General features: G+C 42.2%; 4 protein-coding genes and 1 pseudogene across 9 annotated transcripts; 4 read left to right on the plus strand and 1 right to left on the minus strand.

The window, feature by feature from the left end:
- The first annotated feature begins 1,446 nt into the window (after window positions 1-1,446).
- Window positions 1,447-4,681, plus strand: LOC110533688 (non-histone chromosomal protein HMG-14). Its single transcript, XM_021618137.2, has 6 exons — window positions 1,447-1,652; window positions 2,958-2,984; window positions 3,172-3,201; window positions 3,291-3,326; window positions 3,425-3,529; window positions 3,702-4,681. The coding sequence occupies exons 1-6, from the start codon at window positions 1,635-1,637 to the stop codon at window positions 3,747-3,749; spliced, it is 264 nt and encodes an 87-aa protein (XP_021473812.1). The 5' UTR covers window positions 1,447-1,634; the 3' UTR covers window positions 3,750-4,681.
- A 42,030-nt stretch (window positions 4,682-46,711) lies between these two features.
- LOC110533689 (nuclear pore complex protein Nup98-Nup96) lies at window positions 46,712-77,810 on the plus strand. Of its 6 annotated transcripts, none has more exons than XM_036990097.1 (33): window positions 46,712-46,861; window positions 48,366-48,472; window positions 48,650-48,748; window positions 51,499-51,546; window positions 53,720-53,905; window positions 54,505-54,647; window positions 56,944-57,051; window positions 57,212-57,398; window positions 57,503-57,672; window positions 57,750-57,893; window positions 57,989-58,124; window positions 63,556-63,648; window positions 63,895-64,032; window positions 64,325-64,646; window positions 64,923-65,042; window positions 65,190-65,346; window positions 65,513-65,702; window positions 65,792-65,930; window positions 66,179-66,356; window positions 66,440-66,595; window positions 67,984-68,205; window positions 68,307-68,436; window positions 68,641-68,891; window positions 69,299-69,480; window positions 70,126-70,358; window positions 70,558-70,818; window positions 71,023-71,180; window positions 71,337-71,620; window positions 71,843-72,064; window positions 75,276-75,517; window positions 75,609-75,763; window positions 76,323-76,434; window positions 76,512-77,810. In XM_036990097.1, the coding sequence occupies exons 2-33, from the start codon at window positions 48,394-48,396 to the stop codon at window positions 76,697-76,699; spliced, it is 5,433 nt and encodes a 1,810-aa protein (XP_036845992.1). In that variant the 5' UTR covers window positions 46,712-46,861; window positions 48,366-48,393; the 3' UTR covers window positions 76,700-77,810. The 6 variants fall into 6 exon arrangements, with proteins under 6 accessions (XP_036845992.1, XP_021473813.2, XP_021473814.2 ...); XM_021618138.2 differs by lacking the exon at window positions 46,712-46,861 and adding an exon at window positions 46,903-47,309; XM_021618139.2 differs by lacking the exon at window positions 46,712-46,861 and adding an exon at window positions 46,903-47,309 and having other exon boundaries at window positions 63,898-64,032.
- Window positions 77,811-79,695: 1,885 nt separating this feature from the next.
- Window positions 79,696-98,631, plus strand: LOC110533691 (neuronal acetylcholine receptor subunit alpha-10-like). The gene is made up of 6 exons (XM_021618146.2): window positions 79,696-79,911; window positions 91,066-91,211; window positions 91,328-91,482; window positions 92,941-93,187; window positions 95,802-96,087; window positions 96,989-98,631. The coding sequence occupies exons 1-6, from the start codon at window positions 79,851-79,853 to the stop codon at window positions 97,849-97,851; spliced, it is 1,758 nt and encodes a 585-aa protein (XP_021473821.2). The 5' UTR covers window positions 79,696-79,850; the 3' UTR covers window positions 97,852-98,631.
- Window positions 98,632-138,986: 40,355 nt separating this feature from the next.
- Window positions 138,987-141,452, plus strand: LOC110533692 (olfactory receptor 1052-like). The gene is made up of 3 exons (XM_021618147.2): window positions 138,987-139,130; window positions 139,442-140,104; window positions 140,786-141,452. The coding sequence occupies exons 1-3, from the start codon at window positions 138,987-138,989 to the stop codon at window positions 140,981-140,983; spliced, it is 1,005 nt and encodes a 334-aa protein (XP_021473822.1). The 3' UTR covers window positions 140,984-141,452.
- A 456-nt stretch (window positions 141,453-141,908) lies between these two features.
- Window positions 141,909-142,414, minus strand: LOC110534889 (annotated as a pseudogene).
- Between the last annotated feature and the right edge of the window lie 1,765 nt (window positions 142,415-144,179).

A 144,179-nucleotide genomic window follows, 5' to 3' on the forward strand; every position in this document is an offset into this window, starting at 1 on the left:
TAAATGGATGGTTGCGTATCCATCGGCCCTTCAAAAGTTCAACACATCTGAACTTTCTGTCCGTGGAAATTGTATGGATATGAACGCGTCATCTCTGCCGACTGTCAACGTATGACTCCCATTGAGAAAGCATTGGAAATCAGGGAAAATTGAATGTTAATTTCTCTACCATAAGCCACCTCAAACATCGTTTTAGAGAATTTGGCATTTTGTCCAACCGGCCTCACAACCGCAGACCATAAGTACGGCGCTGTGTGGGCGAGCAGTTTGCTGATGTCAACGTTTTGAACAGAGTGCCCCATGGTGGGGTTATGGTATGGGCAGGCATAAATTACAGACAATGAACACAATTGCATTTTATCAATGGCAATTTGAATGCACAAAAATACCCCTAACAAGCTCCTGAGGCCCATTGTTTTTTTTGGGGGGGCAGGGTATATCTGTGACATATCTGTATTCCCACTCGTGAAATCCATAGATTTGGGCCTAATGAATTTAATTAAATTGACAGATTTTCTCATATGAGCTGTAACTCGGTAAAATCAATGACATTTTTGTTTTTATATATTCCCAAATGTGGCATTTACCCTTATATCACGGAGATGTCTTACTCTTCAGCCTGCAACGCTTATGGTGCTAAAATGAGCAAGGAAGGATAGTCATAAGGTTGAAGAGCAGATGACAAGTTTTGGAGAGGGAGATAAACTCTGAGTCACCATCACCAGCCATTAAATGTTTGCGGGTCTTTGTCAATCTCTCCCAGTAGGAGAACGAACATCATGTCCCTGTGCTAGACTATTACAGAGAAACATGTCAACACAACTTCAGAGTTTGAACACAGCTTTACCGGTAAAATAGGGCTACAATTTGTAAACGTTACCGCTTGAATTATATACTCACATAGGAGGACATTGACGGTAACAACCTTTTGACAGTGTTGCAATAGCAACCAGACCTACCCGGTCGCCATTTTCCTTTGATTATTTACAATAGCCGTCGCTAGGGAAGCACACGCCTCTCTCTTTCTACCCAGGGTGCAGGGTATTTTTACCGAATACTTTGTATTTTTGCCTAGTGAAGTTGGACTGTTGTCTTTATTTTTCTCAAATATATGTATTAAGATAATGCATTGTTGGTAGCCTAATATTCTGATAATAAGGGGTATTGTGTGTAAGTTTAGGGAATATCCGTATGTGGAGCTTTAACCTTTTGCAAAAAAAAAAAAAGAAGGTATATGGGCAAAACGATATGGAGATAAAAACACAAATGTGTCATAGTTACCCACTGATGAGTGCTCATCTAAAGACAAATACATATAGATCTGATTGCCATGTAAAATTATCCACACAGGTATCTCGCTATGATTTGAAAATGTGTTGACGGCTCCCAAAGCCAATCAATGGCTACCAGGGGCGGAGAGTAGCTTGTCCGTCAGATTGATGCTATAATGAATTCAATAGGGAGGGAGGGGGAGAATCCAATCCGGTTTGAGCTAGTTTTTGTTCCAATGGAACATTAAGGTTTGCTACGCTGTAATAGAACGTAGTGTTTGAATCTTATACCAACATACAGTATTTTTCTTGCTCCGTTTTGGAACAGTTTCCTCTTTATTTGAACTTATACGCAAAACAGCCATGCCTAAAAGGAGCAAAGTAAGTGGACCATGTTTTATTGGTTGTATATATCCTTTGATAGATAAAACAAATGCATTTATTTTTGCATGTAAAATGTAGCCGCATATCCATGTTTTGTTCCGCTCCAACATTGTTGCACTGCTGTGTTCAATCAGGAGTTTAAAATGTATCGGTCTGTTTTGATTTGGGAAGTGGCGGGTTTTCTACCTTTTCACGCTGTGATTTTAGTCTTCGAAAATTAGGACTGGTTTCATGTTTGGTGTTTAATATTTACTCTATCAGATCAATTTCAAATTGGTTTTGTCACGTCTTCGTGGTGGTTGTTTACAAATACATTAACCTATAAAAGGACAAAGAGGTGTAGGTCGCTAGCTACGTCGTAAGATGGCGATTCTGCAGAAATAAAGTTGGTGACCGATTTTTTTTACTAGGCAAAGTATTGTAAATAACATTTAGATTACATTGCATTTACACTTATTGAAACACTGCATCATTAAAATATAACTTAATTGTTGGTAGCATAATGCTCAACGCACAGTGGGCGGTATGCACATGCAGAAGACTGCTTCTAGGGCGCTTTGAAAAGGGCACGAAGACTTGTGTCATGGCTGCCCTTGTGGGCAAGGGGAACACTGACGACGTTTTTCTTATTTTGCAATATAAAAGTTCATAGTTAAACTACGTAAAATGCGTTTAAGTGCGCTAATGTAACATGATGCATCGTTAAAATATTTGGTTTAATTACATTTCCGTGTGCCCTTTTGTTGGCTCGAGCCAATTCTGGGTTATGCAATGGCGATTCGTCGACATCACAGAGGCGCTCTTGTTGCTGGGGATTCTAGTAGATTCTGAACCATTTGGAGAATCGCTGAGGATCTCGGAGTTTGAAATTCGAATGAATGGCGGGAACGCATAGTAGACTGTCTGGTCGGAGTAGCGAGCACAGTCATGTTGTCTGGCAAATCCCATTCATCACGATTGAATGAATGCGTCGGGAGTAGGCGGAGTCGGTATTCCCCCCTCTCCGTAGAGATTACAGGCAACATGGTATAGTCATAGGAAATGGGAACATGATCTGAGCAAGTTGACATTATTATCCGTTTATTATGTGGTTCGTGGGTGATGTAAGAAAAGGAAAAATAAGCAGTTATATCGAGACTGTGACCATAACACGCTGCAATGCTTTTCCTTACCTCCCTACGCCTTTTTGGGATTACATAATTGCCCTAATACTCTTGGCATTTAAACTGTCCCTCACCCAGTAAAACCCACTTAACACGGTTGCCCTGCTGAGCTGTCACTAACATTTTATTATTATTATAGGCAAACGCTGATGTTGAGGCAGCAGAGGTGAGTCATACACATCTTACTGAAATATAATGTGAGTTGTATTTAATCAAGGTGATCGCTGGTTGTAAGAATTTAAATGTTCAAAATACAATTCCATTGTTCTGCCACCAGGGGTCAGCAGCAACCCATGTCAAACGTTGTTCCCATTATGAGTAAATAATTGGTATTTTCTTTTGAAATATTTCAGCCTAAGAGGAGATCTGAGAGATTGGTAAATGTGAGTATTACACACCATTATCAACACTTTAATTAAAGATGCACCCAAAAACAGAATTTCAGCAAAGAATCACAAATCTTTCATTGCAGAAACCTGCAATTGCAAAGGCAGAGCCCAAGCCAAAGGTGAGGAAGTGCAGACATTACAAATGTAAATTTAATAGTAAATTAATTGCAATTAAAGACTTACGGTGTCTTATCCCATTAAACATATTTATTTACAGAAGGAGAAGGCAGCACCTAAGCCCAAGAAGGCTAAAGAGGTGAAAAAGACCGAGCCTGAGAAGGAGGTGCCCGCAGAGAATGGAGAAGCCAAAGCTGAGGAGGAGGTAAGGGGCTGCTGGGATATGTAGGCATTTTGTCCTATAAGGACAAGAAAAACAAATCCAAATTGATAGTTTATGATCTTATACTGTTTTAAACATAAGATATTGAATGTAAGTTATAAATAAGTTCTCTCAACTATTGCAACAGTTTTATTCCGTTATGTTTTAAATTTAGGCACCAGAAGAACCTGAACAGAAAGAGGAGGAAGAGGCGGCAGAATAACATCTCTCAAACCACATCTTTTATCAGTGCTCCCTGTACCTCTTTTTCTTGTACAATTCAGGGGTATATTTTTATCGACTATTTTCTAAATGCAGGTTTTTTAGTAGTTTGATTGTAGAAACACATTTTTTTATGAAATAAAAAATACAATTTGAGATGGGGATTTCATTGCATCCCATGTTTTTACATCTCTGGAACAATTACGGTCATTGTAAATGTCAACGGTTTTTATTTTCGATATGGGGGAGGGGTGGGAATGGGACAGGTTACTACACCAAGAACATGCAAGCACGTCGTTTACAGGATCCGGTCAAAACAACAGAGAGCTTGTCTGAGAGACTAACATTCCATAGGCTATATGAGGGAAGGTATACGTAACCTGCATTGTGTGGTGGGGATGAATTAACTCAAGGGGGAACACATTGTTTTATTGTTTATAATGAGGAAAACATTTTAAGATGTTTAAACTGTGTTCCATATGTTAACTCTTGTACTCATTATGTTTTTCTTTACCATTCTGCTTAATAAACCTATTCCCTAGTACTGGAGTTCCTCCCTATCAGGCCTGTGCATTGGGTGTAATTGGTTGTCTCTGTTCTGTGATAGCATTGCAATAAATTTGTATAGCTGCTATTAAAAGGGGTTTTCAACTTTCTATATGCAGTGTGTAATGGTACATTGTGAGTATGGTAAAAATGGAATTGTGTTCTTAGCCAAGCTAAAGAAGTACATAAGTTAAATATACTGACTATTATGGTTCCTTGGATGCTGAGAAACTACATCCATTTGAGCTGTCAAATACACAAACCAGCAGTAGCAATATTCATGTGGGGTTTAGGTATCAAGTACAAGTGTACAGTTCTTTTATTCTTTGTTTATAGATGTATCTGTGTAATGATTGGTATAAACAAACCAATAAAAATTTGGTTGTACTTGTTTTGTTCTTTGTGATGGAAATGGACAATGTCTGTATCCAAATAATCATGTAAAAACTAAATTATTTTGGATGCCAGTTCTGACCACATATGTAATGCAGTAGCTAAATAATACCAGTTCTGAGACTGACATGGAAACAGCTAGTATCTCCTTGACATGAAAAACGTTACTTGGTTAGACTCCTGTCAGACTCATTCTGTGGGCACATTGTTTTCACTCCACCCGTTTACTTGATTGATCAATTGAGGTGGCTGATTAATAACTCGCCTCATTGTTTAGGTCTTAATTGGACACAATTTGAACTAAAATAAAGATCAGAAGACACTGTGAGGGAGCTAAGACACAAATACATTAAAGGAGCTGTATGTAATATTTTGCATTGTAATGTCAAATGTCATATCTACAGAAATAGTGGAACATTTGTGTTTCACAACATTTTATCCCCAAAAATGTTATTGGGCCCAACTAAAAGTGCATTCTAATGATGCAGCCTTCTTTTTGGTAAAAAAAGAAGATTGTAAAATTAACGGGGACTAGCAAGTTTCTTGTCAAATGGACTGGGGCTGAGAGATGTTAGAAGTTTGCCCATTGCTGGCCCCAGTCAATCTGACAACAAGAGATGGTCCATCTTTTATTGGCCAATAAGAAGGCTGCACCATTAGAATGCAATTTTGTGTGGCTCCAATATGTTTTTTGGGGGAAAAATAGTGTGAAACTATCTTTCCACTATTACTGTAGATACTGTATATTAAGGACATTTTCTGAAATTACAATGTAAACATATAGCTCATTTAAGTACCGTAGGGCTGCAAGAAAGAAACTCACCATAGATTCAGTACATTAGAAGTGTGTATCACACCTAGAACAAAGGCTGGCACATATACTAAACAAAAATATGAACGCACCATGTAAAATGTTGGTCCCATGTCTCATGAGCTGAAATAAAAGATCCCAGAAATGTTCCATATGCAGAAAAATCTTATTTCTCTCAAATTTTGTGCACAAATTAGTTTACATCCCTGTTAGTGAGCATTTCTCATTTGCCAAGATAATTCATCCACCTGACGGGTGTGGCATATCAATAAGCTGACTAAACAGCATGATCATTACACAGGTGCACCTTGTGCTGGGAACAATTAAAGGCCACTCTAAAATGTGCAGTTTTGTCACACAACATAATGCCACATATGTCTCAAATTTTGAGGGAGTGTGAAATTGGTATGCTGACTGCAGGGGCTGTTGCCAGAGAATTAAATGTTAATTTCTCTACCATAAGCCACCTCCAACATAGTTTTAGAGAATTTGGCAGTACGTCCAACCAGCCTCACAACCACAGACCACGTGTAACCACGCTAGCCCAGGACCTCCAAATCTGGCTTCTTCACCTGTGGCCATTGTCTGAGACCAGCCACCTGGACAGCTGATGAAACTGAGGAGTATTTATGTCTGTAATAAAGCCCTTTTGTGGTGAAAAACTAATTCTGATTGGCTGGGCCTGTCTCCCCAGTGGATAAATTGACTGATTTCCTTATATGAACTGTAACTCAGTAAAATTGTTGAAATTATTGCATGTTGCATTTATATTTTTGTATAAAATCATGTTGATCTAGTTCAGGGTTTCCCAAACTCGGTCCTGGGGCCTTCCCTAGGTGCATGTTTTCGTTTTTGCCCCAGCACATCACAGCTGATTCAAATAATCAAAGTTTGATGATGAGTGGGTCATTTGAATCAGGTTTGTAGTGCTAGGGCAAAAACCAAAACGTGCACCCAGGGGGGCCACAGGACCAAGTTTGTGAAACCCTGATCTAGCTAGATACTCCCAGCGGTTGCAAATAGGAGTTGATATGGATTTGACTTTTCACCGTTCCTGACCTAAACAGCAAGATAAAAAAACAAAACTTATCTTTGATTAACATTTAGGGAAGATTTCCCTCTGTACCATGCCGTTATGTGTATAGGACCCCAGTAAACATAGGGGTATAGTTTTACAGAGGGACCCACTGCATTTAGCATGCTGAAGCATGAGTCTCCGACTCAGAGAAGAGGAGCCCATCCTGCTCTGATCACTGTGCATGGCTTAATAAATCAGACGGTGATTCCAATTCTTGATAATCAGTCTGAAACAAAGCACTGCAAAAAATGCGACTGTTTCCTCTTAAGCCAGAATGTTGAATAAAATGACATTTGAACTCATTCTACTGGTTATCTGTGCGGTTGGTCCTTTTGACAAAATATCCACAGGAATGTATTATTAAACCGATTTCAAAACACGAGTCTCTGTGTGTGGCTCATAATTTTTTTTGTTAATAACCAATGGCACGTGCACAAGACGTACGCACATGCACGCGATTCACACTTTCAAACCTTAAATCTTGTAGGAGTTTACATGGTTTTGCGCATGTGCCAGGTGATAGAAATCTCAATCTGGCAGTACCAGAGTTCTGAAAAGTCAGTTTAATGATACTTTACTGTTGATATTGTATTACTATTGTATTACTTTATATGATTTATATTATATTGTATTATATTGTATTACTGTATTCACATCCTACCATACCTTTGTCTGTACATTATACCTTGAAGCTATTTTATCGCCCCCAGAAACCTCATTTTAATTCTCATAGCTTTTAGCCGTACCCTTATCCTACTCCTCCTCTGTTCCTCTGGTGATGTAGAGGTGAATCCAGGCCCTGCAGTGCCTAGCTCCACTCCTATAGCCCAGGTGCTCTCTTTTGATGACTTCTGTAACCGTAATAGCCTTGGTTTCATGCATGTTAACATTAGAAGCCTCCTCCTTAAGATTGCTTTATTCACTGCTTTAGCACACTCTGCCAACCCGGATGTTCTAGCTGTGTCTGAATCCTGGCTTAGGAAGACCACCAAAAACTCTGAAATCTCCATCACCAACTACAACATTTTCAGACAAGATAGAACGTGGGCGGTGTTGCAATCTACTGCAGAGATAGCCTGCAGAGTTCTGTCTTACTATCCAGGTCTGTACCCAAACAATTTGAACTTCTACTTTTAAAAATCCACCTTTCTAAGAACAAATCTCTCACCGTTGCCTCCTGCTATAGACCACCCTCTACCTCCAGCTGTGCTCTGGACACCATATGTGAACTGATTGCCCCCCATCTATCTTCAGAGCTCGTGCTGCTAGGTGACCTAAACTAGAACATGCTTAACACCCCAGCCATCCTACAATCTAAGCTTGATGCCCTCAATCTCACACAAATGATCAATGAACCCACCAGGTACAACCCCAAAGCCGTAAACACGGGCACCCTCATAGATATCATCCTAACCAACTTGCCCTCTAAATACACCTCTGCTGTTTTCAACCAAGATGTCAGTGATCACTGCCTCATTGCCTTCATCCGTAATGGGTCAGCGGTCAAGCGACCTCCACTCATCACTGTCAAACGCTCCCTGAAACACTTCATCGAGCAGGCCTTTCTAATCGACCTGACCCGGGTATCCTGGAAGGATATTGACCTCATCCCGTCAGTAGAGGATGCCTGGTTATTTTTTTTAAATGCCTCACTCACCATCTTAAATAAGCATGCCCTATTCAAGAAATTTAGAACCAGGAACAGATATAGCCCTTGGTTCTCTCCAGACCTGACTGCTCTTAACCAACACAAAAACATCCTATGGCGTTCTGCATTAGCATCGAACAGCAACTTTTCAGGGACGTTAGAAACCAATATACACAGGCAGTTAGAAAAGCCAAGGCTAGCTTTTTCAAGCAGAAATTTGCTTCCTGCAACACAAACTCAAAAAAGTTCTGGGACACTGTAAAGTCCATGGAGAATAAGAACACCTCCTCCCAGCTGCCCACTGCACTGAGGATAGGAAACTCTGTCACCACCGATGAATCCACTATAATTGAGAATTTCAATAAGCATTTTTCTACGGCTGGCCATGCTTTCCACCTGGCTACCCCTACCCGGTCAACTGCACTGTACCCCCCACAGCAACTTGCCCAAGCCTTCCCCATTTCTCCTTTTCCCAAATCCAGTCAGCTGATGTTCTGAAAGAACTACAAAATCTGGACCCCTACAAATTAGCCGGGCTAGACAATCTGGACCCTCTCTTTTTTAAATGATCTGCCGAAATTGTTGCAACCCCTATTACTAGCCTGTTCAACCGCTCTTTCGTGTCGTCTGAGATTCCCAAAGATTGGAAAGCAGCTGCGGTCACCCCCCTCTTCAAAGGGGAGGACACTCTTGACCCAAACTGATACAGACCTATATCTATCTTACACTGCCTTTCTAAGGTCTTCGAAAGCCAGGTCAACAAACAGATTACCGACCATTTTGAATCCCACCGCACTGTCTCCGCTATGCAATCTGGTTTCAGAGCTGGTCATGGGTGCACCTCAGCCACGCTCAAGGTCCTAAACGATATCTTAACCGCCATCGATAAGAAACAGTACTGTGCAGCCGTATTCATTGACCTGACCAAGGCTTTCGACTCTGTCAATCACCACATCCTCATCGACAGACTCGATAGCCTTGGTTTCTCAAATGATTGTCTCGCCTGATTCACCAACTACTTCTCTGATAGATTTCAGTGTGTCAAAGCCTGTTATCCGGGCCTCCGGGCCTCTGGGAGTCTCTGGCAGTCTCTATGGGTGTGCCACAGGGTTCAATTCTCTCATCTCGGTATACATCAATGATATCGCTCTTGCTGCTGGTGAGTCTCTGATCCACCTCTACGCAGACGACACCATTCTGTGTACTTCTGGCCCTTCTTTGGACACTGTGTTAACAACCCTCCAGACGAGCTTCAATGCCATATAACTCTCCTTCCGTGGCCTCCAACTGCTCTACAATACAAGTAAAACTAAATGCATGCTCTTCAACCGATCGCTGCCTGCACCTGCCCACCCGTCCAGCATCACTACTCTGGACGGTTCTGACTTAGAATATGTGGACAACTACAAATACCTAGGTGTCTGGTTAGACTGTAAATTCTCCTTCTAGATTCACGATAAACACCTCCTATCCAAAATTAAATCTAGAATTGGCTTCCTATTTCGCAACAAAGCATCCTTCACTCATGCTGCCAAACATACCCTCTTAAAACTGACCATCCTACCGATCCTCGACTTCGGTGATGTCATTTACAAAATAGCCTCTAATTCCCTACTCAATAAATTGGATGCAGTCTTTCACAGTGACATCCGTTTTGTCACCAAAGCCCCATATTCAACCACCATTGCGACCTGTACGCTCTCGTTGGCTGGCCCTCGCTTCATACTCGTCGCCAAACCCACTGGCTCCAGGTCATCTACAAGACCCTGCTAGGTAAAGTCCCCCGCTCCAGCAAGTATATCTCTCTGGTCACCCCCAAAACCAATTCTTCCTTTGGCCACCTCGCCTTCAAGTTCTCTGCTGCCAATGACTGGAACGAACTATGAAAATCTCTGAAACTGGAAACACTTATCTCCCTCACTAGCTTTAAGCACCAGCTGTCAGAGCAGCTCAAAGATTACTGCACCTGTACATAGCCCATCTATAATTTAGCCCAAACAACTACCTCTTCCCCTACGGTATTTATTTATTTATTTAGCTCCTTTGCACTCCATTTTTTTTATTTCTACTTTGCAAATTCTTCCACTGCAAATCTACCACTCCAGTGTTTTACTTGCTATATTCTATTTACTTCGCCACCATGGCCTTTTTTTTGCCTTTACCTCCCTTATCTCAACTCATTTGCTCACATCGTATATAGACTTATTTTGCTACTGTATTATTGACTGTATGTTAGTTTTACTCCATGTGTAACTCTGTGTTGTTGTATGTGTCGAACTGCTTCACTTTATCTTGGCCAGGTCGCAATTGTAAATGAGAACTTGTTCTCAACTTGCCTACCTGGTTAAATAAAGGCGAAATAAAATATATACAGTATATATATTTTAAGGACCAACAGACCAACGACATACCAAACTAACAACTCCAGCTTTCTCCTCATATGTATATCATTCCCGCAAGACAAAAAATGAGGGCATGGCACATTGCACATGCCCTCTGCATTTCAAATGGTTTTGATCCTATGGGAATTTGAAAATGTTTAGAGCGCCACCACTGCAAAATCTGGTTTGGGTTGTACTACAATGTGCGAAAATGACTGAATGGATTTTCAAGCCTTACATCTTAAAATTACCCTAATTTCTTCTTAAAATGACCCTTGCTGTGGCGGGGGCATTCTTATGACATCGCCAGCGGTATGATTTGACCTCGATTTCCAAAAAGACAAGTGCTGTAGCTTTTGAATGATATGTCACTTCTATTTCCTGACGAAAATTGAAGCGTGTCACATGCTTCCCAGTCAAAACAGTTTGCGCATATATTACGACAAAATGTTGGTATGTTTTTTGTTTTGGTCTTCAGTTGTTCAAAATCGAATTTCGGTAGCTAAAGTCACCCTTTTGTCGGTGATTGGTCAACAGTACTACTAGTAGGAGTGGGAACTATGGATGGGATTCTTCAATTAAGTGTTTGTTTTCATTCAATGAGAGATTTCATGCTAAATATTTTACTTGAGAAAAACTGCACCAAACATCTTAGTTAGATGTAAAATTGTACAACTAAGACCACATCAGCAAAAACGTCAAAATTAATTACAGACTTCTTGATTTATCTTAGATTAATTCTGACTATTTTGAGGAAGTGTGTACTGGCTATGTTGCTACGTCGTCTCAAGAGGGACAAACGGTAATATTGAAGCTTTTTTCCATATTTCCAAGTAAAGGTATTTTAAGGGAGTATGCCAGCACAGACGTTCGCCTAGCCAAGATCTGCTAGGAGCAAACCGAACCTAAGTATGCAGATGCCTTTAAACAACCACTCAAAGTTTAACGTGTTAAGTTTAGAGTTAGTTGTAAAATCTGATTTTAAGAAGAAAACATTTTAAGGTGGGGTGCAGCCATCATTATGACTTTGTGGCTGTGTTAACTCACTGAATTATTTAGCATCTCTATCGTTCGCTACATACCTTAGTCAGAGACTGCCACGAGGGCCATTGTACAAAACAAAGTAATCAGCGATTGGATCGTCTCTCACCAGTCAGAGTATAAAAGCCAATGATGAATTTTCAAATCGCTGTGTTACCCACTTGTCTTCTGGCTCTGGCCCAACCCATCGGTTTCTGAACCTATCAGATGGCCCCGAATGTGTTTGATCCAGACTCATTGCAGAGAAGAAACTAATGTCCTTGGGCATGGTGTAGCTTTTGGCCGGAGCAAGGAGTCTGGGTAGCCAGGCAAGTGGTAACTAGTGACGACCCCCAAAAATATTTCACAGAGTTCAAGTAACAGACACATCTCAACATCAACTGTGGAGACCGCGTGAATCAGGCCATCATGATCGAATTGCTGCAAAGAAACCACTACTAAAGTACACCAATAAGAAGAAGAGACTTGTTTGGGCCAAGAAACACCATCAAAGGACATTAGACCGGTGGGAATCTGTCCTTTGGTCTGATGAGTCCAAATGTGCAATTTTTAGTATCAACCCGCGTGTCTTTGTGAGACGCAGAGTAGGTGAACGGATGATCTATGCTTGTGTGGTTCCCACCGTGACACATGGAGGAGGAGGTGTGATGGTGTGGGGGTGCTTTGCTGGTGACACTATCTGTGATTCACTTAGAATTCAAGGCACACTTAACCAGCATGGCTACGTACCACAGTATTCTGCAGCAATACACCATCCCATCTGGTTTGCGGTTAGTGGGACTATAATTAGTTTTTCAACAGGACAATGACCCAACACACCTCCAGACAGTGTATAGGCTATTTGACCAAGAAGGAGAGTGATTGAGAGCTGCATCAGATGACCTGGCCTCCACAATCATCCTACCTCAACCCAATTGAGATGGATTGGGATGAGTTAGACCGCAGAGTGAAGGAAAAGCAGCCAACAAGTGCTCAGGTGGGAACACCTTCAAGACTTTTGGAAAAGCATTCCAGGTGAAGCTGGTTGAGAGAATGCCAAGAGCTATCATCAAGGCAAAGGGTGGCTACTTTAAAGAATAACATATTAAATATATTTATATATTATTTATATAGTATAATTGTTTCTTTAACACTCTTTTGGTTACTACATGAATCCATATGTGTTGTTTCATAAAATGTAGAAAATTGGAAAAATAAGGAAAAATCCTTGAATGAGTAGGTGTCCAAACTTTTCACTGGTACTGTCCAAGAATTAACATTACATATCATCTAAGGATATATATTGAAATTACGACTTTTTTTAGAAATACGAATACATAAATGATCAGGGAATAATTACAGATGTGATACATTTCGGAAAATAAACTACATGCCTAAAAGTATGTGGACACCTGCTTGTCGAACATCTCATTCCAAAATCATGGTCCCCCTTTGCTGCTATAACAATCTCCAGTCTTCTTGTTAGGCTTTCCATTAGGCTTTCCTAGTGGAAAGCCTAGTGAAAGCTTTTTTGTTGGAACATATCTGTGGGAACGTGCTTCCATTCAGCCGCAAAAGCATTAGTGAGGTAGGGCGCTGATGTTGGGCGATTATGCCTGGCTCTCAGTCTGCATTCCAATTCATAACAAAGGTGTTCGATGGGGTAGAGGTCAGTCAAGTTCTTCCACACCGATTTTGACAAACCATTTCTGCATGGAACTCGCTTTGTGCACGGGGGCATTGTCATGGTGAAACAGGAAAGGACCTTCCCAAAACTGTTGCCACAAAGTTGGAAGCACAGAAGTGTCTAAAATGTAATTTTATACTGTAGCGTTAAGATTTCCCTTCACTGGAACTAAGGGGCTTAGCCCGAACCATAAAAAACAGCCCCAGACCATTATTCCTCCTCCACCAAACTTTACAGTTGGTATTATGCATTCGGGCAAATAGCGTTTTCCTGGCATCTGCAAATCCCAGATTTGTCCGTCAGACTGCCAGATGGTGTAGAGTGATTCATCACTCCAGAGAATTTGTTTCCACTGCTCCAGAGTCCATTGGGGTCGAGTCCATTGGGGTGTTGCATCTGAGGACAGTAGTGCTACGCAATACGCGATTCAGCACTCGGCAGTCCTGTTCTGTGAGTTTGCGTGGCCTACCACTTTGGAATAAATAATAGGTTTAGATATGTCAGTATGCTGACACATACCCTTTCTGGACTTAAAATATTCTAAAAATATGTAGACGGGGTACACACATCAGGTGCGTGCCTTGACTCACGGTAGCAGAGAGATTTCTGAGGCCCGGATTGGATGCATGTAGAAACTGTCCCATTATGGAGAATATCGGAGCTCTGTATATGAAATTAAGGGTATGTGTATCTTATATCTAATGAATTGTCAGATATCCGTAAATACAGTGCCTTGCGAAAGTATTCGGCCCCCTTGAACTTTGCGACCTTTTGCCACATTTCAGGCTTCAAACATAAAGATATAAAACTGTATTTTTTTGTGAAGAATCAACAACAAGTGGGACACAATCATGAAGTGGAACGACATTTATTGGATATTTCAAACTTTTTTAACAAAAAAGTTGGGCGTGCAAAATTATTCAGCCCCTTTACTTTCAGTGCAGCAAACTCTCTCCAGAAGTTCAGTGAGGATCTCTGAATGATCCAATGTTGACCTAAATGACTAATGATGATAAATACAATCCACCTGTGTGTAATCAAGTCTCCGTATAAATGCACCTGCACTGTGATAGTCTCAGAGGTCCGTTAAAAGCGCAGAGAGCATCATGAAGAACAAGGAACACACCAGGCAGGTCCGAGATACTGTTGTGAAGAAGTTTAAAGCCGGATTTGGATACAAAAAGATTTCCCAAGCTTTAAACATCCCAAGGAGCACTGTGCAAGCGATAATATTGAAATGGAAGGAGTATCAGACCACTGCAAATCTACCAAGACCTGGCCGTCCCTCTAAACTTTCATGTCATACAAGGAGAAGACTGATCAGAGATGCAGCCAAGAGGCCCATGATCACTCTGGATGAACTGCAGAGATCTACAGCTGAGGTGGGAGACTGTCCATAGGACAACAATCAGTCGTATATTGCACAAATCTGGCCTTTATGGAAGAGTGGCAAGAAGAAAGCCATTTCTTAAAGATATCCATAAAAAGTGTCGTTTAAAGTTTGCCACAAGCCACCTGGGAGACACACCAAACATGTGGAAGAAGGTGCTCTGGTCAGATTAAACCAAAATTGAACTTTTTGGCAACAATGCAAAACGTTATGTTTGGCGTAAAAGCAACACAGCTGAACACACCATCCCCACTGTCAAACATGGTGGTGGCAGCATCATGGTTTGGGCCTGCTTTTCTTCAGCAGGGACAGGGAAGATGGTTAAAATTGATGGGAAGATGGATGGAGCCAAATACAGGACCATTCTGGAAGAAAACCTGATGGAGTCTGCAAAAGACCTGAGACTGGGACGGAGATTTGTCTTCCAACAAGACAATGATCCAAAACATAAAGCAAAATCTACAATGGAATGGTTCAAAAATAAACATATCCAGGTGTTAGAATGGCCAAGTCAAAGTGTTATATAAATATTCATACACATAGCTCATATAAACAAAGACATTCCGTCGTAAGAACACATACACCCAGCCATAAGACTGACCCCCTCTTCCTTATATAAACACACATCTCATCTCCCTCTAACTGGCCGGTCCCAAGAGCAAAGCACTTTTGCTGTGCACCAATGGGGCCCGCTCTGGCTAGAGCAAGGCCCGCCTCCAACCCTCCGACCAGTCAAGAAGACCGAAACGACAAGACTCCACCTACTTTATTCTATGTATAAAAATGTATGTAACCATTGTATAGGCCTCTTTTTCACCTGGCTCCTTGCCGAGTTATGTGAACTAGGTCCGTGCACGTAAAACTGCGGGACAAGATATCTCTGACTCATTAAAACTGTCTTTCGTTACAACTGAAATCCACTCTGTCCAGCGTCCGTGATTTGGTCTCAACTCTCCAGTATTTGAACACTAACAAAAGTCCAGACCTGAATCCAATCGAGAATCTGTGGAAAGAACTGAAAACTGCTGTTCACAAATGCTCTCCATCCAACCTCACTGAGCTCGAGCTGTTTTGCAAGGAGGAATGGGAAAAAATGTCAGTCTCTCGATGTGCAAAACTGATAGAGACATACCCCAAGCGACTTACAGCTGTAATCGCAGCAAAAGGTGGCGCTACAAAGTATTAACTTAAGGGGGCTGAATAATTTTGCACGCTCAATTTTTCAGTTTTTGATTTGTTAAAAAAGTTTGAAATATCCAATAAATGTCGTTCCACTTCATGATTGTGTCCCACTTGTTGTTGATTCTTCACAAAAAAATACAGTTTTATATCTTTATGTTTGAAGCCTGAAATGTGGCAAAAGGTCGCAAAGTTCAAGGGGACCGAATACTTTCGCAAGGCACTGTATATACAGTGCATTCGGAAAGTATTCAGACCCCTTGACTTTTTTCACATTGTTATGTTACAGCCTTTTGATTGATTAAGTTGTTTTTTTTGTTCATCATCAATCTACACACAATACCCCATAATGACAAAGCAAAAACAGGTTTTTAGAACATTTTGCAAATGCATTCAAAATCTAAAACTGAAATATTATATACTTATATATATATAATATATAAGTATTCAGATCCTTTATTCAGTACTTTGTTGAAGCACCTATGGCAGCGATAACAGCCTCAAGTCGATTGGGTATGACACTACAAGCTTGGCACACATGTATTTGAGGAGTTTCTCCCATTCTTCTTTGCAGATCCTCTCAAGCTCTGTCAGGTATGATGGGGAGTGTCGCTGCACAGCTACCATCCAAAGATGTTAGATCAGGTTCAAGCCCGGGCTCTGGCTGGGCCACTCAAGGACATTCAGAGACTTGTCCCGAAGCCACTCCTGCGTTGTCTTGGCTGCGTGTTTAGTGTCGTTGTCCTGTTGGAAGGTGAAACTTCACCCCAGTCCGCTCTGTAGCAGGTTTTCATCAAGGATCACTCTCTGTACTTTGCTTCATCTTTCCCTCGATCCTGTCTAGTCTCCCAGTCCTTGCAGCTGAAAACATCCCCACAGCACGATGCTTCCACCACCACGCTTCACCGTAGGGATGGTGCCAGGTTTCCTCCATGACGCTTGTCATTCAGGCCAAAGAGTTCCATCTTGGTTTCATCAGACCAGATAATCTTGACCACATGGTCTGAGAGTCCTTTAGGTGACTTTTGGCAAACTCCAAGCGGGCTGTCGTGTGCCTTTTACTGAGGAGTGGCTTCAGTCTGGTCAATCTACCATGAAGGCCTGATTGGTGGAGTGCTGCAGAGATGGTTGTCCTTCTAGAATGTTCTTCCATCTTCACAGAGGAACTGTGGAGGTGGATCAAAGAATCACCAGCAGCAAGAGCGACATCATTGATGTACACAGAGAAGAGAGTCGGCCCGAGAACTGAACCCTGTGGCACCCCCATAGAGATCCAGACAACAGGCCCTGCCAGAGGTCCAGACAACAGGCCATCCGATTTGACTTACTGAACTCTATCAGAGAAGTAGTTGGTGAACCAGACGAGGCAATCATTTTAGAAACCAAGGCTGTTGAGTCTGCCGATAAGAATGTTGTGATTTACAGAGTCGAAAGCCTTAGCCAGGTCGATGAATACGGCTGCACAGTAATGTTTCTTATCAATGGTGGTTATGATATCATTTAGGACCTTGAGTGTGGCTGAGGTGCACCCATGACCAGCTCTGAAACCAGATTGCATAGCTGAGAAAGTACAGTGGGATTCGAAATGGTCGGTAATCTGTTTGTTGACTTGACTTTCAAAGACCTTAGAAAGGCAGGGTAGAATAGATATGGGTCTGTAGCAGTTTGGGTCTAGAGTGTCTCCCCCTTTGAAGAGGGGGATGACCGCGGCAGATTTCCAATCTATGGGAATCTCATACGATACAAAAGAGAGGTTGAACAGGCTAGTGATAGGGGTTGCAACAATTTCGGCAGATCATTTTAGAAAGAGAGGGTCCAGAATGTCTAGCCCAGCTGATTTGTAGGGGTCCAGATTTTGCAGCTCTTTCAGAACATCAGCTATCTGTATTTGGGTGAAGGAGTAATTGGGAAGGCTTGGGTGAGTTGCTGTGGGGGGTGGAAGGCTGTTGATCGGGGTAGGGGTAGCCTGGTGGAAAGCATGGCCAGCCGTAGAAAAATGCTTATTGAAATTCTCAATTATAGTGCGTTTGTCGGTGGTGACAGTGTTTCCTAGCCTCAGTGCAGTTGGCAGCTGGGAGGAGGTGCTCTTATTCTCCATGGACTTTACAGTGTCCCAGAACTTTTTTGAGTTTGTGCTGCAGGATGCAAATTTCTGATTGAAAAAGCTTAGCTTTCCTAACTGACTGTGTATATTTGTTCCTGACTTCCCTGAAAAGTTGCATATCACGGGGGCTATTTGATGCTAATGCAGAACGCCACAGGATGTTTGTGTGCTGGTCAAGGGCAGTCAGGTCTGGAGAGAACCAAGGGCTATATCTGTTCCTGGTTCTACATTTTTTGAACGGGTGTGGCTTATTTAAGATGGTGAGGAAGGCACTTTTAAAGAATAACCAGGCATCCTCTACTGACGGGATGAGGTCAATATCCTTCCAGGATACCCGGGCCAGGTCGATTAGAAAGGCCTGCTCGCTGAATTGTTTTAGGGAGCGTTTGACAGTGATGAGGGGTGGTCGTTTGACCGAAGACCCATTACGGATGCAGGCAATGAGGCAGTGATCGCTGAGATCTTGGTTGAAGACAGCAGAGCTGTATTTGGAGGGCAAGTTGGTTAGGATGATATCTATGAGGGTGCCTGTGTTTATGGATTTGGGGTTGTACCTGGTGGGTCCATTGATAATTTGTGTGAGATTGAAGGCATCAGGCTTAGATTGTAGGATGGCCGGATTGTTAAGCATGTCACAGTTTAGGTCACCTAGCAGCACGAGCTCTGAAGATAGATAGGTGGCAATCAATTCACATATGGTGTCCAGGGCATAACTGGGGGCAGAGGGTGGTCTATAGCAAGTGGCAACGGTGAGAGACTTGTTTCTGGAAAGGTGGATTTTTAAAAGTAGAAGCTTGAATTGTTTTGATACAGACCTGGATAGGAAGACAGAACTCTGCAGGCTATCTCTGCAGTAGATTGCAACCCCGCCCCCAACAAAAATTGTATCTGTTCAACGGGGGTGGAGTTCGTCAAACTTTGTTTATTGCGACAGATTATGAAACGGTGTTTTTCAAATAAATGATCGGCAAATAATTTTGAAGGTATGCAGGGCAGGTGATGTCATTCCGTACCTATACAACTCCACTCTACATTTCATTGCCTACTGCTTGCAAAAGAAAAACATTGAACTGTTTAATTTTGGACATTATTTGTATAATGTTTCTTTGCAGGACAAGGATTGTCCTTACTTTCAAGAGTGCTTGAAATGCTTTTTCTGGTTGGCTGGATGCAAGTCTTACCATCCAATTATATCAGAGCTACAGGTGAAGTGGAGGACCTGTTGGACTGTATATTCTTAGGGTTTTATTAGCACTTAATGTGTTCTTTCCCAGGTGCTTGTAACGGCACAGATGACTGACAGGTACGATTCTAGTTGAAGTGGTTTAATGATGCTGATTCACATAGAGCAGGAACAACACAGCACAGTGTATGGGCTAATGCATTTTAAGTGCATGCGTGTGGTTCAGAAAGTAAAATGAGAAAATAAATACAACAGTAAATGGCAGGTATAATCTTAATACAACCTTAATACATAGGCTATTAAGAGTGCTTAAAACCCTTTTCTGGAATGCTATTCATATTTTTCATAAATAAAACAACTTTATTTTTTTATTTTTTAAACAGCCAAAAAGCCAGTGTTTCTTTGTCAAACGATTTTGTTATATTTCAGTCATCTGTGATTTATCAAAGTGTAATATTGGGATGAAAACTCAAAATTGAATACGTTTCAACTCTATATCTGACAAGGTACAGGTGTTCTATTTGTTTAAAGACCATAACCATGTGTGTGAGGTGTATACTTTTGTTACTAAGAAACACTGTGTGACCCTGATTTAGCTGATTCAGCCTACTGCTGAAAAAAGGTTAATTTGTAAATTGTAAGAGGCCAGAACAAAAAGTGAGGTGGGGTGTGTGACCTTGGGAGCTCTGAGGTACCAGAACGCATATATATAGTGACCTTGGGAGCTCTGAGGTACCAGAACGCATATATATATATATATATATATATATATATATATATATATATATATAGGAATATACAGTTGAAGTCGGAAACCACTCTAAAAATATATTGTTAACAAACTATAGCAAGTCGGTTAGGACATCAACTTTGTGCATGACACAAGTCATTTTTCCAACAATTGTTTACAGACAGATTATTTCACTTATAATTCACTGTATCACAATTCCAGTCGGTCAGAAGTTTACATACACTAAGTTGACTGTGCCTTTAAACAGCTTGGAAATTCCAGAAAATGATGTCATGGCTTTAGAAGCTTCTAATCGGCTAATTGACATAATTTGAGTCAATTGGAGGTGTACCTGTGGATGTAGTTCAAGGCCTACTTTCAAACTCAGTGCCTATTTGCTTGACATCATGGGAAAATCAAAAAATAGCAGCCAAGACCTCAGAAAAATAATTGTAGACCTCCACAAGTCTGGTTCATCCTTGGGAGCAATTTCCGAACGCCTGACGGTACCATGTTCATCTGTACAAACAATAGTACGCAAGTATGAACACCATGGGACCACACAGCCGTCATACTGCTCAGAAAGGAGATGCGTTCTGTCTCCTAGACATTAACATACTTTGGTGTGAAAAGTGAAAATCAATCCCAGAACAACAGCAAAGGACCTTTTGAAGATGCTGGAGGAAACAGGTACAAAAGTATCTATATCCATAGTAAATCGAGTGCTATATCGACATAATCTGAAGGCCGCTTAGCAAGGAAGAAGCCACTGCTCCAAAAACGCCATAAAGAAATCCAGACTACGGTTTGCAACTGCACATGGGGACCAAGATCATACTTTTTGGAGAAATATCCTCTGGTCTGAGGAAACAAAAATAGAACGGTTTGGCCATAATGACCATCGTTATGTTTGGAGGGAAAAGGGGCAGGCTTGCAAGCTGAAGAACACCATCCCAACCATGAAACACGGGGGTGGCAGCATCATGTTGTGGGGGTGCTTTCCTGCAGGAGGGACTGGTGCACTTCACAAAATAGATGGCTTCATGAGGCAGGAAAATTATGTGGGTATTTTGAAGCAACATCTCAAGACATCAGTCAGGAAGTTAAAGCTTGGTTGCAAATGGGTCTTCCAAATGGACAATGACCCCAAGCATACTTCCAAAGTTGTGGCAAAATGACTTAAGGACAACAAAGTCAAGGTATTGGAGTGGCAATCACAAAGCCCTGACCTCAATCCCATAGAAAATTTGTTGGCAGAACCGAAAAAGTGTGTGCGAGCAAGGAGGTCTACAAACCTGACTCAGTTACACCAGTTACAGCTCTGTCAGGAGGAATGGGACAAAATTCACCCAACTTATAGTGGGAAACTTGTGGAAGGCTACCTGAAACATTTGACCCAAGTTAAACAATTTAAAGACTATGCTACCAAATACTAATTGAGTGATGTAAACTTCTGACCCACTGGGAATGTAATGAAAGAAAAGCTGAAATAAATCATTCTCTCTACTATTATTCTAACATTTCACATTCTTGAAATAAGTGGTGATCCTAAATGACCTAAGACAGGGAATTGTTACTAGGATTAAATGTCAGGAATTGTGAAAAACTGAGTTTAAATGTATTTAGCTAAGGTGTATGTAAACCTCCGACTTCAACTGTATATATTTTTTCTAATAATACAATCTAAAAAATAATTATCGTAAATCATTGCATGCATATCATCCCATTTGCGTTGTGGCATAGATCAGTAGAGTAGAGGCACTTAGTGAAGTTGCACACCTAGGGAACATTTTTAGTAGCCTGGGGCCTGGGATAAAATTGACAATTTTATAAATGCATTTCATGCAATTCTACTTCATTTTAAATAACTGGAGACTTTGGCAGAATATTATTTTATACCACACAAATGATCAAAATGACAGGCTACTTTGACACTGACAAACTGAGAAGCTCAGATCAATAAAACGACCTTGTCTTGAACCCATCAATAGCCTAGGCCTAGGTGGGTGCAGACACATATTGTAGGGTACAATATGAGGAGGGAACTATAGTCCTAAAAATGCTTTCCAGTTTCACTGACTCAACCAATGATGTGCAGCTCACTCACTGGTAATGGCATATGTGCTCGTGCCAAAAGCCTCTCTCTCTCGTTTTACTTTGTAAAACTTTGTAAAACAATATTTGAAAGTTGATTTTGATAGTCTACAACAGACAGATTAGTCTTCTCTTAGTCTTCTCTTTTCAGCAGGAGCCATTTGCTTTCCAACCTGTGTTTTACCATGATTGCATTTGAAATATTGCCAAAGGCCTGTTTCGTCTACATGCTGTTTGTTCACTGACAGATTTGACAGAGTTCTTGACTTTAGGCTATGTCTTGTTATTGGGCTACAACCATAGCTATGCATTTAAAAAAATAAGAAGCTATTGATCCTTTGTGGCTAAATTATAGGCATTCTCATGGTGTAGTCGACTATTCTGAATTATTTAACTTCTTTCTGAAGAGACAGCAGTAATTCTATAACTTTGGTAAATGTAATTTTTAATTTAACAGCTATTCCAGAACCCTTTGCACGGCTATGATTATATAGGGAAATAAAGGATGAAGCGCAACACCAGAAGAATGAGAGTTGCAGGCTCATGTATATCAGAGCAGAGAGAGAAAGTGAATCTCACTCTAGTTCTTTTTGAGATACAGGAGCGCTTCTCACACAGCCACGTGTTAGTCTCAAACATTGTAACCTATGTTGCGCAAACCATTAACCCGGGCCAGCACAACCCAAATCAACATTTTTTTTTTAGCATTGCAAAAAGTGAAAATAATTTTGTCATGAGAGGTACCAGATCCAGCCAAATAGGTTCTGCATCGAAACAGTCTAAAATGGAGAGGTGCCAGGTCCTGTTCCAGGAGAATCCAGGTCAAATGACACACTGGCTATAAACATTAATATGGCTACCATAGGTTATGTGCTGCACAGGACAATACCACCTAACATGGCTGTGACGTCAATAATGAAAGATCAGAGGGATGCAGCCACACAGCACTACAATGCAGCACCATTATCCTCACACAACTGCATGAACTTGAATGCATCTCCACAATCAAATACCCACATAAACTATACTGCACACATATCTATAGTTTCAGGGCATATAACAAAGGCACTGGGGGACATTATACTAAAGATTTTTTAAACTAACCCAAGATAGACCAGAGCCTGTCATTTTCAATGGGAGCAAGTTAGTCATAGTGGGCAGAACAACTAAGGAGGTGGGCAGAGCCAAGCACGAGCTAGTGAGATCCTATTGGCCATTCTAGCATTTATTTGAATATTTCCGTTAGGGAAGGCTTACCAGCTTTCAGGAGATGCAGCTCATCTGTGAAACTCTCTCCCTGGGCTCTTTTGAAGATGACTGTCTCAGCTTCTTGGTAGTCTTCTGTGGAAGGGTCAACACCCTGACCTGCCACCCCATGTAGCACTTCCATAGTAACTTCTAGAAACTTCTTCCAGGTAGTACACTGGCTCACATCTGGGTATTGGGAACCAGCAACTGCATTGACATCATTGTAGGTGGGCTTCCCGAGGTCTGATGCGTCCTCCGCAGGATGAACGTTTGGCTTAACTGACCACTCATCTGGACTTTGAAGGAGGAAGGGTGGTCCTTGGCTCCATCTGTTGAGCAAGACTCTGCAAGGTATTTCAGAGTCTTGCCTCTCATGATGTCGTATACGGGATTCCTCGCCGAATCCACATAACACCATGCACAGAGATCTGTTAGCTCTTGAATGTTGGCCACTCTGGTGCCAACAAAAACTTTAAAGTGGCAGAACTCCGACTGCAGCCACATCAGTATGTTTGTGGAATCTGTCCACAAGATGATGGCCCTACCAGGACACTGCTTCTCCATAGACGGCAGCTCCATCCAGATAGGCCTCAATGCAGACTCTCCTGATGAACTGGTGTGTTTTTGTGTTTGCAGGTGCAACCCACAGGTTTATCTCTGTACATAATTAGTGGTCTTCCATCTACCATCCCAAAGTAGGAAATGGTATTGGGCATGATGGTTTGCTGTGCAGTATCCTATAGTTATTATATACTTGTCCTTTTCTCTGAGGTGCTGGAGGCTGCTTATAAAATCTTCCTCTTCCCGAATTCAAGTCTGCTGCTTTGTGTGGATGAACTGCTGGCTTGTAGGAATAACCTAGCCAACTTAGTGGGCTATGAATCTTTTGCACACAGGGCTTTAAAGGGAACCATGGCCAAGACCCCAGGTAAAGCACTCTGGCCATTAGCCTAATTTCTTAGTGTGGCGCTGCTTGTATAAACTATTTCATTGACTTTGATTCTACAAACAGAAATGTGTGTACTGTGTTGACCAGTGTGTTGTGTATGTTTTGTTTGGCAGAAACTGTCATGAAATTCCTTGAATTGCGGACAGACAAACTCTCCGGAGTCAGAGACCCAGACACTGGCATGACCACTCTGTACAACAAATAAATGTGTTGCACATGTGGCACATGCTCACACAATAATGTCCCTAGTATCCTGAGTCATCTTATTTAATCAGCTCTGTTCTGACGTTCATGTTTAGGAGATTAAGACAATTCTTTCAATCGTTTTTTATCTCAGGAACTCATGCCATGGGACTACCCCTACTTCAGCGGTGCTGTGCTGGCAGATAGGTAAGATACCTATACAAAGGTCTATATAGTACTGTAATAAACCTATGTGTATATTCTCAGTGGACAGAATATAAGGACAAGGAATTGTAGGGAATATCCTAAATAAACAATTGAAGGATTGACAGGAGTACCTGAGCTTTATTTTCTACTGTAGTTTTTTTTGAGAATCTGCCTCGCACATAGGTAACGATATAATTGACAGGAGCCCAGTATTTTGTATAGATATGCAAATGCTATGCGAAAAAACATTTAAGCCAACATTTGCACACAGTGCCATGGAACGAGAGAAGTGGTTTATGATATCATGCTTCTGATCTGATCCTATTTAGAAAGATTGTTGTTGGTTTAAAAAACAGATTGATTGGTTTTCGTTATCAGAAATAATCCCTGTCCATGAGTTTATGATGAGAACGTACATGGCTCGTATGCAATGTCTGCTAATTCTGAAGCAGGGCAAATATGATCTATAAGATGGTTCCATGATGTTTATAAAACATTACATTTGCGAGCACTATAACGGTGAGTGGACATTCCCGCTTTCTCTTTATATTGGCTCTTTATCCAGCTCCTGCGAAAAGTTTGAATGGATGTAAAACCCTCCATAGTCTGTGAATGCTGTCTGTGTTAATTGCCTTGTCTGTGTTATATGCCCACGGGGAGCAATTATGGTGCCTGTAACTGTATTCAGACAGAGCCTATTTAAAACAAGTTGTTTTCTTTTTATTCGATATTTGATTAGAATTATACACAGTCTTTTTAGGCCTTATCTTTTGCCTAGTGAATACAATTGAGCTTTTTGACTAAGTTTGGCATGTCGATGTCCAGACTGCAATTTACAGTAGGCCTAGCCCCTATGTTAATACGAATGCTATAGCCTATGTTTAACAATGTATTTCCATATCAAAGCAATTAGAACAATATGGACTGCAAACGTTCAACATATTTGCGCCCGTAATTTCAATTGTGAAAATATCAAAAATATTTGTGAAACCGTCCCGAACCTATAACACTACCACCAGAGCAAAAATGTACCGTTGAGTTATATTTGCTAAAATAGAGCTCTTTGTGTATATTTGCTTAATAGACACATTTATCCAGTGAACTACCGTAAATGACTAATAGGCTTAGTCGTCATGTATTTGCATGACCTCCAGCGATGCTAAAATCTTGAAGGCACGCAGAGGTTCACCAAACAGAAGAAGTCGATAGATGGGTGTTTTTTGTTTGTCTCAGCATGATTTCTTTCTATTTCAGCCCCTGCCCAAGAGCATGGTCTCCTTTGTGAATCCAAGAGAATCTGACGGGCTGCAGACACTCAGCTTCAAGTAGCCACAGTGGGAGTGTCTGTGTCTAGCAGTTTTGTTGGTTGTACCACAACCAATGGGAAAACTATCACTTTACTCACTAAATAATTGTCATGTTTATTTTTTCACAGGTTTTTTATGCTGTTTTGGATCAAGTGTATCATGGCAAGCCAAAAAAATCGCTCAACGACAGACATTCTAAAAGAGTTGCAAGACAAATTCAATGGACTACCTTACATTCCAAATACTGTACGTGCATAGATATCTGAGAGTGAGTCTCATTACGGAAACTGTGGATGATATAGTGAACTGTGAATGTCAGATCAACTATTCTCTCCCTGATATAAACCATCCGCTCTGTACCCCTGCACTCCTAGTGTGTGTGAGAGAGTTATTATCCAGAGAGGAACATAAAACATAGAATAGAATAACCCAGAGACCTCCAGAGGCTATTTCTTCACAACCGTAATCACAGTTGTGGGGGGGAAATGCCGATAAGAATGATTGTGCTCCCTGAAATGGCTGAAAAACACAGCTAACCAATTTTTACTCCAAGAGAACATTTTCAATATTCATTCCATCTGTTTTGTTATTAAATAGCAGAGCTCAAGTCTTCCTTGGGGTATATTTAAGATAAAAGTAGTTTCCCAAATGCGAAAAGACATATAATAGCGAAACTCAAAAATGTAGGTTGGACCACAAAGTGATGCTGCTCTACTGACAATGTACAGTAACAGTAAAAAGTTTGGACACATCTACTCATTCAAGGGTTTTTATTTACAGTTGAAGTCAGAAGTTTGCATACACCTTAGCCAAATACAGTCAAACTCAGTTTTTCACAATTCCTGACATTTAATCCTAGTAAAAATTCCCTGTTTTAGGTCAGTTAGGATCACCACTTTATTTTAAGAATGTGAAATGTCAGAATAATAGTAGAGAGAATGATTTATTTCAGCTTTTATTTCTTTCATCACATTCCCAGTGGGTCAAAAGTTTACATCACTCAATTAGTATTTTGGTAGCATTGCCTTTAAATTGTTTAACTTGGGTCAAACGTTTCGGATAGCCTTCCACACGCTTCCCACAATAAGTTAGGTGAATTTTGGCCCATTTCTCCTGACAGAGCTGGTGTAACTGAGTCAGGTTTGTAGGCCTCCTTGCTCACACATGCTTTTTCAGTTCTGCCAACACATTTTCTATAGGATTGAGGTCAGGGCTTTGTGATGGCCTCTGCAATACCTTGACTTTCTTGTCATTAAGCCATTTTGCCACAACTTTGGAAGTATGCTTGGGGTCATTGTCCATTTGGAAGACCCATTTGCGACCAAGCTTCAACTTCCTGAATGATGTCTTGAGATGTTGCTTCAATATACCCACATAATTTTCCTGCCTCGTGATGCCATCTATTTTGTGAAGTGCACCAGTCCCTCCTGCAGCAAAGCACCCCCACAACATGATGCTGCCACCCCTGTGCTTCACGGTTGGGATGGTGTTCTTCGACTTGCAAGCCTCCCCCTTTTCCCTCTAAACATAACGATGGTCATTATGGCCAAACCGTTCTATTTTTGTTTCATCAGACCAGACGATATTTCTCCAAAAAGTACGATCTTTGTCCCCATGTGCAGTTGCAAACCATAGTCTGGCTTTTTTTATAGCAGTTTTGGAGCAGTGGCTTCTTCCTTGCTGAGCGGCCTCTCAGGTTATGTCGATATAGGACTTGTTTTACTGTGGATATAGATATAGATATAGACCTGTGGATATAGATATAGACCTTAGCCAAATACAGTCAAACTCAGTTTTTCACAATTCCTGACATTTAATCCTAGTAAAAATTCCCTGTTTTAGGTCAGTTAGGATCACCACTTTATTTTAAGAATGTGAAATGTCAGAATAATAGTAGAGAGAATGATTTATTTCAGCTTTTATTTCTTTCATCACATTCCCAGTGGGTCAAAAGTTTACATCACTCAATTAGTATTTTGGTAGCATTGCCTTTAAATTGTTTAACTTGGGTCAAACGTTTCGGATAGCCTTCCACACGCTTCCCACAATAAGTTGGGTGAATTTTGGCCCATTTCTCCTGACAGAGCTGGTGTAACTGAGTCAGGTTTGTAGGCCTCCTTGCTCACACATGCTTTTTCAGTTCTGCCAACACATTTTCTATAGGATTGAGGTCAGGGCTTTGTGATGGCCTCTGCAATACCTTGACTTTCTTGTCATTAAGCCATTTTGCCACAACTTTGGAAGTATGCTTGGGGTCATTGTCCATTTGGAAGACCCATTTGCGACCAAGCTTCAACTTCCTGAATGATGTCTTGAGATGTTGCTTCAATATACCCACATAATTTTCCTGCCTCGTGATGCCATCTATTTTGTGAAGTGCACCAGTCCCTCCTGCAGCAAAGCACCCCCACAACATGATGCTGCCACCCCTGTGCTTCACGGTTGGGATGGTGTTCTTCGACTTGCAAGCCTCCCCCTTTTCCCTCTAAACATAACGATGGTCATTATGGCCAAACCGTTCTATTTTTGTTTCATCAGACCAGACGATATTTCTCCAAAAAGTACGATCTTTGTCCCCATGTGCAGTTGCAAACCATAGTCTGGCTTTTTTTATAGCAGTTTTGGAGCAGTGGCTTCTTCCTTGCTGAGCGGCCTCTCAGGTTATGTCGATATAGGACTTGTTTTACTGTGGATATAGATACTTTTGTACCTGTTTCCTCCAGCATCTTTACAAAGTCCTTTGCTGTTGTTCTGGGATTGATTTGCACTTTTCACACCAAAGTATGTTCATGTCTAGGAGACAGAACGCGTCTCCTTCCTGAGCGGTATGACGGCTGTGTGGTCCCATGGTGTTTATACTTGCGTACTATTGTTTGTACCTTGAGGCATTTAGAAATTGCTTCCAAGTATGAACCAGACTTGTGGAGGTCTACAATTCTTTTTTTCTGAGGTCTTGGCTGATTTCTTTTGATTTTCCCATGATGTCAAGCAAAGAGGCACAGAGTTTGAAGGTAAGCCTTGAAATACATCCACAGGTACACCTTCAATTTATTCAAATTATGTCAATTAGCCTAAACTTCTGACCCACTGGATTTGTGATACACTGAAGTATAAATGAAATAATCTGTCTGTAAACAATTGTTGGAAAAATTACTTGTCATGCACACCGACTTGCTTCCGACTTCAACTGTATTTTTACTATTTTCTGCATTGTAGAATAATAGGGAACACATCAAAACTGTGAAATAACACTATGATGAAACTGTCTCTCATAAGGACATCCACATTAAAGGAAGACCCAGAGTTCCCTCTGCTGCAGAGGATAAGTTCATCAGAGTTACCAGCCTCAGAAATTGTAGCCCAAATAAATGCTTCACAGAGTTCAAGTAACAGACACATCTAAACATAAACTGTTCAGAGGAGTCTGCGTGAATCAGGCCTACATAGTCGAATTGCTACAAAGAAACCACTACTAAAGGACACCAATAAGAAGAGACTTGCTTGGGCCAAGAAACACGAGCAATGGACATTAGACCGGGGAAAATGTGTCCTTTGGTCTGATTTTTGATTCCAACTGCCGTGTCTTTGTGAGATGCACAGTAGGTGAACAGATGATCTCTGCATGTATGGTTCCCACCGTGACGCAGGAGGAGGAGGTGTGATGGTGTTGGGGTGCTTTGCTTGCGACACTGTCGGTGATTCATTTAGAATTCAAGGCACACTTAACCAACATGGCTACCACAGCTTTCTGCAGCGATACGCCATCCCATCTGGTTTGAGCTTAGTGGGACTGTCATTTGTTTTTCAACAGGACAATGACCCAACACACCTCCAGGCTGTGTAAGGGCTATTTGAACAAGAAGGAGAGTGATGGAGTGTTGCATCTGTCGTGTCTTTGACTATGCCGGATTAAGTAATATGACATGCTATTCTATAAAATCCTTTCTGCGTAATTAATATTACCTGATTGAGCTAATCATGTAAATGTAATTAACTAGAGAATCGGGGCACCACGAAATAACATTTATAGAGCTGTTATCTTCCGAATAAACTCTTAAAGACCTAGTAATATTTTACATCAATAGCAGTCAATATTAATCGTCACCTTAATTCAGTCTCATCTGAAAGTTGTAAATTATTGGTTATCTTCACGAACCCTGGCTAACAAGTTGAATCAGCAATACAAAATTGGGTTTAATTATTTATCTACTAAATACCTAACTAATCACACAGAATTACATATACACAGAATTAATTATACCTTTATAACAAATTACGTCATAAAGGAAAAAGTCCCTAGTGGGCGGAACAGATATGACAGCTGGTATACAGTATCCTATGCATTCTAAATTACCGCCCATTTGGAAAATGCAATAAATATTTACTCTGAGCTGCGCTTCGGTAGGTTGGTGGTAGATGGAAGGTCGTGTTGCCAAACCGAGTCCTTTGTCCTTTGAAGAATGTCTCTGGTGGTCAATTGCATACGTTGTAGTAAAGTCGTTGTGTGATAGACGGAATACTCTGTCTTTTCTTTCCTAGTCCGCGTTTGCAGCTGCTGTTGCTAACTCAACGGCTAGGAGGTATCACTTCTGTAGTGAATAAGAGTTCAAAGTTCATACCATTCACAACCAAAGCTCACGCTGAGGTTGGCTTAGTTCTGTAGTTGACATGTTAGTCCTTTTAATGCAGAGGCTGCAGACCTCACGTACTTGGAACAGGAGGTTATATTGTCGTCAAGGCTTATAGGAAGGGAGAGGAGGGTGTGTTTGAAAAGTTTTATAACCCATGTCTCTTCACAGGGGCGAGCCACTGATTGAGCAGAGCCCTAACCTCATGAAAACCCAAATCTCTCATTTGGAAGCTAAAATTACATTTCATCTCTTCACCAATAATTTTATATTCAAACATTTAAATTGAATAACAACTCCATGTGAATCCGATAACTACAATGTGCAGACTTTCCACTGTAGAGTCTATGTCATCTTATCGTTGATGAGAATGTCTCAAATGACAACCGAACTGACATCATATTCATTAAGTACCACCGCATATGTTCAATTGGTCGGATTACCAGAATATAGTTCATTTCCCCCCACCTACTGATGTTCCCAGAATCTCTATGTTAACCAAGGGGTTTTCAAATTTCACATCAGTAGGGTAAAGAGAGGAAAAAGGGGGGAAGAGGTATTTATGACGGTCATAAACCTATCCCCAGGCCAACGTCATGACACATCAGATGACCTGGCCTCCGCAATCACCCGACCTCAACCCAGATGGAGATGGTTTGGGATGAGTTGGACCACAGAGTGAAGGAAAAGCAGCCAACAAGTGCTCAGCATATTTGGTAACTCCTTCGAGACTGTTGGAATAGCATTTGCACACACTCTTGAGAGAATGTGTGCAAAGCTGTCATCAAGGCAAAGGGTGGGTACTTTGAAGAATCTCAAATATAAAATATATTTTGATTTGTTTAAGACTTTTTTTGGTTACTACATGATTATGTGTTATAATAGTTTTGATGTCTTCACTATTATTCTACAATGTAGAAAATGGGAAAAATAAAGAAAAGCCATTTTGACTGGTACTGTTAAAACTTTTTATTTACAGTTCGAAAATGTAGTGTTTAATTTCAGATTTATTTAAGTTTATAGAGTTTTCAAATCTGTGCCTGGTCCACACAGGCAAAACTACAGATCGTTGCAGTGACCATATGGAATCACTTTCACTCCGGTCTTTGTTTGGAACTGTAACATTCAGCCAGCCTTTTGGTAGGTCCTTACCTGTCATTGACTGTGAGAAGCAAAAGGGAGGGTTCCCACTGGGTTTGGCTTATAGCAAGCCCCCACACAGACAGCCACACAGACAGCCTATCATCATCAAAACGAGATTGTGTAGGAGTTAGAAATAACTGGCCAGAGAAAGAATACACAAAATCATTCTCCAAGAGATGATAAGCACTGCATGTCTCATTTACAGTGCATCCGGGAAGTATTCAGGCCCCTTCACCTTTTCCACATTTCGTTACGTTATAGCCTTATCCTAAAATTGATTAAATTGTTTTTTTCCCCTCAATTTACATACACAATACCCCATAATGACAAAGAAAAACCAGGTTTTTAGATTTTCTTGCACATTTATAAACAAACAACAACTGAAATATCACATTTACATAAGTATTGTTCGGTTCTGAGAATATGAAAATATACTTATTCATGTCACTGATGGAGTGCCAAGGTTGAGGGTCTACAACAGAAGTTGAGGGTTACAGGAGGAAGGTACAGTGCCTTGCGAAAGTATTCGGCCCCCTTGAACTTTGCGACCTTTTGCCACATTTCAGGCTTCAAACATAAAGATATAAAACTGTATTTTTTTGTGAAGAATCAACAACAAGTGGGACACAATCATGAAGTGGAACGACATTTATTGGATATTTCAAACTTTTTTAACAAATCAAAAACTGAAAAATTGGGCGTGCAAAATTATTCAGCCCCCTTAAGTTAATACTTTGTAGCGCCACCTTTTGCTGCGATTACAGCTGTAAGTCGCTTGGGGTATGTCTCTATCAGTTTTGCACATCGAGAGACTGAAATTTTTTCCCATTCCTCCTTGCAAAACAGCTCGAGCTCAGTGAGGTTGGATGGAGAGCATTTGTGAACAGCAGTTTTCAGTTCTTTCCACAGATTCTCGATTGGATTCAGGTCTGGACTTTGACTTGGCCATTCTAACACCTGGATATGTTTATTTTTGAACCATTCCATTGTAGATTTTGCTTTATGTTTTGGATCATTGTCTTGTTGGAAGACAAATCTCCGTCCCAGTCTCAGGTCTTTTGCAGACTCCATCAGGTTTTCTTCCAGAATGGTCCTGTATTTGGCTCCATCCATCTTCCCATCAATTTTAACCATCTTCCCTGTCCCTGCTGAAGAAAAGCAGGCCCAAACCATGATGCTGCCACCACCATGTTTGACAGTGGGGATGGTGTGTTCAGCTGTGTTGCTTTTACGCCAAACATAACGTTTTGCATTGTTGCCAAAAAGTTAAATTTTGGTTTCATCTGACCAGAGCACCTTCTTCCACATGTTTGGTGTGTCTCCCAGGTGGCTTGTGGCAAACTTTAACCGACAATTTTTATGGATATCTTTAAGAAATGGCTTTCTTCTTGCCACTCTTCCATAAAGGCCAGATTTGTGCAATATACGACTGATTGTTGTCCTATGGACAGAGTCTCCCACCTCAGCTGTAGATCTCTGCAGTTCATCCAGAGTGATCATGGGCCTCTTGGCTGCATCTCTGATCAGTCTTCTCCTTGTATGAGCTGAAAGTTTAGAGGGACGGCCAGGTCTTGGTAGATTTGCAGTGGTCTGATACTCCTTCCATTTCAATATTATCGCTTGCACAGTGCTCCTTGGGATGTTTAAAGCTTGGGAAATCTTTTTGTATCCAAATCCGGCTTTAAACTTCTTCACAACAGTATCTCGGACCTGCCTGGTGTGTTCCTTGTTCTTCATGATGCTCTCTGCGCTTTTAACGGACCTCTGAGACTATCACAGTGCAGGTGCATTTATACGGAGACTTGATTACACACAGGTGGATTGTATTTATCATCATTAGTCATTTAGGTCAACATTGGATCATTCAGAGATCCTCACTGAACTTCTGGAGAGAGTTTGCTGCACTGAAAGTAAAGGGGCTGAATAATTTTGCACGCCCAATTTTTCAGTTTTTGATTTGTTAAAAAAGTTTGAAATATCCAATAAATGTCGTTCCACTTCATGATTGTGTCCCACTTGTTGCTGATTCTTCACAAAAAAATACAGTTTTATATCTTTATGCTTGAAGCCTGAAATGTGGCAAAACGTCGCAAAGTTCAAGGGGGCCGAATACTTTCGCAATGCACTGTATATAGTGGGTGCAACTAAGCTTGGAATGTGTTGAGTGCAGGGAAGCGAGTACATGTGGCAGGCATTGATAAGGGGAGACGGGTGGAGATCTTAGAACCTAACATTGTCACTGAAGGAGAGAGGGTAATGTATAACGTTTACATTATGTCAGGATATGTTATTGTTAGCCATCAGGGATACTCTGGGAGGAGAAGAGACACAGTCTGCTATCAATAACTATGACAGCCTTGAGTTGGGGAGGAGTGAGCACTTTGGGGTAGAGGTCAGGTTAGATGAAGTGAGGAAGAACAGATATCACTAAGGTTCTGTCTAGCAACAGAGCAACATGCATTGGCTGCTCAGTTGTGGAGGAGGAGACTCAGCCTAGGAGAAAGGGTTAAATATTAGTGCTTGTGTGAAATTTTTTTTTGTCTGAATTACAGCTGTATCGACCCTTGGGAATAATTATACTTGGTTATGCTTCTCTAGTGTCCGTGAGTTACAGTATTTACTCAAAATTAGAACCGAACAGTTTTGGCCTACCCCGGCCAAACCCTCCCCTGGCCACTCTACCATAAAGCACTGATTGGTGGAGTGCTGCAGAGATGGTTGTCCTTCTGGAAGGTTATCCCATCTCCACAGAGCAACTCTAGAGCTCTGTCAGAGTGACCATTAGGTTCTTGGTCACCTCCTTGACTAAGGCCCTTCTCCCCCGATTGCTCAGTTTGGCCAGATGGCCAGCTCTAGGAAGAGTCTTGGTGGTTCTAAACTTCTTCCATTTAAGAATGATGGAGTCCACTGTGTTCATGGGGACCTTCAATGCTGCAGACATTTTTGGTACCCTCCCCCAGATCTGTGCCTCGACACAATCCTGTCTCTGAGCTCTACGGACATTTCGTTCGACCTCATGGCTTTGTTCTTGCTCTGGCATGCACTGTCAACTGTGGGACCTTACATAAACTGGTGTGTGCCTGTCCAATCAATTGAATTCACCACAGGTGGAATCCAATCATGTTGTAAAAACATCTCAAGGATGATCAATGGAAACAGGATGCACCTGAGCTTCATTTCGAGTCTCATAGCAAAAGGTCTGAATACTTATGTAAATAAGGTATGTCTGTTTTTTAACATTTTTAATACATTTGCAAACATTCTAAAACCTGCTTTCGATTTGTCATTATAGAGTATTGTGTGTAGATTGTTTAGGAAAAATATGTATTTAATACATTTTAAAATAAGGCTGTAACGTAACAAAATGTGGAAAAGGGGAAGGGGTCTGAATACTTTCCGAATGCACTGTATGTTCTGTAGCCAATTTTGGGTGAAATACTTTCCTTTGTGTAAGCCATATTTGATTAGGTGCCTAGGAGAGTTAAAAAAATCTACATTTTCCAGTATAGTGAAAATAAGTGTCTTTAGCTGTAACTGGTACTCTGTCTCAAGGCCTGGCAGCTGAGATTCATTCACCTCATTGGCTACAGTGTGACGTACTACTCCTACCTCATATCGCGTGCTGTAGCATCCATGGTGTGGAGGGAGTGCTTCCAAAAAGACCCTTTCAACAGGTGAGAGAAATTCACCTGTCCATGTTGTAAAAGCAGATGTTCTATTTTCTCAAAGGTCTTATATGTCTGGTCTGCCATGTGAAGTCTCTGCTATTTGACTTTAAAGAAATCTCTACTACCTGATAAATGGATTCACTCACACTAGTCTGAACATGACAGTGACAAAAAAGTGATGACACACCCACATACTGTATACTGTATTTGCTACAGAATATCTCACCACCTTGCGTTTCTGTCTCCTCCCCTCTCTCCTTCATTCCTTTCTCAAGTGCGCAGAGAGATGGTCGGTCAATAATTGAATATGTTTAGTTGTGAAAACATGTTACTATCGATGTTCTCATTTGGTATCCCAAGTTAAGCTCTGGGTAGCTGCAGGAACACGGAAGGAGAGCCAATGGCGGAATATGATCTGTGGTGCAGCAAGAGGCTGCATGCTCCTCAAATAATGGTTGATGTGTGGAGTGAAATAACAGGAGTAGCCTACCTGGCATGAGTGAGAAAAAAGGAACTGGCGGGAAAGTGGCCTCCATCAGCTATTCGAGTGCATACAGATGACATGTCTTTTTTCCCCTGCCCCTGTTCCTGCCCATTTGATAAATGGACCATTCTAAATCTAAACCAATTTCACATATTAGTAAAGACAAGATTAATTTGAGAATAGTCAAATTCAAAATATGATCAGCCAGCCTGAGGCAAGCTTTTTTTTTGTTGACTTTCTCAAATCATCACTTTTTTTTGACTTTCTCAAATCGTCAATAACCTGTGGCATCATGCAGCCCATATATGTTTTGATTTCTAAGAAATTCTAAGATTTGTATCTTAGAATTCACAACTAAAGTTGCCAAATAACTAAATCTAGCGTATAGGCCCTGTTTCAAATGATCCCCTTTATGCTCAACATAGCTACTTCATATGAGCGCGCACTGCAATGGGAAAAATATCCTTTCTATTTTATTCACCTGAGAAAAATGATATTCTTCTTACTATAAAATAATATGAAACAATGGCACAGATCTTGTCTGCTAAATTAACAAACCTACAGCATGGCGCATAGCCAAATAACATACAGTAGGCCACCTCATATTCTGTTCTTCTTAAGTACATTTTCTTAATTTCATAATGTTTATTTTGACCTGCCTAAAATAAAAAGTGGATTATTGTGATGGTGTATATTAAATAGCTTTTTTAGACTTTTTTAAAAACGTAAAGGTTCCAAAGGCGCTCATCACTTGCTTGTATGCGGTTTGTATGTGTGGACGCCTGGAGATGTGTTTATGTTCATTAACGGTAAATTGAGTGAGACTGGCAGGCTTTTGCATGACAATACACCTGTGGACAAAATGTCATGACGGCCACAGCCGTAGGCACACATCATTAATTCATAACTTTAAATACATTTTGGAATGTGGTTTGCACAGCCGTTCGCTCAGCATACATACATTTTAATGAGGCACTTGAAGACCATGTACATGCATTAATTAACATTGTTTGGATTTAGCCATAATCCTAGACAAATGTCCAGGCTATAGGTAAAGTTACAATGTTTTACCATTAAAATCCCCATGGGTGGTGTTCCAGGTAGACCTAGTCTTTTTTTTTGCAGTGGTGCAAGGATGAACAACCAGTAGCAGTGCATGAGTAAAATCACTGGGGAAGCCATGCCAGGGAAAAAAATAGCCATATTACAACCTGTCTTGTAATAATTGCGTTTGCTCTTTAACCTGTTAGTTCATATGCCTTGCCACCATGATATAAAGGCCTAGACAATAAGAAGACTTTGGCAGAATAAATTCAACCACACCTGTTTCATCACAAACCCGGAGAACAACATCTGTCAAGTCCACAAAGCATAGTGCCTGTAACAAATAGTTACATGACCTACAGCATGGTAAATCAAGTTAATGTTTTTTTATTTTCAGAGTACTAAACAATGACTGATGTTAGGCTACCATTTTTTTTTTATTGAAACTTTATTTAACTAGGCAAGGTATTGGGTGCCCAATCACAGCCAGTTGTGATACAACCTGGATTAGAACCAGGGTGTCTGCAGTGACACCTCTAGCACTGAGATGCAGTGCCTTAGACCGCTGAGCCACTCGAGGGCCCATACACACCGTCGCATTATTGCAGTCCTACTAGGAAGACTACATTTGCATTCTTGAGGACTGACATGAGCATAATGCTGCACATTTGCCAAAAAAATGCTTGTTTTGTTTGAATATAGAAAGAGGGTAATATGTGGGAACTAGAATATTTTAGTGATAGTTCTACTGTGTGCAGCCTTACCGGATCCCATGGGACGATGCGGCGCACTCTATGCTGATAAACCTATTCTTGGGCATTTTATAGCCCTATTCGGAACGGGTATTACAAGAGACGTTGGTATCACACAGGATTCGTTTTTCCAAACAGCCCCCTGTAATTCTTAATTTTTTCAAATAGAATTGATTTATGACGGAACCCAGGAAGTTTTTGTATGCTTGAAGATATTTCAACGTCATGTCTAGACGACAATAGGCATTGAAATCGTGCTTGGCGGCCAAATGTATAGGTCTCCACATAATATTTAAATCGAATAAGTGTGATCATAATAATTATTTTTGCGATCCGTCCATGTTGGACGTCCTCCTAATAACAACGCCCCACATCCTGCTGATTCGAGCTATTGAACCTATTTGCACTTGTGTTTATGGATCGGTAAGTGACCGAGGTAAAGACAGTTTCCAGTTGGATATTCAAAGGATATTCGCGCTTTCAAACCTAAACAGCTTTCAAACCACTTGAGCCACAGACTCCAAATAAGTGTCATGATGTTGGAAAAATTGCACACAACATTGCACAGGTCTTATTTTCATGATTTGGACATTAATTCGCTTTCCAAAGTGAATAAGCATGTGTAAATGTGAGCAGCATTTTGTATTCCTAGTTGAATTAGTTAGGAAGTGTAAACAAAGTACAAACTCTTTCTACATTCAAATTTCAATAGCTCCTTGGTCATGTGACCTACTTGACTCAAACAAGGTTCAGAATGTCCACTGACTACCCCTCTATGTTGCACACCCTTTGGTTTGTTCATTTTCATCTCACACGTTTTTACATGAATTTTTCAACTTTCAAAATTCAATAGCTCCTTGGTCATGTGACCTACTGACCTCAAACAAGGTTCAGAATGTCCTCTCAGTGCGCCTACACATTGCACACCCTTAGTTTGTCCATTTTCATCTCATTTGATTTTACATACATTTTTCAAACGTTCAAATTTCAATAGCTCCTTGGTCATGTGACCTACTGGACTCAATTTTTTTTTAGAATGTCCACGGAGTAGCCTTTTATATAGCACACTCTTGTTTGTGTACTGTAAAATCATGTGGTGTAACATACGTTTTTCATAGTTTTACATTTGAATAGCTCCTTGGTCATGTCAATTACACACCTAAGAAGCGTGCAGTTGATATACAGCCATATTGCATAACCTCTCGTCATGTATCATACATACTGTATGTGGGAATGTCTTATGTCTGTCCTACATGTAGTGTTGATACATGGAATATTCCTCATAAATTGCTATTGCAAGTAGAAGTATTATGGTCAACAACTGACATTTTCAGATATTATTTGGACAAACTCACTTTGTGTGTTAGTGATTTTTCAGCTATGATTTTACCACTCAGAATCCATAATGGATATGACAATGGGGCCAGCACAGGACGTAATACACTCTTACAACAATCTACTTTTTGATCTTCTTGTCACGCCCTGAACATAGAGAGCTTTTGATGTCTCTATTTTTGGTTTGGTCAGGGTGTGATTTGGGTGGGCATTCTATGTTCATGTTTCTATGTTTTCTATTTCTTTGTGTTTGGCCAGGTATGGTTCTCAATCAGGGACAGCTGTCTATCGTTGTCTCTGATTGGGAATCATACTTAGGTAGCTTTTTTTCCCTCCTTCTGAGTGGGATCTTGTTCTTCGTTTGTGTGCAGTTAGTTTGCACAAGGAAGTGGTTCGGGCGTTGTTTTCGTTTTCGTTATTGTTTTGTTTTGTCTAAAGTTTCACTTCAGTAATAAATATTATGTGGAACTCAAGGAACGTTGCGCCTTGGTCTCATCCTTCCGACGACAGCCGTTACAGAAGATCCCACCACAAAGAGACCAAGCAGCGTTTCCTGGACTCCTGGACATGGGAGGAGATTTTAGACGGACAGGGACCCTGGAGACAGGCTGAGGAATATCGCCGCCCCAAGGAAGAGCTGGAGGCAGCTAAAGCGGAGAGGTGGCGATATGAAGCAAGGCAGCGCAGCAGGCACGAGGGCCCCCCCCCCCCCCAAACAAAAATGTTTTGGGGGCACAAGGGGAGATTGGCGGAGTCAGGCGAGAGACCTGAGCCAACTCCCTGTACTTATCGGAAGCAGCAGGGTACTGGTCAGGCACCGTGTTATGCGGTGAAGCGCACAGTGTCTCCAGTGCGCACTCATAGCCCGGAGTGATATAGGCCAGCCCCCCGCAAGTGCCATGCGAGAGTGGGCATCCAGCCAGGGCAGATTGTGCCAGCTCAGTGCGTTTGGTCTCCAGGTGCGCCTTTTCAGTCCAGGGTATCCTGCGCCTGCTCAGCTTACTGTGTCTCCGGGGCGTTGGCAGGGTTCAGTTCGCCCTATGCCTGCGCTCCGCCCGTGACAGGCGAATGTGGGCATTGAGCCTAAGGGAGAGGTGCGATTGTTAAGCACCAGATCTCCAGTGCTCCCCCACAGCCCGGTTCGACCTGTGCCTGCACTCTGGTGGGGCCGGGCTAAAGTGGTCATCCAGCCTGGAGGAGTGGTGCCAAGGCTGCGCACCAGAGCTCCAGTGCTCCCCCACAGCCCGGTTCATCCGGTGCCTCCTCCACGCACCAGGCCTCCTGTAGGTCTCCTGTAGGTCTCCCTGTGGCAGCCCCACGCACCAGGCTGTCTCTCAGTCTCCTCCCTCCAGAGTCGCCCTCCTGTCCGGAGCTGCCAGAGTCGCCCTCCTGTCCGGAGCTGGCAGAGTCGCCCTCCTGTTCGCCAGAGTCCCCCTCCTGTCCGGAGCTGCCAGAGTCGCGCTCCTGTCCGGAGCTGCCAGAGTCGCGCTCCTGTCCGGAGCTGCCAGAGTCGCGCTCCTGTAGAGTCGCGCTCTTGTCCGGAGCTGCCAGAGTCGCGCTCCTGTCCGGAGCTGCCAGAGTCACGCTCCTGTCCGGAGCTGCCAGAGTGGAGCTCCTGTCCGGAGCTGCCAGAGTCGCCCTCCTGTCAGGAGCTGCCAGAGTCGCCCTCCTGTCCGCCAGAGTCGCCCTCCTGTCCGCCAGAGTCGCCCTCCTGTCCGGAGCTGCCAGAGTCGCCCTCCTGTCCGGAGCTGCCAGAGTCGCGCTCCTGTCCGGAGCTGCCAGAGTCGCCCTCCTGTCCGGAGCTGCCAGTGCAGCGGCTCCCCTCAGTCCAGTGGCGCCCTCCAATCCGGGGCTCTCTATGAGGGCCTTCAGTCCGGGGTCGGCGGTGAGGGTCCCCGCTCTAAAGGCGTCACCTAAGTGGGCCAAGCCAGAGGTGGAGCGGGGTCCACGTCCCTCACCAGAGCCGCCACCGCGGAGTAAAGCCCACCAGACCCTCCCCTATGGGTTCAGGTTTTGTGGCCGGAGTCTGCACCTTTGGGGGGTACTGTCACGCCCTGACCGTAGAGAGCTTTTTATGTCTCTATTTTTGGTTTGGTCAGGGTGTGATTTGGGTTGGGATTCTATGTTCATGTTTCTATGTTTTCTATTTCTTTGTGTTTGGCCAGGTATGGTTCTCAATCAGGGACAGCTGTCTATCGTTGTCTCTGATTGGGAATCATACTTAGGTAGATTTGTTCCCTCCTTCTGTGTGGGATCTTGTTCTTCGTTTGTGTGCAGTTAGTTTGCACAAGGAAGTGGTTCGGATGCTGTTTTCTTTATTGTTTTGTCTAAAGTTTCACTTCAGTAATAAATATTATGTGGAACTCAAGGGAACGCTGCGCCTTGGTCTCATCCTTCCAACGACAGCCGTTACACTTCTTGACTTCTTATCTGGTAAACTGCTACTGTGTGTCAAGAAAAGAGCCCTGATTAGGGGTTAGTGTACTCCAGTAAAAAAAAGGCTGGTTTAGGTGAAATACTATTGTCCTGTGTCCCCGTTCATAGGGGCATGAGAGACTAGTCAGTGGTAGAATTGAGTTGGCACTTTATTGGCCCAAATACCCACAGACCCACAAGGTTGAGGTTACTCATGGACAGTAATGAGTAATTATTATTTTTGCATTTACATATTTGTGTCTTCTAACTGTCCAAGAATAGGATCCAAAGTGTTTGGAAATATTTGTTCCCGTAAATACAAAGGATGATGTCTCTCCTCATACCTCTGGCACTTTAATCAGACTGCCAGACTGTGTAAAAACTTTATGATCAGGCCGGCAATGGAGTTCCCATTGACTAAGCACTACGGAGACCAATCAGGAGAGAATGCATACAGGTCAAGGGTGTGTCTGTGCCTTTTTGGATTACTCTCTCTTTACAGAGAACCCCTGAGGTTCAAGTCAAGAGCTACCCTTCCCCTTTCAGTCTGCTCTGCGCATGTCTGACAGAGCCAGCAGCCAAGAGTTTTTCACAGTATGTCATAAAAAAATATTACACTTATGAATGTATGTAAAATGCTAATATGTATTAGATCCAGTACAATAACTAAGACCTGAATTTGAATGCAGCGTGTTCCGATTCCTCCTCTTTCTGTCCAGCAGGGTCAACCAAAAACACTTGGCCTGATGGTTCATGGAGATACTGGGGAAGCAAATATAGAAATGTATTGATCCGTGAAATGATTTTACTATTAAATCACCCATATCACTTGTTCACCTGAAATAAATAATTTCACATGCTTGCCACTAAGCCCCAAAAAATGTATCAATAGTTAATCCTTTAAAATTACACTAACAGATTGTATTAGTACCTTGGGCAGACTTTGCTTGCGCACTAAACTTCTTTCTCCATTTAGAATGACTTGGGCTGGGTAATGATTTAAGATGTAAATCAGTGTCCCGTGACCACAGCTTTTTGTGGTTGCTTGAATGTACCATTCGATTGTCTGTAGAAGAGAAAGTAAAACCACAAATGCTTTGAATGTGAAGAACATCATACAAATAATTAAGCATAAACTGAAATACATAGACATTTCAGAGAATATTGGTTAGTTAGAAGGATTGTTTATCGAGATTTAAAACAAACGTAATAACATTTATATTCTGTCTACGTGCAATTTAATGGGTCATTGTCACATACAGTACATATGCCTTGTTAGGGAGATTAAGTGTCATACAGAAGGTGTTATGTAGTCAAAGTGTTTTATTGCTGACAATACTGTGTTTACGTGATGACACATCTTCACTATTTACTTTAAAGTGACAGAATAAGGGCCATAAATATTCAAGTGTAAGTCATCAGAAACATTCAACTCCAATTCCAGTTAACTACATAATGATATTACATGTCCTTAGACTTGGTTAGGTGCACATCTAATGTACTTCTATGTTCATCCTTCATACTGCATGATTTCCCCCCCTCAAGATATGTTTAGAATTGTGATTGAAAAAATGCTTATTGTCATGTTAAGACTAGTATATTTCATATACGGGGGGGGGGGGGGGGGGGGGGGGGGGGGGGGTGTTGTCCTTTATCCTTGCCCTTTCCGGGCAGGACCAGAGCATAGTACAGAACTGCCCTTTCTCAGATGTTCAACTAGGATCTTCAAACCCTCTTCTGTGTACAAGTTAATGCCAAACGGCTCGACTTGGAGGTGCAGCATTTATCCAGATGTAGTAGCTGAAGTTGTGGCACACTCCTTCAAAACCTTTTGTGCAAGCATGAGCTCTAGCATCATGTCATCCATCATACATCCTTCTGCTCTTTCTAATTTCAGCCACAATCACTTTGAGAATATTTTTTGAAAGGCTTCTTATGTTGCCTGACAAAATCTCTTCTGTACGTGTGTTTTTTAACTGGCTGTAGTGGTAGTTGCTTTTTGTGCTGCCTTTGCTACTTCACCTCTGCAATTATATCTTATGGGCCAACATCTTCGCTCACTTCGTTGGTGTGTCACCTCACCAAATCTGAATACCATGATGTTGACATATTTGCTATATTTGCTAGGCCTTTTTTGTCGTCTAAACATGTATTTCGCTTTACACGACTGAAAGGTGCAGGTGGCCGAGGTACAGAAGTAAGGTGAGGCTTTTATCCGGCTGTGACTAGCTTTGATAATTTGATATTTGAATGCCAAGGTGCAGCATGGATTGACCTTATTAAATTCAGAATAAAGCACATCTGTCCATGGCTGTTGTAGATTTGAGGTACCTGTTAAGGGCTTTATTTTATTCCACCTGCCCATCTTAATAGAAATGGAAAACGACTTTGCCCCCTGGTCTGGTCATTCTTTTAGCATCACTTGTTCTGTCCCTCTGTCTCCGGAGTACTCTTCGTCACTTTGTGCTTGTATGTCATCTTTCCTCTAGAGCCTCTGCCTCACTTTCTATCCCTCTGTCTCTGGAATAATGATCCATTTGGTGTTGACTGAATTTCTGGTCATCATCAATATTTCCCTTTCCAATGGTCATCTTTATTTGCCAGTTTCATGACATGCTCTGTTTCTAATGTGTTGTTAACTCAATCATTTTGTTGTATGTTTTCTGTAATGACATTAAAAGTGAATTAATCACTATGTGAATACCTTTACGTCACTCAGAAATACAAAAAGCTATCAGAATGTAAGTTGATCACTGCACAGGAAAAAAGAACTGTAGTTTCAACATGTAGTGATGTGAATGTTACACATGTCAGGTTCGTTGAAATGAGTGGACCAAGGCGCAGTGTGCGTAGAGTTCCACATTATATTTAATAGTGAACCTTACAACAAAAAATATAACAAACGTGCAGTATTGCAGTGCTCAAGGCAACTATACAAAAACAAGATCCCACAAACAACAGGTGGGAAAAGGCTGCCTAAATATGATCCCCAATCAGAGACAACGATAGACAGCTGCCTCTGATTGGGAACCATACCAGGCCAACATAGAAAACGAAAAACTAGAATGCCCACCCTAATCACACCCTGACCTAACCAAATAGAGAAATAAAAAGGCTCTCTAAGGTCAGGGCGTGACAATACATTTTGGTGTTACACAAAAGACGTAGGAATTTATTTTTCCAGTTAGAAATAGTAGGCCATGCATCATAACTATTTTCATCAGAAACAGGAACCCTCAAATGCACTATTGCATTTTGTAAGTTGTCTGCAGGTGGCTTGTTGTGAATGCACTCAAATATCAAGTCATGTAAACTGCGTGCTAATACTCACAGTAGAAAGATTTGTCTTAATGTACAGTACATGAAAGTGATGCTATGAAAAGGATTCTTTCACATTATCAAGCTCACTCTGACTTACAAATCATTGCCTATTACTGTGATTAAAAAGAGCACATGAAACATTGTTTTTCATGAGGCCTACCTGTACACCTTCCTTCAAGCACCTCTGTTAGAACACCTTTCCTGTCCTTGATCCATACCATAATAACACGACTCTCGTACTTCGCCCTTTTCCTTTATGGTTGATATTAACGATGAAAGGAGATATTATATGTCTCTCTCCTATTTTGTACCTCTGTGGAAAAATAAAAAACAGGGAAAATAAATACTTAGAACTACCAATTATTATAGATGAATATTAAAGAAAGGGGTACACATAACACTGGACTGAACCCCTAATTGTCAAACTAATATTAATGTACAACAATATAGAAGATACATGACTAGAGGCTATGCAATTTGGGTGTATATCCCCTGCACACTTCTTAGGTGTGTAATTGACATGACCAAGGAGCTATTGAAATGTAAAGCTATGAAAAATGTATGTTACACCGCGTGATTTTACAGTACATAAACAAGAGTGTGCTATATATAAGGCTAGTCCGTGGACATTCTAAAGTTTGTTTGAGTCCAGTAGGTCACATGACCAAGGAGCTATTTTAATGTTTGAAAAATAAAATCGAGTGAGATGAAAATGGACAAACTAAAGGGTGTGCAATATAGATGGGTAGTCAGTGGACATTCTGAACCTTGTTTGAAGTCAGTAGGTCACATGACCAAGGAGCTATTGAATTCTGAAAGTTTGAAAAATGAATGTAAAAACGTGTGAGATGAAAATGGACAAACTAAAGATTGTGCAATGTGTAGGCCCACTGACTGTACATTCGGAACCGTGTTTGAAGTCAGTAGGTCATATGACCAAAGAGCTATTGAAATTCAAAATGTAAATAAATAATTAAAAATAGTGCCAGATGTATATTGATTTTTTTTTTAAAGGTATGCGCAATATATGTCTACGCCATCGGGTTAGCTACAACCAGTTTTTAACGTGTTATGAGTAATGGTTAAAGAACTATTGAAATTTTAAAAATTAGATTTGTCACAATGTTGATGGTCCCTAACTGCTGTTGGTGGACGTAAGGAAAACTACAGGCGAACGTCCGATAATTTTACCTCGGTGAGAAACCGAACTTGCCATTTCCAAAAAGTTTAGCGGGGATGCAGCTTTGCGATCTATTGCCTAGGACAGGCTCTCCAACCCTGTCTTGGAGAACTACCATCCTGTAGGTTTTCACTCCGACCCTAATCTAGCGCATCTGCTTCGATAATTAGCTGGTTGATTAACTGAATCAGGTTAGTTACAACTGTGGTTGGAGCGAAAACCTACAGGAAGGTTGGTGCCTCTCCAGGAACAGGGTTGGAGAGCCCTGACCTAGGACATCAACAGCCACCCTGTGTTTCACTGAATAGCCTAAACTATAGGCAGTACTTTTTATTGCACATTTGGGCTTAATTAAACTGATGCATTTGGCGATGTTCAACTCCAATTCACTGACACTATGAAGAATAGCTTTGCCATACTAATTGATAGCTTAATATATACTTTAATATACTTTTGGTGAATTTACGAGGCATTGCTAAAAAAGGTATAGCCTACAGTATATGCGCACGGTTCTAACGGTCTCTCTGCCTGCCTGCCTGCCCCGATCCTCCCTCTCCCTCCCTCTTCGCCATGAAAAACGCTAGTGTGTAGTAAATGTTTACTGCCAGTCAAAAGATACCGTGTGTTAAAAAAGTTGGATTTTGTGGCGTTCATTGCCACAGTTATAAACTGTACAGCACAAGTCTCGAAGAAGTCTAAGAAACGGGACATTATTGTGGCTACGGCAGAAACGTTTTTGGGATTTAAGGATTTTAAATCTGAAGATTTGCAAGGGGTACTGGCGCCGGAAGACCCGCCCTCCCAGGTTCCACTTGAGTCTGTGTAGGGATTAGATCTGTTATATATTTTTTAACTTAAAACTTGTTTGATTTAGTTTAGTTTCTTTATTTACTTTTTGGTAGTTATTTTTTTATTTTGAGGGGTGTTTTTTTTTTCTCCATTTTTGGGAATCATGTTTCTTTCCCCCACTGTAGGTGGCGGAACTTTACAGCCGAAAGGTTACAGGTACTACTGAATGAAGAAATTCCCTCCTACCAGGTTCCCGAGCCTGTGTAGAGATCTGAATAGTACAGTTTTTGTTGGAAATTCAGGGTAGTAGGTTGAATTTGGTTAGTGTTTTTTGTTTTTGGTAATTCGTATGATTTGTTCATCCAAAACATGTTTTGTTTTGGTGATATTGTTTACAACCCCGTACCGTAGGTGGCGGTAATACACCGTAGTCTGCCAATAAAGAGAAAAAAATATAATAATAAGAAGAAGAAGGAAAAAAAACTTTGGCGCACATCGACATTTTCAAACGCCTGACGCATTTTGGCCTCCTTACCGCAGATTGCCTCCTAGTGCGACGAGATTAGTTACGGAAACTAGCATTGCTAGGTAGCTCTCCCCGTTTAGAGACTTCGACCTTATTTTCACCCATATTGTGACTGGATAGACCATAGTCTTATTTACGGTGAGTTTTAACATTGTCCTGCCGTCCCTTTTTCAACCATGTAAGCTAACGCGTTAGCACAACATCACAATTAGCATCACAACTAGCCGTGTTAGCAGTGTTGTGGTTCTGACTCACCGGGGACATTTGCGGATGTTTACAAATAACGTTAGCAGGCTAAACTGGTCATATCTGTTTTTATCTTGTGCGACGGGTACGCTGTTAGTGTGATCTATAATTTCATTTCGTGCAATGTTTGAACATTGGAGTGTTGTTAATTTAGCTACTGTAGTTAGCTAACTGACTAACGTCGACTGTTACTAATAATATCAGTATGTGTTGCTAGCTAGGTAGCTTAGATAGCTAACGTTACCTAACGACGTCTGCCAGGCAGGCCACCACATGATAGCATATTCTTCTGTCCCCTAACTGGCTTTCAGTCAGTCGTTAGTTAGCAAACCAACCGATTGGTAGACGCTATGTTAGCGATATCTGACGTTAGTTAACTAAATTGTTATAAAGCTTTCGAAATTGACTTTTGATCTTGCCTCTGGAAAATATAGAAGGGAGACTGGCAGGTGGTATGAATTGAACATGTATGGACGGTGGTTAGTTAACCTCACACCAGAACGAATTAACTAAGTTAAACTGCTTCTCTAAGTTCCAAATAGCAACTAGCTAAAGTTGATATTTTGTTGTTGTTGGCAAACGTGTCATAAATGCAATAGAAGACAGGTTAAACACCTGTTGCTGAGCCCAATCAGCTGTCTCATAGCCTGAAGCCTCTTTTGGAATGTGAACGTCATTAACACCCTGAAGTAAACAAGTTACTGCGTTCCCGCCAGAGTTATCAACTGCTTGCATGGCTTCGAGAATACCTAAAATATATGGACTGTGACCCATCATTTTTTTCCCCCATGCCCAAAAATCATACATAGAAAGCTAGCTATATCGATCTAGGTATTGGTAACTTAAAACATGTGTGATTACTGTAAATGCTCTCTAACTATCAACGTTTGTCAATTCTGTGTGTCTGGGGATGTAAACTTAAGTTGTTCTATCTGTCATGCTGAGCAGACATATGCAGTCCTACTAGCAGGGGAAGATGTTCAACAAGTCGTTTGGTGCTCCCTTTGGGGGAGGGACTGGAGGATTTGGGACGTCATCCACATTTGGGCAACAAAGTAAGTAACAACAGTGGGTGCAGGGTGTACAGTTAGCTTTAATGTATGTCATGGCAACTTGAGTACCCTTATGGTTTCACGCTTGTCTCATCAATGTCTTCGCCTTGGGATTCACTCTCAAGTCTAGTTAACTTGTTGTGGATTATAAGAGGGGTGGTGTTGACCCTGTGTTTGCAGACACTAGCTTTGGGGCGGCAACAGGTGGCTTCGGAGCCTCAGCGTTTGGGGCAACCAACAACACTGGAGGACTCTTTGGGGCAACGCAGAATAAACCAGGTTTGCCACATCTCCCTGAGCCTGACTTTAACACGTTAATCCCTCAGTACCCACCTAGGCCTGGCAAATATAATTTCTGCTTAACATCCTGTAGTACAGGAGCCATATCTGCTTTCCTTTTAGACTTTGTTTCATTACAATCTCAGCTTAGGCCCAATAACAGTGTGGTTTCTGTCACAACATTCTGGGTTTAGGAGCAGGCCGTTGTTCTCCATTGCAGTGGTTTAGGGTTTAACATGGCTGACATCTGAGTGTTTAGGGTGACCATGTTCTTCATTTGAATGAAAAGCCACAGAAGAAAGGTGTCTGTGGTATAAGGTATTTTATAAACTGGGTGGTTGGAGCCCTGAATGCTGATTGGCTGAAAGCTGTGGTATACCACGGGTATGACAAAACATTTCTAATTACGTTTATAATAGCAATAAGGCACCTTAGGGGGTTTGTGGAATATGGCCAATAAACCACTGCTAAGGGCGTTCCTAAGAACAGCCCTGAGCCGTCATATATTTACCGTATACCGCACCCCCTCATGCATTATTGCTTAATTGTATAACTTGCATAACCACAGCAAAGTTACAGATTCTGTTACATTTCCCACTGGTGTATTAATAAAATATTCAGGAGGTTTTATATGTTTTGATGTGATGGCACTGATAAAGTACGATGTTGGGCATGTTTTAAACTAGCTTTTGTACTGTGACGTCTACCTGAACCGTGAACCTGCATGATCACACTGCCACTCACAGTAGACCGAGAGCTGACTATGTGCTCTATACATTTTTCCATTATTCAATATACGATGGTGAATGTTATCTGTGCCTGCCGTGATGCTGCTACTGACGTGGTGGTTGAATATATATATATATATATATTATATTATTTATATATATTATATTATTTATATATATTATATTATTTATATATATTATATTATTTATATATATTATATTATATATATTATATATATATATTATATATTATATTATATATATATTATATATATATATTATATATTATATTATATATATATATATATATCTATCTCTCTCTCTCAGTGCCTTGCGAAAGTATTCGGCCCCCTTGAACTTCGCAACCTTTTGCCACATTTCAGGCTTCAAACATAAAGATATAAAACTGTATTTTTTTGTGAAGAATCAACAACAAGTGGGACACAATCATGAAGTGGAATGACATTTATTGGATATTTCAAACTTTTTTAACAAATCAAAAACTGAAAAATTGGGCGTGCAAAATTATTCAGCCCCTTTACTTTCAGTGCAGCAAACTCTCTCCAGAAGTTCAGTGAGGATCTCTGAATGATCCAATGTTGACCTAAATGACTAATGATGATAAATACAATCCACCTGTGTGTAATCAAGTCTCTGTATAAATGCACCTGCACTGTGATAGTCTCAGAGGTCCGTTAAAAGCGCAGAGAGCATCATGAAGAACAAGGAACACACCAGGCAGGTCCGATATACTGTTGTGAAGAAGTTTAAAGCCGGATTTGGATACAAAAAGATTTCCCAAGCTTTAAACATCCCAAGGAGCACGGTGCAAGCGATAATATTGAAATGGAAGGAGTATCAGACCACTGCAAATCTACCAAGACCTGGCCGTCCCTCTAAACTTTCAGCTCATACAAGGAGAAGACTGATCAGAGATGCAGCCAAGAGGCCCATGATCACTCTGGATGAACTGCAGAGATCTACAGCTGAGGTGGGAGTCTGTCCATAGGACAACCATCAGTCGTATATTGCACAAATCTGGCCTTTATGGAAGAGTGGCAAGAAGAAAGCCATTTCTTAAAGATATCCATAAAAAGTGTCGTTTAAAGTTTGCCACAAGCCACCTGGGAGACACACCAAACATGTGGAAGAAGGTGCTCTGGTCAGATGTTGCCAAAAAGTTCAATTTTGGTTTCAATGCAAAATGTTATGTTTGGCGTAAAAGCAACACAGCTGAACACACCATCCCCACTGTCAAACATGGTGGTGGCAGCATCATGGTTTGGGCCTGCTTTTCTTCAGCAGGGACAGGGAAGATGGTTAAAATTGATGGGAAGATGGATGGAGCCAAATACAGGACCATTCTGGAAGAAAACCTGATGGAGTCTGCAAAAGACCTAAGACTGGGACGGAGATTTGTATTCCAATAAGACAATGATCCAAAACATAAAGCAAAATCTACAATGGAATGGTTCAAAAATAAACATATCCAGGTGTTAGAATGGCCAAGTCAAAGTCCAGACCTGAATCCAATCGAGAATCTGTGGAAAGAACTGAAAACTGCTGTTCACAAATGCTCTCCATCCAACCTCACTGAGCTCGAGCTGTTTTGCAAGGAGGAATGGGAAAAAATTTCAGTCTCTCGATGTGAGAAACTGATAGACATACCCCAAGCGACTTACAGCTGTAATCGCAGCAAAAGGTGGCGCTACAAAGTATTAAATTAAGGGGGCTGAATAATTTTGCACGCCCAATTTTTCAGTTTTTGATTTGTTAAAAAAGTTTGAAATATCCAATAAATGTCGTTCCACTTCATGATTGTGTCCCACTTGTTGTTGATTCTTCACAAAAAAATAGTTTTATCTTTATGTTTGCAGCCTGAAATGTGGCAAAAAGTCGCAAAGTTCAAGGGGGCCGAATACTTTCGCAAGGCACTGTGTATATATATATATATATATATATATATATATATATATATGTGTGTGTCTAACCCCACCCTGTAATGCTCTACTCTCTCAAAAGTGGTGACAGCCAATCCTCAGCAAATCCACACTGGTGCAGGTAGAGGAGGTAAGCATTGGCTGCCGCGCACACACACACAACCTGCTCTTAAACAGGCGGCTGTGCACACGAAAAGGCTGGACACTCAGTCTGTGTTATACTCTTGAAAAGGGGCTTCCGTGCATACAAAAGTATATGCGATATGTAGTATTTGGCGCAAAGCCACAGTCTGTATTCTTCTCTTAAAGGGAGTGATCATGTAGACAGGTGGCACTGTGTATGGCCCTATTGTCATACAGTTGAAGTCGTAAGTTTCCATACACCGTAGCCAAATACATTTAAACTCAGTTTTTCACAATTCTTGACATTTAATCCTAGTAAAAAGTCCCTCTCTTAGGTCAGTTAGGATCACCACTTTATTTTAAGAATGTGAAATGTCAATAATAGTTGAGAGAATGATTTATTTCAGCTTTTATTTCTTTCATCACATTCCAATGGGTCAGAAGTTTACATACACTCAATTAGTATTTGGTAACATTGCCTTTAAATTGTTTAACTTGGGTCAAACGTTTCGGATAGCCTTCCACAAGCTTCCCACAATAAGTTGGGTGAATTTTGGCCCATTTCTCCTGACAGAGCTGGTGTAACTGAGTCAGGTTTGTAGGCCTCCTTGCTCACACACACTTTTTCAGTTCTGCCCACACATTTTCTATAGGATTGTGGTCAGGGCTTTGTGATGGCCTCTTCAATACCTTGACTTTGATGTCCTTAAGCCATTTTGCTACAACTTTGGAAGTATGCTTGCGGTCATTGTCCATTTGGAAGACCCATTTGCGACCAAGCTTTAACTTCCTGACTGATGTCTTGAGATGTTGCTTCAAAAATATCCACATAATTTTCCTGTCTCATGATGCCATCTATTTTGTGAAGTGCACCAGTCCCTCCTGCAGGAAAGCACCCCCACAACATTATGCTGCCACCCCCGTGCCTCACAGTTGGGATGGTCTTCTTCAGCTTGCAAGCCTCCCTCTTTATCCTCCAAACAAAACGATTGTCAATATTGCCAAACAGTTCTATTTTTGTTTCATCAGACCAGAGGACATTTCTCCAAAAAGTAAGGTCTTTGTCCCCATGTGCAGTTGTAAACCGTAGTCTGGCTTTTTTTATGGCGGTTTTGGAGGAGTGGCTTCTTCCTTGCTGAGCGGCCTTTCAGGTTATGCCGATATAGGACTCGTTTTACTGTGGATATAGGTACTTTTGTACCTGTTTCCTCTAGCATCTTCACATGGTCCTTTGCTGCTGTTCTGGGATTGTTTTGCACTTTTCGCACCAAAAAACATTAATCTCTAGGAGACAAAACACGTCTCCTTCCTAAGCGGTATGATGGCTGCGTGGTCCCATGGTGTTTATACTTGCGTACTATTGTTAGTACAGATGAACGTTGTACCTTCAGGCATTTGGAATTTACTCCCAAGGATGAATCAGATTTGTGGAGGTCTACATTTTTTTTCCTGAGGTCTTGGTTGATTTCTTTTGATTTCCCTATGGTGTCAAGCAAAGAGGCTCTGAGTTTGAAGGTAGGCCTTGAAATGAATCCACAGGTACACCTCCAATTGACTGAAAGGATGTCAATTAGCTTATGCGAAGTTTCTAAAGCCATGACATCCTTTTCTGGAATTTTCTGATCTGTTTAAAGGCACAGTCAACTTAGTGTATGTAAACTTCTGACCCACTGGAATTTTGATACGGTGAAAAGTTAAATAATCTGTCTGTAAACAGTTGTTGGAAAAATGACTTGTTATGCACAAAGTAGATGTCCTAACCGACTTGCCAAAACTATAGTTTGTGAACAAGAAGTTTGTGGAGTGGTTGAAAAACAAGTTTTAATGACTCCAACCTATGTGTATGTAAACTTCAACTGTATGTGAGTGAGTGGCCTGTTTGTGCTGAGTGAGAGGAAGAAAATGGAGCTGTGGAGAGCGGGATGAAGGGATGCATGTTTTGTGACGACGTCTCCTTGTGATGAATGAAATGATCGGGTCTCCTATAAAGTAGTTGAGCTGAACCCAAAGGTCTGTACTGGTTTTGATCACCAATGCACAACTACAATTCTAGAGGATCCTTGGTGAGCATGATACCAAACCATTGGCCCGGGGTCCTACAAGAATTTGAGTTGTGCACTCCCACAATAAGCCAAAGGGACCTATGTGTGAGCTAGTTTGGTGTGTGTGTCCCTCCCCAGGTGGCCTATTTGGTTCCAGTACCTTCAGCCAGCCTGTGACATCATCTACCAGTAGCGGCTTTGGCTTTGGTGCGCCCAGCGGCACCTCCACCAGCCTGTTCGGCAGCACCAGCACGGGCGGCGGCGGAGGACTCTTCTCCCAGCAGAGCAATGCCTTCGGCGCCGCCAAGCCAGCCTCTTTTGGCAGTCAGTCTTTTTTTTTATTGTCTAGCATTGGTCTTTAAAACCGGTTTACAATATAATTAGAATCAGTAGTACCAATAGGCGTTCCCATTCAAGTAAATGATCTGTGGCCGGTGAGACAATGGTCATATTAGGTGTTCTATATGGAGTGTGGGTTTAGAGTTCTGTGCCTTTCTCATAGTTCCATGCGTGCAACAATGGAAAATAGAACTTGTTTTGGATTTTGATTATTTTGTGCTAGCACTCCGATGGCCACTCCAGAGCCTTCTATTTAGCCTACCAAATAGTAGTAAATAGAGGGCTCTGGTCTATTCTAGTAATTGTGATTCTCTGCTGGTGTATAATGAGATCATGATGTGTAATACCTTTATTTTCCTTTAATATATTAATGTATTTTTATAGCTAGGCTACTCATGATGTATTGCTTGTTTGTGTAATGCTTTTTAAGTGCTTTGAGATTATGAAAAGCGCTATAGAAATAAATTATAACATTTCAGAAGGATTTTAGATCACTCATGAGGGGCATGTGTTTTCTTAGTCGGGTCACGTCGACATCATCGATGTCTAACTAGATCGTGATGATGTGTATTTAATTTTTTTAGCGTTCGGTACGAGCACGGCCAGCAGTGGGGGGCTGTTTGGGGCAACCAACTCCAACCCTTTCGGAGGGGCGTCTACCTCCCTGTTCGGAGCATCAGGGTTTACCCAGCAGGCTGCCCAGCCAGGCACCACTGTCAAGTTCAACGTGAGTTTGGCCTGAGTTTGGTTGGTGGAGGGGGCTGACAAGGTGCGCAGATGCAGAATGTGTCCCCCATTCAGTGATGCTTGCTTTATGCAAATTCACGTGTGACAGCTGTGGGCAGCCAGCCGCATCCCCTAACCAGCCATTAATTAGCCTCTGCTGCTTCTCTCTGTCTGTTCTGTCTGCATCTCCATCAGTTTTAAAATGTTATCACCCCGTGATGCTGGGGTGTGCAGACAGTGATGGGGTTTGTGTTAATAGAGGAAAAACAGAACACAGTCAACCTTGTGCCTTTACGTAACTGAAATCCTCAAGTTTGTAGCCCAAACCCCATTCTACCGCGACTGGGCGCGCGTGTTATATCATTTTATAAACCATGTCACGGGCCACAAGTTTTTGGTTTGATAACAAACAGCCTTGTTTAGTCATGGCTAGCTAGCTAACACCCTTGACTATGCACACATTTGGATGGCACAGGAAAAAAAGGGATGTATAGCCTTCTCAAAGAGATGCTTTAAAGGTAGGATGCATATACCTAATCAATGTAATTGTAAGTTAAATCTGAATCAAATATTTTTTTCTGGTGTTCATAAAATTCTGGTTTCTGCTTAACTTACTCCCGTGTGAGAGGGAGGGAGTAAGCTTGTGTGGGAGGGAGCTTGTGTTGGCTGTAAAGTTGTCTGAAGAGTTGGCTAAAGATGGTTCCCCTTAACTGCCACAATGACAATGCAGATAATTTATGCATTTACACTGACTACAGGAAACATTAAGATCACCTGCTCTTTCCATGACAGACTGACCAGGTGAAAGCTATGATCCCTTATTGATGTCACTTGTTAAGTCCACTTCAATCAGTGTAGATGAAGGGAGGCGATGGGTTGAGGAAGGATTTTTAAGCTTGAGTCATGGATTGTGTATGTATGCCATTCAGAGGGTGAATGGGCAAGACAAAAGATTTAACTGCCTTTGAATGTAGCACCTACTTACTACTATGGTAGTAGGTGCCAGGCACACCGGTTTCTGCTAAAAACTGCTACTCTGCTGGGTTTTTCCACACTCAACCTTTTTCCCGTGTGCATCAAGAATGGTCCACCACCCAAAGGACATCCAGCCAACTTGATAGAACTGTGGGGAGCATTGGAGTTAACGTGGGCCGGAAACCTTGTGGAATGCTTTTCACACCTTGTAGAGTCTGTCCCAATGAATTGAGGCTGTTCTGAGGGCAAAAGAGGGTGCAACTCAATATTTGGAAGATGTTTCTAATATTTTGTACTCTGTGTGTATATTCATTACGGGGTGGTAGGGTAGCCTAGTGGTTAGAGCGTTGGACTAGTCACCAAAAGTTTGCAAATCCCTGAGCTGAACAGGTACAATTGTCGTTCTGCTCCTGAGCAGGCAGTTAACCCACTGTTCCTAGGCCGTCATTGAAAATACACATTTGTTCTTAACTGGCGTGCCTAGTTAAATAAAGGCACTCTTTTTAAAAATATTTTTTTTTATAACATTCATCCTGCACATGGTAGGCCTTTGGATATATGCAAATCAGGTATTTTCTGCAGTAGCCTTTTCTATTATGCAGTGAAAGGTGCAGTGTTTCTGCCTCTCAAAAATATGACGGTGTAAAGTTTTCAGTGTTTTTATACATAGTTCTTAAAATAAAGATAATCTTTGAGAACTTACAATCACCAAAATGAAAATGGACAGTCTGGGAGAATCAAAAATTCAAAAAATGTCCTTTTTGTTTTGAGTCACTCACCTAGCATAAGAACACTGCAAAGCCATGGCAAAATGTGTAGCATTGTAGGAAGTTAGTTTTAAAACGGCAACAGTCTGCGGCCAAGAGGAGGGCCTCTATAATTTGTGGTCGGAGACCGCTCCATTGGCCACAGCCACTACCACTCGGTATCGTGATACGTGGCCTGGTATCAATCACATCGTTGGTATTATGACAACCTCATTCTGAAAATAGGCTAAATGTTTTGCAGTTTACAGATTTTTCCAGTGTTTCTGTGCGAAAATAATTATTCTCACCTTTTTCTGCCCTCACTTGTTTGCATCCCTGCGACCTAGGCTAGCCAACTACACCTGGGCCGAACTACTGTACTAGGACTCTTTGCCATGTGTCGTGTACCAAATGTTATTTCATATGGAATGTACTGTACTTAATGCTGTATGTCTATGTTTACTGTGATCCTAATTCCGAGGTCAGTTTTCTCTGCTATGTGTACAAGTAATCAGTTCAACCTGCTCTAATACAGTAGAGTTTGTATCCCAATGAATCTCCTCTGTTGTCGTCCAGCCTCCAACAGGAAGTGACACCATGGTGAAAGGGGGTGTGACGACAAGCATCAACACCAAGCACCAGTGCATCACGGCCATGAAGGAGTATGAGAACAAATCACTGGAGGTGGGTCATTGTTAGGCATTTACTTTCACCTGTCCTCTATCTTTCAGATCAGTGAAAATGGAAGGGAAAGAGATGAGGAGAGGGATCCACTTCAGAGTATTGAGATAGAGCCAGGCCTCTCACCCCCCTCTCTCCTTTGTGGTGTGTTGCCTCTGTGTAGGAGCTGAGGTTTGAGGACTACCAGGCAGGGAGGAAGGGACCCACTAACCCTATGGCTGCACCAACAGGGGGTCTCTTTGGGGCTGCAGCCGCAGCCACCCCCAGTACGGGGGCTACAGGGCTGTTTGGCTCCTCAGCCACTAACACAGGCTTCTCCTTCGGCCAGGCCAAAACCTCATTCGGAACTAGTAAGTCACACAGGCCCAGAGACCGAGCCCTATAGAAAATATAAATACCATAACTTCTATCGGAATGTTGTAACTCCCTCTCACCTCCTTCCCTCTGTCCTCAGGTGCGGGTGGGTTTGGTGCAGCCACAGGCAGTCTGTTTGGGCAGCAGCAGCCCCAGCAGGTCCAGCAGGCAGTCAGCCTGTTCAAGCCCTTCGGCCAGGCTACAACCACCCCCAACACAGGCTTCTCCTTCGGCAGCACCATGGGCCAGCCCCAACAAACCAGCACCATGGTGAGAGCCTACACACACATGTTAATACATGCCTAACATAGTACCATTCCAGTAGAGTAACTCTTTCTCCATCCCAGGGGGGTCTGTTTGGGGCCACGGCAGTGTCCCAGGCAGGGGGGTTGTTTGGAAACACAGCTCAGACCGCACCAGCTACGGGCTTTGGGACAGGCACCGGACTCTTTGGACAAACCAACACCGCTTTCGGCAACGTCGGCACACAGGTATTAATTGACTCAACTGCTCATGCCTTCACAAAGTTCGGTACAGTATGATGGATGTATATTAATATGGTGTCTGTTTGTGCTCCTCTCCCTAGCAGGGCTTGTTTGGTAATAAAACGGCAGGGTTTGGTGTTACCACCACCAGCACCCCGTCGTTTGGCACGGGCACCGGCCTCTTCGGCAACAAAGCTGCCCTCTCTCTCGGAACAGCTACCAACACATCCAACTTTGGTGAGTTGATAATCTGCCCTTATTTGTATGCACCTGTGTGACGAAGGCTAGTACATGCTTATAAACCGTCTGTAGGGCTTAGTGGTATACCGTGTTTTACGATGTACAGGTATGATGCATTGATCGGTTTGGGTTTTTAAATTCTTTTAACGGTATTTAAATGTTTGGTTTGTCAAATGTGATCGGCAACACCGGCACGTGTAATGTCCATTTCTATAGTTTACTCTGTTTGCTACATGTCGTCTTTCTCCTTCCTGCTACTGCATGCCGTTTCCCACACCACGTTCTATGGACAGATGAGTCAAAAGTATCACTTTTTGGACGACGTGAGTCCCATTATGCCTGGGGGAACCAAACACTGCATTCCACAGTAAAAAAAAAAAAACTTATTGTTTAATGTTATTTGTTCACTCAAGTTTATTTTTTTACATTTTTTTTAATCTGATATTAGGTTTTGGTTGAAGATCAGATAACATTCAGTATTCAAAATATGCATAAGTAGAGAATTAGAAAGGGGGTAAAATACCTTTTCACAGCACTGGAGATGCAGAAAGATGTTGGTGACAAAGACTCTGCTTTCTACAAGTGTTCTATAATTTCACTTCCGTTATCGGGATGGGGATTTGAAATGTTTTAAAACTTGTCAGGGCTTGGATCCTTTTTTCTCAATTTCCACCTGACTGGCGTGCCCAAAGTAAACTGCTTGTTGCTCAGGCCCAGAAGCCAGGATATTCATATAATTGGTACCATTGGAAAGAACACACTGTTTGTATAAATGTTAAAATGATGTAGGAGACTATAACACAATAGATATGGTAGGAGAAAATACAAAGAACACCAACCTGGAATTTTGAGATCCCATGCTCTTACAATGGAAAGTATAGGGGCATAATGAATTCTAGCTCACAGGATGCAATTCCTATGGCTTCCACGGGGTGTCAGCAGTCTATGTTCAAGGTTTCAGGCTTGTAACTTCCAAAACAAGTAAGAAATATGAGTTTTAGTAGAAGGACACACTTGTAAATTCGTGTTTGGGCGCGCGATGAAGACAAGACGCACCTGCTAATATCGGTTTCCTATTGAATGTACTTCTTTCCGGAATAAATATTTATAGTTTGATTACCTTTTTTAGGGTATCTGAGGAGTCAATAGAAACATATTTTGACTTGTTTTAATAAAGTTTAGCGGTGGACTTTCGGATTCCTTTATCTGCATGTTGATCAAGTGGATTTCTCAAATCGATGGCGCCAACTAAATAGATTTTTTGGGATATAAAGAAGGATTTTATCTAACCAAACAACATGTTATAGCTGGGACCCTTTTGGATGACAAATCAGAGGAAGATTTTCAAAAAAGTAAGTGAATATTTAATCGCTATTTATGAAACCTGTGCCGGTGGAAAAATATTGATGTGGGCTGCTGTCCTCAAACAATCGCATGGCATGCTTTCGCTGTAATGGCTACTGTAAATCGGACAGTGCAGTTGGATTAACAATAATTTAACCTTTCAACCGATATAAGACACTTGTATGTACCTAAATGTTTAATATCCAAAATGTGTACGATTATTTATTTGATTTGCGCCCCCTCCAGTTTCATTGGAAGTTGACTCGCTAGCAGGACGTCTAGCCCTAAGAAGTTAAGAATGAAAGTGAATTGCTTTGCCACATTTTTTGTAATATTACTTTAATTCCTTGTTACAAACAATGCATATTTTGGAATATTTTTTTATCTGTACAGGCTTCCTTTTCCCTCTGTCAATTAGGGTAGTATTGTAGAGTAACTACAATGTTCACCCATCATCAGTTTTCTCCTATCACAGCCATTAGACTAGACTCTGTAACCATTTTAAAGTCACCATTGGCCATTGTGAAATCCCTGCTGGTTTCCTTCTCCGGCAACCGAGTTAGGAAGGACACAGATCTTTGTTGTGACTGGGTGTAATTAATGAAGTGTAATTAATAACTTCACCATGGTCAAAGGGATAATCAATGTCTGCCTTTTTTATTTGTATCCATCTACCAATAGGTGCCCTTTGCGAGGCATTGGAAAACCTCCCTGATCTTTGGTTGAATCTGTGTTTGACATTCACTAATAAACTGAGGGACCTTACAATTATCTGTATGTGTGGGGTACATAGATGAGGTAGTCCTAAAGAAAATTACATTAAACACTATTATTGCAGAAAATGAGTCCATGCAACTTATGTGACTTGTAAGCAAATTAGTTTTCTCAACTTATTTAGGCTTGCCATAACAAAGGGGTTGAGTACTTCAGCTATTCATTAAAAATACAAATAATAATTTGTATGAAAAAAATGAAACACAATTCCACTTTGACTTTATGGGCTTTTGTGTGTAGGTCAGTGCCAAACAAAATCTAAATGTAATCTATTTTAAATTCTGGCAGTAACAGAACAAAATGTGGAAAAGGCTAATGGGAGTGCCTTCAGAAAGTATACACAATCTATATGCCAACAATGACTAATTTATCATAACCATTACAGATAACAAATCCTAATGGCTAAATTTCCCCATTTCTTTTAATATAGTGTCAAAAAAAACAAGTGCATTTTAAAATGTATTGAACCATAATATCAACTGGTTATATCGTGGAACACAATCTTCAAAAAGGCAGTAACTGCTTGTGGAAGCCTATGGCATTAGGGTTGGGTGTGGTCAACATTTTTACCTGTTGTGATCTTCCCATAACTTTTATACCCCCCCCCCCCCCCCCCTCCAAATTATTTAAAAGTAATAATATATATTTAATAACCCCACTACGACAGTTTAGCTATAGCGCAAAATCAAATTCAACTGGAGCAATCATGACAACCATGAGGTAATGGCAAATCTTTTTTATTTTCCTTTTGGGTGGAGGAGCAGGACAGGTTTGTGTACATGTCTGTTTCTATCTGTGTGGCAGGCACATGATGGAGCAGTGACTATCTGATGAACGGGCTGTCTTTTTAAAATTATTTTTTATTTAACTTGGCAAGTCAGTTACGAACAAATTCTTATTTACAAACCCGGACGACACTTGGCCAATTGTGCACTGCACTATGGGATTCCCAATCACAGCCGAATGTGATGCAGCCTGGATTCGAACCAGGTACTGCAGTGATATGTAGTGTCTTAGACCACTGCACCACTCGGGAGTCTTAACGTAGTGAGCTCGATTATAGGCCTACATCAATACAAATGTATTGTTTATGCCATATCTCATAAGCTGTGATTATAGCTTATACTTTCATTGTTATTTTTGAAGTTCAACCTCGCATGGAGTCTTTTACAGCTCTTTGGTCTTGGCCATAGTGGAGTTTGGAGTGTGACTGTTTGAGGTTGTGGACAGGTGTCTTTTATACTGATAACAAGTTCAAACAGGTGCCATTAATACAGGTAATGAGTGGAGGACAGAGGAGCCTCTTAAATAAGAAGTTACAGGTCTGTGAGAGCCAGAAATCTTGCTTGTTTGTAGGTGACCAAATACTTATTTTCCACCATAATTTGCAAATAAATTCATTAAAAATCCTACAATGTGATTTTCTGGATTTTTCATAATTCATAATAATAAGTGTACCTATGATGAAAATTACAGGCCTCATCTTTTTAAGTGGGAGAACTTGCACAATTGGTGGCTGACAATACTTTTTGCCCCACTAGGTGTTTAATTTTTTTTTTTAACAGCTACAAGATACAGTAGTTAAGGAGTGTACGTTTTATAAAAACAATAGGTGTATGCTATAAGCCTAATGGCCATCCAGCCAGCAGAGTGAATGCTATACAATATTTTCTGACTGGATATTTTACACTGCTTTGGTGGAATTATTATCTAGTCTCTCTGGCCTGCATTCCGCTCTTGTGAATTTCACTTTATTTTACATATTTTCAGTGTGGAACCTATGTTTAGGGGTGATAGAATTGGTTAGCTTAGGCTAAATGGCACTAGAAGTTCGCAAAGTAGCCTAAGCGGAGAAAAGATGGGATGCAATTATTCTAAAACTGTAGCTCGTTGTTGGAACACACTTACAGTATTTCCCTACTTCAATCAACTATTTCATTTTGAATTTGTAATAAAACTAGCATCATTTGGCAAAGAATATCTTGTCAGTTATGTTTTTATAGGCATTTATTTCTGTAGCCCTAACGGAAGCTTGTGGTGAGCGATTGGAATGCAATTGAGTAAGCCTTAGAGGGGAAAGGGAATTTGAGGAGAAGGACTGTTACTTATCTTTTCATTTTTTTACCCTGTAAATGCACATGTACAAATTAATGTCATCAAGACATTTTTTTAAATATTTTTTGGGACACAATTTCACTGGCCTATTTGGGCAGCCACAAAGCACATTCCACCAAGTAATTTTACAATATATATTTTTTTTATCTATGGTTAAAGATGGTACTCGAACAGACATCAACTCAATTACTCATTCCCATCCCTATTAGTTTTTGTATCTTGTCTGCAAACTACTGCTTGTTTGTCTTTTCTTAGCAAGTTCTGGCCAAAAATAAATTGTTAGCCACTAATTGCCAATAAGCTGGCTAGCTAGCTTGTGAAATGTCAGAGCAAATGTAGCTAACTAATACAGCCTGGTACCGGTACTGGTGTAGGCATAAATGAGCATGTTTTTGCAATGGTATCTTTAAAATCTGATATAACATGTAATTAGGATCCCCTGGAAACACTGACCAACGCTTTTATTTATTTATTTGTATTTTTTTTATTTCACCTTTATTTAACCAGGTAGGCTAGTTGAGAACAAGTTCTCATTTGCAACTGCGACCTGGCCAAGATAAAGCATAGCAGTATGAGCAGACAACACAGAGTTACACATGGAGTAAACAATTAACAAGTCAATAACACAGTAGAAAACAAAGGGGGAGTCTATATACAATGTGTGCAAAAGGCATGAGGTAGGCGAATAATTACAATTTTGCAGATTAACACTGGACAATGCTTTGGTTCCTCCCCTGTCAATAATTCCTCCCTGGCTTATTCATTCATTGTCATGTCAAACAACAATGTATTCAAGGTGCTCCCCACTATATTCCAACAAGAATTCGATTAAACATTTTATTTCCAACAGTTCACCAATTTTACTAGGCCTAGATGTTTTGCACATCACGCTGCTCTAGGTGGCACAGTGTGGAAATAACAAAAATGCAGAAATTCATGAACATGTTTGAAGTTGGATTGAACTTTATAAAACAACCAGACTGGAGAGAGCCATTGAAATCCCCTTCTAATTACTACTCATAAAGCATTTTTAGAACTTTCATTGTTAAAAAATATAAGAGACCGTTCGTTATACAGTAACAACATGAAAAATATTGTGATATGATATTTTGGCCATTACGCCCAGCCCTACTTATAGATGATAGTATTGGCTATGTCAGTGACCATGTTGTTATTCTCTCTGTGTTGTGTGAAGGTTTTGGACCCACTGCTGCTGGCGGAAGCCTTTTTGGGAACAAGACTGCAGCAGGAGGACTAGGGACTGGGCTGGGAGCCAGCTTTGGAGCAGGTATGAACAGAACGGATGACACTTCCAGAGCACAATAGGCCTGGCATACATTTGGTAGTGAAATATAATGTTAACTTCTCATGTATCATATGGAAGATAATAAATAAACCACCAATGCATCAAATATCCATCACATAAAAAATAGCATAATCAAAGACCTGCCTTTTTGGATGTGTTTTACCTTCATTATGTCAGTCATTAGTCTGTGTGTTTCTCTGAGTGTGTATGTTCTGTGTTTGTCAACAGTAGGTTCTGGCCAGATGTCTCTGTTTGGGAATAACAAGACGTTGGGTTCCACTCTGGGAACAATGGGAGGTTTTGGAGTGCAGGGATTCAGCACAGGAAACAGCACTCTGGGCTTCGGAGCGCCACAACAGCCCGTTGGTAAATACCACTTCTGTCTATCACCACCTCTCTATCCAGTCTGAAGCTGAATGTGAAAGCACATCCCTCGCCCTTTCCTCTAGTACAGTGGTATTCAAACTATTTCACCCCACCACACCCCAAATCTAATAACACAACCTTAAAATCTGTTAATTTAGATTTTGAAAACCACTGCTCTAGTACCTAGTTGTATTACTATTTTAGTGTACTGAAGAAACTGTCTGGATAACATTACACAATGTGGTGTGAACTTCCCAATTCTTATGCCTGTTTCACTTGTCTCTCTACTCAGCGGTGACGGACCCTAACGCGGTGGCGGCCCAGCAGGCAGTGCTGCAGCAGCAGATCAATGCTCTGGCCTACTCCCCCTTCGGAGACTCCCCCCTCTTCAGAAACCCCCTCTCTGATCCCAAGAAGAAGGAGGAGCGTCTGAAGCCCACCAATCCAGTGGCCCAGAAGGCATTGACCACACCAACTCACTACAAACTGACACCGCGACCTGCGACACGTGTGCGGCCCAAAGCTCTGACATCATCGGGCTCCTCCAAGTCCCAGCTGTTTGATGGGTTGGATGACGAAGAGCCTTCTCTCACCAACGGTGCCTTCATGCCCAGGTAGGTGTCTGTCTGTGGAAATTTGCTTCTAACTAGTTCACATGTTTCTACTGATTTACTGAATTCAGGCTGTTTTCTGTTATGTTTTTCTAAGCGGATACTAGAACTTGGTTTTCAATCGCTTTTCACCTCTTGCATGTAACGTCTTGTATGAGCTGCATCTATATGCTTCTGTCTGTCTGCTGACTGTGATGTTGGTGTATGGTACCTGATGTGTGTGTTAGTTGATCTGTGTATGTTGTCTGATCTGTGTTTCTCTGTGATGTTATAAACTAGGAAGAGCATCAAGAAGCTGGTGCTGAAGAACCTGAATGGCAGCAGCCTGTACAGCAGCCCAATCAACAGAGACTCCGACGACCTGTCTTCTCCACCAGAGTACCCCCTCAACGGACTCGGGTCAGAGACACACACACACACACACACACACACACACACACACACACACACACACACACACACACACACACACACACACACACAGAGTTAACATTTCAAATATTTATCTGTGGAGTGTTGGTTGCTGACCATGTCTCTCTCCTACAGTGCCAGTGTGGACGAGGATGATGATGTGAGGGAGGTGGTGGAGGGAGGAGCCGAGAACAACCTGGAGATCAAGTTCTACGCCAAGCCCAACCTACAGGACACCATCTCAGAGCTCAATGCCCATAGGATGGGGGCTGGGGGCAGGAACGGGCTTGAGGTGAGCTGATAGTAAAAAGGAGTAGACAGACAGTGAATATGGTTGTCTCAAATGACACCTGATTCCCCATAAAGGGCACTTCTTTTTTGGGCCACGCTCCTCAGATAGTGCACTACTTTAGACATTTTTAACATGACTATTCTGAACCTGCCTCCTCTGATTTCAGGTGAGCAGCGAGGACATATCGCTGGGAGATGACTCCATACAGGAGGAGCGAGTGGAGGGCCCCCCCCATCCTGCAGGTATCGTTCTGGGCCGTGTGGGCTACTACACCATCCCTGCCATGGACGAGCTGGCCAAAATGGTGGACGAAAACGGGGTGTGTGTGGTGGAAAACTTCACCGTGGGCAGAAAAGGTAAGCCTCTCTGGAGTGGTCGGGTGGACACTGCTCTTTAAAAAATATTGGGTGGTAGCTCACTGCTCTGCTCTCTGATTGGCTCTCAGGTTACGGCTCCGTGTTCTTCCATGGTGAGGTGAACGTGACTGGGCTGAACCTGGATGAGATTGTCCACTTCAGACGTAAAGAGGTTATCGTCTACCTCGACGACAAGAACAAGCCTGCTGAGGGGGAGGGGCTCAACAGGTCAGTGATAGGATGGGACAGGGACTCTTTCTCCCCTTCACAGATGGACTCTTTCTCCCCTGCCATCATCACAGATGTCATAAACTGATTTGACATATATTCTGATAGTGATCACAGCTGAGGCATAACTTAATATTCTCCTTATTTCCTCTCCCTTTCTCTCATCCTTGACTGCATCTCTTTACTAACCCCATATTCTTTTCTTTCTCCCTCTCCCCTCTTTCTCCCTTACTCGTCCCCTCTCCCAGGCGAGCAGAGGTGACTCTGGATGGGGTGTGGCCTAATGATAAGACCACCTGTACTCAAATAAAGAGCCCTGAGCGTCTGTCTGAGATGAACTACGAGGGCCGCCTGGAGAATGCCTCACGCAAACAGGGCGCCCGCTTCCTCGAGTACCGCTCCGAGACGGGGTCCTGGGTGTTTGAGGTAAGCATGCCTCGACACACACAGCGTCTGTGTGAATCAATTTCTCCCTTCCATGTCTAACTCTTTTCTCCCTGTGTCTGTAGGTGGCCCATTTCTCTAAGTACGGCCTGCAGGACTCTGACGAGGATGAGGAAGTCCCTCTCAAATTGGACCCCAAGAAGCTGAAGACGGCAACAAGACTTCCACCAGGGCTGCTGCAGCTGCCTCCCTCCCAGCAGCAGGTGGCGCCACAGGCTCAGGTAGACTGAGCAGCACAGTGCGCCCATCCACACTGACAGTCATACTCACTGCTCTCTACATCACCTGGATGGCCTTAGTCAATATACAACCTAAATATCCCCGATGATCTGAAAAGAAGCAGTGTTTCCTTTCCACTACCGTTACTACCACATGCAGTGTGTTGGGTCTTCTGTCTATATCTCTGTTTCACCACTCCTATTATTGGTTGTATTCAATAGGTTTCTATGAAAAAAGGTTTTTTTGTTTGGTAGCCCTGGATGATGGTTGTCTCTGCACCCCAATAAGGCTCTTAAACATCAATCTGACATCACATGATGAGATGGGAAACATCCACATGTTCAATATATCAGTGGTGTGGGGAGGTCTGAGTTTTCCTCTCCGCCCAGGTTCACCGGTACCTGAGGTGCCGCAACTCACCAATCACAGACAGGAGGTGGGCAGGGTGGATTGCACAAGTCTGTCAGTCCTGGTTAGTGGTTAAGTTCTGCCCCTCACAACCGATTCAGAATGCACACCTTCATTTGTGCTCTAAATCTTAAATATCCTGAGCTTAACATCAGCCTGGAACACTAGCAAAGGCATTAAGTAATTAGTGGATTGAAAATAAGATGTTTTAAGGGCTAAGTGTTGAATGAGGTTTCTGGATAAAAATAAATCATACTGACTTAAGGAAATGTTTCTTACATTAAATCTGTATTGTAAAATTTTTTTTTTTACCAACTGTTAGTCTTATCTGCTAGGTGTTTAAAGTCAATGTACATACTGATTCATACTGATTATGGTAACTTCAGAAAACATCACATTACCAAGGTTGTACCTCATTAAAATCCAGTATTAATGCAGAGATGTTAAACCTGAAAAAAAATCTCTTCACAAATTTACCAAAGATGAGTGATGTGCGATAACCTGTGGTTCTTGGGCAACTCTGCCAGTCCTGCAGAATATATTCAGGATTCGGTCTTCTGTCAAGGTTGAAGGTTTAAGAAACTACTAGTCTTGAGGTATTATTGACTCAAGCTGCGACTTATCTTATTATGTAAAACCTGCTCCTATAAACATCTGTGGTATCTGATATTGCTATGAAATAAACTCATTAAAGATGACACATTCTGCTGGTCTGTCAGACTTGTGTATGTAGAGAAGAAAAGAATGCTTATTGCGAGTGATGTCCACCATATGTGGTCTTCTAGTCCACACACCTGTACCATCTGCTCTGACCAGTGGAGCTCACTGACCTGGAACCAACTGCTCTGAATACAAATACTGACATTTTACATTTACTTACGTAATCTGATAACACTAAACTGATTTTGTCTGTGTGTCTCTCTTCTTGGTGTTTGGCGGCACTGTCCCTGCTGTGTTGTTTGTCGACCCGCTGTGTGTACAGTCGACAGCAGTGCTGGAGCTGCTGAATCGCATGTCGGAGGTGGACAGTGATATGGCCGACATTACCCAGGATGCCCCAGGGGAGAGCATATTGGAGGAATGGGAGAGTGGCATGTGGGAGAAGGGAAGTCGGCTGGGGAATGTGACCCCTTCGGAACACGACTCTGTCTCAGCGTCCAGTCAGATCGCCTCCTCGCTGGGGATCAACCCTCACACACTACAGGTAACATACACCCTCATGTGCCACTTGTTTAATGATGTGGATGGGTGGTGTGTTTTCCCTGACTCGCTTCATGACGGTAGCGTGTGCTTCCCTTTTCTCAGATTATGAAGGCATCCCTGTTTGCTGAGGCCGATGATGGTGACATGTTCCAGGAGCAGGGAGGGATGACAAGTTCTCTAGATGTGGCCTCTCCTCGCATCAACCTGCCTGGCACGCAGGGTAGGCCCTCCAGTAAGTGTTACACACACAGCCCAAACACTGATTTATACCCTCACAAACAGTCACCATCCTTTACTTACAGATCCTAATAGGCCTAAAATGCTAATATAGCAGTCCTACTGAATGAAGCTTTACAGTTGGATGAATTAAAGGTGGTTTTCTTGGATTGTGTTCATCGAGTTCTCCCCCTCCCGCCCTTGCTTTCTCTCTCTCCAGTAGGTGGTCTCCTGCAGACTCGTTTCGGCGGTGCTGGTCTCTTTCAGCTCCCTGACGTGCCCTTCGGTGGGGGCCTTCCCGGCAGGCTGTCCATGTCTCGGGTGTCGCTGGCGGTGCCTGAGCCATCGCGGGTCTCCCCCTGGCCCTCTTTTCTTTTGCTAGCCCCACCGGCCGAGGCCACTGTACGGACAGTAGGGGCTCGGCGCCTGGGGGGACCTGTGGACCCAGAGAACTCAGTCACACTGGGGAAGGTATTGATAGCTATACTTCTAATGCGTTACATTTCCTGGAACTTTCCCCAAATTCCCAGGTTTTTCTAAAACTCCTGGTTGGAAGATTAACAGAATTAAGAGGGACTAAGTAGGAAATCTGGAATCCTCCAACCAGGATTTCTGGAAAACCTGGGAATTTGGGGAAAGTTACTGGAATTTTTGCTAGACACTTCATGATACAATTGTAATAGTTAAGAGTTGAAATATCAGGTACATTGACTGATTTACACAAGGATACATTCAGATGTACATGGGGCAAAGCAATGCAACTTTACATCAAGAACATTGAGTTTTGCTGGATAATTTTAATGATTCCACTGTTTATTATGTGTGAATAGGGCTGTAAAGTATGGGTTGTTGTAATCAATCCATTCCGATCCATCCAGGGCCGTCTTCTGATGGATGCGGCTTTGTTCACGGGCCGGTCATTTCGGGTGGGCTGGGGTCCTGGCTGGACTCTGGTCCATTGTGGAGATGGGCTAAGTGTGGCCGGGGACAAGGAGCAGGACCACGGAGACACAGGAGCTGCAGGCTTTGGATTCCTGCCCAAACCTGCCAAGAGTAGACTGTAAGCAACACACACATCAGACCACTTGACCAGCAGCATACCTCCCTGCACCCCACTGCTGGCTTGCCTCTGAAGCTAAGCAGGGTTGGTCCTGGTCGGTTCCTGACTGTGACCAGATGCTGGAAGAGGTGTTGGAGGACCAATAGGAGGCACTATTTCCTCTGGTCTTAAAAAAAAATATCCTAATGCCCCAGGGCAGTGATAGGGGACATTGCCCTGTGTATGGTGACGTCTTTCAGATGGGACGTTAAAACGGGTGTCCTGACTCTGTGGTCACTAAAGATCCCATGGCACTTATTGTAAGAGTATTGTTAACCTGGGTTTCCTAGCTAAATTCCCAATCTGGCCCTCATACCATCATGGTCACCTAATCATCCCCAGCTTACAATTTGGCTCTTCTCTCCCCTGTAACCATTACCCAGGTTGTTGCTGTAAATGAGAATTTGGTCTGTCAACTTTCTAGTAAAATAAGGGTTAAATAAAATAAATAGAAAATCTACACAGGAGTGTGGGAATGGGATCCAGACTTGTATGAAAGGACTGTTTGAGGTTTGTTTAGAGAGATCAAAACTAAAGCCTAAACATTCCTCGTTCCTCTCCTCTATATCCATCTTTCTCCCCATCCTTCTGTGTTTCACTGTACAGACTGTCAGACAGTCCATTCAAGGTGGTGATTGAGCAGGTGGTTGGTCTGGAGCTGCGGAACAGTGAGGAGAGCCAAGCGGTGTACCAGCGGCCCCTGGAGATCAGCCTGAAGCACAGCAGCATCAGTACAGAGGGGGCCTGCCCCTTCATCCAGCCCCAGAGCGGTGTGGCCGCCCTGCATGAGTACGCAGAGTGGATTACTGACCTCAACCAGGAGGCTGGTGCTGGAGATGGTAAGAGATGCAACACACACACAATGGTAGATGGTGCACATTCATTATTGGTCCAATTCCAAAACTTCCCTATTATTCTGACATCACCCCTGTATATTTCTGTTTTAATCCTCTCTCCCATGGTGATCTCGATGTGTTCAGATATATTAAAAAAAAAATGCTTGCTAGTGCTATCCTCTTTATGTCCATCTCCCTGTAGCAGTCCTGGGTCACTGGGCTCAGGTGTGGACTCTGTGTGAGGCCCTGTGGGGCCGACGGTGTTTGACAGGGCCTGGTACCAGTGGCTACCTGCAGCAGATGGAGAGGAGAAGGAACTTCTCAGCCTGGCTGTCCCACAGTGCCACCCAGAGGATCGAGCAGGAAGTGGGCCTGAACCAGGGGGGAGGAAACGTGGAGGCCATCTTTAGCTACCTGACTGGACACCGGATCAGTGACGCCTGCAGGCTGGCTCAGAAGAGTGGTGAGGAGAGGGGGGATTGGAGGGGTGACAGAGGTGGGGGGATTTGAAATTGAGGGGATGTTGAGGAAGGGAGATCAGGAAGACGAGGGAATGGATAGAGGAGGGGAGGGGTAGGAAGCTAAACCCTGCTGCATACAAGTGGTGTCTTACGAAACCGTTGGGACAGGTTGTAGGATCTCATTAAGTTGTCTTAAACCTGTGTAGGGGACCACCGTCTCTCCCTGCTGCTGTCCCAGGCGGTGGGCTCTCAGTACGGCCGGGAGCTGCTGGCACTGCAGCTTGGAGACTGGAACAGGATGCAGACAGACTCTTTCCTGCCGGAGGAGAGGCTACGGATCTTTGCCCTTCTCGCTGGGAAACCTGTAAGTAACTGTGTGCGTGTCCAGCTCTTTCCGTTCGTTGTGTTCAGACCGCCATTAACTGGATTGTCGTGTGTGTAGGTTTTGCAATCCACATAATTTGTTGGAAAATACATGAATGATAAATGTTTTCTGAGCTGTATGTACTGGTCTCTCTAGGTGTGGCAGTCTACAGACTGTGTGGTGAATGTGTGTTCAGAACTGGACTGGAAGCGTTGTATGGCGGTCCACCTGTGGTACATGCTGCCTCCCACCGCCTCCATTGCTGAAGCCCTGGTGAAGTACGAGGCTGCCTTCCAGGGCTCTGCTGAGGGTCAGAAGTATGCCTGCGCCCCCCTTCCCCCCTACCTCGACCAATCAGACCAGCCGGACATGGAGGAGGAAGAGTCTAAACGGCCGCTTTACGATATCTGCTTCCACCTGCTCAAACTCTACAGCGACAGGTACTACACTACCCACAACACACTGCGCCTACATACACTTCTCACAATGCACTGTATATGTTTCTCAAAATAAATGATTTTGCTTTACTAAGGGGTGGTGTGGGGCTGTAGGTTTCTCTGACTATAACTAATCCTACATTATCATTATCAAGCAGATTTAACAGAATAACAGTAAACTACCTCTAGAGTCGGTTTTAAGTGATGGTTCTCTCTCCCTCCCAGGCACTACAGCCTGCAGCAGTTGTTGGACCCCCTGGCGGTGACGTGGGATCGTCTTGACTACCGTCTGAGCTGGCACCTGTGGTCGGTCCTGCAGGCGCTGCACTACACACACCTCAGCCCGGCCCGACAGGGCCTCATACACACCAGCTATGCTGCCCAACTGGAGAGTGCTGGCCTCTGGGACATGGCCATCTACGTACTGCTGCACATACCTGACAACGCGTACGTACACTACATGACCAAAAGTATGTGGACACCTGCTCGTCGAACATTTCATTCTAAAATCATGGGAATTAATATGGAGTTGGTCCCCCCTTTGCTGCTATAACAGCCTCCACTCTTCTGGGAAGACTTTCCACTAGATGTTGGGGACTTGCTTCCATTCAGCCACGAGCATTAGTGAGGTCGGGCACTGATGTTAGGCGATTAGGCCTTGCTCACAGTCTGCATTCCAATTCATCCCAAAGGTGTTCAATGAGGTTGAGTTCAGAGCTCTGTGCAGGCCAGTCAAGTTCTTCCACACCGATCTCATTTCTTTATGGACCTCGCTTTGTGCATTTGGGCATTGTCATGCTGAAACAGGAAAGGGCCTTCCCCAAACAAACGAAGCTATAGAATCTTCTTGAATCTATTTTATGCTGTAGCATTAAGCTTTCCCTTCACTGGAACTAAGAGGCCTAGCTAAAACCTTGAAAAACAGCCCCATACAATTATTCCTCCTCCGCTAAACTTTACAGTTGGCGCTATGCATTGGGGCAGGTAGCGTTCTCCTGGCATCTGCCAGACCCAGATTTGTCCGTCGGACTTCCAAATGGTGAAGCGTGATTTATCACTCCAGAGAGCACATTTTCCACTGCTCCAGTCCAATGGTGGCGAGCTTTACACCACTCCAGCCGACCCGTGGCATTACTCATGGTCATCTTAGGCTTGTGTCAGGCTGATCGTCCATTTTATTTTTATTTTACCTTTATTTAACCAGGTAAGCTAGTTGAGAACAAGTTCCCATGGAAACCCATTTCAAAAAGCTCCCGACTAACAGTTCTTGTGCTGACTTTGCTTCCAGAGTCAGTTTGGGAACTCTGTAGTGAGTGTTGCAACCAGGGACGGATGATTTTTATGCGCTTCAGCGGTCCCGTTTGGAGGTTGTTTGGCCTACCACTTCGCAGCTGTGCTGTTGTTGCTCCTAGATGTTTCCACTTCACAATAACAGCTTAGTTGACCAGTGCAGAAATTTGACAAACTGACTTGTTGGAAAGGTGGCAATCCTATGACGGTGCCATGTTGAACATCAGAGTTTTTCAGTAAGGCCATTCTACTACCAATGTTTCTCTATGGAGATTGCATGGCTGTGTGCTCAATTTTATACACCTGTGTGTGTGTATGTGTATATATATGTATGTATGTATGTATGTATGTATATGTGTGTGTGTGTGTGTGTATATACAGTGCCTTGCGAAAGTATTCGGCCCCCTTGAACTTTGCGACCTTTTGCCACATTTCAGGCTTCCAACATAAAGATATAAAACTGTATTTTTTTGTGAAGAATCAACAACAAGTGGGACACAATCATGAAGTGGAACGACATTTATTGGATATTTCAAACTTTTTTAACAAATCAAAAACTGAAAAATTGGGCGTGCAAAATTATTCAGCCCCTTTACTTTCAGTGCAGCAAACTCTCTCCAGAAGTTCAGTGAGGATCTCTGAATGATCCAATGTTGACCTAAATGACTAATGATGATAAATACAATCCACCTGTGTGTAATCAAGTCTCCGTATAAATGCACCTGCATTGTGATAGTCTCAGAGGTCCGTTAAAAGCGCAGAGAGCATCATGAAGAACAAGGAACACACCAGGCAGGTTCGAGATACTGTTGTGAAGAAGTTTAAAGTCGGATTTGGATACAAAAAGATTTCCCAAGCTTTAAACATCCCAAGGAGCACTGTGCAAGCGATAATATTGAAATGGAAGGAGTATCAGACTACTGCAAATCTACCAAGACCTGGTCGTCCCTCTAAACTTTCAGCTCATACAAGGAGAAGACTGATCAGAGATGCAGCCAAGAGGCCCATGATCACTCTGGATGAACTGCAGAGATCTACAGCTGAGGTGGGAGACTATGTCCATAGGACAACAATCAGTCGTATATTGCACAAATCTGGCCTTTATGGAAGAGTGGCAAGAAGAAAGCCATCCATAAAAAGTGTTGTTTAAAGTTTGCCACAAGCCACCTGGGAGACACACCAAACATGTGGAAGAAGGTGCTCTGGTCAGATGAAACCAAAATTGAACTTTTTGGCAACAATGCAAAACATTATGTTTGGCGTAAAAGCAACACAGCTGAACACACCATCCCCACTGTCAAACATGGTGGTGGCAGCATCATGGTTTGGGCCTGCTTTTCTTCAGCAGGGACAGGGAAGATGGTTAAAATTGATGGGAAGATGGATGGAGCCAAATACAGGACCATTCTGGAAGAAACCCTGATGGAGTCTGCAAAAGACCTGAGACTGGGATGAAGATTTTTTCTTCCAACAAGACAATGATCCAAAACATAAAGCAAAATCTACAATGGAATGGTTCAAAAATAAACATATCCAGGTGTTAGAATGGCCAAGTCAAAGTCCAGACCTGAATCCAATCGAGAATCTGTGGAAAGAACTGAAAACTGCTGTTCACAAATGCTCTCCATCCAACCTCACTGAGCTCGAGCTGTTTTGCAAGGAGGAATGGGAAAAAATGTCAGTCTCTCGATGTGCAAAACTGATAGACATACCCCAAGCGACTTACAGCTGTAATCGCAGCAAAAGGTGGCACTACAAAGTATTAACTTAAGGGGGCTGAATAATTTTGCACGCCCAATTTTTCAGTTTTTGATTTGTTAAAAAAAGTTTGAAATATCCAATAAATGTCGTTCCACTTCATGATTGTGTCCCACTTGTTGTTGATTCTTCACAAAAAAATTACAGTTTTATATCTTTATGTTTGAAGCCTGAAATGTGTCAAAAGGTCGCAAAGTTCAAGGGGGCCGAATACTTTCGCAAGGCACTGTATATGTGTATATGTATGTGTATATATATGTATATGTGTGTGTGGTATGTATGTATGTATGTATGTATGTATGTATGTGTATATATATATATATCTATATAAGTGAGAGGAGAGTTTGAGGGTCAGTGCTCTCAGCAGATAACCTGGATGGGCTGACAAGGATTCATCATAATCTCACAAGTGCTACTGTGACCAGCTGGGTTCAAAGTTCAAACACAACTAGTCTGCGCAATGTGTTAGCCCTCTGTGCTCGGTGAGCTAAAGGAAGTAATCATGTCTCAGGAAAGCTTACACATTCCTTGAGCATGCACTGTTGGAAAACTTAAAACATGTTAGCTTGTTAACTTCATACGACTTTACATGTCTTTGTCCTCTGTCCAGGCTGCGTGAGCGGGCGGTGAGGGAGATGCTGCAGCTGCACTGCCCCCTGCTGGAGACGGAGGAGTCTGCCAAGAAAGAGCACTTTCTCACAGAGAGACTACTGGTCCCAGAACAGTGGCTCCACCAGGCCAAAGCTACCAGAGCCAGAAGAGACACAGACAGCCACGGAGAGGCCCTTCACCTGTACAGAGCAGGACACTGGAACCTCTGCCACAGTCTGGTCATACAGCACCTTGCCTCAGGTGTGCATGTAAACATGCACGCACGCGCACGCACACACACCCAGACAACCTCTAACCCTGTTTCCCTGTCTCTGTGCGATTGCTCCTGTAGATTGCATCATTAATGATAATCATGAGTACCTCTTGAAGTTCCTGGAGGGGCTTGCAGTTCCTGAGCGCAGTGCTGTGATCCAGGACTGGGACACGGCAGGCAGAGTCTACCTGGACTACATCAGAGTCGTACAGACCCTACACGCCATACAACAGGTATGTGTGTCTGTCTGGACTACACTACAACAGATATGTATACCATACTGTGAGTTTTGGGGATTTTGTCTGCGCGCTAAAGATTTCTAACCCCAAAATCGGAATTTGTCAGTTATGCTCTCCTAAATCAGTTGAGCTAGCTGTAGCCATGTGCCGTCATGATTCCCAAAAGACGCAGGAAAAAGTCGTCACCACAATATCCCAGCTCAATTAACCTAAAATTCACCTTGAAATTTGCAAAATAATCAGCACGTCCAGACATTTGAAAGCTAGTCCCACAGCGCATCAGCTAGCTCCACTTGTCTGTCGTCTTCATTATGTTCACTCAATTACTGTTAATTATGTTAGCCAATTATTTATACTGCTAATCTCCTGATTATTTGTCTCTGTCATATACAGATGGACAATAGTGGCTATGAGCTGGAGCACTCGCACATTTAGGTGTCTTTGGGCATGTTAATGGGAGGGTGTTTCTACTGTGTACTCAGATTAACATGGCTGTTTATCAGCTGGAATGGTATATTAATGAGTCACTTTCTCTCTCTGTTTGTGTGTTCAGATGGACATTACTGGTTATGAGCTGGAGTGTCTACACACTGAGGTGAGGTCACTCTGCAGCAGGATAGAGCTCCTCCCTTGCTCCACCGCCAAGGACCGCCTCTCCCAATCAGGTGAGGAGATCGAGCTGGCTGCTTTAGTGTTGTGTGTTCCTATATCTATCTAACCCTGTTCTCTCTCCTGTCTCCAGAGATGGCCAAGCGTGTGGCTAACATCCTGCGTGTGGTGTTGAGTCTGCAGCAGGGTGGTGAGGGTGGCGAGATCCCCTTGTCCCAGCTTGCGTCCAACATCGGCCGTCTGCCCATGCCCGAGGACTATGCTCTCGAGGAGCTCCGCAGTCTCACCCAATCATATCTGAGACAGCTCATTGTCAGCTAATGATCTGCCCCCTGCCCAATAGCAACTGAGGTAGTTTGTTGGAAGCCAATGAGAACAGTGGGGGTAGGGGGGGACTATCTGGGACACTGGGGAACTACTGGGGTTTGGTATGGATGCAGCGATGGACTTGATGTGTGCTCCTTTGGAACTTTGGTTTCTCCTGAAGAAAATGGCACAAGATTATTGGATGAAGCATTCCTCAGTGTGTGGAAATGAATGACTTGCAAGTTTTTGTATAGCTCTGGTGTACTTAGTTTGTGTAAGATGTGTTTATAAATTGAACTGCTGAACCCTCCTAATACTCACCTTTCCCAGCGTTTGACCCTGTTTAAAGGGGCAATCTCATTGGCTGGTGTGTGTACCGCCAGTATAAATGCTTTCTGCAAACTGTTTGACTTGTTTTACATCAACGTGGAAACTTAAAGGTCATTATAGTAATATTGGTTCGGGAGCTGTCAGGGATGAACTGTCAACATGTGTATACATAGGGAAGATCTATAGCTGAAAATGGACAATACTCATGTAAATTGTACAAATAGCAGGCTTGAAATGAACAATTCTTGTTTTTGGATACCAAAAGACAGAGAATGTAAAATGAGAATGGTTAAACTTATATTTTTGTAGTTTTTTGTTGTATATTGTCTGAAACCCAGAGTATGTGTGAAGTGTATTGGAATGGAATCTAACTAGCACTTAATCACATATGTTTCAGATTTCTATTTTATGGGAGACTACCAGAGCTGGTTTTTGTAATCAGTGATCCAACAATAGTTTGTTTTTAATGAGCCAATCCATTTTCTCTGGTCTTTGCAAGGAGTTTGAAAGATATTTTAAATATTATTTACAAGTCCTTGGTGTTACCACCCTCCATTCTCATTCTTTGTTCCCCTTTCTCTCTAGTTTTCTGAATTTAGATTTTAAGAGAAATGTACTTATTGATTGTTGTGCTGCTGCCGCAGTATATTTTGGGTGGGAGACCGCTCCCCTCGTGCACAGTGCCTTTTACGAGGAGGGTCTCCGGACTACTGTTGCTGCCGTTGCTTTGTGCACGATTGTGATGGTGATAACATTTTTATTAGTCTGAATAAAATGCATTCTATTTTCTCCTGAATTGTATTCAACAATTATGCGCAATAATATACCTTTACTCATGCACTCCCTGTCAGATCTTGAATCCCTCACTAGGTTTATTTTTAGTCATTGTAATGCAGCGATTCTTCTCTAGGCTGTTCATCTTCTGTATCTGACAGAATCTGCATTTACTTTCTGTTTTTAAAAGGCCTAATGCATTTTAAAGGGCTTTCCTTTCTCCAGATGAAGTTCCTTGCTTACATTGTGTTACAATGAAGAGGGTTGCTGAGTGGGACCATGCGTGTCGATGGATGGACGGCTGCGTTAAGTTCCTGACACCTGACGTGTAAACGGGACAAGCAGTACCATTACATTGAACTCGGACAAGTGGCCTACCTTCTCTGTTCAATTATTCACATCACCTGCCCTTCCTTGCAGATGTTTCTTTAAACAACTAATGGTGGGTTTTCCCTCCTATGTTACAGTAGTTATGGAGTCCGTGCCAGTTGGACTCTTCTCTGGTGCCCCGTGTTATAGCTTTAAAGTTTGTTTCAAATGGATTTACAGTATTGCATGTAACCTACCATTCATTCATTCTGCACATTATTACAGTTCCTTCAGAAAGTATTTGTACCCGATTACTTATTCCACAATTTATTGTTAAAGCCGGAGTTCAAAATGGATGAAATAGGTTTTGTTTCTCACCCATTACACACAATATCCCATAATGACAGTGAGAACTAGATATGGCCTTGTGTTTTAGGTTATTGTCCTGCTGAAAGGTGTGTGATGAAAAGCAGATGGAACAAGGTTTTCCTCTAGGATTTTGCCTGTGCTTAGCTCCATTACTTTTCATCCTGGGAAAAACTCCCCAGTCCTTAACAACTACAAGCATATACACAACATGATGCAGCCACCACTATTCTTGAAAAAAATGGAACTTTAATGTATTGTATTTGCCCCAAATGTAACACTTTTGTATTCAGGACAAAAAGTACATTGCTTTGCTGCATTTTTTGCAGTATTACTGTAGTGCCTTGTTGCAAACAGAATGCATGTTTTGGAATATTTTTATTCTCTCCATCAGGGGTCTCAAACTAATTCCAGGGAGGGCCTAGCTTTTGTGTTTTCCTTTCAATTAAGGCCTAAACAACCAGGTGAGGAGAGTTCCTTACTAATTAGTGACCTTAATTCATCAAGTACAAGGGAAGAGTGAAAACCCGCATACATTCAGCCCTCCGTGGATTGACATGTTCTACAGGCTTATTTCCTTTCACTCTGTCAATTATGTTAGTATTGCGTAGTAACTACAATGGTGTTCATCCATCTGCAGTTTTCACCTATCACAACCATTAAACTCTTAACTGATTAAGTCACCATTGGCCTCATGGGGAAATCCCTGAGCAGTTTCCTTCGACTCTGGTGACTGTGTTAGGAAGGAGGCCTGTAATTTTGTAGTGACTGGGTGTATTGATACACCACCCAAGTGTAAAAACTTCACCATGTTCAAAGGAATATTCAATGTCTACTTTATTTTTTTACATCTACCAATAGATGACTCAAAGAAGGGCACTGGAACTTGTGACTTGAGCACATTTTTACTCCTGTAATTATTTAGGTTCGTATAACAAAGGAGTTGAATACTCATTAACTCTTATGAATTTGTAAAAAAATCGAAAAACATCATTCCACTTTGACATTATCGGGTATTCTGTGTAGGCCGGTGACTATTTTATTTTTTCTCTCAAATGAATCCATTTTAAATTCAGGCTTTAATCAAAATGTGGATAAAGTTCTGGGGTGTGAATCCTTTAATGGCAGTGTATATAACATCGCACGGCGCGCCATGCCTCCTCTTGCACCATGTGGGGCGCGCACCACAGCGCGGTAAGAAGACTAGGTTACTGGATACAGCGGCAGTCCATCCAAAACCAGCTCTGTGCGCAGCTGTCTCTTCGCAGCGCGTTTCAGGCCTACGCTGAACTCCCCAAATACGGTAAATTCTCTCAGCTGTAGGGGGCTATTTTGCTCTTCTGCCCGCTGTGTCAAACAACTCGGCATATTGTGCCAGTTCAGCACCATGCATCTATGGAGAGTCTTTTCTACGTGGCTATTCTTCCTCTGTTTTAGTTTTCTTCCAGGTACGTGCTCATTTTTTGCTTAACAATTTTACAACATGTATTGCATTAGAGACAAGGTTCTGATTGCTTATCGATGGAATAATTTGAGGGCAATTTTTCTCACTTTAGCAGTCCGTAGCCTAACAGTAGGCCATTTCGTTTTATTCCCCGAGTGTTCTAAAATGCCCACTACAATATAGTGACCTAACTGACCTAACATTGAAAATGTGGCAGATTATACATTCACATTGGATGCTGAATGAATGAACAACCCCTCAACGATGTATTAAGGTGCAAAGGTGGACTGTGGATATGACATGCATGCATCCATGAACTGTCACTATGTACTCTGGGTTGGTGATGAAAACTTAGGTGATGTGATGTGATGTACTTGATGGTCTACCATGTCATAGTGCTTGACCCTATTATTAATGTTATTGCTGGTGTCACTCTTCACACAACTGTGGAGATTATGTGTTTGTACATTAATACCTGATTGATGTGCCCATGCTTCTACATCTTTTTCTTTATAAACACTGGGACAACTGCTGATATAAAAAGGGCTTTATACATTTGATTGATTGCACTCATGGCAAGCTGTTCCTCTCATAATTCCTCTCTCTTGCTCTCCATATCATCCCTTGATAATCCCCACCATCTGGGTCTCAAACCAACAGCTCGTGTGTTCTGACGTGACCACTGAGCTGAAAGAGCAAATACACACACACACACACACACACACACACACACACACACACACACACACACACACACACACACACACACACACACACACACACAAAAGAGATCAGAGCAGATGAGAGAATGACAGATTACACCATTACACCTACAAACTCTGTTGTCTGGACACGTGATATCTGCCAGCAGTCAACGGGTTAATGCTGTCATCCCTGTGACCTCTAACCCAGACTCATGCCTGGTCCTGCAGATACTGACAGGAGACAAAAGATAGCAGATGAATAAAGGGGAAACAGGAGCCGTGGTTACACCTTGCATTAACATGTGGTTGTGGTCATCCGATCAAGATGATCCGATAAGTATGGTAATAAAATGTCTCTTATATTCCCATAGTGTCCGTATTGTGACCAGATTCCCTGGTCCTTCCCTGTATGCAAATTAATCCACCTGCCTTGGTCCTTCCTTATGATACAAGCTGTATACAGTAAATCAACAGAAAACAGCACACTTTTATAGTCAATAGTTTTACACATTATTACAGCCTATATTTAAGACAGATATGCTACTGTCTCAATATCCTCGACCTGTCCACAGCTGTACAAATAAATATTATTTCATATACAGTGCCTTGCGAAAGTATTCGGCCCCCTTGAACTTTGCGACCCTTTGCCACGTTTCAGGCTTCAAACATAAAGATATAAAACTGTATTTTTTTGTGAAGAATCAACAACAAGTGGGACACAATCATGAAGTGGAACGACATTTATTGGATATTTCAAACTTTTTTAACAAATCAAAAACTGAAAAATTGGGCGTGCAAAATTATTCAGCCCCTTTACTTTCAGTGCAGCAAACTCTCTCCAGAAGTTCAGTGAGGATCTCTGAATGATCCAATGTTGACCTAAATGACTAATGATGATAAATACAATCCACCTGTGTGTAATCAAGTCTCCGTATAAATGCACCTGCACTGTGATAGTCTCAGAGGTCCGTTAAAAGCGCAGAGAGCATCATGAAGAACAAGGAACACACCAGGCAGGTCCGAGATACTGTTGTGAAGAAGTTTAAAGCCGGATTTGGATACAAAAAGATTTCCCAAGCTTTAAACATCCCAAGGCGCACTGTGCAAGCGATAATATTGAAATGGAAGGAGTATCAGACCACTGCAAATCTACCAAGACCTGGTCGTCCCTCTAAACTTTCAGCTCATACAAGGAGAAGACTGATCAGAGATGCAGCCAAGAGGCCCATGATCACTCTGGATGAACTGCAGAGATCTACAGCTGAGGTGGGAGACTCTGTCCATAGGACAACAATCAGTCGTATATTGCACAAATCTGGCCTTTATGGAAGAGTGGCAAGAAGAAAGCCATTTCTTAAAGATATCCATAAAAAGTGTAGTTTAAAGTTTGCCACAAGCCACCTGGGAGACACACCAAACATGTGGAAGAAGGTGCTCTGGTCAGATGAAACCAAAATTGAACTTTTTGGCAACAATGCAAAACATTATGTTTGGCGTAAAAGCAACACAGCTCATCACCCTGAACACACCGTGCCCACTGTCAAACATGGTGGTGGCAGCATCATGGTTTGGGCCTGCTTTTCTTCAGCAGGGACAGGGAAGATGGTGAAAATTGATGGGAAGATGGATGGAGCCAAATACAGGACCATTCTGGAAGAAAACCTGATGGAGTCTGCAAAAGACCTGAGACTGGGACGGAGATTTGTCTTCCAACAAGACAATGATCCAAAACATAAAGCAAAATCTACAATGGAATGGTTCAAAAATAAACATATCCAGGTGTTAGAATGGCCAAGTCAAAGTCCATACCTGAATCCAATCGAGAATCTGTGGAAAGAACTGAAAACTGCTGTTCACAAATGCTCTCCATCCAACCTCACTGAGCTCGAGCTGTTTTGCAAGGAGGAATGGGAAAAAATGTCAGTGTCTCGATGTGCAAAACTGATAGAGACATACCCCAAGCGACTTACAGCTGTAATCGCAGCAAAAGGTGGCGCTACAAAGTATTAACTTAAGGGGGCTGAATAATTTTGCACGCCCAATTTTTCAGTTTTTGATTTGTTAAAGAAGTTTGAAATATCCAATAAATGTTGTTCCACTTCATGATTGTGTCCCACTTGTTGTTGATTCTTCACAAAAAAATACAGTTTTATGTCTTTATGTTTGAAGCCTGAAATGTGGCAAAAGGTCGCAAAGTTCAAGGGGCCGAATACTTTCGCAAGGCACTGTATACATTTAATAATGTTATTTCCGTGCCCTCAATCCTTCTCTTTACTAGTATGTATCTTCTGTCTTTGCAAGGGTTCGTTCTGAGTGAAAGAGGATATTATTATTTTTTGTTATCATTATTGCTACCCTCTTCTTGCTGAACAGTAGGACGAGGAAAACACCTGTCCTGTTGCCAGTCGTTCTAGTTTTCTATGTTCCTCTTTAGATACATGTGTTTCGTGGAGAAAGGTGATATCACATCCAGTTTTAACAATATTGTTTTCCTTCTTAAGGCCATTTACATTTTTATTCCGCCAGCCATTTAAATGTATACTGTAAGTATTGAGAACTCTTCCTAACTGGGGTTATTATCTTTGTTTGTTGTAGAACCCCAAATGCATTGGTCTCCTCCCATTTCCACATAATATTGTATTTATTTTAGTTGTATGTGATCCGTTGCATATATTTTTTTTCCAGCACTGTCTTTAGAAATTGTTTTTGTTCGAACTGTACATTAAGACATTATTACCAAGCCCAAACCAACGGCTATTTAAAATCATGAATAAAATGACCTCCAACGGTGCTACCACTTTCCTTGGGTAGCATTGTTTCGTCACATGGATTCAAGGGCCCATAATAAATTGGAACCCTTCCCTTGTGGTGTGACACTTACAGCACAAAATCAGGTTAGCAGCAGTAAGCATTTCCTACCCTTTCACCTCAGTTGTAATGTATCACTTCTGTACAATTATAGAAAAAAAATGACTGAATGCATGAATTCCTTTCAAATTAGACAGATAATACACGTACTAATATAGTCACTTCATACAAAAATCGAATTACCTTTAACCAAGAGCAGCATTCAGTTGAAATTAAGCATTTAAGCAAACAGATATCATTTTATGTTATAGCATGAGATTCAATGTAGTCCATGTTTCTGGTCATACCTCGTACCAATAATAATGATAAGTAGTATCAGAAGTAATGAAATTAATATTAATAGTGTTAGTAACCATAATATGAATCATGATAATATCAATAATGAGGATAATTTTAATTGTAGTAATAACATCAATGAAAGTAATAGTAATAATAATAAATTATAATAATCATAATAAATAGTGGTAACCATAATGGTAGTACAAATGATCATATCACTGATAATAAATAAGAGGATTTGGTGTAGGACAGAGTGCATTCAGAAAGTATTCAGAGCCCTTGACCTTTTCCACATTTTGATACATTACAGCCTTATTCTAAAATGTATTAAATAAATGTTTTCCCTCAGCAATCTACACACAATACCCCATAATGACAAAGCAAAAAAACGTTTTTAGAAATTGTTACAAACTTGTTAAAAATAAAAAACGGAAGTATGACATTTACTCAGTACTTTGTTGAAACACCTTTGGCAGCGATTGCAGCCTCAAGTTTTTGGGGGGTATGACGCTACAAGCTTGGCCCACCTGTATTTGGGGAGTTTCTCACATTCTTCTCTGCAGATCCTCTCAAGCTCTGTCAGGTTGGATGGGGAGAGTCGCTGCACAGCTATTTTCAGGTCTTTCCAGAGATGTTCAATCGGGTTCAAGTCTGGGCTCTGGCTGGGCCACTCAAGGACATTCAGAGACTTGTCCCGAAGCCACTCCTGCGTTACCTTGGCTGTGTGCTTAGGGTCATTGTCCTGTTGGAATGTGAACCTCCAGCCCGGTCTGAGGTGCTGAGTGCTCAGGAGTATGTTTTCATCAAGGATCTCTCTGTACTTTGCTCCGTTCATCTTTTTCTCGATCCGGACTAGTCTCCAAGTTCCTGCCGCTGAAAAACATCCCCACAGCATGATGCTGTTACCACCATGCTATATATATATCAACTTTTCGCTTTGTTATTATGAGGTATTGTGTGTAGATTGATTAAAAAAAAATTTTCCTCATCAATTTTAGATTAAGGCTGTAACGTAACAAAGTGGAAAAAGTCAAGGGGCATGATGACTTTCCGAATCCACTGTATGTACAAAAGTATGTGGACACCCCTTAAAATTAGAGGATTCGGCTATTTCAGCCACACTCGTTGCTGCCAGGTGTTTAAAATGGAGCACACAGCCAAGCAATCTTCATATACATTGGCAGTAGAATGGCCTTACTGAAGAGCTCAGTGACTTTCAACGTGGCACTGAAATAGGATGCTACCTTTCCAACAAGTCAGTTCATCAAATTTCTGCCCTGCTAGGGTCGCCCTGGTCAACTGTTAGTGCTGTTATTGTGAAGTGGAAACATCTATGAGCAGCAACGGCTCAGCCATGAAGTGGTAGGCAACACAAGCTCACAGAACGGGACCGCTGAGTGCTGAAGCGTGTAGCTCATAAAGAAATTGCCTGCCCTCGGTTGCAAAACTCACTACCGAGTTCCAAACGGACACTGGAAGCAACTTCAGCCCAATAACTGTTTGTTAGGTTTCCATTGCCAAGCAGTCGCTCACACGCCTAAGATCACCATGTGCAATTCCAAGGGAACACTGCTTGCCCCAATACACTGTGCCAACTGTAAAGTTTGGTGGAGGAAGAATATTGGGCTGAGGCTGTTTTTCATGGTTCGGGCTAGGCCCCTTAGTTCCAGTGAAGGGAAAGCTTAATGCTACAGCATACAATGACATTCTAGACATTTCTGTGCTTCCAACTTTGTGGCAACAGTTTGGGGAAGGCCCTTTGCTGTCTCAGCATGACAATGCCGCTGTGTACAAAGCAAGGTCCATACATAAATGGTTTGTCTAGATCAGTGTGAAAGAACTTGACTGGCCTGCACAGATCCCTGACCTCAACTCCATCGGACACCTTTGGGATGAATTGGAACGCCGACTGCGAGCCAGGCCTAATCGCCCAACACCAGTGCCCGACCTCACTGATGTTCTTGTGGTTGAATGTAAGCAAGTCCTCACAGCAATGTTTCAACATCTAGTGGAAAGCCTTCCCAGAAGAGTGGAGGCTGTTATAGCAGCAAATGGGGGACCATCTCCATATTAATGCCCATGATTTTGGAATGAGATGTTCAATGAGCAGGTTTCCGCATACTTTAGGTCATATAGTGTATGTTACATACTATGGTTAGGGGTAACGTTTAAAGTTATGGTTAGTGATAGTGATATAAAAAATTATTTGTGATTAGAAAGCTTGCTAATTATGTCCAGATAGTGATGACCCAGAGCCATATTAAATGAGGTCCTGGCTTCTGAAACGACCATTAGAGTTGATCCCAAAGTTCTTGTGTGTGTGTGTGCATGTGTTTGTGTCTCTGTGTGAGTATGTGTGTGTGTGTGTCCAGTTGCTAGAGGAGAGCGAGTTGAGTGAAGGGCATGAGCAGGATTAACTTCTTATGGCTGGGGGCAGTATTGAGTAGCTTGGATGAATAAGGTGCCCAGAGTAAACTGCCTGCTACTCAGGCCCAGTTGCTAATATATGCATATTATTAGTATATCAAAATGTTTAAACCTATTTTTCCATATATAGACAGACCACCATATGTGTTAGAATAAAATCAACTACATATGCAGTGAGATTGTCTGATGCTTTAACTTCTTATGGCTGGGGGCAGTATTGAGTATCTTGCATGAATAAGATGCCCAGAGTAAACTGCCTGCTACTCAGGCCCAAAAGCTAGAATATTAGTAGATTTGGATAGAAAACATTCTGAAGTTTCTAAAACGGTTTGAATGATGTCTGTGAGTATAACAGAACTCACATGGCAGGCAAAAACCTGAGAAACAATCCAGGAAGTGGGAAATCTGAGGTTTGTCGTTTTTCAACTCTTTGCTTATGGAATATACAGTGTCTATGGGGTCAAATTGCACTTCCTAAGGCTTCCACTAGATGTCAACAGTCTTTAGAACCTTGTTTGATGCTTCTACTGTGAAGGAGGGGGCAATGGGAGCTGAATGAGTCAGTGGTCTGGCAGAGTGGCATGAGCTGACCACGCGCGTTCACGTAAGAGTTAGCTTGAGTTCCTGAAGACAAAGGATTCTCCGGTTGGAACATTATTGAAGATTTATGATAAAAAACCTCCTAAAGATTGATTCTATACTTCGTTTGACATGTTTCTACGGACTGTAATGGAACTTTTTGACTTTTCGTCTGCTTGCGCGTCATGAAGGTGGATTACTGGGCTAAACGCGCAAACAAAAAGGAGGTATTTGGACAAAAATGATGGACTTTATCGAACAAATCAAACATTTATTGTGGAACTGGGATTCCTGGGAGTGCATTCTGATGAAGATCATCAAAGGTAAGTGAATATTTATAACATTATTTCTGACTTCTGTTGACTCCACAACATGGCGGATATCTGTATGGCTTGATTTGTTGTCTAAGAGCTGTACTCAGATTATTGCATGGTGTGCTTTTTCGGTAAAGCTTTTTTGAAATCTGACACAGCGGTTGCATTAAGGAGAAGTGTATCTATAATTCCATGAATAATAGTATCTTTTATCAATGTTTATTATGAGTATTTTTGTAAATTAACGTGGCTCTCTGCAAAATCACCGGATATTTTGGAACTACTGAACATAACGCGCCAATGTAAACTCAGATTTTTGTATATAAATATTAATTTTATCGAACAAAACATACATGTATTGTGTAACATGAAGTCCTATGAGTGTCATCTGATGAAGATCATCTAAGGTTAGTGATTCATTTTATCTCTATTTCTGCTTTTTGTGACTCCTCTCTTTGGCTGGAAAATGGCTGTGTGTGTTTTTGTGACTAGGCTCTGACCTAACATAATCATATGTTGTGCTTTCACTGTAAAGCCTTTTTGAAATCAGACACTGTGGTGGGATTAACAACAAGTGTATCTTTAAAATGGTGTAAAATAATTCTATATTTGAGGAATTTTAATAATGAGATTTCTGTTGTTTTGAATTTGGCACCCTGCACTTTCACTGACTGTAGTCATATCGATCCCGTTAGCGGGATTCAAGCCATAATTAATCGTGCCATGGTAAAACATGCACTCCTGTAGATCTGTAATAATTGGATGGTGAAACTTGCATCCAGCCAACCAGAAAAGCAAGGCGAAGCATTTCAGGCATTCTTTAAAGTCAGCACAATCCTTTTCCTGTAAAGAAACTGTCACGAATCCCGTTTCCTGAGTCTGTTTTTTGCCTATGTTCTGTCCTGGAGAGTTTTTTCGGCGTCCTGGAACGCACCCTGTCTGGTTGCCGGGCAATGTAGCCAGTTGGGGTTTCTGATTACCCGCACCTGTATCCCATCAGCTATCTGCACACCTGGTCCTGATCATCATCTCTCCTCTTCATAAGCCCGGACCTGACATCCATTCCCTGCCGGATCGTTAGCCATGAACAGTATGTTGTGCCAGAGTATCAGCCTCAAGTTGGATAGAAGTTGTTTTGTTGTTTGTTACGTATTGCTTGCCTTGAACTTACCTCTGTTTGTTCTGTATTCAGTTACTCACCCGGATCATTTACCCCATTCCCGCCTGGTCGTCAGAAGATTCCGCTTCCCCATTGGATCCACCTATTTACTCCCATCAACTCATCACCGCTACCCGCTACACCACCTGGATATATCTACCCATTCACTTGTAAATAAATATTCACCTTTTTCCTACTCTCCTTGTCCTGGTCTGCTTCTGGGTTCGATTTTGAAGAATCGTGACAGAAACAGCATTTTTTATTTATTTAGCCAAGGCGTTTAGAATTGTGGAGTGGAGCTTTAATATTACACAATGACATCACGTTCCCTGAGGTACCTTCAAAATTACTCTGCAATCATAATTTAATCGAAAAACACTGTTTCCATCAATAAAGAAAGTTTGACAAAAGAAAAATCTACCCCCGACGAACAGATAACATTTTTGTTGATCTTTATAGCTGCCATTTTTATTTAACTAGGCAACTAGGCAAGTCAGTGAAGAAAAATTATTAGTTACAACATTGCTTTTCCTACACCGGCCAAACCCGGACCAATTGTGCGTCAACCTATGGTACTCCCAATCACAAATCACTCGTGTTTCTTGTTTTGTTTATTTATCAAATTCAATCCCTGTACTTGCTTCTTGATTATTAGTGTACATATTACAGAATAACGTCTCCCCCAAAGGGAAGCAACAGGGCTTTTTTTTCATATTTGAAAAATAAATACAATTCAACTGGTGACGTCGGGTCCAAGGGCGGCTGCCAACGCAACCGGGGATGCTCCAGCTGGCTAGTCAAGCTTCCATGCCTCAGCTGGCTTGATAGGTTCACAAACCTCGGTTGGCTTGTCAGGCTTCCATTGCCGACGCTACTGGGGTTCCCACGCCTCAGTTGGCTCTGCAGGTTCCCGCGCCTCAGCTGGCTCTGCAGGTTCTTGGTTCTCGGGACTGTCCCTTTGGTCGGTGGCTGGAGCTGCGCATCAGGGACAGGGAACTGTCTCGTCTACTCTCGCTCCTCCTCTCTGGCACTCGTTGTTGCCATGAGATCCACCTGGACTCCATCACCTTCCTTATTACCTCCCCCTATACTGTATCTGTCACTCCCTTTGGTTCTTTCCCCAGGCGTTATTGATTGTTTGTTTCATGTCTGTCTGCTACGTGTTTCTTGTTCTGTTTGTTCATTTATTAAATTCACTCCCTGCATTTAGCTCGTCTGGTAGGCCCACGTCACTGGGCAGATCTTGGCTGGGTTCCCCGTTGTGTAGAGACAATGAGTGTGTCAAATGTTTTGCTATCGGTGGTGTAGTGCCAGATAGAGCGTGGCTGTGCTGCACTTTGCTGTCTGCAGTAGGAAGTGAATGGACAGGCATTTAGCACCTCTAGATGGACACGTTATCTCATTTACTGTTTATAATTACCTACCTGCTTATCTCCTCCCCTCTCCTCCCTTCTCCTCCGTTCTCTAACGTCTCTCCATCATTTCTCTCCAGAGCGTTCAGTAATTACCTCCTTCCCTCCATACCTTTCTCTCTGTCTTTCCTCATCTTACCCTAAAGTCACTCCTAATTTACTACTCCATGTTTATCACTCCAATATTTCCAATTTCTGTTTCCATTCATCTCCCTCAATACTCTCTCTCTCATCCTCTGTTTGTCTGTCTGTCTCTGTCTCTTTCTTTCTCATTCTATCGCTCTCTCTCTCTGCCTGTCTGTCTCTGTGTCTGTCTGTCAAATTGTATTTCTAATTAAATTCACATGAGATTGGAATTGTATTGTTTATTTATTTGTTTGTTGCCAAACCAATTCCAAATATAACTGTGCCTCAATAAGCTGTCCCAAACCCAACAGCAACTCTTCCAACAAAGGCTTGAGAGACTGCAGGAGTCTCCCACCACTTCATCAATTAATTAATAATTAACGTTCCTACATATACACTGAACAAAAATATCAATGCAACATGAAACGATTTCAAAGATTTTACTGAGTTACAGTTCATATAAGGAAATCAGTCAATTAAAATAAATTCATTAGGGCCTAATCAATGGATTTCACATGACTGGGAATACAGATATGCATCTGTTGGTCACATATACCTTAACAAAAGGTAGGGGTGTGGTCTGTGGTTGTGAGGCCGGTTGAACGTACTGACAAATTCTCTAAAACGACGTTGGAGGTGGCTTATGGTAGAGAAATGAACATTCAATTATCTTGCAACAGCTCTGGTGGACATTCCTGCAGTCAGCATGCCAATTCCACACTCCCTCAAAATTCTTGACATCTGTGGCATTGTGTTGTGTGACAGACCTGCACATTTTAGAGTGGCCTTTTATTGTCCCCAGCACAAGGTGCACCTGTGTAATGACCATGCTATTTAATAAGCTTGTTGGTATGCCACGCCTGTCAGCTGGATGGAACATGCTGGCAAAGGAGAAATGTTCACTAACAGGGATGTAAACAAATTTGTGCACAACATTTGAGAGAAGTAAGCTTTCTGAGTGTATGGAAAATGTCTTGTTCAGTATTGGAAGGAGGCTAACCAAAGTTACTGTAACATTATCAAATGTAATGGTTGTAGTGAGTCATGCACGGAGGACCAGACATACATGTAGGCTAGCTTTGGAGTCATTTAGTGGATTACAAGGTACCACTTAGGTTAATCAAGCTGGGATGCTGTTGAGTCAATTTGCCCCATTCCTTTGAGGAACTGAGGCTTGAATTAGAATAATAATGAAGGTTGTGAGTGATGTGGATTTAACGTGATTCCTTAAGTTCTGCTAGGCTTTACTTACTGTGCTTACAACTCACTCACTCTCTCTCTCTCTGGCAGTGTGTCTGGGTGCTCATGGGAGATATGCTCAGAAGTTGTTGACTGATTTGTTCGCTAACTACACCAACGCTCTGAGACCGGTAGAGGACACAGACCACATCATTAACGTCACACTGCAGATCACCCTCTCACAGATCATTGACATGGTAAACACACACAAAAACATATACACAAATGCATACATACACAAGGTCACCACAATGACCCCACATGCACTACTTATCCTCTGTATAGGCCTCATCTGATACTGTTTTCCCTGCAGGATGAGCGGAACCAGATCCTGACCACGTACCTGTGGATCCGGATGGTGTGGACGGACGCCTACCTCACTTGGAAGAAGGAGGACTACGATGGTCTCGATACCATCCGCATACCTAGTAGTTATGTATGGAGGCCTGATATTGTCCTATATAACAAGTAGGTCTGGCTGGTATTGAGACACATCGGTTCTTCCTGCAGGGGTTTGTTATCCTCTTCCTCACATTCCTTTTCCTCACCCTCCTCTGCTATGGACACAACCTGGACACCCTAGATGCTATTACTCAGGGGGTGTCAAGGCCACAGGTGTGCTTCTGATGCTCATCACAGTGTATTGGAGCAGTAGTTTTTTCACTAGTGTCAGGGGTTCTTCCTGGTTAGGTTACGTAGACAGAACGGTTTCCTGGCACTAGTTATAATTTATGGCAATGTCAACCTGAAATGAAAAGTAAATAGAACTAAAGACAAGGTTGGTCGCCTGTCTTTTCCAGTATGCGGTTTTTACGCTTGTTTTTGGATACTAGTTGTTCTTGCCAAAACTAGCACCTGGATCTTGACGTACTGCTATGCACAGGGTTTTGTATTGGGAAATACAGTATAAGTGGAATAGTCCTTCTATTTATTATTTCACAGTATCTTTTTCTCCCTTTATTTTGTTATGTTTTAATCTCTATTTGTTGTAATTACAACACACAACTGAATCAGTAAACCCTTTAGGATGGGCTTGACTTGAACATGTTCTATATCGTTTTTTCCAGAGATTATATCTTGACAGGTGTGAGGGATGTGTGTTACATGAAACTCAAAATAATCCCCTTCCTGAATCCCTGTTGGAGGATGGTTCGTAGCAGGGGGATGCCACAGAATGCAGATTAAGTTCCTAAAATATGGCTTCTGAAAATATTCATTTGAGGGTGGTGACTATTAAAGTTCTATGTTCAGTCCAGTCCCCGTGATCAAGGTCAGAAATGTAGTGAGAGTGCTGAGTGTAGGAGTTGGCTATGAGAGGAGGGCTCCACTCCTGCCCTCCCCAATCTCTTTGTGCCTCGACCATCCTGTCATCCTGCCTGACCATCATGACATCCTTTATCTCTCTGTGAGTCATTCAGGTTTCCTGTCGTTAACTGTCATTAACCCTCTCATCTGCCTCTTCAACCACTCCATCTGTCTTTAAGTCTGTCTGTCTGTCTTTAAATCTTTCTGTCTGTCTTTAAGTCTGTCTGTCTGTCTGTCTGTCTGTCTGTCTGTCATTAAGGTATTAGACACTCCATGCCCATCGTCCTTCCCTACATTTCTGCCCTCTGTCTTTTCCCAGTCACACCTCTAAAGAGTCTTTAGTCTATTGACAGTAAGTATATCTTTTCTCTTTTTCTTTAATATCAATTGTAGATAAGAAAAAAAAAATATGGTTTTAATTGCCTTCTTTGTTCGCGAATTAATTCCTCACATACTCATTCCCCTGGCTCTTCTCCCTCCCTCCGTCTCTCCTCCTCCCATCATCCTTTTGCTATTTCTCCCCCATACACTCCCCCCTCTTTCCAAACTCCCTACTCCCCCTTCACCCTCCCCTCCCTCTCACCTCTTACCCGTACACTCTCCCTTTCCCCCCCCCCCCAGTGCTGATGACCAGTTCTCCAGCTCTATGGAGACCAACGTGGTGATCCGTAACGACGGACAGATCATGTGGGACCAGCCGGCCATCAGTAAGAGCTCGTGCTCCGTGGATGTGTCCTTCTTCCCATTTGATGCCCAGCAGTGTCGCCTAACCTTCGGCTCCTGGACACACAACGGCAACCAGATGGACCTGGTCAACGCCCTAGACAGCGCTGACCTGGCCGACTTTGTGGCCAACGTAGAGTGGGAGGTCAGATTGATTTGTTTATTTTGCCACTTTTCTATACAGGCTAAGCCTGATCTTTATTCCCTTTTTGCACTTTATTGATTGAAAACACTTTTGCATTTGTAAGGCTGTCTTATCTTGATGTCATTTACAAAACTATAATTGCAACATGTAAAGTGTTGGTCCCAGGTTTCATGAGCTGAAATAAAACATTTTCCATGCATACAAAAAGCTTTTATCTCTGCACTAATTATGTTTAATTTTGTGCACAAATTTGTTTACATCCCTGTTAGTAAGCATGTATTCTTTGCCAAGATAATCCATCCACCTGACAGGTGTGGCATATCAAGAAGCAGATTAAATGTAATGATCATTACACATGTGCACCTTGTCCTGGGGACAATAAAAGGCCGCTCTAAAACATTTTGTCACACAACACAATGCCACAGATGTCTCAAGTTTTTAGGGATCATACAATTGCCATGCTGACTGCAGGAATGTCCACCAGAGCTGTTGCCAGAGTATTTAATGTTAATTTCTCTACCATAAGCCGCCTCCAATGTCATTTTAGACTATGTGGCAGTACGTCCAACCGGCCTCACAAACATAGACCATGTGTATGGCGTCATATGGGCGAGCGGTTTTCTGACATCAACATTGTGAACAGAGTGTCCCATAGTGGCAGGCATAAGCTACGGACAATGAACACAATTGCATTTTATTGATAGCAATTTGAATGCACAGAGATACCGTGACGAGATCCAAGAGTATGTACATGCCAGTCAAGTTATTCCACAACGTCCTCAGCAAACCATTTTTTGTATGGACCTAGCTTTGTACACGGTGGCATTGTCATGCTGAAACAGGAAAGGGCCTTCACCAAACTGTTACCACAAAGCTGGAAGAAAAGAATGGTCTAAAATGTAATTTTATGCTGTAGTGTCAAGATTTCCCTTCACTGGAGCTAAGGAGCCTATACCATGAAAAACAGCACCAGACCATTATTCCTCCTCCACTGAACTTTACAGTTGGCGCCAAACCCAGATTCATTCACCGGACTGCCAGATGTTGAAGCGTGATTCATAACTCCAGTGTTTCCACTGCTCCAAAGTCCAATGGTGGTGAACTTTACACCACTCCAGCAGACGCTTGGCATTGCGCATGGTGATCTTGGGCTTGTATGTGGCTGCTTAGCCATGGAAACTAATTTCATGAAGCTCCCGACAAACAGTTTCCAGAAGCAGTTTGGAACTTGGTAGTGAGTGTTGCAACCGAGGCCAGAAATGTTTTTATTATGAGCTACACGCTTTAGCACTCGGCAGTCCCGTTCTGTGAGCTTGTGTTGCCTACCACTGTTTCTCCTAGACCTTTCCACTTCCCAATAACAGCACTTACAGTTGACTGGGGCAGCTCCAGCAAGGCAGAAATGTGACAAACTGACTTGTTGGAAAGGTCTGCCATGTTGAAAGTACAGTGCCTTGCGAAAGTATTCGGCCCCCTTGAACTTTGCGACCTTTTGCCCCATTTCAGGCTTCAAACATAAAGATATAAAACTGTATTTATTTGTGAAGAATCAACAACAGGTGGGACACAATCATGAAGTGGAACGACATTTATTGGATATTTCAAACTTTTTTAACAAATCAAAAACTGAAAAATTGGGCGTGCAAAATTATTCAGCCCCCTTAAGTTAATACTTCTTGCCACTCTTCCATAAAGGCCAGATTTGTGCAATATACGACTGATTGTTGTCCTATGGACATAGTCTCCCACCTCAGCTGTAGATCTCTGCAGTTCATCCAGAGTGATCATGGGCCTCTTGGCTGCATCTCTGATCAGTCTTCTCCTTGTATGAGCTGAAAGTTTAGAGGGACGGCCAGGTCTTGGTAGATTTGCAGTGGTCTGATACTCCTTCCATTTCAATATTATCGCTTGCACAGTGCTCCTTGGCATGTTTAAAGCTTGGGAAATCTTTTTGTATCCAAATCCGGCTTTAAACCTCTTCACAACAGTATCTCGGACCTGCCTGGTGTGTTCCTTGTTCTTCATGATGCTCTCTGCGCTTTTAACGGACCTCTGAGACACTCACAGTGCAGGTGCATTTATACGGAGACTTGATTACACACAGGTGGATTGTATTTATCATCATTAGTCATTTAGGTCAACATTGGATCATTCAGAGATCCTCGCTGAACTTCTGGAGAGAGTTTGCTGCACTGAAAGTAAAGGGGCTGAATAATTTTGCACGCCCAATTTTTCAGTTTTTGATTTGTTAAAAAAGTTTGAAATATCCAATAAATGTCGTTCCACTTCATGATTGTCCCACTTGTTGTTGATTCTTCACAAAAAAATACAGTTTTATATCTTTATGTTTGAAGCCTGAAATGTGGCAAAAGGTCGCAAAGTTCAAGGGGGCCGAATACTTTCGCAAGGCACTGTAACTGAGCTATCAGTAAGGACTGCCATTGTTTGTCTATGGAGATCGCATGTGCTCGATTTTATATACATGTCAGCAATGGGTGTTTCTGAAGTAGCTGAATCCACATACTTTGGTGTATACAGTGTATGTGTGTTCTTATACCACTAGACTACCCCAGGCCACACATTTCTATTATTTTCCATGCTATCCTAACAACAGGTTCTGGGTATGCCAGCCAAGAAGAACGTGATCCTGTATGGCTGTTGCTCAGACCCCTACCCAGACATCACCTACACCCTGCACCTGAAACGCAGGGCCTCCTTCTACATCTTCAACCTACTCATCCCCTGCATGATGATCTCCTTCCTGGCCCCGCTGGGCTTCTACCTGCCGGCTGACTCTGGGGAGAAAGTGTCCCTGGGGGTCACTGTGCTGCTGGCCCTGACCGTGTTCCAGCTGCTGGTGGCAGAGAGCATGCCACCCTCGGAGAACGTACCACTCATAGGTGAGGGGCTTGGGGGTGTTAGAAAGAGAGAGGGGGGAGAGATATGGAGGAGGGAGGGAGAAAAAGAGAATGAGAAAGGGAGAGAGAAACAGCTTGCCATGAGTACAGCAATCAGAGAGAAAGAGACACATTAGAATATATGCTTTTCTCTGGGCTTTTGAGGTCATTTTATCTCCTTCTCCAACACTAACAGAGACTGACCAGCTTGCCTCAGAGACTTTTATAGATCTTCTTCTCCCATAAACTCGGGCAGAAATGTTTAGTGAATATTGAAGGGGTCTTGCTCAGCACAATGTCCTTATACAGCCTCTCTCTGCTGCTCCATTTAACTGCCTGGAATAGTAGATATGTGATACACAGCAGGGAGACCTTTATGAATACTGAATAAGCATATTTTCTATGTACATTCACTATACTATTCCATATTTTATTGTGATAGTATTGGGATGAGCAAAAAGCACTTTTGAATCAACTTTGAAATGCACGCAGAGTTAAACAAGAGTGTAGGCATTTTTGCATTTGTATTTCAATATAGCCATGATTTGAGTTGTAGTATTTGTGTGTGAGTTGTAGTATTTGTGTGTGCTTGGCTTAGAGAGCTGCTGTACTAAATTGTGTTGGTGTATGTAGGATAATGTTGATGCAATGGTACAGAGGCCAGGCAAGTCGATATTGGCTGTCCAGATCATTTAATGTGCTGCAACCACAGCTTGATAACCTATACCCTGCCTTCTCTCTCTGGAGCAATTGTACTTGTCTGTCTATTTAACACGGTCCAGAATCCTGCAAGGCAGTGATGTTATGTTAGCCAATGTACACCATTACATTGAATGATTATGTTTGAATATTTGAGTTGTTATACATGAAATAGACTGTATTGCTGATCACTATTTCTCCACAGGGAAGTACTACATTGCTACCATGACGATGATCACCGCATCGACCGCCCTGACTATCTTCATCATGAATATCCATCACTGTGGTCCGGAGGCGCGTCCCGTCCCTGAATGGGCCCGCCGCTTCATCCTGCACTACCTGGCACGGATCTGCTTCGTCTTCGAGGTGGGAGAGAACTGCTTCACTGGAACCCCCAAGAAACAGGCCCCGCCTGAGCCCCCACCCGACCACAATATCAACCCCCTAACTAGAGGTACTAACTGGGATGTGAACGGGCAGGCCTGGGGGGGCATGGAAGGGAGGGGTGAAGAGGAAGTGGGAGGGGTGGGCATAAAGACTCCGGAAGAGAAAGAGGAGGGGAATAGACTGGATGTGAAGAAAGGGTCATACCAAATGTTTGAGCCCAGTAGGTGGAAAGACGACCTGTTTGTAAGTATAGATGCAGAAGAGGAGGAGGAGGGAGCAGCAGGAAGGGAGAAGGGAGAAGGAGGAGAGGCAGAAAGAGAGAATTGTTTCAGAGGAAAAATTGGGTGCATGGGAGGGGCAGAGGAAAAAAAAGGCAAAGGTGGAGGAGGAGGAGAGAGAGGCTGTGTGGAAGGAGGAGGTGAAAGAAGGAAAGGATCATTAGGAGGTGCAGAGGATAGGGGTAGGAGGGAGGTGGTGGTGAGCGTCCAGTGTGTGTGTCAGCACCAGGCGCTCCGCAGGAACATAGAGTACATCGCCAGCTGCTATCATGACCAGCGTTCCACTCAGAGACGTACGGGTGAGTGGAGGAAGGTGGCCAAGGTCATGGACCGACTCTTCATGTGGCTCTTCTTTATCATGGTCTTCCTCATGAGCCTCCTCATTATGGGCAAGGCCGTCTGAGCACGTGCAGAGAGCAGAGGGAGAAGACTCCAGGTACAAGTGACCCTCAGGCACAGATCTAAGATCAGATCCTACCCTTCCCAAATGCTGACCTTAACCATTAAGGAGGATCCCAAACTGACCTTAGATCAGTGTCTAATGGTAACTTTATCCTACTCCGAGGGGCATTAGGCCAACTAAACCATTCAGTGTTTACCACTGGAGATACTGTGTGTGGGGTTTTGTACGTACTGTATACTAGCTGTTAATATTCAGCAATGTGAGGTAGACTTAATTGATCTCATTTCATACAGAAGTAGTTTTCTGTGAGTCTAAAGTGTTTGTAGGGGAGACAGGAACAAACTTCATCTGTGAAATGGAGCCAAAGTAATTCTTCTGCCACCTGGCGACTATTATAAACACACAGTTTAACAAGTCCACATTTTTATATTACTATAACCTTTAACGCTCTTCGTCCTTTTACTGATTTACTGTATGTGAATAATCCATTAGACAATTGTATTTTTAAGTGTACTTCTCAGGCCTGCCTGTCACTATATGAGAACGACAGTACTTTATGAGTGCACACCTGAGAAGTGCACACTTTCTTTGAGTGCACTTGACGCTGTTGAAGATTTGATGTGTAGATATAGTATAGAATGACAATGCTAAAATAATAGTAGTGGTCCATGCTTAAGAAGACTAATGTATCCAATGCTTATCACTTGTCTTGTACCATAAACAATATTACATATGTACAAGTACGCCATTAAATGTATTAAATATTTCATAATATCCAAATCCCTCTGACTTTTTCACTTTGTAACCCCAGGAAAACATTTCAGAGTGAGTCAGGAAAGGGAAAGGAATACTGTTATACACTCATCCATTCCAGTTGTGAGGAATAGGACAGGATACATGGAAGAGAATGAGGGGGACGGTACAATAGGACATGTAGTAATGTAATCCAATAACCCTTTAACATCATTAGAGCTTTGTGAATGAATTAGAAAAGCCATTTAACCTTAACTTTAAAACCCATTGGAGAGTTCTGTTGTGACGGTACAAGGGTAATCTCCCTCATCCACTGCCAGACACTAATTCTGCTCACGATGACAACCATTCATATACACTCCCAAACTACACACACTGTAGATAACAGGATTTTCATAGGCTTTGAACCGGACCGCTTAAACTTGCTTAGTGGAGTGGTGCCAGGAAAATAACCTCTCCCTCAACGTAAAAAAAAATGAAGGAGCTGATTGTGGACTTCATGAGACACTGATCATTATTCACGATTCATTCAGGACTATCTGTAATCACGGTAGCATCCACATTAATGTAGCAGTGCTTAGAAAAAAATTACATTATATAATTATATTAAATTATTAATATTATTATATTAAATTATAAAAATGTACCATTCATTCCTATTGGGCACAAAATAATCTGAAACAACCCAAACAGCAAATACATCTAAGTTTGTAGAAGCTTGATGCAATCATTGCGTGCTAGCAATATGGGACCAAATACTAAACTTATTACTATTTTAATGCACAAATGAATTTGTCCCAATACATTTGGTGGGACTATGTACAAAAAGTGTTATAATTTCTAAACGTTTCACCTAATATCGATGAAAATACTCTCAAATTAAAGCTGACGGTCTGCAGTTTAACCTCATAGTCATTGTATAATTTTAAATCCAAAGTGCTGGAGTACAGAGTCAAAAAAACAAAAGTAAATGTCACTGTCTGTCACACCTACTCCTGCTCCTTCCTACCGGCGCTCAACATCAACGGTCCTGCTCACGATGACACCAGTCCTGGCAACCCACATTACACACACCTGGCAACCATCATTGCTCATACCTGCTCCCCATCGTTACGTACACCTGGACTTCATCATCACCCTGATTACTCTTCCTTTATTTAGCCCTCAGTAGTGTCAGTCATTAGGTAGTGTTGAGTTCGCCCATCGCTCATGTTTGTTCAGTTTATCGGAGAGTGAGGTCTGCACAACGCATCACCGGGGTCAAACAACCTGCCCTCCAAGACACCTACACCACCCGATGTCACAGGAAGGCCAAAAAGATCATCAAGGACAACAACCACCCGAGTCACTGCCTGTTCACCCCGTTATCATCCAGAAGGCGAGGTCAGTACAGGTGCATCAAAGCAAGGAGCGAGAGACTGAAAACCGCTTCTATCTCAAGGCCATCAGACTGTTAAACAGCCATCACTAACATTGAGTGGCAGCTGCCAACATACTGACTTAAATCTCTAGCCACTTTAATCATTAAAAATGGTATGTAATAAATGTATCACTAGTCACTTTAATAAACAATGCCACTTTATATAATGTTTACATACCCTACATTACTCATCTCATATGTATATACTGTACTCTATACCATCTACTGCATCCTGCCTATACCGTTTGGCCATCGCTCATCCATATATTTATATGTACATATTCTTATTCATTCCTTTTCACTTGTGTGTATAAGGTAGTTGTTGTAAAATTGTTAGATTACTTGTTAGATATTACTGCATGGTCGGAACTAGAAGCACAAGCATTTCGGTACACTCACATTAACATCTGCTAACCATGCGTATGTGACCAATAACATTTGATTTGACTCACCTTCTGCACCTGACTCCCGGTGTATACGTTACTGTCTCAACCATTTTGGAGCTCACTGTAACTGCCAAAATAAAGGAAACACCAAAATTTTTAATTTTATTTATTTCACCTTTATTTAACCAGGTAGGCAAGTTGAGAACAAGTTCTCATTTACAATTGCGACCTGGCCAAGATAAAGCAAAGCAGTTCGACACATACAACGACACAGAGTTACACATGGAGTAAAACAAACATACAGTCAATAATACAGTATAAACAAGTCTATATACGATGTGAGCAAATGAGGTGAGATAAGGGAGGTAAAGGCAAAAAGGCCATGGTGGCAAAGTAGAGACAATATAGCAAGTAAAACACTGGAATGGTAGATTTGCAATGGGAGAATGTGCAAAGTAGAAATACAAATAATGGGGGTGCAAAGGAGCAAAATAAATAAATAAATAAAATACAGTAGGGAAAGAGGTAGTTGTTTGGGCTAAATTATAGGTGGGCTATGTACAGGTGCAGTAATCTGTGAGCTGCTCTGACAGTTGGTGCTTAAAGCTAGTGAGGGAGATAAGTGTTTCCAGTTTCAGAGATTTTTGTAGTTCGTTCCAGTCATTGGCAGCAGAGAACTGGAAGGAGAGGCGGCCAAAGAAATAATTGGTTTTGGGGGTGACTAGAGAGATATACCTGCTGGAGCGTGTGCTACAGGTGGGAGATGCAATGGTGACCAGCGAGCTGAGATAAGGGGGGACTTTACCTAGCAGGGTCTTGTAGATGACATGGAGCCAGTGGGTTTGGCGACGAGTATGAAGCGAGGGCCAGCCAACGAGAGCGTACAGGTCGCAATGGTGGGTAGTATATGGGGCTTTGGTGACAAAACGGATTGCACTGTGATAGACTGCATCCAATTTGTTGAGTAGGGTATTGGAGGCTATTTTGTAAATGACATCGCCAAAGTTGAGGATTGGTAGGATGGTCAGTTTTACAAGGGTATGTTTGGCAGCATGAGTGAAGGATGCTTTGTTGCGAAATAGGAAGCCAATTCTAGATTTAACTTTGGATTGGAGATGTTTGATATGGGTCTGGAAGGAGAGTTTACAGTCTAACCAGACACCTAAGTATTTGTAGTTGTCCACGTATTCTAAGTCGGAGCCGTCCAGAGTAGTAATGTTGGACAGGCGGGTAGGTACAGGTAGCGATCGGTTGAAGAGCATGCATTTAGTTTTACTTGTATTTAAGAGCAATTGGAGGCCACGGAAGGAGAGTTGTATGGCATTGAAGCTTGCCTGGAGGGTTGTTAACACAGTATCCAAAGAAGGGCCAGAAGTATACAGAATGGTGTCGTCTGCATAGAGGTGGATCAGAGACTCACCAGCAGCAAGAGCGACCTCATTGATGTATACAGAGAAGAGAGTCGGTCCAAGAATTGAACCCTGTGGCACCCCCATAGAGACTGCCAGAGGTCCGGACAGCATACCCTCCGATTTGACACACTGAACTCTATCAGAGAAGTAGTTGGTGAACCAAGCGAGGCAATCATTTGAGAAACCAAGGCTGTCGAGTCTGCCGATGAGGATGTGGTGATTGACAGAGTCGAAAGCCTTGGCCAGATCAATGAATACGGCTGCACAGTAATGTTTCTTATCGATGGCGGTTAAGATATCGTTTAGGACCTTGAGCATGGCTGAGGTGCACCCATGACCAGCTCTGAAACCAGATTGCATAGCAGAGAAGGTATGGTGAGATTCGAAATGGTCGGTAATCTGTTTGTTGACTTGGCTTTCGAAGACCTTAGAAAGGCATGGTAGGATAGATATAGGTCTGTAGCAGTTTGGGTCAAGAGTGTCACCCCCTTTGAAGAGAGGGATGACCGCAGCTGCTTTCCAATCTTTGGGAATCTCAGACGACACGAAAGAGAGGTTGAACGGGCTAGTAATAGGGGTGGCAACAATTTTGGCAGATAATTTTAGAAAGAAAGGGTCCAGATTGTCTAGCCCGGCTGATTTGTAGGGGTCCAGATTTTGCAGCTCATTCAGAACATCAGCTGAGCAGATTTGGGAGAAGGAGAAATGGGGAAGGCTTGGGCGAGTTGTTGTGGGGGGTGCAGTGCTGTTGACCGGGGTAGGAGTAGCCAGGTGGAAAGCATGGCCAGCCGTAGAAAAATGCTTATTGAAATTCTCAATTATAGTGGATTTATCAGTGGTGACAGTGTTTCCTATCTTCAGTGCAGTGGGCAGCTGGGAGGAGGGGTTCTTATTCTCCATGGATTTTACAGTGTCCCAGAACTTTTTTGAGTTAGTGTTGCAGGAAACAAATTTCTGCTTGAAAAAGCTAGCCTTGGCTTTTCTAACTGCCTGTGTATAATGGTTTCTAGCTTCCCTGAACAGCTGCATATCACGGGGGCTGTTCGATGCTAATGCAGAACGCCATAGGATGTTTTTTTGTTGGTTAAGGGCAGTCAGGTCTGGGGAGAACCAAGGGCTATATCTATTCCTGGTTCTAAATTTCTTGAATGGGGCATGTTTTTTTAAGATGGTTAGGAAGGCATTTAAAAAAAATATCCAGGCATCCTCTACTGACGGGATGAGATTAGAAAGGCCTGCTCGCTGAAGTGTTTCAGGGAGCGTTTTACAGTGATGAGTGGAGGTCGTTTGACCGCTGACCCATTACGGATGCAGGCAATGAGGCAGTGATCGCTGAGATCTTGGTTGAAAACAGCAGAGGTGTATTTAGAGGGCAAGTTGGTTAGGATGATATCTATGAGGGTGCCCGTGTTTAAGGCTTTGGGGAGGTACCTGGTAGGTTCATTGATTTGTGTGAGGTTGAGGGCATCAAGTTTAGATTGTAGGATGGCTGGGGTGTTAAGCATGTTCCAATTTAGGTTGCCTAGCAGCACAAGCTCTGAAGATAGATGGGGGGCAATCAGTTCACATATGGTGTCCAGAGCACAGCTGGGGGCAGAGGGTGGTCTATAGCAGGCGGCAACGGTGAGAGACTTGTTTTTAGAGAGGTGGATTTTTAAAAGTAGAAGTTCAAATTGTTTGGGTACAGACCTGGATAGTAGGACAGAACTCTGCAGGCTATCTTTGCAGTAGATTGCAACACCGCCCCCTTTGGCAGTTCTATCTTGTCTGAAAATGTTGTAGTTTGGAATTAAAATGTCTGAATTTTTGGTGGTCTTCCTAAGCCAGGATTCAGACACAGCTAGAACATCCGGGTTGGCAGAGTGTGCTAAAGCAGTGAATAGAACAAACTTAGGGAGGAGGCTTCTAATGTTAACATGCATGAAACCAAGGCTATTACGGTTACAGAAGTCGTCAAAAGAGAGCGCCTGGGGAATAGGAGTGGAGCTAGGCACTGCAGGGCCTGGATTCACCTCTACATCGCCAGATGAACAGAGTAGTAGTAGAATAAGGGTGCGGCTAAAAGCAATAAGAATTGGTCGTTTGGAACGTCTGGAACAGAGAGTAAAAGGAGGTTTCTGGGGGCGATAAAATAGCATCAAGGTATAATGTACAGACAAAGGTAAGGTAGGATGTGAATACAGTGGAGGTAAACCTAGGTATTGAGTGATGAAGAGAGAGATATTGTCTCTAGAAACATCATTGAAACCAGGAGATGTCATTGCATGTGTGGGTGGTGGAACTAATAGGTTGGATAAGGTATAATGAGCAGGACTAGAGGCTCTACAGTGAAATAAGCCAATAAACACTAACCAGAACAGCAATGGACAAGGCATATTGACATGAAGGAGAGGCATGCTCAGTCGAGTGATCAAAAGGGTCCAGTGAGTGGAGAGGTTGGTTGGGGGTCACGGCGATTTAGACAGCTAAATCGGTAGCAAGCTAGCATAGGAGCAAGCTAGCATAAGATGGAGGTCTGTTATTAGCCAACTCTTGCGTTCCGTCAGTAGATTAGTGGGTTTCCGTGTGGTAGAGGGGATGAATCCAAATCACACAACAACAACAAAAATAAAAACAATAGAAATAGTTATAGAGGCCCAAGAAGAAAAATAAATCAATAAATAAAAATAAAATAAAAATTGTCCGATTGTCTATTCAGATAGCAGCCGATAAGATAGCCAACGGCTAGCAGGCCGCAGATGAGCGCCCAGGCAACGTTGCGCCGGAGGAGCCAGCCGGACAGTTCCCTCGGGTAGACAACGTCGGCAGTCTAGCCGTGAAGGCCCGGTGGGGCTCCGCGTAGGCAGCAAAACGGGTCCGGATAGGTGACTGCAGCCCAGGAGTGGTTGATGGAACTCTTCAGCTGGCTAGCTCCGGAACAATTGATGTTAGCTCCGGAATCGACGAAAGCCGATAGTCACACGGATAGCAGCTAGCTAGCTGCGGTCAGCTGAGTACCATCGATTAGCCAGTAAATAAGCTAACTAGCTTCTGAACTAGCCCCTGAACCAGCTTCAGAGTAGCTTCTGGACCAGCTTCTGGCTAGCTCCCGGATAGCTTCTGGCTAATTTCTGACTAGCCTGTCGGAGGATCACAGATCTGAGGTAAATAATACTTTTTTTATATAAATATAAATTGGTGAAACGGATTGCAGGAGAGTGTTCTGAAGATGAGTTTTTGGAAAATAAAAAATGTATGTGAAAAAAAAAGTTGTAATTATATATATATATATATACGGGACACGACAGGACGAGGTTAAAAATACGTCTGAACTGCTATGCCATCTTGGGAGAGAGGAATATAGAGAGAGGAACATAAAGTGTCTCAATAGGGCTTTGGGTCACCATGAGCCAGAACAGCTTCAATGCACCTTGGCGTAGATTCTACAAGTGTCTGAAACTCTATTGGAGGAATGAAACACCATTGTTCCACAAGAAATGTCATAATTTTGTGTTTTGTTGATCGTGGTGGAAAACGCTGGCACCATTCCAGAATCTCCCGTAAGTGTTCAATTGGGTTTAGATCTGGTGACTGAGATGGCCATGGCATATGGTTAACATCATTTTCATAGTCATCAAACCATTCAGTGACCGCTCATGCCCTGTGGATGGGGGCATTGTTATTCTATAGGGGCATAGCCATGGTTTCCAAAATAACAGCCCTGCCCAGCATTTTTATATTTGAGCTTAAACATGATGGGATGTTAATTGCTTAATTAACTCTGAAACCACACCTGTTTAGAAGCACCTGCTTTCAATATACTTTGTATCCTTCAGTCACTCAAGTGTTTTCATTATTTTGGCAGTTACCTGTATGTATCCTCGACATTTTGAACTCCTGAATAATTCTGCTGGTATTTGAGCTGATGATGTCAAATACCCATTGGGACAATAATGAGAGTGGATGTTTTGCCAGCTTTAAAATTCCCTTAAAACTGAATCCATGTAAAAGCAGTGACCTTTGTATCCCTTCCACACAAAAAAATCCCAAATAGTGACGTGTGTGTGTGCGTTCGTGCCTGCGTGACATCCATCGGATTAGTGAGTTTTATGGCCATAGCCTTTAAAAGCACTTTGAGTTACTTACTACAGTGATATGTTATTTAAGAGGGAACAGTTGTTTACAGAGCACAGAGAAACGCCATGGCCAATGGAGATAGTGGTATATCATGAACCAGCCCTACGCAACTATTTTACCACCTTTACCCATCCATTCTCACCGAGACGGAACTATTTTAAAGGGGAACTGCACCTGCTGATTTGGCCTCATTTTTTAGCTTGCTCCTCAAATGCTGGCGGCCACGACAGAAGCCAAACATGAGTTGACTTGGGGTTGTGATTTGATGTGGGTGTTTCTTGGGTGTGTCCTTGCCACCACCAAGCAACACCCATCTGTCAGAACCTTACCTGCAGCTGTTCCCGCCCACTCAATCACAACAAACAAGCCTCCTGCAGGTTGAGTTCAATAAATACAAGCAGATGTATGGTGAGATGCCAGAAGAAGCTTTGAATAGGTCAGTAGCCTACAGAGTAATATGAGAAGAATGCAATTGTTAGATGTAGATAGTTTAGAATATCTAAGTGTTTTAATAACTTGTCATGACTTTCACTCTTGTGTGAGGATCAAAGAGAGCCCCCTCCCCTCTCTCCCACCAGAGAGGAAGTGGGGGGATTGTGACTTTAACGTCCGGTCGTAAACTTTCTCTCTCTCTGGATCGGCAGTATTTAACAAAGGAATCTAATGTGTGTAGAGAGAGAATCTGCCGCCAAAACTCCAACATCCAAAAGTGGATAATGAAACAATATTTCTAACATTTAGAATGTGGAAAATGTTTGGTGGGGATCCAAACAATGATCAAAAGTGTATTCCTTTGTGAGGTCATTAATCTCTAGCGACGAGCAATCCCGTATCCGGGAGCGTAATCATAGCCTCAAGGTCATTACCATAACGCAACGTTTCCTATTCATGAAAATCGCAAATGAAATGAAATAAATATATTGAAACACAAGTTTAGCCTTTTGTTAACAACACTGTCATCTCAGATTTTCAAAATATGCTTTTCAACCAAAGCTACACAAGCATTTGTGTAAGAGTATTGATAGCCTAGCATAGCATTAAGCCTAGCATTCAGCAGGCAACATTTTCACAAAAACAAGAAAAGCATTCAAATAAAATAATTTACCTTTGAAGAACTTCGGATGTTTTCAATGACGAGACTCTTAGTTAGATAGCAAATGTTCATTTTTTCCAAAAATATTATTTTTGTAGACGAAATAGCTCCGTTTTGTTCATCACGTTTGGCTAAGAAAAATACCGGAAAATGCAGTCACTTACAACGCCAAACTTTTTTCCAAATTAGCTCCATAATATCGACAGAAACATGACAAACGTTGTTTAGAATCAATCCTCAAGGTGTTTTTCACATATCTATTCGATAATCTATCAGTGCTGGCAGCTGGCTTCTTATCAGAAACAAATGAAAAAATACTGCAGCTGGAGATTACGCAATAATTGCAACGGAGGACACCAAGCGACCACCTGGTAGATGTAGTCTCTTATGGTCAATCTTCCAATGATATGCTTGCAAATACGTCACAATGCTGTAGACACCTTGGGGAAAACGTAATCTGACTCCTAGCTCCTCCACAGCCATATAAGGAGTCATTGGAATGAGGCGGTTTCAAAAAATGCGGCACTTCCTGATTGGATTTTTATCTGGGTTTCGCCTGTAACATCAGTTCTGTGGCACTCACATACAATATCTTTGCAGTTTTGGAAACGTCAGAGTGTTTTCTTTCCAAAGCTGTCAATTATATGCATAGTCGAGCATCTTTTTGTGACAAAATGTCTTGTTTAAAACGGGAACGTTTTTCATCCAAAAATTAAAAGAGCGCCCCCTATATCGAAGAAGTTAAGGCTGGTATAACAAGATAACTGTAACTCTACAAATGTATGTCCAAGTTATCAGATTTAAATGTTGTAAAACATATATGATTAAATATGAAACTATTTGTGAGAAGATGAAATGTGATTTTAGCCTTCTAAATGAGAATTGTTTTTCATATAAACTCCAAGTCAGTATCCACGTCCACGTGAGCACATTGTGGCAACGTGATGGAACCGCCCTCCAAGATTGAGTGCATAAAAGGACTGCTAACTAAATTTACATTAGATCTGTACACTTGCAGTGCGAGCTGAACATGTTACAAATGGTTAAATATCTACAAACCAGCGTGACCGACAGCGTGAGCTGAATGTTATGAAATGGTTAGAAACTCTTAATACGAGTGAAGAAGAAAATCTCTAGAGACCAAAACATGCTGGGTTGCTGCTGGTGTGTAAAGTGGTCCTAGCTATACCCTGAATAATCAATCATTGAGACCAGAGAATGTGAGGACAATTCAGACGTTGAAATGGTTGCAATTAAAACTACCAGACTAGAAAATGGTAAGACTCTGAAGCTCTCGAGTGAAGAAGATAAAGACTACATCGGAACATTCAGTCTGCAGCTGTTTAAGTACTTTAGTTTAGTAAACTCGACCAGGCAATTTCAATAGAGAGAGACAACAAAGACCTCCAAGCTTAAAAATGTACATTGCAATTATTTTTGAATGAGCGGTGGTTCATGTGCAAAGTATTCACATTCCCACAAGCATAGTTTTCCAACTGTATGTACAATGGGTCCCCTCTGTCTCTCCCGTTCTTTCTTTCCCCACCCCTTTCCATTGTGTAACAAGTCATCATATCGGGTTAGTCCACTAGGGACTTTTCATTGCATTATGTTAGTAATCAATTCAACCTATACTGTGTGTATTTATGTATTTTTGTGTGATTGTTTAGTTAGTTAGTAAATAAATAATTAAGCCAATATGTGTATTGCTGATTCATACATTAGGTTAGGGTTTGTGCAGATATCCAAGTATTTTGTGACTTTCAGAATGAGATTGATGAAGTAATGATTAATAATTGACTGACTGATGTAAGAGATATAAATATCTTTAGAGTTTAAGTCGAGAGATAGTAACTCCTTAACTTCTTGGTGACAGGGGGCAGTATTTTCACGTCCGGATGAAATGCATGCCCAAATTCAACTGCCTGCTACTCATCCCCAGAAGATAAGATATGCATATTGCCTTGAGACAACTGAGACATGGATTGTGTAGGTGTGCCATTCAGAGGGTGAATGGTCAAGACAAAATATTTAAAAGCCTTTGAACGGGGTATGGTAGTAGGTGCCAATGCGCACCAGTTTGTGTAAATAACTGCAACACTGCTGAGTTTTTCACGCTCAACAGTTTCTCGTGTGCATCAACAATGGTCCACCACCGAAAGGACAGACAGACAACATGACACATGTGGGAAGCATTAGAGTCAACATGGATCCAGCTTCACTGTGGAATGCTTACGGCACCTCGTAGAGTCCACGCCTTGACAAATTGAGGCTGTTCTGAGGGCAAAGGGGGGGGGGGGGGGGGGGGGGGGGGGGTGCAACATAAATTAGGAAGACCTTCCTAATATTTATGTATACTCAGTGTAATGTTTGGAATACCCTGATGCTGGTGCAGAATACACAGGGTTTCTCCCTCCCCATATTGACTGATACCATTCAAAAAATAAATTTCAAGTAAAAGTTGTCTAGTAAAATTGTAATGCCGAATGCCGGGTTTCTCTCCATTCAGAGACATCACTATCAAGCCTGTCTGTCAGTCTGGACTTCATCACATCATCTTGCAAGTCTCCATACATGTTTCTATGAACACGTACACACATAGTCACTGATCTATACCAATAGCAGTTAGGATAGTTAATATCTGACACACAAACAGGTACAATGTTGAAGTTTGAACAGGTCAGACTAAACCTACCTAGTTCTGTTCTCCCCATCGACAATCGTTGATGAGCAGACAAGTGGTGAGGCTGGAGGTGAGGTCTTTGCCAGAGCCCCATTGATGGGCATAGTTCAGCTCCCGGCCCCTCATCAAAGATACTGGTTGGTCACAGACAAACAGTAGACTCTAATTTATGTGCTCTGCCACCTGGAGTTGCATGGAAAATGGTCCAGGAACACAAGGACTAGTAAGCCCTTCCCCTCTGAGGGGTCAAAAATATCTCTGTTACAGTATTCAGAGGACTAACTATTGAATGAGTTATAGATACCAAACATGGATAATATAGCATTATTCTATCTGAAGTTGTTCACTGAGGATAACTCTGATGCTATCTATGTGGATATATGATCTCCGTGGTTACTTGTATCTGTACAGGGTGAACTCTGAATTACATTATGGAAAGGGGTTTTATTATCTTCTCATGAATTCTGTCTTATTTACATTGGTGTCATCCCCATCACAAGTTCTTTGATGCTGTGACACCATGTGGAGAGTGGGCCTTGGTGGTCAGATTACACTGTAAACTTGGTATTGTTTGATTGGACAATGGCTGTTGGTTTTGGGTTGAAAGGTTACACCTTCAGATGTTATAATTAACTGCCTTTGTTCTCCCTCTTATCCTGTATCCAGTCCATTGAGGAAGGTTGTATTATCAATTCTCATTACCTATGCTTATAGGCCTCTGGCCTAGTAAGCAGCTCTTTGTTCATGCTTTGTCCTGTAAGTTAACCTTAGGATCTATATTCTCAGAATAATGTATTTTAATGCTTGTAACGTAAGCTGTATGTCTTGTTTGTGCACAATGTTAATTAAATATTTAGCTTTTTATATAGCCAATTCTCAGACCAATTATTTTCTAGTCAACGTCACTAGTTTCCAAATGCTTGCTTGTATGTTTAAATTATCTTTATGGAGTCTATTGAATAGGCTATTTGCAATGGTGAACACAGCGATCAGGCTGAATCCACCAGGCTAGTTTACGCCCTGGAAATAGAAAATAAGCATCAAATAATGTCAGTTTACATAAATTATGTTTCACAACTGGGTTATCAAATGAATGAAGTGGGTTACCTTCTGTATTTGTGCCCTAGACATGGGTTTAACCTCAGAGGCTGTGGACCGTTTAGTTCTGAATTACACTAACTTAAGAGTGGCATGGAAATACGTTGACATTACTAAAGTAGGCAAATAATTGGTAGGAAACAACTTTTGCCAGAGATGGCAAAAGAGGGCTTGATTTGTAGACATAATTGTAATCCAAAACCCAACCTTCATTTACTTGTTGTAAAGCACTGAGGTTCCAAACTCCATTTTAGATGAGACTGACTTTATGACCCAAATTATCCTATTTACACTTTGTAGGCAATTTTCACAAGAATAAATGTTTCTGACTCATATAAATGCCCCGAAGGGATTAGTTGGTTTATAGGGGCAGTCGCACAAAGGGATTAGTTGGTTGATAGGGGCAATCGCTTTTTAATGACCCCCCTCCCCCCCCCCCACACACACACACTGCCCCCTCCTGACACCCCTCCCTCCTCCAGATAGGGTCCTAATGAGTCCTGTGGGTGTCTCATAACCTCCAAGCTCATATCAAGTCATTATAACCTTGTTACCAACAACACACTCTTCTGTAGCAGGGAATTACAGAATAACATCATGGTTGTGTTTGTTTGCCTATTTCAAAGTACAGTTAGTCTTCGTGTCGGTGGATGTACTGTGAATTATAATGATTTATTACATTCGTAAAGCACTTTTCATTGTACAGAATCATCTCAAAAGTGCATTTTATTTTATTTGGGGACACAACTAGACAGACAGGGCAACTGAAACAAAGAACCCAACCCAAAGTACAAGCACACCAAGGAGCACAGCTATCAACAGAAAATCTTCCTAAAGAGAAATGTCTTTATGACGTTTTTAAAAGAGCCCACAGTTTGTGGTGCCTTCAGGTGGTCTGGGAGGGCATTCCAGAGGCTGGGGGCAGTCGATACCCCAAAGAGAGGCATTTGGTCCTGGGAGGCGTGGAGGAGCAGGCTATCGCTTGATCTGAGGGTGGTGTTATGGAGGGAGAGCAGTTATTTTAAGATAAGGAAGGGCATTGCAATGAATGAGATGGGGAGACAGTGCAGAGATGCCAGGGTGGGGGAGATGTGATGGTGTTTCCACACTCTCATCAAGATCCTGGCAAGGCTCTTCTGGATGTATTGGAGATTCTGGAGACTCCTGCCAGGGATCCCTAGGAAGAGTGAGTTGCAATTTTATTATTTTAAATTTTTGTATTTCACCTTTATTTAACCAGGTAGACCAGTTGAGAACACGTTCTCATTTACAACTCCGACATGGCCAAGATAAAGCAAAGCAGTGCGACAAAAACAACACAGTTACACATGGAATAAACAAACCTACAGTCAATGGCACTGCGTGTGTAAAGAGTCCTGTGTGTGTAAAGAGTCCTGTGTGTAGCTGGTGAGAGAGTCAGGCGCAGGACAGCAGATACGAGTAAATAAACGTGCTTTACTCAAAAAAGACAATGATACAATGGAACATCTTGAGCACACACAGACGGACCGAAATACGATAAACAATCACTCACAAAAACCATGTGGGGAACAGAGGCTTAAATAATGAACAAGTGATTGTGGGATTGACAACAGGTGTGTGTGAAACAAAGACAAAACAAATGGAAAATGAAAAGTGGATCGGCAGTAACTAGAAAGCCGGTGACGTCGAACGCCGCTCGAACAAGGAGAGGGACCGACTTCGGCGGAAGACGAAACAGCGCGCAAATGTAGTAATATTAGGTAGGTAGGGTGATAAATAGGCCATAGTGGCAAAATATTTATAACTTGGCAATTAAACACTGGAGTGATAGATGGGCAGAAGATTAATGTGCAAGTAGAGATCCAGGGGTGCAAACGAGCAAAACATTTAAATAACAATATGGGGATGAGGTAGTTGGGTGGGCTATTTACAGATGGGCTGTGTGCAGGTGGAATGATCGGTAAGCTGCTTTGACAGCTGATGCTTAAAGTTAGTGAGGTTCAGTGATTTTTGCAATTCGTTCCAGTCATTGGCAGCAGAGAACTGGAAGGAAAGGCGACCAAAGAAGGAGTTGGCTTTGGGGATGACCAGTGAAATATACTTGCTGGAGCGCGTGCTATGGGTGGGTGCTGCTATGGTGACCAGTGAGCTGAGATAAGACTTATAGATGACCTGGAGCCAGTGGGTTTGGCAACGAATATGAAGCGAGGGCCAGCCAACCAGAGCATACAGGTTTCAGTGGTGGATAGTATATGGGGCTTTGGTGACAAAACGGATGGCACTGTGATAGACTACATCCAACTTGCTGAGTAGAGTGTTGGAGGCTACTTTGCAAATGACATTGCCGAAGTCGAGGATTGGTAGGATGGTCAGTTTTACGAGGGTATGTTTGGCAGCGTGAGTGAAGGATGCTTTGTTGTGAAATAGGAAGCCGATTCTAGATTTAATTTTGGATTGGAGATGCTTAAAACTTCTTATGGCTCAAATCCCGTTAATGGGATCGATTTGACAACAGCCAGTGAAAGTGCAGAGCACGAAATTCAAACAACAGAAATCTCATAATTAAAATTCCTCAAACATACAAGTATTATAAACAATTTTAAAGATAAACATGTTGTTAATCCAACCACAGTGTCCGATTTCAAGAAGGCTTTACGACGAAAGCATACCATGCGATTGTTAAGTCAGCTCCGAGTCACAGAAAAACACAGCCATTTTCCAGCCAAAGAGAGGAGTCACAAAAAGCAGAAATAGAGATAAAATGAATCACTAACCTTTGATGATCTTCATCAGATGGCACTCATAGGACTTCATGTTACACAATACATGTATGTTTTGTTCGATATGGTTCATATTTATATACAAAAATCTCAGTTTACATTAGCGCATTATGTTCAGTAATGTTTTGCCTCCAAAACATCCGGTGATTTTGCAGAGAGCCACATAAATTTACAGAAATACTCATAAATGTTGATGAAAATACAAGTGTTAAACATACTTTTAAAGATAAACTTCTCCTTAATGCAACCGCTGTGTCAGATTTAAAAAAAGCTTTACGCCGAAAAACACCATGCGATAATCTGAGTACAGCGCTCAGCCACCAAAGCAAGCCATACAAAAGTCAGAAAAAGCATTATAAATATGCATTTACCTTTTATGATCTTTTATGATCGTAATGTACTCCCAGGAATCCCACTTCCACAATAAATGTTTGTTTTGTTCCATAATGTCCATAATTTATGTCCAAATACCTTCTTTTTGTTTGCGCGTTTAGTCCAGTAATCCAAATGCACAAGGCGCGGGCACTAAGTCCAGACAAAAAGTCAAAAGAATTCCATTACAGTTCGTAGAAACATGTCAAACGATGTGTATATAATCAATCTTTAGGATGTTTTTATCATAAATCTTCAATAATATTCCAACCGGACAATTCCTTTGTCATTAGAAATTGAAGGGAACGGAGCTTGTGCTCACGGCCGCGTGCGTAACTAAACTAAAGGCTCTCTGCCAGACCCCTGGTTGAAACAGCTCTTATTTGCTCCCCTTTCACAATAGAAGCCTGAAACAACGTTCAAAGACTGGTGACTTCTAATGGAAGCCTTAGGAAGTGCAATCTGACCCAATTTACACTGTATATTGGATAGGAAATCACTTGAAAAACTACAAACCTCAGATTTCCCACTTCCTGGTTAAAATTTTAAGTTTTTGCCTGCCATATGAGTTCTGTTATACTCACAGATATTATCTTAACAGTTTTGGAAACTTTAGAGTTTTCTATCCAAATCTACTATTTATATGCATATTCTAGCTTCTGGTTATGAGTAACAGGCAGTTTACTTTGGGTTACGCTTTTCATCCGGATGTGAAAATACTGCCCCCTTGCATAAGAGGTTAATGTGAGTCTGGAAGGAGAGTTTACAGTCTAACCAGACACCTAGGAATTTGTAGTTGTCCTCATATTCTAAGTCAGAACCGTCCAGAGTAGTGATGCTAGAAGGGCAGGCGGGTGCGGGCAGTGATCAGTTGAAGAGCATGCATTTAGTTTTACTTGCATTGAAGAGCAGTTGAAGGCCACGGAAGGAGTGTTGTATGGCATTGAAGCTTGTCTGGAGGTTTGTTAACATGGTGTCCAGAGAAGGACCAGAAGCATACAGAATGGTGTCATCTGCGTAGAGGTGGATCAAGAGAATCACCAGCAGCAAAAGTGACATCATTGTTGTATACAGAGAAAAGAGTCGGCCCGAGAATTGAATCCTGTGGCACCACCATAGAGACTGCCAGAGATCCAGACACCCTAAGAAGTAGTTGGTGAACCAGGCAATGCAGTCATTTGATAAACCAGGGCTGTTGAGTCTGCCGATAAGAATGCTGTGATTGACAGAGTCGAAAGCATTGGCCAGGTCGATGAAGACGGCTGCACAGTACTGTCTTTTATCGATGGCGGTTATGATATCTTTTAGGACCTTGAGCGTGGCTGAGGTGCACCCATGACCCACTCGGAAACCAGATTGCATAGCGGAGAAGGTATGGTGGGATTCGAAATGGTCGGTGATCTCTTTGTTAACTTGGCTTTCGAAGACTTTAGAAAGGCAGGATAGGATAGATATAGGTCAATAACAGTTTGGGTCTAGACGGTCTCCCCCTTTGAAGAGGGGGATGACCGAGGCAGCTTTCCAATCTTTCGGGAATAGGCAATAGTCCAGCCTTGAGGAGATAAAAGCATGGACAAGCTCCTCTGAGTCAGACTGAGTGAGAGTGGGACGATGTTTGGCAATGTTCTTCAGTTATTGAATGGCACTTTACACAGCTGTTTGATGTGGCTGTCAAAGGTCAGAGAGGAATCAAGCTTAAGTGTTACACAAGTGTTTGAGAGTTAACCTGGGGCCGCATGTAGCGTGTGGAGTCCTTAGGGTGTACGTGTGTGTGTGTGTACGTGCGTGAGTCTGTTTGATGTAATAGCTCATTAAGAGAGGTGATGGCCCCAGGTGTCTGCATTGAACATTCTCTGAAGTGAAGACTAATAGGGCAGTGTCAACATAAACACACTTTACCTACTAATTAAAATCCCACTAACTATCATGGACCCTTATGACCTCACTATCACATACACAAAGCAAACACATGAACGCACACACTTGCATGCTGCCACAGGTTAATTGGGGAATGGCAAACTCCCCTCTCTCTGTATCTCTGGCACCCCTTCTCTTGTTCACTAAACCTGTCTCTTTGGAAAATAATGCAAATTAAGCCTTAAGTTTATAATTCCAGTATATAACAAACTGACTAAAACTATAAGGGCACAGGGTGAGACCCAGATGCAGACATGGGAGGCAGATGGTTTGAGTCTCTGATATTTATTAGTATCCAAGGGGCAGGCAAGAGAATGGTCGTGGACAGGCAAAAAGAGGTCAGAGTCCAGGAGGTACAGAGTGGCAGGCAGGCTCGAGGTCAGGGCAGGCAGTGTAGTCAGCCAGGCGGGTTCAGAGTCAGGGCAGGCAAGGGTCAAAACCGGGAGGACAAACAAAAGAGATAAAAAAAAAAGCAGAGGCACGGAAAAAACACGATGGTTGACTTGACTTGACAAGACAAACTGGCACAGAGAGACAGAAAACACAGGGATAAATACACCGGGGAAAATAAGCGACACCTGGAGGGGTGATCACAAGACAAGTGAAATAGATCAGGACATGACGACAACACGACTTGTGCTTTGTGTGCAGTGAGTGTTCCCACTGCTGTTGATGTGTCTGGCCCTCCCAAAGGCAGATACAATATTCGGTACAGAGCTATAGTTACAGATGTAGGAGCTTAATTTCAGGCAGTTTGCTAGAGCAGGAAAATAATACTGCAGCAACAGGAAATGTGAATTATTATGTGGATTATAATTAATGGAACTTTTATTTAGGGGTTGATACATTTTTCTTTATGGCAAATTAGGTCTGAAATTTGAGAGTGGAAATGACAATCTTTAGAAGTTTGCATTTCCTGTTTCACAGGAAAATTCTCAGCAACAAAAGAGTGATCATATTAAGATCCTACATCTGTACCTACAAGTGAACTTCCCTTCAGGTTCATTCCCCCACCATGTCCAAATGGAAGTCTACAGGTTTTACCATTCACTAAGTGTTTCCAGAACAAGACCAACCCTTCTAAATCATTTCATCATATAGCTCCGATACAGGTCACTGCCTCAGTAAGATCTTTAAATCTATATCTCTCTAATGATAAACCTTGTTAAATCCGTCAGTCATTGTGTTGAGAAGGTCAGTGCTCCTGTAGGTTGTCTAGCTCTCAATGGTTCTATTGAATCGGTGTTTAAAATCATACTGCCACTCTGTGAAGAGGGATTTCGACCCTGAGATGGTTCTCAGCAGTTATTGCTTACTCCTTAATAACTCTGCTAAGATTCAGTCATAGCAGAGGGTGCCAGAGGAGGAAAAACAGCCATGCTTTACATTGTCTTTATTACCTGTAAAGTAATCAGAGAGTGCTGTAATGACATAAAGATTCAAGAGGACCCTTTGTCATTACAGCACTAACAGTATTCCAAGGATTTTTAAACCTTAAGACAATTGAGACATGGATTGTGTATGTGTGCCATTCAGAGGGTGGGTGAATGGGCAAGACAAAATATTTAAGTGCATTTGAACAGGGTATGGTAGTAGGTGCCAGGCGCACCAATTTGAGTGTGTCAAGAACTGCAACGCTGCTGGGTTTTTACGCTCAACAGTTTCCTGTGTGTATCAAGAATGGTCCACCACAAAAAGGACATCCAGCCACTTTGACACAGTTGCGGGACACACTGGAGTCAACATGGGCCAGCATCCCTGTGGAATGCTTTCAACACCTTGTAGAGTCCATGCCGAAACAAATTGAAGTTGTTCTGAGGGCAAAAGATTTGGTGCAACTCAATGTTAGGAAGGTGTTTATGTATGATATTCAGTGGCTTGCGAAAGTAATCACCCCCCTTGGTATTTTCCAATTTTTTTGCCTTACAACCTGGAATTAAAATATATTTATTGGGGAGTTGTATCATTATATTTACACAACATGCCTACTACTTTGAAGATGCTAAATATGTTTTTATTGTGAAACAAACAAGAAATAAGACAGATCCACAACCATGGAGAGGTAAATACCTGTATATTTATGGAAAAATTGCACTGATTAACTCCTTAGTCATATCTCAGTTTACTCACTTATGGCGCTGCCTACTCCCGATGATTCGTTTTTAAAATCATATGAGCAAAAAATATTTTGGATTACCTGGGAAGCTAAACCAGAAAAAATAAAACGTGCCTGTCTATATAATGAATATGAATTAGGTGGGTTGAGATTATTAAATATAAAAGCACTAAACCTTTCTCTAAAAGCTTCACTCATTCAAAAGTGTTTTATTTGAACCCTAAATGATTCTCAAGTAGTTTACTAAGAAAAGCTCATCCATTGTTTAAAAATAGTATTTTTGCCTTTGTGCAGATTGCCATGTCTCATTTTTGATTAATTGAACATGATACTTTTTTCAAAGTATCTCTCTTTTTCAAACAAGCATTGCAGAGCTCCATGCTGACTGGCGGCTCCGGCGGCTCCATGCAGACTGGCAGCTCTGGCGGCTCCTTGTAGACTGGCGGCTCTGGCGGCTCCTTGCAGACTGGCAGCACTGGCAGCGCTGAAGAGGAGGAAGGCTCTGGCAGCGCTGAACAGGCGGGAGACTCCGGCAGCGCTGGAGAGGCGAGGCGCACTGTAGGCCTGATGCGTGGTGCTGGCACTGGTGATACTGGGCCGAGGACACGCACAAGAAGCCTGGTGCGGGGAGCTGCCACCGGAGGGCTGGTGCGTGGAGGAGGTACTGGATAGACCGGACAAGTGCAGGCGCACTGGAGCTCTTGAGCACAGAGCCTGCCCAACCTTACCTGGTTGAATGCTCCCGGTCGCCCTGCCAGTGCGGCGAGGTGGAATAGCCCGCACTGGGCTATGCAGGCGAACCGGAGACACCGTCCGCAAGGCTGGTGCCATGTAAGCCGGCCCAAGGAGACGCACTGGAAACCATATGCGTAGAGCCGGCTTCATGACACTTGGCTCTATGCTTACTCTAGCCCGGCCGATACGCGGAGCTGGTATGTACCGCACTGGGCTATGCACCCGCACTGGAGACACCGTGCGCTCTACAGCATAACACGGTGCCTGCCTGGTCTCTCTTGCCCCCTGGTAAGCACAGGAAGTTGGCGCAGGTCTCCTACCTGGCTTTGCCACACTCCCTGTGTGCCTCCCGCAATACATTTTTGGGGCTGACTCTCGGGCTTCCTTGCCAACCGTGTTCCCTCGTATCGCCGGCTCCTCTCTTTGACTGCCTCTGCTCTCATAAGTGCCTCCACCTGTTCTCATGGGAGGCGATCTCTTTCAGCCACTATTTCCTCCCAAGTGTAACAACCCTTGCCGTCCAAAACGTCTTCCCATGTCCATTCGTCGTCGCCGGTCTACTAGCTGCCACCGATCCCTTTTTCCTTTTCGTTTGTTTTTGTCTAATTGTTTTCACCTGTTGCTTGTTGGGGTTTTGGGATGGGTGTTATTTAGTTTGTTTTGCCCGCTGGTGTTTGTGCGGGCTTGTTGTTATTGTTACGTTTGTGGTGTATCGTTGTCTTTTGGGTTTTCGCTGTCCGGGTTTTGTAACTAAGGTTTTGGGTTTGTTTGCACCTGTGTTTAGGGCTTCACCCATGTTTGGACCTGTTACTTTGTAGAGGACATTAAAGCGTTTTTTCCCGTTTACTTTTGCTCTCTGTGTCTGACTCCACACCCATCACTCACCCACAGTTACAATACCTGTATTCATGGGAAAGATGTTTGAAAAGGGTATTTTGTTCTGAAAATATTGTAAATTGGAATGGTACAGTTATGTCCTTCATGGAGTTATCAGAATTATACGGGAAGGTCTGCTCAATCCAAGAGTACAACCAATTGATTACAGCATTGCACCAAAAATGGAGGAGGCGGGTGGCAACGGGAGGAGGTAGGGAACTGGTCTGTCCAATATAAAGGATCAAAACTGGCGGAGGAATAAAAATAGCATAAATAGGAAATACCAGTTTAATTTGAGGACCAGAATGTTGATAACTATGCCATACAGATTGCAAAATAGTTGGGAAGATATTTTTGATGTACCGATTCCATGGTACAGGGTGTATGAGTTGATGTATAAAACAATGCAAGATTCAAGACTTGCTTTTCAGCTAAAATTATTATATAGAATTCTTGTCACCAACAAAATGTTGAATATTTGGGGCATAAAATCATCGAAGCTCTGCATATTTTGTTGTGAGGATACAGAATCAATAGACCATTTATTTTGGTATTGCCTTCAGATAGCCTGTCTCAGGATCAGGAATGGCTGAAAATGCATAGCATTGATCTAAAATTGACCCTAGAAATAGCACTGTTAGGAGATCTGGTGAGACTGGGTCAGTCAATTACTAATACTCTTAGTAAAAGTATTATATCTTCAGCTCGCAATCTGTGGATTCTATGAGATAGATTGAAATTGTACGTTATAGTTGAAAGATATGTATTGCGTAGAAGAGATAGATAGGACGGGCTGAGGGAAGCTGAGGGTTGGGATGTGGAATTGGAGAGTGGAGTTACTGTGTGAGAGATATTGATGGTCAAAGATAAAAGTAACAAAAACATCAAATAAAATGTCAAAATAAAACATAATAAAAAGTACATTTGAATGACACTAAGTTGAAGTGTTTTTACAACTAATGCCGGTTTGCCTGAGGCTGATGCCATGCAGTTGTTAGTACACATGCATATACACACACTCTCATTCAAATATTCACATACAAGAACACACACATACAGTGGGGAGAACAAGTATTCGATACGCTGACGATTTTGCAGGTTTTCCTACTTACAAAGCATGTAGAGGTCTGTCATTTTTTATCATAGGTACACTTCAACTGTGAGAGACGGAATCTAAAACAAAAATCCAGAAAATCACATTGTATGATTTTTAAGTAATTCATTTGCATTTTATTGCATGACATAAGTATTCGATCACCTACCAACCAGTAAGAATTCCAGCTCTCACAGACCTGTTAGTTGTTCTTTAAGAAGCCCTTCTGTTCTCCACTCATTACCTGTATTAACTGCACCTGTTTGAACTCGTAACCTGTATAAAAGACACCTGTCCACACACTCAATCAAACAGACTCCAACCTCTCCACAATGGCCAAGACCAGAGAGCTGTGTACGGACATCAGGGTTAAATTGTAGACCTGCACAAGGCTGGTATGGGCTACAGGACAATAGGCAAGCAGGTCGGTGAGAAGGCAACAACTGTTGGCGCAATTATTAGAAAATGGAAGAAGTTCAAGATGACGGTCAATCACCCTTGGTCTGGGGCTCCATGCAAGATCTCACCTCGTGGGGCATCAATGATCATGAGGAAGGTGAGGGATCAGCCCAGAACTACATGGCAGGACCTGGTCAATGACCTGAAGAGAGCTGGAACCACAGTCTCAAAGAAAACCATTAGTAACACACTACGCCGTCATGGATTAAAATCCTGCAGTGCACGCAAGGTCCCCCTGCTCAAGCCAGCGCATGTCCAGGCCTGTCTGAAGTTTGCCAATGACCATCTGGATGATCCAGAGGAGGAATGGGAGAAGGTCATGTGGTCTGATGAGACAAAAATAGAGCTTTTTGGTCTAAACTCCACTCGCCGTGCTTCGAGGAAGAAGAAGGATGAGTACAACCCCAAGAACACCATCCCAACCGTGAAGCATGGAGGTGGAAACATCATTCTTTGGGGATGCTTTTCTGCAAAGAGAACAGGACGACTGCACCGTATTGAGGGTAGGATGGATGGGGACATGTATCGCAAGATCTTGGCCAACAACCTCCTTCCCTCAGTAAGAGCATTGAAGATGGGTAGTGGCTGGGTCTTCCAGCATGACAACGACCCAAAACACACAGCCAGGGCAACTAAGGAGTGGCTCCGTAAGAATCTGGAGACGGTCTGTATGGAGGAGTGGACCAAAATCCCTGCTGCAGTGTGTGCAAACCTGGTCAAGAACTACAGGAAACGCATGATCTCTGTAATTGCAAACAAAGGTTTCTGTACCAAATATTAAGTTCTGCTTTTCTGATGTATCAAATACTTATGTCATGCAATAAAATGCAAATTATTTACTTAATCATACAATGTGATTTTCTGGATTTTTATTTTAGATTCCGTCTCTCACAGTTGAAGTGTACATATGATACAAATTACAGACCTCTACATGCTTTGTAAGTAGGAAACACGGCCAATTTAGCAGATTATCAAATACTTGTTCTCCCCATTGTACATGTAATAGTGCCAGACATGCACACAAACGTATACAGTTGGCATTGCTGTTATGATTTTAGTTGTCCTTGATGTCCTTTGTTTTAAAATATATATATTTTGTATTATTATTATTATTTATTTATTTTTGGACTGTTTGCTGTTTTCTTCTGTCTTTTCCTTTTTTCTCTTTAGTTCATTCTCTTGGTTGTTGGTGCATTGGGGGGGTTCTTGGGGGTGGGGAATGGAATTAATTGTACTTTTACTTTTTTTTCCTTCCTAGGGGGGAACTGTGGGAGGGGTCTCGAATCGTTCAGGGACAGCTATTGGGGAACTGTGGTGGGGTCTTGGAGGGTTCGGGTTCACGCTTTTTGGCCTGGTGGTAGATCGGTCAACATGCCCTTGAGCAGGGCATTGACCCTGGATGCTTCTGTGTGTCGCTCTGAATGGGAATCTGTTGGATGACTGGTATGACGTAGTTATTGAGCGGCTTCACTGCAGGTATATTGTATGTTTAAAATTTTCAATAAAGAAAATAAGAAAAAAAGGGGAAAAAAATTGTGCATAACTATTCACAACCCCCAAAGTCAATACTGTGTAGAGACACCTTTTTTTAACAGGAATTACAGTTGCAAGTGTCTTGGGGTATGCCTCTAAGCTTGGCACATCTAGCCACTGGGATTTTTGCACATTCTTCAAGGCAAAACTGCTCCAGCTCCTTCAAGTTGGATGGGTTTCGCTGGTGTTCAGCATTCTTTAAGTCATACCACAGATTCTCAATTGGATTGAGGTCTGGGCTTTGACTAGGCCATTCCAAGACATTTAAATGTTTCCCCTTAAACCACTTGAGTGTTGCTTTAGCAGAATGCTTAGGGTCATTGTCCTGCTGGAAGGTGAACCTCCGTCCCAGTCTCAAATCTCTGGAAGACTGAAACAGGTTTCCCTCAAGAATTTCCCTGTATTTAGTGCCATCCATCATTTCTTCAATTATTTTTTTTAAACTCTGTTTATTAAGTTTTACACACACACACACACACACACACACACACACACACACACACACACACACACACACACACACACACACACACACACACACACACACACACACACACAGAGAGACAAGACAAAGCAATATAAATAATATACTCAACTAGAAAAAAAATACAAATAAAAATACAAATAAAAAAATAGCTTTAAAGATACCATACTTTAGACAAGTTAAACACACCAGGCAGAAGGCTACAGAGGTTAAAGGGGCAATCTATAGTACAGGGACAGAGCAAACACCTCACCATTGTTCCTGTAAACAGTCAAGGGATAAGGGTGGAGAAATGCAACCACTCACAGAGAGTCATGGCCACAGACCGACCATCCACTGGACAAAAAAAAAGTTTACAATGCTTTAAAATAAAAAAATAAAATGATTATTCATGTAGGTGTGAACAAAATGTAAAAATAACTGGGAAAAACAAGCTCACACTTCAGTCTCTGCCTGGGCAAGATGAACAAGGCATCTGCGGATCACAATCAATAAGCACATGGACCTTAATGCCCCCCCCCCCCCCCCCCCAGCAAAAACACAGAGAGAAGCTCCTCCAACCCTTAAGTCACAGACTTATTTTAGTATGAATTGGAATGCCATCAGAGGATGACTGTTTAAAGTAAGACCGGAATGGAGCCCAAGCCTCATCAAACAGTTTGGGGTTCCCACGTGAATTTAATTTAATTTTTTCTAGTTTCAGAGAGCACAACACATCCCTCACCCAATATTTATAAGATGGGGGAGCTGCCATCTTCCAGTTCTGTAGTATTAGCCGTCTAGCTAAAAGAGTTGTATAAGCAACAGTGTTCGGCTGGATTCTTGATAGGGGGTACCCATGGGCAGTGCTCCAAAAAGGGCTGTAAGGGGAGACGGATCTATAACAGTATCATATATATCAGAAAAAAACATTTAATTCCCAGAAACCTGACAGTTTATGACAGCCCCAAAACATATGCAACAGTGTGGCTGGTTCCACTTTACATCTGACACAGGTAGGATCAAAATCAGAGAATATTCTTCCAAGTTTGGCCCCCGACCAGTGGATACAGTGAACCACCTTGAATTGAATGAGGCTGTGTCTAGTGCTAAAAGAGGACGAGTGCACCCTGTGCAGCACAGATTCCCAGGCGTCTTCCCCAAGTTCCTCCCCCAAATCCTTTTCCCATCGAGTCTTTAAAGGCACCAAAGAAGGGTTCTGTAAGTCATGAATGATTGCATATACATCTGAAATTGCGCCCCTAGGAAGCTTGTTCAGCTCCAAGATGCTCTCTATAGCTGTATTCGCAGGCCTATTGGGAAATCCAGGTGTGTTAGCCCTGACAAAGTTTCTAGTCTGGAGATAGCGGAAAAAGTGGGATTGGGGGAGATTGAACTTTTCCTGCAGCTGAGAAAAAGAGGCAAATGTATCATCAAAGAATAATTGGGCTAGCGAGGAGAGGCCTAGTGAGTGTCAAATGCCAAAAGCCCCATCATTCAAAGATGGAGGAAATAAAATGTTCTGATTGATTGGGCCTGATAGAGAAAAGCCTCGGAGGCTAAAGGCTAAACGGAACTGATTCCAAATTTTAAGAGACTGCTTTACAATTGGGTTGACACACCTTTTGCCTAGGGACACTGGAAGAGACGAGCACAGCATAGAGGAAAGTGCTGCAGGTTTACACGATTCAGACTCCATCTGGACCCAGAGTGGTCTAGGGCCAGTAGGATCAGTCTGCAGCCAGTACAGAACGGCTCTGAAATTTGCAGCCCAGTAGTATGTCTGAAAATTTGGTAGAGCTAAACCCCCCAATGACCTAAGCTTCTGTAAATGTTTTCTACCAATCCGTGGTACCTTGCCATCCCAAATAAAATGCATGAATGTTTGATCCAGTGAAATAAAAAAAGATTTTGGAATAAAAATGGGTAAACATTGAAATAAATATAAAAATTTGGGCAACACATTCATTTTAATGACATTAATCCTTCCGATAAGAGAAAGGGGTAGCGAATTCCAAAAAGTAAACGATTGTTTCAATCTGTCTGCTAGAGCAACAAAGTTTTCCTGAAACAAATTTGAGTATTTCCTTGTCACTTTTACTCCCAAGTAAGTGAATTGATCCCGGACAATCCTAAACTGAGAACTTGTAAAAGAGCACTTTAAAGCAGCCTTGTTTACCGGAAAAAGCTCACTCTTGCCTAGATTCAGCTTGTACCCTGAGATTGATCCAAACTTTTTAAGAACAGATAGGGCACGTGGCAATGAGGTATCGGGGTTGGAGATAAACAAAAGGAGGTCGTCAGCATATAGCGAGACTTTCTGCTCCCAGCCCGCCCTGATTATGCCTTGAATGGCATCATTAGAGCGTAGTGCAATGGCGAGAGGCTCGATTGCCAAAGCAAACAACAAGGGGGAGAGTGGGCAACCCTGTCTGAATCCGCGGTGCAAGGGAAAATAGTCAGAGGACAAGTTATTAGTCCGTACCGAAGCCATGGGGGAAAAATAAAGAATCTTTATCCACGCAATGAATTTGGGGCCAAAGCCAAATCTATAAAGGGCAGCTGTTAGGTAATCCCACTCAACGCGGTCAAACGCTTTTTCGGCATCAAGTGAGACCACCACCTCCGGGTCCTCCGACGCTGGGGAGTACAGTATATTCATAAGGCGCCTAATATTGAAAAATAAATGCCTATTTCTCACAAAGCCAGTCTGGTCAGAGTGTATTACTTGGTGCAGCAAGCCTTCCATACGATGGCTAAAAGCTTAGCTAGGATTTTGTAATCACAGTTTAAAAGCGAGATTGGGCGATAGGATCCACATTCCAGGGGGTCTTTGTTTTTCTTTAGTAGTAATTAAATTGAAGCCTGATAAAGACTAGGCGGTAGCTTTGAAGTATTGAGGCACTCTGCAAATAGTCGAGACAAGAATGGGAAAAGCAGACCAGAAAACGTCCTTTAAAATTCGGTTGGAAAACCGTCCGGACCCGGTGATTTACCCCTTTTCATTGCGTACACTGCTGTTGCAATCTCCTCAAGCGTAAATTCTTCTTCTAGACAGTCATGGGAGTCTGTATCAATTGAAGGCACATTCAAGCCATTAAAGAAGGAGTCAATCAGCAAGGGGTCTTGAGGGGATTCAGAGGTGTATAGCGCAGAGTAAAAATTTTAAATTGATCATTGATCTTTTTATGTATAACTGTGGTGGCACCAGACGGGGTCCTTATTTGTGGGATTAAACGTGAGGCCTCAGATTTACGGATCTGATGCGCAAGGAGTTTACTGGCCTTGTCGCCTTGTTCATAGACTTTGTATCGAGCTCGCAAGAGTAACTGTTCAGCTTGCCTGGTAGAAAGCTCATCAAATTCAGATTGGAGTAGTTGGCGCTCTTTATGCAGATCAGAGGAAGGATCCGTATTATACTTCTTATCCAATGTGGCTATGGACTCGCTCAGGTCCCGAAGTCGCTGGGAGCGAACTCTGTTTTGGTTGGCTGTATAAGAAATAATTTGGCCACGTAGGTATGCTTTGAGAGACTCCCATATGGTAGAGCAGGACATACCTGGTGTTGAATTAGTTTCTAGGAATAAGGTGATTTCATAAGAAATGAAATTGACAAACTCCTTATCTGAGAGTAAAATGGGGTTGAGACGCCATTGATAACACATAGGAGGTCGCTGGGGAAACTCTAGTTCAAGCACTAATGGTGAATGGTCAGAGATAACAATACTCTCGTAAGTACACTGCCGAAGGTTAGGCAGAAGTTTTTTGTCCAAAAAGAAGTAATCAATCCGGGAGTATGTTTGATGAACATGAGAATAAAAGGAATACTGTCTATCTGTAGGATGTAGGAAACGCCAGGCCTCAAACATAACATATTTCTGAATAAAGGATTGAATAAGTAGGGCACATTTAGATGGGCCTGTATTTGTTTGTGAGGACTTGTCAACAACTGGGGACATTTTACAGTTGAAATCCCCCCCTAAAATCAAATGAGAATCTAAATTGGGAATAGCAGACAGAAAGGAAGAAATTAAACTTGTGTCATCCCAATTGGGAGCATAAACACTAGCCAAAACAAGAGGGGTAGAAAACAGTTCACCGGTTACTATGACGTATCATCCCTTAGGATCAGCAATAACCTCAGAAGCTACAAAGGGAGTAGCTTTATCAACCAGAATAGCAGCACCTCTTGATTTACTATGAAAGTTTGAGTGGAACACTTGACCAACCCAGTCCTTACGCATCCTAAAATGCTCACCAGTCCTCAAGTGAGTCTCTTGTAGAAATGCAATATTTGCATTCAAACCCTTTAAGTGTGTCAACACCCTCTTACGCTTTACCGGGTTGTTAACCCCTTTGGTGTTCCAAGAAATGTACTTGATCGTATTATTTCGGCCCCTCTGGGCATTCCCGTTATTCAACCCTGTCATTAGAGCATAGAATGGAAAAGCAATGAGCGCCCAAAACCCCCAGAATAACTTGTCTCAGAGTAATAATGTACGGTGGTAAATGTTTGGAAAAAGTACAGAAAAAAAAAACAGAAAAAAAAATAAAGACAGAATGACAAACATTAGAACTGAACAATTCAACCTGACCCTCCACCCCCTCCCCCCATCCCAGACAATACCTCCCCAAACGAGGTACAAGCCTAAATAGAACATGTTCTCTTCGCACAGTATGTCTGTGAGAGTGTGGTCTTAAACCTAAACCCACAGTCCCGCTCTTTAAAGTCGCGTTTTGTTGTATAAAGGCTCTCAGCCAAAAATCTAATTTGAAGTAAGGAAATCGTAGTAAGACAATCAAAAATAATAGTAATTATAATAGTAGTCTAGTTGAAGCTGAGACAGCTTACAACCAATACCAAAAAACTATGTGTGCGCAACGTTGAACGTTTGTACCACAAGTGGGTTACTTACTATCCTCAGTTCGCAAGCAACAGTTGCTGAACTGTGAGCATATTCAAGACTTCTTGATGTGACGTTGAATGTGAGCCATAGCCTCATCCGGAGATTCAAATGTGTAGTCTTTACCCTCATGAGATATCCATAAACGGGCCGGGAATCGCAGTCCATACTTCACACTTGGATGGTCCCGAAGTACTCGTTTGGCCTGTCCGAAAGCTGCGTGCTGCCTGGAAACAGTGGGGGAGTAGTCCTGGTAGATGGAAAAGCTCTGTCCTTGAAAGCTCAGAGTGGTATTGCGGGCTCGTCGGAGGATCTCCATCTTCTCATGAAAAAAGTGCACTCGAAGAATTATGTCACGGGGCCTCTCCCCATCCCGGGGCTTTGGGCGCAGCGACCGGTGGGCTCGATCAATCAGGGGCTTTTCATCTAAGGCAAGAACATCCTTCAGCAGCCCTGAAACGAAATCCATGGCGCGAAGCATTTCCGCGGACTCTGGGACCGATACAAGTCTCAGATTATTGCGGCGACAGAATCCCTCTAAACTCACACAGCTCTCCTTCATCTTTTTCAAATAACTTCAGCCTCCAGGGATGTAGTTAAATCGGAGACATTAGTAGCGGAGGTCTCCAGTGCTGCAATTGTTGTAGTGTGTGACGCAGTTGTTGTTTTGAGTAATGTGATTGCTGGCACAGTCTCGTTCCGCAGGATGGTTAAATCTGCTTTTAAAGTATCAGAAACCTCCTGTATTCTGGCCTCAATCGTAGCAACCACCTGTGTTTTCATTTCAACAATCTCAGAGCGTAGTAGTTTGATGGCCTCGAGAATGTTCATTTCAGCGCCGCCAGGCCAAGCCGCGCCCCCGGGTAAAGTGTGCGTCCCCGGACCCTCAGACTCAGGAGAGAGCGGTGATGTCTTGTAGGCCGGGTTTTCTCAAAGTCATGCTTTTGGCCTTATGTTTGGTCGACATGCTGACATTCGGAAGCAAAGTAGTCTTGGTTTTTACGGAAAGGGATCACCAAATTAATATTTGAAAATAAATACGGTTCTGCTGCAGAATTCACATAAACTTTAAGAATACCACGGGAGCAAACGGAAAACACGTCAGTCGCACATGGCGTCCCCTACCATCCCCCCATTCCTTCCATTCTGACCAGTTTCCCAGTCCCTGCCGATGAAAAACATCCCCACATGTTGATGGTGTTCTCAGGGTGATGCGAGGTGTTGGGTTTGCGCCAGACATAGCGTTTTCCGTGATGAACAAACAAAAAAAATCACATTTTAGTCTCATCTGACCAGAGTACCTTCTTCCATATGTTTGGGGAGTCTCCCAAACGTTCGCCTTTTGGCCTTTTGAACATGTTTGCTTATTTTTTTATTTAAGCAATGGCTTTTTTTCTGGACACTCTTCTGTAAAATCCAGTTCTGTGGAGTGCACGGCTTTAAGTGGTCCTGTGGACAGATACTCCAATTTCCACTGTGCTTTGCAGGTCCTTCATGGCTATCTTTGGCCCCTTTGTTGCCTCTCTGATTAATGCCCTCCTTGCCTGGTCCGTGAGTTTTGGTGGGCGGTCCTCTCATGGCAGGTTTGTTGTGGTGCCATGTTCTTTAAATTTTTTAATAATGGATTTAATGGTGCTCCGTGGGATGTTCAAAGTTTCAGATATGTTTTTATAACTCAAGCCTGATCTGTACTTCTCCACAACTTTGTCCCTGACCTGTTTGGAGAGCTCCTTGGTCTTCATGGTGCAGCTTGCTTGGTGGTGCCCCTTGCGTAGTGGTGTTGCAGACCCTGGAGCCTTTCACAATAGGTGTGTATATATACTGAGATCGTGTGACACTTAGATTGCACACAGGTGGACTTTATTTAACGAATTATGTGACTTCTGAAGGTAATTGGTTGCACCAGATCTTATTTAGGGGCTTCATAACAAAGGGGGTGAGTACATATGCACGTACCACTTTTCAGTTTTTGATTTTTGAGAATCTTTTGAAACAAGCAATTTTTTTCATTTCACTTCACCAATTTTTTATATTTTGTGTATGTCTATTACATGAAATCCAAATAAAAATCTATTTAAATTAAGGTTGTAACTCAATAAAATAGTAAAAACACCAAGGATGATGAATACTTTTGCAAGGCACTGTACTTAGTGTACATACCTACATACTATTATTATGTATTATGCACATACACATTTGTATTCTTACTGAAATGAATACAATTGAAACACAAAAACAAAAACCTTTCTGCTATACAGTTTGAGTAAGCGACAGGGAGAATGAGCAAGAGAGAAATTGGGCTCTCGAGTGGCACAGCGGTCTAAGGCAATGTATCGCAGTGTAAGAGGCGTCACTATTGTACCTGGTTTGAATCCAGGCTGTTTCACATCTGGCTGTGATTGGGAGTCCCATTGGCCCAGCTTTGTCCAGGTTTGGCCGGAGTACACTGTCACTGTAAATAAGAACTTGTTCTTAACTGACTTGCCTAGATAAATAAAGGTTAAATGTATATATTTTTTTATCAACAATTGAAATGGGCTGTTGAGAGGTGCAACGTTAGAATGAGTGTTGAGGAGGAGCAGGGATAGGCAAAATGTATCATTGTCAAACACAAAATACACAAAGATACAATGATGAATGAATCAAGAAAAACTTCACGTCTATATTGGGGGTGTAAGGGACATTTTTGTTTGTGCTATACTTATAACTAATAATATTCTTATAACTAATTTCTGTGTTCTATTCATCTGCTGTTCTATAAACCAATTTCTGTGTTCATGCAAGTGGTTGTACAAATCACACTTATCAGTAGCTGCAATTTGGCAGTACGCCCAGACATGGTTTTGAGAACAAAAGACCGTGTTTTAAGAACAAACTAAAGATATCTCAGTTTCAAGGTTTCAGCTTAGAGAGAAAAAAACCTCTTGAGGTGTTGGTCTGTCACATGTTATGAAACTGTGTTGGTCGGTCACATGAATGAAACAAAATGGTAATGATGAATGAATTATGCTAAATCATGCAAATATAACTTGTTTGTGTATAGCCGTATATAAGACAACTGTTGGGACTGCCCCAGCAGAGTTTTCTGACAGACATGTGTACTATGGTGCATTGAGTTGGTTGGAACCTCTCCAGCGGGCTGACAATAAACAATGATTAATTTAAGATTGACTTTGAGTGTCTCTGTGTAAGAATTTCCATGACAAGGGGTACAACTTTTAAGAATTAGGCTAGCTAGCAATCTCTAGCAAAAACCTTCCTAGGTTTTGGCCTTTCTAGAGAGTTTTTCCTAGCCACCGTGCTTCTACACCTGCATTGCTTGCTGTTTGGGGTTTTAGGCTGGGTTTCTCTACAGCACTTTGATATATCAGCTGATGTAAGAAGGGCTATGTAAATACATTTGATTTGATTTGTTTGTGAGAAAGGAAATGTGTTTAATAAATAGTTAAATATAGAGATTTTTGCCTCCTGGGTGGCGCAGTGGTCTAAGGCACTGCATCGTAGTGCTAGCCGTGCCACCAGAGACTCTGGGTCCGAGCCCAGGCTCTGTCGCAGCTGGCTGCGACCGGGAGGTCCATGGGGCGAAATACTTATTTTCCACCATAATTTGCAAATAAATTCATAAAAAATCCTACAATGTGATTTTCTGGATTTTTTTTCTCATTTTGTCTGTCATAGTTGAAGTGTACCTATGATGAAAATTACAGGCCTCTCTCATCTTTTTAAGTGGGAGAAGCTGCACAATTGGTGGCTGACTAAATACATTTTTGCCCCACTGTATGTTCTTGTTACTTACAACGTCATGCTAATCACATTAATGCACATTAGCTCAGCCGTCCTGGTGGAGGGACACCGATCCTGTAGTGGTTTTAAATACACCTTAATTCTTTATTTTTTATCTCCACTTCGCTCTCACTGGCACTGTCTACCTTCCAAGACTATGATCATAAGAATATATTTTTTACAATCTAAGCCCCTCACAAATATTAGATAAAACAAGTTTTGCAATGCTTTTCCTGCAGTTTCACTTTTTCTCTGTCATTCTGTCCTCCAAGGCTGACAGTTCTGCTTATTGGGCTTGAATAACAATCAATGTGAAGTGATTTACATAGGCCTAACTCAAGGTTGTCATTTTGCCTGTATTCTCTCTCTTCAGCTCATCTACCTGGTTCTCGCTGACACTCAATCTGACCGCTAATGCTGCAATGGAGAGAAACATGGACAAACCTAACCATCTTAATCAAAATATAATAACAATAATTATTATGAATTTGTAGACCACCTTTCCCACCCTATCATAAACATATTACTTAACACATACAGTTGAAGTCGGAAGTTTACATACACCTTAGCCAAATACATTTAAACTCAGTTTTTCACAATTCCTGACATTTAATCGTAGTAAATATTCCCTGTTTTAGGTCAGTTAGGAACACCACTTTATTTTAAGAATGTGAAATGTCAGAATAATAGTATAGAATGATTTATTACAGTTTATCACATTCCCAGTGGGTCAGAAGTTTACATCCACTCAATTAGTATTTGGTAGCATTGCCTTTAAATTGTTCCACAAGCTTCCCACAATAAGTTGAGTGTATTTTGGCCCTTTCCTCCTAACAGAGCTGGTGTAACGAAGTCAGGTTTGTTGGCCTCCTTGCTCGCACATGCTTTTACGTTGTGCCCACACATTGAGATCAGGGCTTTGTGATGGCCACTCCAATACCTTCACTTCAAATCAAATACATTTTTATTTGTCACATACACATGGTTAGCAGATGTTAATGTGAGTGTCGCGAAATGCTTGTGCTCCTAATTCCGACAATGCAGTAATATCCAAAGAGCAGTCTAACCTAACAATTTCACAACAATTACCGAATGAATAAGAATATGTACATAAAAAAGTAATGAGATGAGTGATGGAATAGAACGGCATAGGCAAGATGCAGTAGATGGTATAGAGTACAGTATATACATATGAGATTAGTAATGTGATACATTTATTACATCCATTTTTCCATTATTAAAGTGGCTGGAGTTGAGTCAGTATGTTGGCAGCAGACACTCAATGTTAGTGATGGCTGTTTAACAGTCTGATGGCCTTGAGATAGAAGCTGTTTTTCAGTCTCTCGGTCCCAGCTTTGATGCACCTGTACTGACCTCGGCTTCTGGATGATAGTGGGGTGAACAGGCAGTGGCTCGGGTGGTTGTTGTCCTTGATGATCTTTTTGGCCTTCCTTTGACATCGGGTGGTGTAGGTGTCCTGGAGGGCAGGTAGTTTGCCCCCGGTGATGCGTTGTGCAGATCTCACTACCCTCTGGAGAGCCTTATGATTATGGGCGGAGCAGTTGCCGTACCATGCGGTGATACAGTCTGACAGGATGTTCTCGATTGTGCATCTGTAAAAGTTTGTGAGTGCTTTTGGACACAAGCCGAATTTCGTCAGGCTCCTGAGGTTGAAGAGGAGCTGCTGCGCCTTCTTCACCACACTGTCTGTGTGGTTGGACCATTTCAGATTGTCCGTGATGTGTACGCCGAGGTACTTAACTTTCTACCCTCTACACTACTGTCCCGTCGATGTGGATAGGGGGTTGCTCTCTCTGCTGTTTGCTGAAGTCCACGATCATCTCCTTTGTTTTGTTGACGTTGAGTGTGAGGTTATTTTCCTGACACCACACTCCGAGGGCCCTCACCTCCTCCCTGTAGGCCATCTCGTTGTTGTTGGTAATCAAGCCTACCACTGTAGTGTCATCTGCAAACTTGATGATTGAGTTGGAGGTGTGCATGGCCACGCAGTTGTGGGTGAACAGGGAGTACAGCAGAGGGCTGAGAATCCACCCTTGTGGGGCCCCAGTGTTGAGGATCAGCAGGGTGGAGATGTTGTTACCTACCCTCACCACCTGGGGGTGGCCCATCAAGAATCCAGGACCCAGTTGCACAGGGTGGGGTCGAGACCCAGGGTTTCGAGCTTGATGACGAGTTTGGAGGGTACAATGGTGTTAAATGCTGAGCGGTAGTCGATGAACAGCATTCTCACATAGGTATTCCTCTTGTCCAGATAGGTTAGGGCAGTGTGATTGTGATTGCGTCGTCTGTGGACCTATTGGGGCGGTAAGCAAATTTGTTGTCCTTAAGCCATTTTGCCACAACTTTGGAAGTATGCTTGGGGTCATTGTCCATTTGGAAGACCCACTTGAGACCAAGCATTAACTTCCTGACTGATGTCTTGAGATGTTGTTTCTATATATCCACATAATTTTCCTGTCTCATGATGCCATCTATTTTGTGAAGTGCAACAGTCCCTCCTGCAGCAAAGCACCCCCACAACATGTTGCTGCCACCCCTGTGCTTCACGGTTGGGTTGGTGTTCTTCAGCTTGCTAGCGTCCCCCTTTTCCCTCCAAACAAAACGATGGTTATGGCCAAACAGTTCTATTTTTGTTTCATCAGACCAGAGGACATTACTCCAAAAAGTACAATCTTTGTCCCCATGTGCAGTTGCAAACCGTAGTCTGGCTTTTTATGGTGTTTTTGGAGCAGTGGCTTCTTCCTTCTGAGCGGCCTTTCAGGTTATGTCAATATAGGACTCGTTTAACTCATTTTCTTTTTGTTCCTGTTTCCTCCAGCTTCTTCACAAGGTCCTTTGCTGTTGTTCTGGGATTGATTTGCACTTTCGCACCAAAGTAGGTTCATCTCTAGGAGACCAAACGCGTCTCCATCCTGAGCGGTATGACGGCAGCGTGGTCCCATGGTGTTTATACTTGTGTACTATTGTTTGTACAGATTAATGTGGTACCTTCAGGCATTTGGAAATTGCTCCAAGGATGAACCAGACATCATGGCAGATTTATTTTGATTATCTCATGATGTCAAGCAAAGAGGCACTGAGTTTGAAGGTAGGCCTTGAATTACATCCACAGGTACACCTCCAATTGACTCAAATTATGTCAATTAGCCTGTCAGAATCTTCTAAAGCCATGACATACTTTTCTGGAATGTTCCAAGCTGTTGGAAAAATGACTTGTGTCATGAATAAAGTAGATGTCCTAACCGACTTGCCAAAACTATAGTTTGTTCAAATGAAATTTGTGGAGTGGTTGAAAATGAGTTTTAATGACTCCAACCTGTGTATGTAAACTTCCGACTTCAACTGTACCACATATTCTTACCCACATTTTCTCTCTCAGTGGTAGTCACTCTGGCCTCCAGGGCTGCTACTTGAGCTGGAAAACAAAATGAATGACATGGATCAGTATGTGAATCTTCATCATGACTAAATAGGTTGCAAAATTACTTCAAATCCCAAAAGGGTATTATTGCATGTAATCTCTCTCTCTGCAGCTCCCCAACTTGCTCCTCCATGTTCCTCGGCTCCACTCTCTGTTCAACCACCACGTCTCTCAGGACTCTCAGTTCAGCCCAGATGTCAGCAGAGGTCTGACCTTTCATCTGTTTGTGAGTTGTCTCTTCTGTCTCAGTTCCTTGACCCCACTCCTTATTCGCTGTAGCCCTGTGGAGTGATGTCAGACCCCTCCACTCTCTCCCTGAGCTCATGTCCCGAATAGACAGAACAGCAAAAGCAGCAGACCTACAGCACCCCTCATTCTGAAACTAATCCTGTTCAGAAATGAACATCCCATCCCTTTGAACATCCCACAGAGCACCATTAAATACATTATAAAAAATGTAAAGAACATGGCACCACAACAAACCTGCCAAGAGAGGGCCGCCCACCAAAACTCACGGACCAGGCAAGGATGGCATTAATCAGAGAGGCAACAAAGAGACCAAAGATAACCATGAAGGACCTGCAAAGCTCCACAGCGGAGATTGGAGTATCTGTCCATAGGACCACTTTAAGCTGTACATTCCACAGAGCTTGGCTTTAAAACCAGTGCTTAAATAAAAAAATAAGCAAACATGTTTGATGTTTGCCAAAAGGCATTTGGGAGACTCCCCAAACGTATGGAAGAAGGTACTCTGGTCAGATGAGACTAAAATTGAGCTTTTTGTCTATCAAGGAAAATGCTATGTCTGGCACAAACCCAACACCTCTCATCACACCGAGAACACTATACCCACAGTGAAGCATGGTGGTGGCAGCATCATGCTATGGGGATATTTTTAATCGGCTGGGACTGGGAAGATAGTAAGAATTGAAGGACAGATGGATGGCTCTAAATACAGGGAAGTTCTTGAGGGAAATCTGTTTCAGTCTTCCAGAGATTTGAGACTGGGATGGAGGTTCACCTTCCGTTAGGACAATGACCTTGAACATACTGCTAAAGTAACACTTGAGTGGTTTAAGGGAAACATTTAAATGTCTTGGAATGGCCTAGTTAAAGCCCAGACCTCAATCCAATTGAGAGTCTGTGGTATGACTTAAAGATTGCTGTACACCAGCAGGAACCCATCCAACTTGAAGGAGCTGGAACAGTTTTGCCTTGAAGAATGGGCAAAAATCAGTGGTTAGATGTGCCAAGCTTATAGCGGCATATCCCAAGAGACTTGCAGCTGTAACTGCTGCAAACGGTGGCTCTACAAAGTATTGACTTTACGGGGGGTGAATAATTTTGTCTTATTTCTTGTTTGTTTCAAAATATTTTCCATCTCCAAAGTGGTAGGCATGTTGTGTGAATCAAATGATACAACCCCCCCCAAAATCTGTTTTAATTCCAGGTTGTAAGGCAACAAACTGGGAAAAATGCCAAGGGGGTGAATACCTTCTAAAGGCACTGTACATTTAAACCAGAGAACATAAAGGAAGAGGACCTTACAGCAGGGTATTCTAATGTTGATATTGTACAAGGTTGTGGGAGAGTAAAACCTGATTTATCTGAAGGTCTGTGTCTCAAATGAGCCCTTATTTTTAACTTTTGACAAGAGAACAAATGAGGCCCAAAACGTGTACACTGAATGTGGAGGACGTCATTTGCAATTTGCCTTGAGGCCTCTTTTTCTTCTGCTTATGTCCAGTTGTTTAGTTATTTGTTTCTGTTCCCTAAGTAAAAAATGTATATTCTCAGAGTCATAAGTACAATGCCATGTGTTACAGTTGAATTCTGGACTTTGTTCATCCACCGTAGGAATAGAAGACAGTGCACAGTAAGAGTTGTTAAACATGATTTTACAGTTCCACCAGTAACAAAATTCCAATTTAACATCTGTTTGCTGCTAATGAGGCCATACCTAATTACTCACAAGAGAAGTATACACACAAACACCACCAATTAGAGTTAAATACAGTAGCTCAATTACTTTTTATGATTAATCTTCTGTAATGATGCAATTTACCTAGAGTTTAATGTAAACATACGTTGCATTGGAGTTCTCTTGTTTAATTATTCCAGGGAAAGTTCTTAATGAATGTAGTGTAGACGTACAAATTAGATAAATAACAAGTCCCTTCGGCCTCTCACATCATCCTGTGGAAAAACAGGGACTATGGGATGCTGGTAAAATAATTGTATTTAAGAAGCTGCTCAGCTTCAAGATCACTGAGTGTGATATGCACTCACTCAGGTAAGAGGTTAACAATCCAATACTGCAAAACTATCATACAGATTTTGTTTTTTAACAGTAGGATTTGTGGATTTGTCTGAAAATACTTCCGTAGGAAACACTATGTGAATTTGTATAGATAACTCATAGAGATATTATTTGGAAATAAGCGTTATGTGTAAATGTGTGTTTTGTCTACAAACTTTTATGTTATAGTAATCAGATTTCAACAGATTAGTGCACAATATTTGCATTCACTAACACATTTTGAAATCAGCTTTCAATCTTTTGGCTGGATTTGTTAAAGGCCGAATGCAGGCATTTTTATTTCAATATCAAATCATTTCTGGCTAACAAATAAGTACCTTACTGTAATATTTTTCCATACAAATTGTCAAAAAGAAACAAAAATAGCCTTTCAGCAAAAAACTATTTCTCAAGCAAAAATAATTCTAGGACTGTCTGGGAGTGGTCTGAGTGGGGAGGGGGATGAAAATGTCATCTGAACAGTAATCTGTTCTTGGCAAAAAGGTTTGGAAATGTTTTAGTGGTCTATATTAACAAATGTGTATATGTATGTATATTTGTGCATATGTGGCTATGTATGTGTATATATATATATATATATATATATATATATATATATATATATTTACTATTTACAAAAAATATATGTGGGGGATTATAAATTATGCAGACAATTACATTGATGGATGTTACAATCTATCTGCAATATTAAAGCTGACCATTAATAATGTTACTTTCTGGACAACTAAGAACTTGGAAAAAAACAAAGTAAAATCATGATGTCAGTGACCTCCAGGTGGCAAAGTCGGAGGGCTAGAAAAATGACAGTTTAACTCTTCAAAACAATAACTCTTCAAAACAATGATTCCCAGTCTGCATTATACTGCCTCGATCCATACAAAACTCCACCCATGCAAAACCTCCCGATTAGAAGGTCCTGTGTAGATTGTATTTTCAACTAGCAACTATCAGGAAATAATACTCATCAAATTTCTTCACACGTTTACAGTCTGCATTTTATCAGCTGTTGTACAATATGATACAAAACACCGGAAAACAGAATTTTGACTGCATTGGGCCTGTAACTGAACATAATTGAGAACCACTTCCAATGAATTAGTATACATGTTTGTGTTATATCACATCGAATATATCATAGATTTCCCCACTCTGACACCACCAAGGTTGAGAATCTGAAATAATAAGAGTTATATTTTTTGCTTCTACAGGCAACACTTTTCATAGAAATTATAGTTACACCATATACTATTGTAGATACTTTCGGAACAAGAAGATAACTGTACTAAGCCATGTTTGTTAAGAATGAGCTTCTTCTATCTGTAGTCTACAAGGTATCAATGTATCTCTCTGTCTGCACCAGGTTTGTCTGAGATCCTATCAGGCCCATTGGCCCAGAGGTATGAACAGCACCCAGTCCAGCCCTGTCGCCTTCTTCATCATCCAGGGCCTGGCCAGTCTGGGGGAGAAGAAGATGGTCCTGTTTATCATCTTCCTGCTGGCCTACACCGTCATCCTAGGTGGAAACATCATGATCATCTACCTGGTACTGTACATTGTACACGCACAGCCAGAACCAGATCACAATAACATTAGATAGAGATGATGTCATAAGAGACCATGAGTTGTAGTTAGTGTAAGTAATCAAAGGGTTTTGTTCAGGTCTTCTCACTTAGAATTTGCTCTAAGGGCCCGTAGACTACACTATACTCCTCAGGAGTCAGGAGTTTAGAACTCTTGAGAATTATGGCTTGGGCCCAGAGTTTCCCCTGGTCGAGTCATGTTGTCAGGAAAAACTCTCCGCTGGGCCTATCTATGACATCACTGTCTAACCGCTTTCTTTATCTCGTCCTAAAGGTCCGGACCGACCCGAAGCTGGGCTCCCCCATGTACTTCTTCCTCCACAACCTGTCTATCGTGGACATGATTTACACAACGGTCACCATCCCCAACATGTTGTCAGGCTTCCTGACTGAGGTCAAGACTGTGTCCGTCCCCGGCTGCTTCCTCCAGATGTACTGTTTCATCCACATGTCTGTTACCGGCCGCGCCCTGCTGACCGCTATGGCCTACGACCGCTATGTGGCCATCTGTAATCCTCTCCGCTATGCCGCTGTGATGACCCGCCCCGTCTGCCTGCTACTCATCATTGGGGCATGGACCTTCGGTGCCATCTGCACCTTCCCAAACACTAGCATGGCAGTACAGCGTTCATACTGTGGACCCAACGTGGTGCGCCACTGCTGGTGTGACCCGTCCTCAGTGAGGCTGCTGGTGTGTGGGGACACTCAGGTGGACAGCATCGTGTCACTGTCTTTTGCCCTCATAGCGCTGCTCACCACGGGTGTGCTCATCCTCACTTCCTACATACTCATCGGTGTGAAGATAGCTAAAATGGGCGCCGCAGAGCGACTGAAGGCGTTTAGCACCTGTGCCGCCCACCTGACGGTTGTGTCCATTTCTTACAGCTCTGCCTCATTTGTCTATATCTCCTACCGTGTGGGAAACTTCTCTCCAGAGGTGACCCTCCTCTTTCTCCCCCTCCTCCTTTCCCTGTTCTAATGACTGTTTAACTCTACCATCAGATAACCTTTAGTCAACACTGTGATCTTACATTCACCAGTTGAAGAGTTTGACTGATATTTGCGCCATTACTCTGGTTACCCATGTCCTCTCTGATTTGTCATTCACTGTTGATGTCTAATGGTACGCAAAAGGCATTCTCACCAGGAGATGGCACTGTTGTATTATTTTAGTGTAACATACTGATGCTCTTCAGTCACTGTACATTTGTTTCATGTTGTCAGTGCTGTGAAAATCCCAATAACAGGGTTGGAGTCAATTTCATTTAAATTCCAGTCAATTAAGAAAGTATACGAAATTCCAATTGTAATTTCATTTTCCTAATTGAAAAGCGTTGAGGATAATTGGAATTTCAGAGTACTTCCTGAATTGATTGGAATTTAAATGGAATCCAACCATCACCTAATAATGCTATGTATATGTTTATGGTTGAATATGATCAAGGCCATGCTGTTAATAACGTTGTGATAAGGTTAGATAACATTGTGTTGATGTTGTAAGTGCGTATCATTGTTGTTTAATAATGTGTAACCTTTTGTTTAGTATATTGTGGTTGTGGGCATCATTGTTGCATTGCGGTTGTCTTAATGTTGTATTCATGTTGTGTTATTGTTGTAGGTGCGTATCATCGTGTCGGTGCTGTACTCGGCTCTGACTCCTTTCCTGAACCCGATGATCTACAGCCTGAGGAACAAGGAGCTGAGAGTGGCCATCAAGAGGGCCTTCTGCCGACACAGACGTCTCACCGCAGAGCCGCAAAACACTCAACACACTGTCCTGACAGCAAAACATTCAATTCAAGCTCCTTTAAAATAGTTTAGTATGGGCTACAAAGTGTGATAATTTTCAAAGATTCCAAAATTATTCCAATTATTGTTTGTTGTTTGGAAAGCAGAACAGCTAAATGTTTCATTATCATGCACTTATAAACGAAACCGAACAATATTTGTGTTTACCATTTGGTTTATTGTGTGGGTTGCACAACTGTATACATCTGATTTAATAGTTTTAAGTTTATTGATAAAAACGAAATAACAACTGTAAAGTCCTGTTCAATTGCATTGTACAAACTACCAGATACAGTACTAAATGGTATGTGATTATACTTGTTTTTAATCAATACCAAAGAAACAACAGTAATTGTTAGGAGATTATTGTGTAATTACAATCTCGCAATATTATTCCTAAATATCAGAGAAATAGCACCCTGTCAAATAAAGTGTACCAACAAATTTTGGTTTTGTGCCTCTGCCTTCTCTGTAAGCGTCACAAATTAAAATAAAACTTTGCACAATAAAATATTCTATGATGGTTTGCATTTGGAAATTAAATCAAGAAATTATTCATGGAACACCACCCAAAACTTTGCACCACCTAAAATAAATGTCAGTTTGAAAACATAGTAGTAGTGTTCTTCCTAGTTATGTATTTTAGAGTAGATTTGCATTATGCATTAGGATTTTTTTCCATCAGTACTAGCCAAATCCGGGGCAGCTGTATGTTTTAATTGTTAGAACATGCTTTGAATATGCATACCATCAATTAAATAATGGCTCTCAACTTATGTTAGCGTCCAATTCAACAGAACCCTTACAGGTCCCTCAGGTGGTGATTGAGAAGAAACTCCCTTGTTTTATGAACGCCACACACATACACTGCAGTTCTCATTATATTATATCTTATTTATTTTCCCATCAGATTTAACACAGAATCCTGCAGCTACCTTGGCTCTGTGAACACCCTAAATATCCTGTTTAATCTCTTTAGTCTGTAAACCATATATTATGTGGTTGACACAGGTAGGGACCACACTATTCAGTTTGCACAGGTCTGCATAGGCTAGGAAGCGATGGAGGATGATAATGGTAAACCCACATCCCAGCACAATATTTGTAGACCAGTAAGTGTGTGCTACAGGTTGTCAGGGCCTTGCTGTTTAAAGAGCTGTTCTACTACTCAGACAAACAATGGCAATCTTCAGATAGGCGAGACTGATGCTGCCTATGGACGAGACAAACAGCATAACAGTAAATGTTAAGACATATATGTTATTTATAAACACGGTCTCGCAGGAGAGCTTGAATAAGGAGGCACATAAACATGAGCACAGAAAGCCTGAATGACACACTCCATGTAAGTGATATATCGCTCGGGAGCTGCTGTCAAAATGTCCCCTAATAGACGAGGTATTATCGCTGTAGCCCCAACTATCTAATTAAGAGACAAGTTTCAGAAAAGGATGTACATGGGATAATGTCCATGGAGATTAGTACTATGAGTCCGATGTTGGCCACGAGGTGAAGATGTAGATGATAAGGAAGAGGATTAGGTCAGGGTAGGAGGTATGTTGAGTGACCTTTAAGAGATTAAAGGGAAGTTCAGGATTTTATAACTTGATAGAAGAAAACTGTAATCCATGATTTGTTTTCTTTAACCTTATCAGTCCCGAGACCCATCTGACTTTAATTTATCTGCATGTTTATATGTTTTTATTATAAAAACCTGATAAAAAGGAATTTATATGAATGCTGTAAGTACAGAAATGGTTTGCTCAGTGGGAAATAAATATCCAACTAGTCAGTGACAACTGTGTGGAGTTTGTGACAGCAACTATGTGAGCTTATTACAGTTTTATAGACACTTCGTCCTGGGATTTCCTATGATCTTCTATGAAGAACCCCACCCTTACCTTCTAACGACTATTGTGTAGCTTGTGAACGTCATATAGAGCACAACATGTCACATGAGAGTCCCAGCTTTTCATAGATCGCTTTTAATTGTTTGCAGTTCAAACCATTCGGACTCTACAGACATTTTTGTACAAAGACTTGGCCCCGGGTCCCTTCAGGATCCGCCCTTGTGTCACAAACACCTTTCTAGCTCAGCCCCCATTAAACACACAGACTAATGGTACCAACGGATGCAGAAGAATTAGACAAAACTAATGGTACAAGCCAGAAGTGTCACAGTTTCTGTGTTATTTGATTGTTGTTTCCTTAGGTTACCGCTGGAGGGCACCCTTACCCTGTTTTCTAGATTTCAGGTTACCCTGATTATTACTCATTAGATTCTCCTGTGTTTAATTATCCTCTCTGTTGATCTGGTTGCCTTGTTATTTAGGTTCCTCAGTTGGTCTGTATATTTGCTTAGGTCTCATGTTTTATTAGTGTGCTCTTGTGCGGTTGCCTTGTTTCTGTTAAGACTAAGTAAAAGTTCTGGATTTATCCTTACCCCTGCTTGCTGTGTTTCTCTGCCCCTGGATTCGAGTTCGTACTTGCATTATTGGTACAGTAGTCCTAAGCCTACAATGGACCCAGCAGAGATTTTTCAGTCGTCCGAGGAACACTCCGAATTCCACCATTTATGGTCGGCTCTCACCCACCATGGAACTGTGATTGGATGTACTTGCCTAGTTAAATAAAGGTTAAATACAAATTAAATAAATTGGTCGCCATGAGGCGCGGCTGCAGACATTGTCGGATGATTTAAGAACTCTTGTGTCCGCTCTGCAGAGAGGACAGGCGGGAGCAACGGCTGCTGCACCTGTGGCTGTTCCTAATCCTCCACTCCCTACCAGCTCAATGTCTTCCTCCCTTTGGGAGCCTCATACTCATCTCCTTGCTCTCAGGACGGGCTCTGGCCTGGGCTACGGCCATATGAGAGAAGCAACCAGACATTTGTTTTAATTGACAAAGTGTCACCCAGGAGACAAAGAGGATTTTTGATCACCCCATCAGTGGCAGGAACGCTGCTCAAAGACTCATTGTGCTTTGACACGGCAGCCGGAGGGTAGCAGATTACACCATTGACTTTCGGATTCTTGCCGACTTCCCGGGACAACCCTGACACTCTGGATGAGTGGAACGTCGTCGTGAGAGGACGGAGGGGTTCAGAGTTGTTTCCAGTGTTTTGGGTTCCGCTGAGGGAGTAAATTCTTTGTTTGTTCCACTGGCTTATGCTGCGTTTGCTTGTCCTGTACCCCGTCAGAGTCCTCAATTCGGCTCTGGTTCTC

This window comes from Oncorhynchus mykiss, chromosome 10, assembly GCF_013265735.2.
Source record: "Oncorhynchus mykiss isolate Arlee chromosome 10, USDA_OmykA_1.1, whole genome shotgun sequence".
Classification (NCBI taxonomy): Eukaryota; Metazoa; Chordata; class Actinopteri; order Salmoniformes; family Salmonidae; genus Oncorhynchus; species Oncorhynchus mykiss.

Coding starts and splice junctions, on each gene's coding strand:
- LOC110533688 (XM_021618137.2), top strand. Junction 2,985..3,171: donor CTGATGTTGAGGCAGCAGAG/GTGAGTCATACA, acceptor GAAATATTTCAG/CCTAAGAGGAGATCTGAGAG. Junction 3,327..3,424: donor AGGCAGAGCCCAAGCCAAAG/GTGAGGAAGTGC, acceptor ATTTATTTACAG/AAGGAGAAGGCAGCACCTAA.
- LOC110533689 (XM_036990097.1), top strand. CDS start 48,394: ATGTTCAACAAGTCGTTTGGTGCTCCCTTTGGGGGAGGGACTGGAGGA. Junction 57,894..57,988: donor TCGGCAACGTCGGCACACAG/GTATTAATTGAC, acceptor TCCTCTCCCTAG/CAGGGCTTGTTTGGTAATAA. Junction 68,437..68,640: donor CACGCAGGGTAGGCCCTCCA/GTAAGTGTTACA, acceptor CTCTCTCTCCAG/TAGGTGGTCTCCTGCAGACT.
- LOC110533691 (XM_021618146.2), top strand. CDS start 79,851: ATGCATCTATGGAGAGTCTTTTCTACGTGGCTATTCTTCCTCTGTTTT. Junction 79,912..91,065: donor CTGTTTTAGTTTTCTTCCAG/GTACGTGCTCAT, acceptor TCTCTCTGGCAG/TGTGTCTGGGTGCTCATGGG. Junction 96,088..96,988: donor GGAGAACGTACCACTCATAG/GTGAGGGGCTTG, acceptor ATTTCTCCACAG/GGAAGTACTACATTGCTACC.
- LOC110533692 (XM_021618147.2), top strand. CDS start 138,987: ATGAACAGCACCCAGTCCAGCCCTGTCGCCTTCTTCATCATCCAGGGC. Junction 139,131..139,441: donor ACATCATGATCATCTACCTG/GTACTGTACATT, acceptor CTCGTCCTAAAG/GTCCGGACCGACCCGAAGCT. Junction 140,105..140,785: donor TGGGAAACTTCTCTCCAGAG/GTGACCCTCCTC, acceptor TTATTGTTGTAG/GTGCGTATCATCGTGTCGGT.